The following is a 144179-nucleotide window of genomic DNA, read 5'->3' as shown; positions in this document are numbered from 1 at the left end:
CAAAGAAATTTGTTTTGTATACTGATCATCAGGCAATACAGTACCTAAATAGCCAAGGTAAATTGAATTAGAAGCATATGAAGTGGGTAGAGTTCTTGTAGAGTTATACATTTGTGTTGAAGCATAGAAGTGGAAAATCTAATAGGGTTGTAGATGCGCTAAGTAGGAGATAGTTGTTGCTTACAGTAATGCAGGTTGAAGTAGTTGGGTTCGATGAACTCAAGAATTTGTACCTCGAGGATCCTGATTTTTCTGAAGCATGGAAAGATTGTAAAGAGCCTGTTGCTGTAGATAGAACCAAGTGGTTAGACTATTTGATTCAGGATGGCATGTTGTTCAAGGGTAGTCAATTGTACATTCCAAGGAGTTCCATGAGGGAAAATCTGATTAAGGAGAAACACAGTGGAGGGATGGTAGGACATTTTGGTTGAGATAAGACCATTGCCATTCTTAGAGAACATTATTTTTGGCCTCAAATTACACAGGATGTGAAGAAGTTTGTACAGAGTTGCCAGGTTTTTCAAGTTGCCAAGGGGTTTAGTCACAATACTGGCCTATATCAGCCATTTCCTATTCCATCAGGGCCATGGGAGGACATAAGTGTGGATTTTGTTCTTGGATTGCCGAGGACATGAAGGGGTAATTTCTCAGTATTTGTGGTAGTTGATAGGTTCTCCAAAATGGCACATTTCATTCCATGCCACAAAACTCATGATGTTGTCCATATTGCAGACTTGTTTTTCAAAGAGGTGGTAAGACTACATGGTCTTCCAAGGAGTATAGTTTCTGACAGAGACACTAAATTTGTGGGGTATTTCTGGAGGACATTATGGAAAAAGTTGAGAATAGACTTGAAATTCAGTTCCACGCATCACCCACAAACTAACGGCCAAACAGAAGTTTGGGCAATTTGCTGAGATGTTTAGTTGGGGATAAGCCCAAGGGATGGGATTTGATTCTACCACAGGCAGAGTTTTCTTATAATAACTCTGTAAATAGGAGTACTAGAAAATAACCATTCCAAATTGTATATGGGAGTAGCCCAAGGACTGCACCAGAATTGAGGAAGATAGAACAAGGGGAGAGGACAAGTGCTGAAGCTTAGGAATTTTCTGAACATATCAGGCATCTACATGAGGAGATTCAAGCACACATTACCAAGATGAATCAAGAGTATAAAGCTAGGGCTGATCAAAGGAGAAGACATAAGGAATTCCAAGTAGGAGATTTAGTCATGGTGCACTTACGAAAAGAAAGATTTCCAGCTGGTACTTACAACAAGCTGAAGATGAAGAAATTTGGCACCTGCAAAATTCTGAAGAAACATGACTCAGGAAATGCATATGAGGTGGAGCTGCCAGATGGTATTCACATTTCTCCCATTTTCAACATTGAAGATTTAATAGAGTATCATGATGATGGTGTAGATGAGGAGCTGGTGTTAGAGCCATGTCCAATTCCTACTTCTAAGAAGGAGGAGATAGAAGACATTCTAGATCATCGTGTGGGTAGGAGTACCAGAAATAGGCAGTATGAAGAGTATTTGGTGAAGTGGAAAGGATGGCCGATCGAGGACTCAACTTGGATTTCAGCAGCTGAGGTTTCCCATTTGGGATTTCCTCTACCATTCATAAAGTGACAGGGTCACTTTTCAATCTACCCTGGGTGTCTAATGCAGGAGCATCTAGAGGTATAAGGGCAATCCTGTGTCACCCAAAAAAATGTACTTAGACTTAGTTTCTGTTTCATGTGTTTTCATTTTTGGATACCCATTTGGGTCAAATAAAGGTTCCAACTCTCACAGTTCCACTATGCAAATGGTAAACGGTCCATAGGGCTATAGTGTGCTTCAAGAGCTTTTTGGAAATGTAAACGATTCGTCAATCGGAGCTATGGTTCAAAAGTTACGCCTCCTGAAAGTTTAGTTACCGTTTCTGGATTCTTCTAGATTTGCGCCGACTTCTAACGCAGTTTCTGGAACCTTCTATTTGGTTGATGGATGCCTACTAGCACTTTATAGAATGTACTCCTAGTCCTTAACCCTCTAGGATCTATTTAAGGAGATTTTTGGCATTGTAAAAGGGAGTTGGGAGTGGAGTTTGAGAGGACATACTGAAAGGAGAAATTATCTCCAGATTTATGCTATTGTAAGCCCTTAGGGCATGTTTTGAAGTTGATTTTCTCCGTACTATTTGTACTAGCTTATTTTCTCAGTTAATATAATTTCCCCTTTTTTGTTGTCAATATAGCTAGCTCCTTTTGGGAGTGAAGCATGGTTGCAAAATGCTTCTCACTTTGAGCTGGATCTTTGGGTAGCTATGTACTAGAAATCTTAAGATTTTGTTTCGAGCTCAGTATTCTTTGGCTAGGTTCATGTGTGAAATATGATGAGTCACACAATTTGGAGTATAATGAGAATATGTTTTCAAGTACTATTTTTACCTTTTCTATCTTCTTAGCCAATTCAACTTGTGAAAGTGTTATTTCACTAGATATTTTCTGATTAACTTTCATTTGAAACTTCTTTTCAGACTACTCTAATAATTTAAACTTTGTATCAAGGTCTTCATTTTGTACCCAGTCCACTATGTTGGACAATTTCTCCATGATGGGCTTGGTTTCATCAGGTACTGGCAAGCTAAATGCATCAAGGAATATGTCTTTGATTTCCACCAATGCTTGCTTTTGTTTATACTCATTTTTGAGTATCTCCTACTTCTTCCTTCTCTCCAATGCCTCTTGCACTTCATTTATCTGAGCTAGGTTCATGGTCTTGGAGTCATAACTTGGTATGACTATTTCCTCATCAAGTGCAAGGTCTCCATAGTGAAGTACCCTTTCTACCTTGGTAGAGCTCGAGAGTGGTGCTGAGATCTGCAGTGGTACTTCATCAATGCTCAACTACTTGATAGGAGTCCATGTAGTAGACAAGTTCACCAATGTCTATATTGCCTCCTGATCTCTTTCCTTAGGGGTTTTCTCCTCTTCCTTCTCTTCTTCTCTACTACCTTGATCAATGATACCTTTGTTTTGTGCTGTAGGAACATCTTTTCCTATTTGTTCCTTTGTTGGCTCCTTGGCAGTTGCTATTGCTATGACTATATGATCAACCTTAGCAGTTGTATCCTATGTTTCTTTCTCTTCTGGTTGATTTTTTGTAACTGTGGGAGGTTGTGAAGGTGGTTCTTGTGTGTTCACCTTCTCCTTAGTGATCTCTACTACAAATTTTTGCAATTCTTCCACACTCACCAAAACATGATTTGTACATAGTTGTGATTGCAATGTGGTTTGGTGAAGGATCTTTTTTAGATCCTCTATAGTTAGTGGATTGATGTTCTGACCTAAGGTGTCAGGAACATCCTTGACAATGAAAATTTATATAGGTGCTACATGTGGAGGACTTGGTGGTGGCAATTGAGTGTCTTGGACACTCTATTCTGGTTGTTGCTCCTCAATTGTTGCCTCTTTACCTTGCTGTGTCTTCTCCACTATTTCCTCTTCTTTCTCTTTCTCTCCTTCCTCCTCTTTTTCATTTTCCTCTTCTTCTTCATCATTTATTCCCTCAAAGGGATCTTCCTACCCTTCCTTAATAGTAGTCAATCTATAAATTAACTTCCACGTTTTTGTGGACTTTTGCACAATATCTTCAATTTGATTTTGCAAAATTTTGAAGGCTCTATATTTAGGTGCAAATTTGCTCCCATGTTTCTTATTAGCCTTAGTTATTTGACCTTTAGTAAGGTTTGGCATCACATGAGCTAATGTAGACTCCCTTATTTCCTTTTCCATTTTAAGGCAGTAATACTATTTATTCTCTACAATGGAGCTTAGCTCCTTAAGCATTGAATTGTCTAGTTCAAGTGGGGTGGTCTTGAACTTAGCCATCATAGTGTAGATGGATTCTTCCACTATGTTCTATTCTTCTCTTGAAAATTTATTAAATTCAATGGTCTTTAAACTAGTTAAATCTGCATTATCTCTAATGTTATTACAAACATTTCTAATTTAGACTTGGTAGAGTGCCTTACCAATCTAAATTGATCATTATCAGACTTTGTCTTTTCTTCGTCTGACTCTGGAGGTGCAATATATTTTCTTCTCTTCTTTTTCTCTATAGGCCCTCCTTGCTCTATGGTTATTTGCTTCCCCTATTCCTTTGCCACTTGGGTTGTTGCCCTAGTATCTGCCCTTATAGTTGGCTTGGTTGGGCTTGGCTTTGTTGCTTTCTTCTTCCCCTTGGGCTATGCAGCTGGCTATTTTTGTGCTTTTCTCTTCTTTGGCTCAGCCTTGGGTGCTTCTTGTTTACCACCTTCCTATCCTTGTTCTTCTTCATCATCTTCTGCATCTTCATCTCCTTCTCCTTCTGCAGTGCCCTCACCAAATTTGGCCTTAAGTTTCTTCACAAGTTTGTCTTTCTTCTTCAATGTGGAGGTGGTATTTAACTCCATATCCACCTTTGACCTAACCATGTCATATGTTCCAAAATGTGGTGCACTTTTGTCCACTTCCTCAGCTAGTAGTTTAGTTATAACTATTCATGCCTCATCTATATTTATCTCATAGCCAAGAGGTCTTATCCATATAACTCTTGGTGTAGCTACTTGTATGTAGATGTAGTCAATATCTATAAGAAAACATACATCATTTACATGCTTTTCTACTAAGGAAACTGGTATTCTTAGCCTTTGCTTCATGGTTTTCTTGAAGTCTCCAAAATAGCTAGTCATTAGGATCTCAAAATTAGCTCCCATTTTTTCAATGTATCCATTAACTTGAGCTATGATAGACCTATTTGTTTTCCAATCAACTTTGCCAAAAGAAGGAAACTCATTATGTACATAGAAGAAAATGCAAATCAAAATAGCACCAAACTTGCATTGTGCTCCCTTGGTTCTTTTGATTACTGCTAAATTTTCATTAATTTGTTGCAGTTGTAGTTCTGCAAGATCATAAGTATGATCCTTCTTCACTAATTTGCAGTCCACATCCACTACAATGCAAGGCACACTATTAAGTCAGTTGGATTGGTAGAACTTATGTGCAATGACTTTAACAACAAAATCCACAAGAGGGTCTTGAATGGTATCAATTATCATTCCTCTCTTGTTCCATTTGGCACCAGTATTTTTCTAAATTGCTTCCTTGGCATCACTCCTAAGGGTCTTTGGCTAATCTAGGGTTGGATACCTTGTCACTCTATGTAAAACTCTTTTTTAATTTTCACTGGACCATCCTCCAACCATAAGCTTCCATCATGTATTCTATTAAGCACTAGCTTGATCCATTCAATCTTAAAAACTGTAGGAAATTCTAGGGCATGTGCTAAACCCTTCTTCTCAACAATTTGGTATTCTTCTCTCAACACTCCATTTTCACAAAACTTCTCATAAGTTTCCCTCATTTCCATGTCACCTATGGGTCCAACTTTGCAATCATAACATCATTTAACATCCTGAACCATAACTACCTTAGGGGGTATGATAGATAGGGCTCCAGCTGGGTCATTTTTATATGCCACTTCAGGGATTGGCCAAAAATTAGGTTGTTTTACTTCATTTGACACTAGATAAACTTCAAATAGTTATTTCCCTTATGTTTTCCTAGAGCTAGAAGCCATATGTGCGATCTAGGGTTTGAACTCAAAGAAAATGTGAAACTGTGTAACTCAGCACAAATGTAAATACCTCAAATTTGATGAAATCATGCTAAATTGCTATTGAAATCTGCTTAATATGTTGGATTCTTTTCTTTGAAGTTGTTCTACACTCTTCTTTATCTTTGCTCTTTGTTCACGATGAAGAAAAATGATTCAAAACATGATAATATACCCTATCTTCATAGCATTTAATGCTTAGTGCGTTTACAATTGTCCACTCGACTTCTTGAGGATTTCTCCATTACTCAGCTTCTATTGTCTTTTCACCACTCAACATCCATAGAAGTATTCTTTACTTAGCTTCTACTGAAATTTCTCTTCACTTAGCTCCCACTACCAACTCGGCTACAACTAATCATTTGACTTCTACTATCTTTAGCAATCAACTCGGCATGTATTGACATTTTACTCAACATCTGAAGGCAACTTGGCAATACTTTTGAAATCTTGAAATTTTAACTTTGCATCATTAATCATGTTGATCTCTTCTTTTCAGTACTTTCTTATTTAGGAACTGATGTATGATAAAGCTTTGTAAATTAGTTCCATATGCCTTCTCTTTGCTTAGTTTGATGAAGTATGATCACTTGATCTTTTAGGTGAAGTGATCCTTTCATTTGATGCACTACACTTATCTTTCCTTCCAAGTCTTATTCATCTCTCCTTTGATGTGTTCAACATCTACCTTTTCTTTTCGTTTGTTGATCTCTGATTTGGGTGCCTTTGACCTTTTTGGGAAATTCTTGTTGATATGACCAGTCTTCAAGCAACTAAAACATGAGGTTTGACTCAACTAGCTATTGTAGTTTCCTCTAAAATGTGTCATTATGCAATTTTTAGGAATGTGTGCATATTCTTGACAGTAATGACAGCTATACCTAGTGTTGTAGTCCCAATTGTAGTGATGTCCATGGTTATTTCCTCTTGATGGCTAATTAGGTGTCTGCATAGGCTTTTGATCTGCACTCAGAAGCTCTATGTCCATAATTTTTGCAATTGTAGTAGTGCCCTTCAAATCTTGGTGTTTTGATAGTCTTGCTCCTGCAGTCATGTGCTTGATGTCCTTTCTTGTTGCACTTATGACAGTGACTCACATTCTTAGTTTTTTCATGCTGATGGGCATTCTTGCTCCTGCATACATTAGAGGTATGTCATTTTTTACCACAAAAATGACAAGTAGGTTTAGTGTTCTTACCTTTGTTACTTATTTCTTCTGCAGTCTTGGATGACTCTTCTTGTTTAGTGCTAATGTACCCTAGTCCTAAAGTATCATTGCTAGCCCTTGGTGATTTTAGTAAATGCTCAAAGTACTTGATAGCCTCATTTGGTTTGTTGAAGCTTTCTACAATTTCCTTCTCCCTTTTTAGGTTATTTTGTAGTTGTTCATTTTGCATCTTTATTGTAGAAATCTCAATGTCCTTGATATTTAGTTCATGATCTGCATTCATCATCTGGCTTAGGGTGTCTAGCTGTATGTTCAAAATTCTTGCAAGCTCAATTGACTTTTCTTCTAGTCTATTGGCAAGATTCCTCTTGTCTTCTTCTAGCATAACTTTATCTTCAATGGCTTTTTTCTTCTATTCAGTCACTTCACAAAGCATCATGGCTTGTGATTCTTGTTCAAGCTCGAGTGTTCTAATTCCTTCTACTTGAGCTCTATTCTTCTTCATTAGGTCTGCTATTGCTACATCAAACTCTTTGGAATCTCCATTTGCAAACAATTTTTTGGTGTCAATCTCCTTGTATTGTGTATCATTTTTAGCTATGGCGATGTCTCTTCTTGTCTTTAAGGATTTTCTTAGTTCTTCTCTAGCTTCTTCCAAAGTGTGTAGAGCAAGTTGTATATTGATTGCCTGATTCTCTATGATCTTCCCAAGTTTGTAGACTTCCATTTCCATATCTTTTCTCCAAGCTGTAAGGCTCCTCCTTAAGATAACTTGGCTTTGATACCAATTGTCAAAATTTACAAGTGGGAAGATTTACTTCTGAGAGCGGGGCGGGGGGGGGGGGGGGGGGGGGGGGTGTGAATCAGAAGTATCTAATTTTAACCTTTTCAAAACCCTTTAGCTGAAAGCATTCACATGCATCTAATTCATCTAATAAACATGAAAGTAAAGACATGCATGAAAATAGATGACACAAGATTTGGTAACCCAGAAACCCTCCAAAATGAGAAGGTAAAACTAGGGTGGGGATGACACCCACAAAGTATCACTGCAGCAATATGTAATTGTTCAAGGTTACAAAGTTTTGACCACTTCCAATGGTCTACCCTGTGAAAGGCCTGTCCTGTTAAAGATTTTACACCCTGTTAAAAGTGACCTAGTTAAAGGATTTACAAACATTCACTTGGAATATTATCCTATTAAAGGTTTTATAATCCTGTTAAGGATCTACAATGTGGACGCTAAACCAATATAGCTATTAGACCAACCTATCATCATAGGATTTTCATTCTCACAATACAATGGTTAGAAAGTATAGAAGAATGTCTTGACCTAATCACTTGCAATCCTTAATTGCTGATTCCAGATCCTCATTTTCCTCTATCTACTCTGATCCTTGCTTGATCTAATGTGTTTCTTCTCAAAACTCTGATACTCTATTCTTGATCAACTAAATTATGCAATGTTTCTCTTCCTTCTAAGTCTTTAAACACTCTAAAATTTAATTCACCCATGTACACCTCTCATATTCATGTGCACACAATGGGGTATTGTCCTCCTTTTAAAGGCTTTGAAGACTTAGGGTTAGGAATGAATCTACCATTAATATTTATTCTTCATTTCTTGCTCAATTCTTGCACTTTTTCTATTGGTTGCATCCCTTCTCCATTTTTCTTATTGGTTGCGTGCTAATTACAAAGGTAATGCAAAAGATTCAATCTTATCTTCAAGATCCTTCAAGATTCATCCCAAGTCACCTCAAAAGTGGTTTACATTTGAGTTTGTGAAGATACAAACTCATATGATGATTCTGTGTTATTTGACACTTACTAGTTGCTGATGCTTAGCACATATAGGAATTTTTTTTCACTTGGCTCCTATAGCAATTTTGTCTCGCTTGGCATCTATACTCTACTTGGCACCTACAGTGACTCGACATCACTTATCACTTGACACTTGAACTTCACTTGGCACTTGAAGTTTTCTTGGCACCTATTGAATTTTCTAGCTCGGCACACAATGTAGCTCGACATCTAAATTATACTCAACATCATCTTGAGAATTGGTTAAGTGTGTTGACAGTCAATTGTCAAAACCAATCTGAGACCAACAGTGTTTTTTTTTTGTTTATATCTAAAATCAAATTCAAATTGTGTTGTAACTCTACCATAGGTGTTTGATCCTTGATAGCTTTCATTTCAACATTTCAACATTCAAGTTTTCAAGTTTCCTCTTCAATATATAGTCCTTTCCACCCTAAAAACCATTTTGTTACTTCAATAAAATATAGACTTGAAAAAAGAAAATGATAAAACAAAACCCATATTCTAGAATCCAAATAATAGAACAATAAAACTCACTCAACCCATGTTAACTAACTTAGCTCAAGATCCTGCACAAAAATAATGCAAACTAGGAAAAATGGACAAGAAATTTTAGAAAAACATATCATAGTAGATATTTTTAGAAAGAAACAAACCACAACCTAGTTAAATTGGTCTATTTTCTAATTAGTAGGGTTGATTACAAACTCCTATAAAATTGCCATCAGATTAGGTACAATAAAATGAACAATCAATTGTTCCTAGCTAGTAGAATCAAATACTATTTTCCAACGTGATAAAATTACATATGCAGATGTGTGTGTGTGTGTGTGTGTGTGTGTGTGTGTGTGTGTGTGTGTGTGTGTGTGTGTGTGTGTGTGTGTTTATGTATGTATATATGTATGTATGTATGTATGTATGTATATGTATGTATGTATGTATATAGAGATCTTGTGGATTGTGGAGATCAATAGAGATCTAGGATTTTGTTGTCGTACCCTTGTGATTGTTGCATTTTGTTATCATGCCCTTGTGATCTTTGCATCTTGTTGTCATACCCTTGTGATCTTTGTATATATATGCATGCATGCATGTATGTATGTATGTATATATATACATATATATACATATGTATATGTATATGTGTGTATATGTATGTATGTATATATGTATATAAACAAAGAGATCTTGGCACAAAAAAAATAAAATAAAACTCACTAAAAAAGTAGCATGGCCATGGGTATTGTCACAAGATTGTAAACATAACTATATAAGGAGTAAGTTAGGATGTATACAGGTTAACCTTACATTAACTATAAACTACAACACAAAGGTTTCACTAGGGTATTATAGTATTTTAATTATAGAAAAATGCCTAATTCACTCGAGTGGGCTTATGATGGTGAAGAGTTGTATTAGGTGAGTAAAGCTCACCTGTGGTTATTGGAATACAACTATATCAAAATACTTATAAACCAGAACTACATATTCATTAGAGTGAATAGTTCAAGGGCCTTGATTCCATGCATATAGGTATGTAGGAAGCCTGGTAGGTGGGATGCCTTGGACATAATTAGGTAGCACTTAACCATGTATGTATGTACATGTAGCTATTCTCTACTTAACAATGCCATCCACATGGGTGGGGCAGTTGAGCTTGCACCTTTGACAATACTTCATTTCCATTATTTGTGCTCTTTGAATCAAAGGTATATAACTTCATCACTTGTAACTATAATTTTCAAATAGTACAAACCACAATAGTTTCTTATAATTCTATGGTTCTCTTTGTACGTTTATTAAATTGAAGTTTAAAAATTAATTGCATTTATGTACATCTTTTTCAAGTTTTATATTTCTCTTTTTCTTGACTCACGGTCCAAGAATAATTTTTCAAAACACATACTAACCTGTTGGAGATAGAGCCAAAAAATTATAACAATTGTGCCAAAAGAGATAAAAAAAAATGATTGTGCATGATAATCATCTTTTTACATTCTTTTTGGCATAGTTGTTCTTACATTTTATGATTTTTTGTGAGAATGAAATTCCAAACTAATCGGGTAGGTGATAAGACCTATTTCTTTATTTAATAGAAATCCTAGAATATATCTAATTGATTTTTTTAATTTGGTTTTGGCTAATACAAACTTTTATTTCAAATCTATGTTTTTCCAAATGCCATGATTTCTAATCAGAAAATCTAGCTGAAATATTGTATAGAAATCCTAGAATATATCTAATTTTGTTAAGGGAAAACTTGTTTATTTTTTTAAAGAGTATATGTATTTAATGATTTCTTTCTTTTGTAATAGGGTTTGAAATATGTTTACTTTTTTGCACATCTTAATTATAACTATGTTTTCTATGTGCTCAAGAAATATGAGTTTTTGAAATTCCAATTTGACTTCAATTAGATTTAGAAAAATTAGCTAAGGTAGGGTATTAACAATGTAGGAACATGTTGGGAAACTTAGTGGACTATGTTATTATTTGTTCTATGTTTGCTAGCCAATTTAACTAGAATGTTTGGATCTAACAGACTTGGTATTTTATGCCTATCTTATTAAAGGTTTAAAAGAATTGTAGATAAATAACTTGATTTAAATTCTGCGAGTTTTGAATTGTATTGGCATGCTCTACCTGCGAGGATCTCAAGTATCTACTGCTACTGTTAATTTGGTCTATTTTTTGATTAGTTGGGTTGATTACAAATTCTTGTAGAACTGACATCAGATTAGGTACAATAAAATGAACAGTCAATTTTTCCTAGCTAGCAAGATCAAATACAATTTTCCAAGGTGATAAAATTGCATATGTAGATGCATCACTTGAATGTCAGGCATGAAGTGCATTCCCCAATTTATAATGAATAGTTGGATATAAAGGCTCCACACGTTGGCCCAACAATGGAAGCCAAGGCCATGCATGTATTGGCACACTCTCCTTGTAAGGATCCCAAGTATCTAATGTTGTTGTTAATTTGGGCATCACTATATGATCTAGAATAAAATTAAGTACTGAAGCCAGTAGTAACTTCTCCCATGTCTCCAAAAAATGTAGCATAGGTTCAAGGTCCCTTGGCTCCTAGGAATTTGTAGCAACTATTCTCACTACTAGAAGAATAACTTCAGTTAAGAGTTGAGTGTAAGGAGTTGAAGAAGCAAGTCATGCTTTTGTGTAAATTTCATAATCACGAGGCTCATTCCCTTGCAAAAGCCATAACCTAGTCAAATATATGTATATATACAAGCCATAATCCAATTAAATGGGTCTAGTTGTTGATTACCTGGGTTGATTACAAATTCCTATAGAATTTTTATTAGATTAGGTACAATAAAAGGAACAATGAACATTATTTTTGTGCAGGATTTCGAACTAAGTCACTTAGCATGGATTGAGTGAGTTTTATTGTATAATTATTTGGATTTTGGAATATGTATGCAGCTAGATCAATTTTTTTGTTGTGTTAAGATGTAATAAGCACCTTATATATATATATATATATATATATATATATATATATATATATATATATATATATATATATATATATATATATATATATATATATATATATATATATATATATATATATATATATATATATATATATATATATATATATATATATATATATATATATATATATATATATATATATATATATATATATATATATATTTATGTATGTATGTATATATGCATGCATGCATGCATGTATGTATGTATAATGTAGAGATCTAGGATTTCATTGTTGCACCCTTATGATCGTTGCATTTTATTGTCATACCCTTGTGATCTTTGCATCTTGTTGTCATGTCCTTCTGATCTCTTCATCTCATTCATTTTATTGTACCTAATATGATGATAGTTCTATAGGAATTTTTTGTCGTGCCCTTGTGATCTTTTTGCATCCCAAGTATTTAATGTTGTTTTTAACTTGGGCATCACTATATGATCTAGAATGTTATGACGTACTGAAGCTGGTAGTAACTTCTCCCATGTCTCCAGAAAATGTAGCATAGGTTTAGGGTCTCTTGGCTCCCAGGAATTCACAACAGCTATTCTCACTGCTAGAAGAATAACTTTAGTGAAGAGCTGAGTGTAAGGAGTTGAAGAAGCAAGTCCTGCTTCTGTGTAAATTCCATAATCATGAGGCTTGTTCCCTTCCAGAAGCCATAACCTAGTTAAATATACCTATATATCAACCCAACTAATCAGAAACTAGACCCATTTAACTAGGTTATAGATTGTTTCTTTCTAATAATATCTACTATGATATGTTTTTGTAAAATTCCTTGCGAACTCTGTTGATTTTTCTTGATCTGCATTATTTTTGTGGAGGATCTTGAGGTAAGTCACTTAGCACCTTATAAAATATCTCTTTGTATGTATGTATGTATGTATGTATATATAGATGTATGTATGTATGTATGTGCCCTTGTGATCACTGCATTTCATTGTCGTGCCCTTGTCATCTATGTATATGTATATATATATACGTATGTATGTATTTATGTATATACATATATATATATATATATATATATATATGTATGTATGTATATATATATATATATATATATATATATATATATGTATGTATGTATGTATGTATGTATATATGTGTATATGTACATGTATGTATGTATGTATATAAACAAAGATCTTGGCATAATAGAAAAACAATAAAACTCACTCAACAAGTAGCACGGCCACAAATGTGATGGCAACGCCTATTGGTAAATAGATTCCTCTTTCTCTCTTTCATTTTTCATGTTTTTATTTCACTTGAACTATTATTTCTTAGGGGGGATTTTCTAATATTGAATTCATTTTATGCACGAGGCGATGAGGACATTCTTGGATGCACCCATGTGATGAATTGCTTGTGAGAAATGAAGATGGACTTCCCCTGAGAGTAGCAGGAAGCAGTGAGGACATTCCAGGTACTTTAAAGATTGATCCTTTCTTAAATATTTTAGATGTTAATGGGGAATTTAGAGTTGGGCGGGGTGGTGGACAAATGAGCTTCCACCTTCACGTGGTTGGCCCTGATTAGTTGAGAATATTATTTAAACTATTCTCAAAATTAATTGAAGCTCAACAATAACCTATGATTGTATGACAACTAATTGTGTGAATCTCTTGGTTTCAGGCAATGCAGAAGGATGCCATAGTTCAATATGCAATGTCAATTCATATGCATACAACATCAAGAGGAGCTAAAAAAATGCAATAGGTTTGCATTTTCATTAGAGGTATTTAATTAGGTATTTTAAGTTATAGACCATCACGAACATTGTTCATGATGATGATCTATAATTTTAAAAACTTAATAAACCTATTAAATAAATGTAATTGTGATGCATTTTTTCAGCTCTGCCTATTTTCCATGCATAAAGAATGCAGTTGCACATGCATTCTTGATTCAAAGTGGCAGAATCTTATTTTGGATGCGACAAAAAAATGACATGCACTAGAAGATGGGAAAATGATGTCACTTTTATAGGTCTAGAACCTTTTTTTGTATTTTAAACATTGATCATTTCTTAAAGATTTCAGATGTTAATGAGGAATTTAGAATATTAAACTATTCTTGAGACCAAGTGAAGCTCAATATTAACCTATGATTGCATCATAGCTATTCAATGTTTGCTTTAATTTTTTCTTAATACAGCACGACATCACAATTGTGATGAATAGTCATCGATCCCACAACAGTCCTACCACATGCTCTTCCTAATTGCAACAGAGGTTTTTTATGACTTTCCATGGGACCCATAGCATTTATATCACACGAAAATTGCAATTGCAATGGTGTCTTCAATAGAATTATGTCGCAATTCTTATGGTGAAAAAGAATAGTTTGCCATAATGATAGCCCAGTTTATGACACTTTTAGTCATTGCAATTGTAATGGTAACCCTTATCATCGCAACTTGTGACAGTAAAATTTTGATGCCCGTTTGACATGGGCCAATTCTAACTAATGTCAATTGGGTGATGGGTTACTATCATAATTGCAATGGTCTATCATCATAATTTGGGCCCAAATATAGTAGTGACATATTAGTTCTTGTATTGCAGAAACTCTAATAGCATAGATGGGTAGTAGTGTTCTTAGTACTTTACTTAATACAATATCATCATCTATCTTATCAATAGCTCCTCTTATAGCATTAAAAACATCTTTTATTCTAGAGCAATATTGAGTAACATTCTCACCTTCTTGCATCCTCATATCATCAAACTTACCTTTAAGACTTTCATATTTGGCTCTCAAAACATTTGCATCTCCTCCATAGATGGTGTGAAGAGAATCCCACATCTTCTTTGCACTATCACAACACTTGATGTCATTGAACTCGGCATAACTTAGGGCTAAGGCAATCTCCAACATTGCCTGATTGTGTTCTTTCTTCTTTTTTAGATATTTAGTAGTTAGTACTCCAGTAGGATCAACATGCTCAGTGGTGATGGTAAATTGTGCATGATCTCCAAGACCTCCTAGGTGTAGCTTCATTAAACTTTTCCATGCAGAGAAGTTGTCATTGTTAAGCTTGGGTACCTCTCTTTTTGACAACTTGATCTTTTGCTTCTAGTACCTTCAAACTAATCCTCTTAAGTAGATGGCTCTGATACCAATTGTTGGAATTTTTTAGAATAAATGAGAGGGGGTGAATTAGTTATCCAAGGTCTATATGTACAAATAAAACTTTTCACATCTTAGTGAACCCATATCCATAAATCATATTCGTTCATGCATCCATTAGATGATACAATCACTTAAACTTGTAAATTATTGTCCTAGGTCAAAATAACTTTGTAGAAATGTAGGCATGAAACATAAAAGATTCAATAACACATTTGACACAAGGATTTTACATGTAAACCCAATTTGGGAAAAAAGCACTAGTAACATGCTACTCATTCTCACTCTCTGAACTGATGCCCTGTGAAAGGCTAACCCTGTTAAAGATTACAATACATACTATTAAATGTGACTTGGTTAGAGGATTTCAATAACCCTATTAGGAGTGAGCCTTGTTAGAGGACTTTAGATCATTCACTTGGAATGTCACCCAATTAAAGGATTTACAAATGACTACTAGGTCAACCTTAATCCAAAAGATTTACCCTAGACTAGTACAATGATTAGAAAGTAAAAATAAGGCTTGATCTGATAACAAATTACAACTCACTTGCAAATTTTAGATCTCTTTTTTAGTCCCCCACTCTGTTTTTCTTTCACACATTTCATCTCTGATAGCTTGTCCACCCTTCAAGCATTCATACTCTTAATCCTTCTTTCTTTGCTTGTCAATAGTAGTTTCTTCTGTTTGGTCACTAAATGAAGCAATACCTTAGACCTCTTTTCTAACTTAGGTTCTCAAACATGACCAACCTTGCTTCTAACCAGCCATTTCTATAAATAGAAAATTAAGATCTTTTGTCATTCAACCTCTATCATCCATTTTAGAGTTAGGAAGGATTACGTGGGATTTAATGAATCTACCTATCTTTTCATTTAAGTCCCTTCTAGAAACTTCTTCTTCAATCCTCTTTGAATTTGCCTCAAAATAGTTTACCATAAATTATGTTGGAATTCTTTTTGAATAACTGAGGGGGGGGGGGGGGTGAATCAGTTATTCAAGGTCCTACTGTACAAATAAAACTTTTCACAATTCAGTGAACCCATAAAATTTTCTTAACTATGCATGCTTTCATTGTGTGTTAACTAAAACTAATATGTTTCTATCAAATCAACTTGTAGAAATGTAAACCATAAAGCACACCATATCCATCAACACATTTGACACAATGATTTAACATGGAAACCCAATTTGGAAAAAATCACCAGTAACATGCTACTCCTTTTTCACTCTTTTGAAGTGATGTCCTATTGAAGGCCAACCCTATTAAAGGTTACAATACACACTGTTAAATGTGACCCAGTTAAGGGATTTTAGTCACCCTGTCAAAAGTGAGCCTTGTTAGAGGACTTTAGGCCATTCACTTAGAATACCACCCTATTAAAGAATTTTCCAATGACTATTAAATCAACCTTACTCCAAAGGATTTACCCTAGGCTGATGCAATTGTTAGAAAGTAATAGTAGAGCTTTGATCTAATACAACTTACAACCTTACTTGCTAATTATAGATTAATATTCAGTCCTCAACTCTGCTTCACTTCCAATCTTTGCAACTTTGATAGCTTGTTCACCCTTCAAGCATTCATCCTCTTTAAGCCTTCTTTCTTAGTACACCATTGCATACTTCTTCACTTGGGTCACTTGATGAAGCAAAACCCCTTTCCTTCTCCTTGTCATATTTTTGCATCAAAACTCTCTCTTATCTCTTTGCTTAATGACTAGACATTCCTACATATAGGAAATTATAATACTTTTCTTGCTCATTATTCATCACCAAAATTAGGGTTTTTGATGGATTAGGTAAGATACAATGTATCTACCCCATATCTTGCCTTTTCTAAAAACTTCTCTTTGAAATTCATTTGAATTAACCTCCAAAATGATTTACATAAGATTTTGTGCCACCATTTCATCAATCTTATCTTCCTCCTGATTCAAAAGTTCCAAAAAAACAAATTTGTCAACTTTCATTTGGTGAATCTTTGATCTTTTCATAATGTAGTAGCTTGGCATTATCAATCTTCTGATGCTCGACACATACTATGTCACTCAGCATGTACTGTAAAATCACTCGACAACAAATGGATTTTACTAGCACTCGATATCAATTTAAAATTACTCGGCATCCACTAGAATTTTTTTTCACTCAACTCCAACTCACTTTTTGCTCAGCTTGCACTAACTTTTCTTGGCACTGACTATCAACTTGGTCAAGCTTGGAAAATGAACTTTGTTTAACTTTATTCTTCTAAACTATTTAAGTGTAGCCAGTCATTTTGTAACCTCAAGTATATCATCATTAATACATTATGTTGTCACCGTCTTAACTGATTCTTGCACTTCAAGCATAATCATAACTCAACCTTTCCTCTAGGTACTTTTGTTACATCTTATTGATCAAATCCTCTTCATCAATCAACTAAGTGATAATGGTTGAAACATATAAGCAGTTGTCTTACCAGCATGTAGTAGGTTTGACATCAATGATAAAAAAATTATTGAAACACACAGTCTTCTTCAATAATCTTTCTCACTCAAATGATCTTTTCAATCATATATCAACAATCTCCCTCTTTGGAATTAATGGCAAACTAAACTAATCAACCAGTCAAACAAATGATGAACATCTTGTTCAATCAAACTGACTAGGTTAAAATAGAAAGACAATACCAAAAATAAAACTTGGTTTAGCATTACTCCCTCTATCAGCAACTTCCATCCTCTGATTAGGTTACAAAATGCTTTCTTATAACTCCCTCTAAGTTTCTTCACTTGTATCTCCCCTTACTAGGTAGATCAAAATTTCTCCTTCTTTGTTGTACTTTCTCTCTTTCTAATTAGAAATATCAGCAAAAATATCTAAATGTCTTCCTCTTTAGTAATACTGTTAATCAGCAACATTATCTCCCTCTTTGACAACAATGTCAAAGACATATACTCAACACTTGGCATCTTTGTTATATGTAGATATAGACTTTTTTAGGTTCTTCAATTTTCTCCCTCTGTCACCTTGCTTGTGACAGATTTTTAATTCCAATTTTGTGATTACTTTAGGCAATTCCTAAAGTAAGATCCATTGCATCAATTTGAATGAAATGAATATTAGCTTATTTTATGTAGGGTACTCCCTCTGTCTTTTACATAGCCTTTGATAGGGGTATCACCCCTAGTTTACCTCTCAAATACTCACAAGTATCCTTAGGTAATGCTTTTGTGAAGATAGCAACAATTTTCTCCTTTGTGTTAATATATTCCATCTTCACCTCTTTGTCTTGAACCAATTCCCTTACGTAATGATACTTGATTGCAATGTGTTTTGTCTTTATATGCATTATAGGATTCTTTGATATATTGATAACACTTGTATTATCACAATAAAGTGTCACTGGTTCTATGATTTCTTCCTTAATTCCCTTAAGTAGTTGTTTGATCCATATAATGTTTGTGTAGTTAATAGCAGCAGCAACATACTTAGCTTCAGCAATAGAATGGGAAGTACAACTCTGCTTCTTGCCAGTCCATGTAATAAGTCTTTTTCCTAAGAAGAATGCTCCTCCACTGGTGCTCTTTCTATCATCAATATTTCCAACCCAATCAGCATTAGTGTAGGCTTTTAGTTCAAACCTTTTATTCTTCTCATAGTATAAACCAAACTCTTCTGTTCCTTTCAAGTATCTCATTATCCTTTTTATAGCCATCAAGTGATTCTCTCTAGGATTAGAAGAGAATCTTGTAACTATCCCCATAGCTAATGCAATATCAAGTCTGTTGTGTACTACATATTAAAATTTTCCAATCATGAATCTGTACAATATTTGATCTACCTCAGCTGAATCATCATTCTTTGATAGCTTGAGTGTTGTCACCATAGGTGTACTTACTGGTTTTGAATCCTCTAGTCCAAATGTCTTCAATATATCTTTAACATATTTTGACTGAGTGATATATACACCATATTTCATTTGATAAATTTGTAATCCCACAAAGAATTTGATCTCACCAAACATTGACATTTCAAATTCTTGCTTCATCTAATTTACAAAATCCTTACACAAACGATCTTGTCCTCCAAATATCATATCATCAACAAATATTTCAAATAACAATATACCTTTTTCTTTATCTATCTTCATGTACAAATTGTTGTTATCATCTATCCTTTCAAATCCAATATTGACAAGATAAGTATGAAGTCTCTCATACCATGCTCTTCGTGCTTGTTTCAAACCATATAGGGCTTTGTGCAGTCTACATACCATGTTATTATTTTCATCAACAAAACCTTTTGGCTTTTCTATGTAGATTTCTTCTTCTAATATGTCATTATAAAATGCAGACTTGACACCCATTTGATAAACTTTGAAACCTTTGTATGTAGCATAAGCAAGTAGAATTCTTACTCCTTCCATTCTTGCAACAGGGGCAAATGTTTCACCATAGTCAATTCCTTCTTCTTGTGCATACCCTTTGAAAACTAGTCTTGCTTTATTTATTGTCACCTCACCATTCTCATCTAACTTGTTTCTGAATACCCATTTTGTGTCAATCATATTCTTATCTTGTGGTCTAGGAACTAGACTCCAAGTCTTGTTCTTTTCTATTTGTTGAATTTCTTCTTACATAGACTTGTACTAGTCATCATCTTCCAATGCATCTCTCACTCTCTTGGGTTCCTTCGTGCTTATCAAACATGATTCTCTTCTCAACCTATTTCTTGTCATTGGCCCTGCATCTTTGTCTCCAATGATTTGATCTACAAGATGGTGTCTTTTGACATATGTGGATAGTCTAGGTTCAATTTTCGTAGCTACATTATGTCTCTCAGCTTTAGTATCACTGTGTACATCTCTGTTAGCTATTTCAGCATCTCTTTCATGTGTGCTAATCTCAAAGTTAGATTGTGCATTTTCCTCATTCTGCAAATCAGCATCTGAATGCAACTCGACATTCATAGGATGTGACTCGAAAATTCTTGAGACTTGTTGTTAGTTTAAAACATGATCTGTAGCATCTTCTTCAGCAGGCATTCCTTCATAATAGTATGCAAATGATTTATATTCTTCTTGTTCTTTTGTAGGTTCAACCTCATGTGCTTCTATAAACTCATCAAAATTCACATTTTCAATTTCCACAATTTTGTTAGTGTTCGTATTTAAACACTTGTAAGCTTTAGTTCTTGTGGAGTAACCAAGGAATATACCTTCTTTTCTTTTTGCATCAAACTTTTCACTCCTAACTTCCTTAAGAATATAGTATTCTCTTCCAAATACCTTAAAGTATTTCACATTAGGTGGATATCCATACCATAGTTCAAAAGGTGTTGAATGAGTACCTTTCTTAACTTGCACATGGTTCAAGGTGTATACAACAATACTTACAACTTCTCTCCAGTATTTTAGAGCAACATTCTTCTCCATCATGAGTGTTCTGTCATAGTCTATTATTGACCTATTTCTTCTTTTAGCAATTCCAAATGTGTAGGGGTCCTAGGTGCAGATGTTTGTCTATTGATTTCTCTATCATTACAAAACATCTCAAACTCATTTGAAGTGAATTCTCCTCCTCTGTCTAATCTCAAGCATTTCAACTTCTTACCTATTTCTTTTTCAACTCTTGCCAAGTACCATTTAAACATTTGAAAAGCATCTAATTTTTTTTAGAAATATGACTATCATCATCCTAGAGTAATCATCAACAAACAACATTATATACGTATCTCCTTTGTAGCTTTTTACTTCAATAGGTCCACACAAGTCAGTATGAACAATCTCAAATATTTCCTTAGAGGTATAAGCTTTACTTTCAAAGCTTGACTTTGTCATCTTGCCTAGCTGACATTGTTTGCACATTATATTTTTTGGTTTCTTCAACTTAGGCAAACCTCTAACTCTTTTCATGTTTTTGATATGAATCAAATTATCAAAATTTACATGACATAATCTCTTGTGCCAAAGCCATACATCATCAAATTCTGTAATAAGACAAGTAGCATCTTCTATATCCAAATAGAATAGATTAATTCTAGTTTGGTTACCTTTTCCAATCAAGTTTCCATTTGTGTCATATATCTTCGCTGATTTATTTTCAAACTCAAATTTGCATCCCAAATTATTCAATTGTGACACACTTAACAAGTTATAATTTAATCCTTCAACATAATAAGCATTGTCACATGAAATCTTGTCTGTGAGTTTGATAGCCCTTTTCCTTTTATCAAGCATGGTGCATCATTACCAAATCTTACACTATTTCCATCATAACAGGTTAAGGTAATGAACTTACTTTTGTCTCCAATCATGTGATGTGAGCATCCATTGTCAATGATCCATTTGTCATTCTTGTTCACACAAGTCATAAGTGCAGTTGCCTCAATCCTCATCAGATTCATCCTTCATTGTAACATACACCACTTCATCATCATGATCATCAGATTCATCTATAGTATCCTCTTCAACAATGTAGCATGACTTCTTTCCTTTGTCTCTGTAGTCCTTGTTGTTATCATCTCTTCTACTCTTGTATTTGTCACCACTTTTATGGTTCTTCTTCTATGGACACCTAGCAACAATATGACCAACCTCATCACAATTAAAAAAATGATAGGTAACTTGCCTTTTCCTCTATGGAATCTTCTTGCTAGAAATGCTTCAAGATGATCAAAATCTTCCTCATTAGTGTCATTGTCACTAGACACACATTTTACCTTCCTCCTTTTCTTATTTTTGATGGGCTCCTTAGAATCCTTCAACATTAGTTTAGCTTTGAAAGTAGATTCAATATTCTTTGGTTTGTAGTTGTCAAAATTAGATAGCTCAAAAGAAACGAGTCTTCCTACCAGACCTTCAAGGGTTAGATCATTTCTTGGTATACATCTTAACTCTTGGATTGCAAATACTCTAATAGCATACATAGGCAACAATATTCTTAAGAATTTACTTAGCACAATATTATCATCTATTTTACTAGTAGTGCCTTTTATTGCACTAGCAATTTCTTTTATTCTAGCAACATATTGAGCAACATTCTCACCCTCTTTCATTCTCATTTCATCAAACTTACCGTTGAAGCTCTTTGACTTGGTTGTTTGAACATTTTTGTCTCCTCCATAGATGGTGTCTAGGGCATCCCACATCTATTTTGCACTTTTAAGGCCTTTGATATCATCAAATTCAGCATAGCTTAGGGCAAAGGCAATCTCCAACATCGCCTGATTGTGTTCTTTCTTTTTCTTCAAATCTTCAGCAGTTAGGGCTCCTGTTGGATCAACATGTTCCACTTCAATGGTAGTTTGCACATGATCTCAAATTCCTCCAAGGTGTAGCTTCGTCAAATTTTTCCATGTAGAAAAGTTATCTTTTTTGAGCTTGGGTACCTCTCTTTTTTACATCTTGATCTTTGTGCTTCTAGTACCCTAAAATTAATCCTCTTAAGCAAACTGCTCTGATACCAATTGTTGAAATTCTTTTAGAATAACTGATGATGTAAATTGATGAAATGTGTAGAATTAGATGAATTTATGCCTATAATTCTTATAATTTTTTTGAGTAAGAATTTATTCATTTTATTTTATTTTGAAGTCCCTTTTTAAACTGTAAAAAGTATAGGGTGTAGTTCTTGTCAAACAAGTATATGGAAATCATATTTTTTGTTCTAATTTGAAAATATCTTATACATTACATGTATAGGTAGTGAAAAAAAAAAGAAATAATTATTTTTGATGTATATTTTCTTTTTTATAAGTACTCAAGTTCGACCTTATCAGAATCCAACAATTTTTTCCTCCTGTCAAAACTTCCCTATCAAATCCATTCCTTCTTGAAAAAAAATTACATATTCATGAAGAGGATTCTCTCCTCTAGAGATAAATATAATTTTAAAATTTTTTTGATATGATTTACTATTTTTTTTCCTTTTTTGAGGGAGCATCTTCTGAAATGTTGAAATATCGACTTATAATATTTTGAGATTATAACATATTATAACTAATCAAAGAACTCAAAAATTTATATAATGATGATATTGAATTTGAGATCTATAAAAGGGTATTTTTAGTTTTTGAAAAAAATTGAGTTTTGATAGAGAAATGAGATTTGAACAAAACAGGTTTTGGTATCATAAACGGTGACACAGATCTGTGCTTTTACCCAAATAAGGTGCAATAAAATAGGAGTGGAAAGAATTATGAAGTATGTACAATACTTCTTTGATTAGTCCCCCCAAACTAACAATCTCCCACTTGGGGACTGATCAGAATCTACCCTAGACAACAATCTCCCACTTGGAGACTAATCCTATAGTAATACTGCTACCACATGGGGTTCCCACTAGATAAAAGACTTTGTTGTGCATTAACTCCATGATCATCAGTCAAGAAGCCCAATAGAAGCTAAGAAAAAAACCAACTTCTCCTTACGAACTTTCTTTGTGAACTTGTCTGTAGGATTATCACTTGTGTGAATCTTTTCAAGCCATAATTGACCATCCTCCAAAATAGACCATATAAAATGTTATCTGAGCTATATGTGCTTTGTCCTCGAATGAAAAATAGAATTCTTTACAAGATGAATGGAACTCTGACTATCACTATACAATGGGCGATATTCCTACTTCTAACCCAATTCCTCTAGAAAATATTGTAACCAAATCATCTCCTTAATAGCTTCTGTAGTAGGTACATTCTCAGCTTCAGTGGTTGAAAGTGCATTAACCTTCTACAATCTAGAAATCCAACTGACTATAGTACCCCCTATAGTAAAAACATACCCTATAGTACTCCTCCTTGTATCAACAACTCCTACTAGATCAGAGTCAACAAATCCTCTTAGAGTAGAACTGGATCATGTGAAACATAATGCCTTTGTAGTAGTACCTCTCAAATATCGAAGTATCCATTTGACAACATGCCAATGTTCCATACCTAGATTACTCATATACTTGCTGACAATTCCCATGACCTGAGCAATATCTAGCTGTGTGCATACCATTGCATACATCAGACTGCCAACTGCCAATGAATAAATGATGCTAGATATTTTATCTACCTCTTCCTGTGCCTTTGGGCACATTTCCTTAATCAATCTGAAATGACTAGCCAAAGGTGTACTGACTACTTTTGCATCTTGCATATTAAATCTTTTCAACAGCTTCTTTATATACTCACTTTGGGACAAATTCAAGGTTCTATTTTTTCTATTCTGTGTGATCCTTATTCCAAGGATTTTCTCAGCAACACCCAAATCCTTCATAGTAAATGACCTTGCTAATTTCTATTTAAGTTCATTTATCTATTGCATACTAGACCTAGCAACAAGCATGTCATCAACATAGAGTAATAGAATAATGTAACTCCCATTATCCAATCTCTTAAAATATACATAGTGATCAGAATGACATCTATGGTAACCTTGTTTATTCACGAAAATATCAAATTTTAAATACCATTTCCAAGGTGTTTTTGGTATTATATTGTATTTTTCATTAGTGACAACACTTATTTGATTATGAATGCTTACCAAGCTCATCACTCAGTCTAAAATTTATACCGAGCATTCAGTGGTTACCTTGTAAGTTCAATAGTTATGTAGTTCTCACCGAGAATTCTTAAAGCTACCTAGTGAATGGGCAGTTCAGCAATGTATACTAAGCTTACAATGTTCACTGAGTAGATAGTGGTTACCAAGCTTCATAGTGTCTACCGAGTTATCAGTTTACATGATATGAAGTCAGTTTCTACCGAGTGATGGATGTGTAGTGTTTACCAAGTGACAATAAGGTAAACAAAGGTTTCAGTATTTATCGAGTGACACTATATCTAGTGAGTCTCCAATGGTTACCAAGTTCCAAGCTACATCGTGTGATTAGTATGAATCATGCTTCTACTTCTACTGAGTGCATGACAATGCCAAGTAATGCAGTGGATGCCGAGTATCAGATGGTCACCAAGTCAGCTTGAAGAGCCCAAGTTTTCTACTGTCTAGCTAACTCAATAATATTTTGTTTACTTTTATTTTAACTAACCTTGCAATTTTTATTATTAGAATGGTGTATATGTAATATATTGTATCATTTACAATATGATGATAATGAGTATGTTAAGGAATGGACATGTAATGCTAATCAACAATAGAACAAAGTATTCTGTAAGGTCATTAAGGAGCAGCAAAGACATATCAATCACAAGAGGTGATCTATACTCCAAGATCTATTCAACAATCAAGTTGTAAGTCAGATCTACTATTTCATCCTAATAGGTGAATCAATTTTCCAAATCCTTTAACAGGGTAGACTTAACAGTCTTTGCATAAATCTCCTAATAGAGTGCATACTTCATTGTATGTTTGTAAAACCTCTAACAAGGTGGACCTAGTAGTCCAAATTGTTCTTAATAGGGTAGATCATTGAAAGTGGTCAATGTAAGCCCTAATAAGCCAACTTTATACTGTAGTAGTGAAGTTTTGTGGGTATCATCCCCACCCTAGTTTTACTTTCTATTTGGAAGGTGTATGGGTCACCAAAATACTATGTTCATGTGTTATGTATGTTTATCTTTTCTCATGCATGTAGTAGATTAAATGAATGAATGGTGAATGATTTATATGGTTAAGTGCTGAATTGATTTGAAGTTTTTGAGGTTACTGATTCACCCCTCCCCTCTTAGTAACCTAGCTGGTCTTGATTATTTCTAACAATTGGTATCAGAGCTTTGTGGTTCTCAGGATAAAGTTTGACAGCTTGAGCAAAGATCAAGGACAATTGAGATATTCAAACTTGACAAAGCTATTGAGAATGAGAAGCTAGATTTGGAAATGGCCATAGCTCAACTCGAGGAAGCAAAAGAGCATCTTTCCCAATTCCTAAAAAGAAGGAAGGAACTTGCAAGACAAATGAATGATCATCAGTATGTTGAAGAAAAGATTGAAGAATTTTTCCCATCAAGCAGTTCAGATGAAGTTAATGAGGCAATCAAAGAACTCCCAGCAAAGAATGGCTCTCTACAAGAAGAGGTAAGAAAATTGAAAAGAGAACAAGAAGTTCATTCAATAAGAATGTGTGAAATCTTGGAACAAAGGAATAAGGCAAGTGAAGACTTGGAGGTAAGGAACAATGCAAATCAAAACCAATCCCTTCAGCAAGAAAGTCTTATCAATCAGCTCTCCAATGCAAATGAGGAAATCATGAATCTGAGACTTGAAAATGAAAGCTTAAGGAATGATCTAATCATTGAAAGATAGGTCAATCAAAGATTGAAAGCTGATCTAATTTCTAAAAAGAAACTCAATGAAAGGATGATGAAATCCCAAGTAGAAATGGATCAATTAAATCAACAAAGTGAGTAGAATCTTCATAGGCAAAAAGGTAAAGCAAGACTTGGTTACAAAGAAGAAGGTGAATCTTCTGAACAAGGTGCCCAAAGGAATCAAAGAGCTACTTGCAATCATTGTGGTAACTTAGGTCATACATCAAACAAATGTTGGGGCAATGGAAAAGAAAAATTCAATGCAAAATGCTACAATTATAGTAAACATGGTCATAAAGCTAATGGATGCAAGGAAAAACCAAAATTTGAAGGTAAATGTCACAAATGCAAGAAACAAGGTCACAAGACATCTAAATGCAGATCCAAACCATTGAATCCAGCTAAACAAATTGTCAAAACAATATTTGGTTGGGATTACAATACTTGGTGCAGATATCACTACTATGGAGAATATGGACACATTGGCATAAACTACACAAGGCATCACTTAAGAAAGAGAGATTCAATAGTAAGATGTTACACATGCACTAAAATTGGTCACATAGCTAAAAACTACATGAACATAGGAAGAGTTGAAAATGAAAAGAAAGCTAAAGCTGATAATATCAGGAAGCAGACGAGACAACAATGGATTCCTAAATCTACCAACCAGAACAATTCAAATGATGGAAATGTCACTCAAGAAGTGGGTGACTCCACCATTTCCAATTAGATACTTCAAGGAGGGACCGAAACTCTATCTTCAAGCTAAATCTTGAGTAGTTCCAAATGGAAGAAAGTAGAAGATCCAAATTAGTATATTAGATACAAAGGATCACATGAGTTCAGTTCATATTGAGCAAGGTTATTCATAGACTCAATTGAGCTAGGTCAGGAGAAATTTAAGCTTGTTTGATCATCAAGTCACAAGTTTTTACCAAACTAGTGAGTGGATGAAAGTCTGTCATGCACTACGTCAGTATGTTACCTAGCATTAATGGAAAATTTTCATCAAAAATGGTAGAATTTGACTAAATTTTTTTACCATGTCTTTAGTATTCTTAGAGCTAAGAGATTTCCAAGTGCACTCAAGTGATTCCAAGTGATTTCAAGTGAGTTTCTAGCAAAGAATTTTTTCAAAAAATTCTTTCACTTACCGATCAGTGATGGCATCCAGAAGCACCAGCAGAAGCAAGGAAAAGAGGGGTTCAGAGATGGTGGTTAAGGGTGTAGAGTGGAAAGCACCAAATTTCAAGCTAGTTCCAGCAGTGGTGGAGGCACTTGACCCTAATGGTGCACAATCCCAAATACCACCAAAGGTACTGTTAATTAATGATATCCAAACACATTTTAAGTGTTCTATTCAAGAGGTAGGAACCCTAGAAATGGATAGTGCTTTAGAGGAAATACGTGTTGATGGCTCATTGAAACCTAAGCACAAGCACTTAGAAACAAAAGGGTTGACACATATCTCACACCTGCCAAGGAGTTTTCAGATAAAATAGATTAGGTATATTCTTAGTCACGTGCACAATGGTCAAGTATGGTTAGAGTAGCCTGTATTGATTACCAAAAAGATGATTCACAAGATTAGTGGCCTTCCCATGCCAAGCAAAGAAAAATCTACCAAAATCTTAGGTCGAGATGAACTCCAGAAGAAAAACCTAGCTGAGTTGGATGATAGAGGTTTGAAAATTAGCACCATTTTTGATGTGAAGTTAAGGTTTGGTATTCATGTAATTACCCACAAAATTTATAGCTCTAGTCGACTGAACAACGTGTCATGTGAGGTAATGGACTTAGCATTTAAAGTTGTGAAGAAAAACATAGAATTTGACCTGTCAGAGTTACTACTCAAACAATTAAACAAGAATATGGACAACATCCAAACATCAAAGAACAACCCTTGAAAATTTGGTTCTTTGTTGACGTTTCTGTTCTTCTATGTGCAAAAATTCTTTCCATCTAAAGGTTCTATTGTATGGAGAAAGGATGTTCCCATTTTATATAAGATAAATGAGTTTATTGCAGAAATGGGTGTAAATTTTGATAGTATAATGGACAATTATTTTGAATATTTTAAGGAAAAGATGAACAATAGGTTCATGATTCCTCTTAAACTTGTTGAGGATTATAAAGATGATGTGTGTTTTATGGTAGACTATGACAGAGTATACATTCAAGCAGTCAGGCCCCAAGTTGCATGGGTAAAACCTCTCCCTTATGAGGTCAATATTGGTGAAACCAAGGACATCATTGAAGCATTAGTAAATGAGCTTGTAGACCCTAAGCAACTAGGTTTTGGCACTTATGATGAGACAAAAGCTAGAATTGAACTGGAAATCAAGCTACCTCAAGCAATCAACAAAGGCAAGAGAAAAATTGCAAAGATGAAAACTAGCACTGGCCCTCTAATGCTTACTAAGGGAAAAGGAGAGGATGAAGAAGAAGAAGAAGAAAAAGGTGAAGAGCAAGAATCAAAAAAGGAGGCAAAGCCAGCTAAGAAGAAAGGGAAGGTTATCATTATTAAACCTCCAAAGGTCTCCATAGTTGTTTTCACTACGAGAGGCAAAGGAAAAGGCAAAGGTGAAGTTGTGTTCAACAAGCCCCCACTTACATTCTAGGAAAGGCTGAAGCAAATTGAAGAAGGAGCTGGCATCACAAACTTCAAGGCTTTAAAGTTTGAAACAAGGACTGATGCTGAGAAGATGTAGATTGAGGAACTGGTACTCACCAAAATGAGAAAGTGGAAGTATTCCCTGGACCAGATTGCAGCCAAGGTGGGAGTCAACTGCATAGACAACCAAGGATATTTATGAACAATCATTGAGGAAATTATTGCCTAACCTAATTGATGTAGAAGTAAAGGCAGCTATGAAAAATAATGAAGGTAAAATGATGAGATTCCAAGGAAGTATTCCATTGTTAGTGAGATTGCAACCAAGGTGGGAGTCAACTGCATAGACAACCAAGGATATTTATGAACAATCATTGAGGAAATTATTGCCTAACCTAATTGATGTAGAAGTAAAGGCAGCCATGAAAAATAATGAAGGTAAAATGATGATCAGATTCCACACATGTTTGATTTTAATCAAAGATATTGAGCATGTTGTAAGAGATGCAACAAACATGTGGAGAAACATCTATTATCTACATAAGCCTAGTGATGATCTAGTTGAAATCAAGGATGATGATGGTGATAGTGATCTGATGAAGAAGATGATAACACTCTGTGTGCTACTATTGATGTTGAAGACTATCATGCACTAAGGGTTGATGATGAAGAGAAAGAGGAAGAAGATGAAGAGGAAGACAAGGAAGAAGATGAAGAAGATGATCTAATGAAAATTATAGCATAAGTCATTGCTTCCCTTTGTCACTCTCCACCTAAGCCAGCAATATCATCAGGGTTGGAGTTAGCTTTAGCAAGAATGATTGCAACTACATTAGAAATATCATCTACACCTGCTACCTCACAACTCTAGGTATCTTCAATGGAAGTGTCAGTCACTTCATCTACCGAGCTGCAGCCTTCTTCATCAGCTCCTGCGCAATCTAATTTAGCAATATGCACAATTGCTAGTTCTACAATTCTGTCAACTTCTTCTGCTCCTTGTTCAGTAAGTTTGCTAGTTTGTTCTATAATTTTTTCTACTACATCTTTAACTGCCCCAAATTTTGTTCTAGTTAGCTCTTCAATAATAAATAATTCAGTTTGTACATTACCTATTGGTACATCATTTGTGGGAAGCACATCAATTTTGGAATTAGCTAGTACTTCTTTCATTTTTCCTTTAGTTGGACCCATTCAACTCTTTTATGCTAGTCTAGCTACTTCAACTATTGTTTCTATTTCTAAGTCCAAGGAAGTAAGCATAAAAGTAAAACCAAAGACTTCTCTAAAACTTCTGCTTACTGGCAAAGCAATTGATGAAGACATAGACTTAGACAAAGAAATCATTATTCCTAAGATAGATCTGGATACTACAACAACTAATGAAATGAGATTAGTCAGTCAACTTTTAGGGCAAAAGACAAGGCAGAAGTAGCTTAGAGAAGAGAGAGACAGAAAATTTACTATAATTGAGAATGTCAAAAAGATAATTACTGAGGCCATAGGTGTTGATGTTGATCCATCTCAACACATTTTGTTACAATTAGAAGATGCTGTGAATAAGTTCAATGAGGACACTTCTGGCCAAGAGAAGCTCATTGAAAAGGCAGAGAAGAAATTTGGCAATAAGCTACTTGAGCACATTGCAGTAAATCAGGTAGAATTATCTACAATTTTGAGCAACCTTGATCAATCCTTCACAAATGTAACATCACTTTTTGGCAAGCTTTGTGATGTTACCAAGTATACCAAGGATATACAAGAAAGATTGAATAAGATTGATGCGGACATGAAAGCTAGTGCTTAAAGGTTATAGCTTGACCCGAGTTCAAGCTCATCACATCACATGAAGGTGAAAATTTTGTTAGAAATGCAGGAAGAGTTACTTAGAGAGGAAGACAGGATCAAGTCTACACTGATTGACATCCAAAATATGATCCTTCCAATTATGGACCCAATGTAGAAACATATTGCATATTCAAAAACATTGGTCCAAGATAACAATTTTTCATTAGCAGATCATATGATCAAACTTTCTCCAAAAGTTCAAGTGGTCCTCTCCACTTGCAAAATTTTTCAAGATAATTGGGATAAGACATTGGCTCTTATTCTCAAGGTACACTCTGAATTTCTCTCACATTTTGATGTCTCTATTTGAATATATTGTATATACCCTTTGGCATTATTGTCAAAAAGGGGGAGTATGAGATGAACAATGGGAGAGAATAGGGGAAGTAAAGAGAGAGACTTATGGAGAAATCAAGTGAGAAGATAGATTGATATATGTACAGATAAAAGCTATGTATATATATTATGCCATATGTATGGAGGAGATATGTAAGGTATGTATATACAGTAGCTTTACAAAGATCAATTTTGAAAAATCAAAAATAAGTGTGTCAGTGTACATAAGTTTTGGCTCATAAGTGTTTTTTCACTAATGCCAAAGGGGGAGATTGTTGGAATTATATTGTATTTTTCATTAGTGACAACACTTATTCGATTCTAAATGCTTACTAAGCTCATCACTCAGTCTACATTTTATATCGAGCATTTAGTGGTTACCTTGTAAATTCAGCAATTATGTAATTCTCACCAAGCATTCCTGAAGTTACCTAGTGAATGGGTAGTTCAACAGTGTATACTGAGCTTATAGTGTTCACCAAACAAATAGTGGTTACCAAACTTCACAATGTCTACCGAGTTATCAGTTTGCATGATATGAAGTTAGTGTTTACCAAGTGACAATAAGGTAAACAAAGGTTTCGGTATTTACTAAGTGACACTATATCTACTGAGTCTCCAATGGTTACTGAGTTCCAAGCTACGTTGTGCAATTAGTATGGAAAATTATTCTACTTCTACCGAGTGCATGACGAAGCTGAGTAATGCAATGGACACTGAGTATCAGAAGGTCACCAAGTCAGCTTGAAGAGCCCAAGTTTCCTACTGTTTGGCTGACTCTATAATATTTTGTTTACTTGTGTTTTAGTCGACCTTGCAATTGTAATTATTGGAATGGTATATATGTAATGTATTGTATCATTTGCAATATGATGATAATGAGTATGTGAAGGAATGGACATGTAATGTGAATCAGCAGTAGAATAGAGTATTCTGTAAGGTCATTAAGGAGCAATAAAGACATATTAGTCACAAGAGGTTATCTGTACTTCAAGATCTATTCAGCAATCAAGTTGTAAGTCAGATCTACTATTTCATCCTAACAGGTGAATCAATTTTTTAAATCCTTTAACAAGGTATACTTAACAATCTTTGTATAAATCTCCTAATAGATTGCATACTTCATTTTATGTTTGTAAAACCTCTAACAAGGTGGACGTAGTAGTCCAAATTGCTTTTAACAGGGTAGATCATCGAAAGTGGTCAATATAAGCCCTAACAGGCCAACTTTATATTGTAGTAGTGAAGTTTTGTGGGTATCATCCCCACCCTAGTTTTACTTTCTATTTGTAAGGTTTCTGGGTCACCAAAATTCTATGTTCATGTGTTATGTATGTTTATCTTTTCTCATGAATGTAATAGATTATATGAATGAATGGTGAATGATTTATATGGTTAAGTGTTGAAATGATTTAAAGTTTTTGAGGTTACTGATTCACCCCTCCCCTCTCAGTTACCTAGCTAGTCTTGATTATTTCCAATAGGTGCCTACTTTAGGCCATATACATTCTTCCTTAACCTGCACTCCAAATTATCCTTACCCTTCAACTCATATCCCTCTGGTTGTTGTATGTAAATTTCCTCCTCCAAATCTCCATGGAGAATTTTTTTTTTCACATCTAGTTATTCAAGATGCAAGTCATCTACAACAACAAGACTTAGTATAGTTCTACTTCAAGTCATTTTTACAATAGAGGAGAATATTTCATCAAAATCTATACCTTTTTTCTGTGCAAAACCTTTTACCAGAAGTTTGGCCTTATACCTTTTCTTTCCTCCATATTCATCCTTCAGCCTACAAACTCATTTGTTAGGAAAGACTCTTTTTCCTTTAGGTAAAGGGACTAAGTCCCAACTCTTAGTTTTCAACAAGGAGTCCATCTCCTCTTTCATGCCCAATTTCCACTATTGTCTAGCATCTACCTAAATTGCCTCTTTATACCCCTCTAGTTCACCAGAATTAGTTAATAAAATAGAGTATAAATAAGGAGAAAACCTTTTAGGAGGTCTACTCAACTAAGTAGAACATCTAACACTTACAGGAGTTTGTGGGATAACCTATTGTTCTTGAGCATCAAGTACCAGTGCTATTTCTTTTTCAAGAGTCTCATCCAAAACCACATAATTTTCATTGACTTGTTCATGTTACTTTTCCTACAACTATTATTTGTACATGAACTTCTCATTGAATATAACATCTCTACTTCTAATTATTTTTAGATTTTCAAAATCCCATAACTGATAACCATAGTCATCTATTCCATATCCAATGAAGGCACATTTCTGAGGTCTAGCATTAAGCTTCGTTCTATTTCCTTTATCAACATGGACAAAAGCTTCACAACCAAAAGTTTTTAGAAATGAATAATTTACCTTTTTACCAGTCCATGCTTCCTCTAGAATACTACCATCCAAAGGAGTTAAAGGTTCTCTATTTATCAAATAGACAGTAGTGTTTATAGCATCTTCCCAAAAATGAGGTGGCATCCCAAAATGCAATCTCATGCTCCTTTCATGTTCCAGGATTGTCCTATTCATCCTCCCAGACACACCATTTTCTTGTGGAGTTCCCAGAATAGTCTTTTGCCTTCTAATTCCATTAATAAAATGGTAGTTTTCAAAGGACTTGCTGCAATTCTCACCTCCAATATCCGATCTAAGACACTTTAGCTTCTTTCCTATCTCATTTTCAACCAAAGCTTTCCATTTCTTGAAAGTTTCAAAGACATCAAATTGTTTCTTCAGAAAATACACCCATGTCTTTCGAGTTGAGTCATCAATGAAAATAACATAGTAACAAGAGACAACAAGAGATGATACCTAAGCCGGTTCCCGCACATCCGAGTGCACTAGCTCTAACTTCTCACTCTTCTTCTCTTTTTTGATTTTGAGAAATCTGACTATTCTCTTTTTACCATAAACTCAATTTTCATAGAACTCTAAATCAATATTTTTCAACCCTAGCAATAGATTCTTAGAGTGAATAATTTTCATCCCTTTCTTACTAATGTGCTTAAGCCCATCGTGCCACACCACTGAATCTATTCTTGCAACATTTACAATAGCTTTCCCTGCATTATCAATATTAGTAGCAACTAAAGTGGAATAAGTGTTCCCAGTACACAAGTACAATGTGCCATTCTTTGCACCTTTAGCTACTACTAATGAACCTTTAGTTACCTTCCAGACATTGTCTATAAACATGACTACACAACCTTCACTACCCAATTGTCCTACAGAAATTAAATTTCTTCTTAAATTAGGGACATGCCTTACCTCTTGTAGCATCTAGTAATTTCCGTTTGGCAACTTGATCTTTATTTTTCCTTTTCCAACAATAAGATAGGGCTCATCAGCACCCAAATATACTTGTCAAAAATCACCTTGAACATAATCTTGAAAATATTTCCTATGGGGTGTAGCATGGAATGAGGCCCCAAAATGTATTACCCAGGAATCATTAGCATTATCTAAACATAAGATTAAAGCATCTTGTAAATCATTACTTGCAACATTAGCTTCCTTACTGTCATCTTAATTTTCATCTCCTTGTTTTTTTTTCTGAGACCAACAATCTTTCTTCAGGTGACCAGGTTTTCCACAGTACTAGCAATCTTTCTTTCCTTTAGATTAAGAACATTCTTTCTTTGACTTCCCTCCTGACTTGTCATGCAAAGGACCTTTTCCTCTTTGACTTGTTCTTCCTCTATTCTCCAAATTCAATGTGGAACTTGATGAGGTTGAAGTTTCACCCATGTTTTTCCATCACATTTCCTTGCTTAGGATAACACCAACAACTTCATCAAATTTTGAGTATTTGTACTAGAGATAGAGTTACTTACAACCATAACCAAGCTATTCCAACTTTCTGGAAAAGAACATAAAATTAAGAGAGCCCTAACCTCTTCATCAAATGAAATTTGTACGGATGACAATTGACTAGTAACTTTGTTAAACTCATTTAAATGATTCACTATATGTCCTCCCTCTGCCATTTTCATATTAAATAAATTATTCATAAGAAATACCTTATTCAAAGGTGAGGGTTTCTAGTATAACTTAGCTAGTGTCTCCATCAACTCTATAGTCATTTTTACCTTTGATATATTGAATGTTATAGATGGTGCAAGGCACAATCAAATAGATCCCAATACCTTCCTATCCAAGATCTCCCGATCTTAATCTGCGAGCATTCCTTGTCTCTTAGCTTTCCTTCCACAAATCCTTCTGATATAGATAATCTTCCATCGACATTTTCCATAACTGAAAATTCCAGCCATTTAATTTTTTAATCTTGAATTTGGAATCCTCCATTACCCCACTCAAATATGAAAGTCTTGTCAATCTACAACAACAAACCTCACTCTAATACCAATTGTTAGGATTTGATAGGTCCAAAACAATATGTGAATAAATAGTTAAATGCAGAAACAAAAGAAGAAAACCATAAGAACATAGATAACACATAGATTTAATGTGGTTTGCTCAAAACCTAGGCTACGTCCACCTACACAGCTATCCAACCTTTCTTATTATCCAATAATTATAGTACAAACCCTTACAAGTCAATATCCTAGCAAGCACAACCTATCTCATTATACATCATATTCTTATACAATCCCTAACCTTGAGCTATCTTATATAATATATTCCTACTTTAGGGTTACAATATGCCCATCTAAATAAGGTGCAATAAAATAGGAGCAAAAATTTTTTTGGGCCCCAAAGAATTATGAAGTATGTATAGTACTTCTCTGATCAGTCACCACAAACTAACACTTTTTCCAAGCAATTTTTTTTGTTTTTTTTGTTTTTTTTGTTTTGGGGAAGAATTTTTCAAATCCCAATTTTTACAACTTCAAAAGCTTCATTTGGGGTCATATGGACATATATTCAAGTGCTATTTTTTTGAAGTGCATAATTTTTTGTCTACTTTTTGCATTTGGTATCAGTTTGGAGTAGTATTGAGTGGGCATATTTCTTTAAGCATTTGGTCAATTTTTTGCCTACAAAAAACAATCCAACACCTTCTAAAATAATGTCTGAGACCTCTTCTTGTCTAGAACTTCTAACCCCTCATAACTATCACACGTGGAAGACCTTGATGACATTTCTCTAGTCAAAAGGGTTGTGGTCTTGTTTAGATGTCGTGAAACTAGTTGTACAATGGCATTTTGAGGTTATGCAACACAAGAACAAGATGGATGAGGCAATGAGGTTGATTGCTTTACATGCATCTGACAGTCTATAGTTTCATCTTGATGGGTGCAATTCCCTTTAGCTATGTGGATCAAGCTTGGAGGCTTTTTTGGTACAATGAATGAGTTCAAGGAACTTCAAATTGAGGCAGAGCTTACCTTTCTTATACTAGATTATTTTCCTTCTGTTGAGAACTTCTTGATGAAGTTAAATCAACATAGATCTTTATTGCAATGTTATGGGAAGACCAAGATTGATACTGAGTGCATCTACTTGATTCTTTTTAAGCTTCATAGAAACTTTCATATTTTTTCTTCTACCTTCTATTTGACCAAATATACTTTGGGTGATAGATTTACCATGCCATCCTTTGAAGTTTTATGTGATCATTTGACTTGAGAGCAAGCAAAGCTCTCTCAGTTGGATTCTCTCATAGGCTCATAGACTTATGCATTAGTGACTTGACCAACTTCTGGGATGAAGGAGAAGACACATAAATCTCATTCTATAGAGTCTTAGATTGATTCTAGCACTCACAGTTCCTAGGGCCACCTCCTCCTAAAGGGGGTAAACCAAATCCATAAAGACCGAAGTGTGCTTATTGTAATAAGCCTAATCATGATGAATCACACTGCTATGAGAAGAATTTAGATGGATATGCCAAATAGGTTTCATATTTGATAGCTCTCCTTCATAAGAACAACATTGATATTCCTTCTACTTCTCACAGATCTTCTTCATCATCATCATTTCAGTCAGCTGGTAAAGATATAGGAAAGGGTCATGCACTATCTGCAACTACTCTTTCTCATTCTTCTAGATGGTTACTGGAGTTAGGTGCTTCACACCATATGACATCTTCTTAGAATTTATTCTCTTCTTTTGAGGCTTCTCCTACTTCACGTATTTTGATGGGGAACGACACTGTTATGATTGTATGTTGGAAAGGTTCTATTGACATTGATGATGTGTTGGTTTGAATTTTTGCATGGTTAAATTCCTTTGTTCAGGTATAGAAAATTTACATTGTATCCATTAATGGTGAATAGAGTTTCTAGCTAAGTCATCCTTTTTTTAGCCTTTGAATTATTTTTGTTAAAACCCTATGTCTCATTCCTTTTAAAATTTCCTTGGTGCGAAAGTTTTGAAAAAAGTATAGGCGAATATTCTTTTCCCACCCATTTTGAGGTCGTTGTTCAGTCCTTGTGAAAGAATTTTTATCACACCGTTGGATCTTATTTGAATCCATGGTTGTTGTATACTCCCTATAGCAAGATGCTCGAATGTTATGCCTAGCGAGGTAGTGACCATCGAATAACTGTGTCTGTGATACTAAAAAATAAAGTCTGGCACTGAGACTTTTGTTAACATGAATACATTATAGTATGTGCTATGTCCCAAGCTTGTCAGTTTTAAGAATAAATGCATGTGAAGAAACTCATAAATGGTGTCACTGACGTCCAAGTTTCTCCAGCAATTTGCTAAGTCACTATCAAAAAATCCATGCGACTTGCCGGTGGTGACATAGTGAATGCTCGAATTTTGCAAAAGGTGGTGCTCTCTTAAAGGTTGATGTGACTGTAGAAAATTTTTGTGTAGTCTTATAAATGTGCATGGCCACCTTCTCTAACACTAGCATTAATTGGTAGGTTTTCAATCAATGTGTTTTTTGTTCTCCATCACCAGAATTGAGAATTTGTCAAAGGTTGCTATATAACTAGCCGAAATAACACCACCTTTTCGATAGCAACATAGCGAGGCCCAATCATTGCAAAAGACGACGTTCTTTTAAAAATTAGAAAATGATTGTGAGGATCCTAAAGAAAATATTGTGCAGGCTTTGCTTTTATTTCTATGCAAGTTGTGTTTTATTTCTCAGCGTCAGTTTTGATGTTTACCAGGAGGTCACTATATCGCTAGCCAAATAGTTGGTAATTTTGCCAGTGGCAATGTAGCGATTGGTCAAAAAGTGGTGATGTAATAGAAAATCCTCAAAGGTGGGCCCCGAATGAGTGACATGATAAAGCTGAATTGTGCAGATCAAATTACACGGTGGCATCCTACTGAGCATCTATAAGCCAAAAAATTTGGATTCGTCGAAACTCGCCATATCGCTAGTTGGATAGTTAGTATTTTCATTGGTAGCGATGTAGCGACCCACCTGAAAGTCACGAACATGGCAAGGCAAAAAGCATGTGATGTCATTAAGAGATTAAAAAATATATATGCGTGCTAGTGTGTTGAGCCAGCTTAGCGACAATAGTATCCTGGACCCATGCCCCATGTATAAAACCTGTAAAGAATTATGATCATTAGATCAAACCAAGATCAACGGCCATTGCTATCTCACTATGGAAAAGTGCTTAGAAGTTATGTATAGCGAGTTAGCAAATAAAGTCCCACTGCTGTTGCACTAATGTGTTATCCACAATACCAAGTATGGATCAATGATGCTCATTAATTCACTATGGAAAGATGTACGAAGTTTATGTGTAGAGAATTAGCGAGCGAGGGACCCACCATTGTTTTCTTAAAATTCATTTCAAATATCTGCCACACGATTAAAGAAAAATCAGTGGTTATCTCTTGCTCACTATGGCAAGGTGCTCGAAAGTTATGTATAGCGAGTTAGCAAGCTAATGACATGTGTCCTTGGTCATCCGTGGGCCTAGTTTGAAATGCCAGCATTCAAGGAAAGGTACAGATGGAGGCATTTTATTGGTTTGACTACTAGCATGCTAAGAAGAACATTGAGTCAACCTAGTTTTCATTCCTGGATTGTAGGATTTTTCAAGGATCAATTGCGCAAATTTAAAAGGAAGTGCGATGATACTCTATTTTTCTATTCCACACATTTATGATGAATGAAAGCTTTGCGTGTGGGAGAAAAAAAGTATAATATAGAAGATTTTTATTCATGCTAGTCCCACGTAAACAAAGATTTCATGTTTTTTGAGCACAAGAACTTGTTGATCACATTGTGTTAAACTTGGTAAAGACGTGAAGCGATTCCTCGTCTGTTCGAAAGCAACTGCAGAAGTTCAAAGAAGAATAAGTCTGGTAAGTCAAGTAAGTACTCTTATATAACCTCTATGAAATTCCAGTTCCTATTATTATGATGAAGATGCCTCCTAAGAAAGCATTCTCTGGGCAAGTTAATTATATGGATAGGAATGTCCATGATGATTTGTTAGAATTACTCCCAAAATCCACTACAAAGCCTGCACAAGTTAAAAGGTTAATTTCCTTAAACCCGAGGCTGAAAATTGTTGATGGCTTATATGACAAGGGGAATTGGGTTAGGGATGTGATAACTACTCAAACTGGCCTTGTTTTGTTTAAAAAGTGGTTTTCAGAAAGGAAGTTGTTTGCCCCTCATGCTAATATCTAGAATTTTGATTTGGGAAAGCTAGTAGTTCCAAGTGTTTTCATGGATTATGATTTGCTAGAAGCCATTGCCAAGAATTATGACCAAGATATTAGGGTTGTGAGAAGAAATGATGGTGTGCCTCTGGTCTCAATTAGCCCTGAAGAAATTAGAGAGGTTTTTCACCTAGAACCATTGTCAGATTACCATGTGCCAATTAATTTTCTAGAATTAGAGAATGAATACAAAACAAAGAGAGATGTAATTAGGGGAGGTTCACTGAGAGCACACATTGGTACTATAGGAACTCTGCCAATAATTACTGTAGCCTCTAGAGAACCTTTCAAGAAGAGTCTTTTCACTTCCCGAGCTATAGAGATTACAGGACCCTGTGTCGTGTTTTTGGTAAAGATGAGGAGGATTTGATGCCCATTGGTCTTATGTATATGATGGTTCAAATTGCTTCTTTCAGTGTAGATGTTATCTTTGATTTTGCCTCTTTTTTGGATGAAGAAATTCACATTGGTTTAGTTGGAATTGCGAAAGGCAAAGTGCAAAAAAATTTTGGCCACTATTCTCTATTAATGCACATGTTCTTGTTCAAGGGGGTTACATATTTTGGTAATGAGATGGAATTGAATAGAGAGGAAAATGGGGAAGTACTGCTAGTCTAGTTGTGGAATGTAGATATGACCTAGGATGCAAATAATGCCAGTTTTGTCAGATTTGATAGGTATTTTGCTTCTAAATTGAGATGCCTCATATTGAGTGACAATCCCAGAATCCCTAAGGTACCAATGAGTCTCATCAGGCCTATGGATAGCCCCCATAATTTGAAAGTGTCACATAATTGGGGAGATATCATCCCTTACTCTATTTCTACTATTTTCAAAATTTATGGTTTTAAAGGGAGTCCTCATGTCTTGCCTTACCAAGTACCTTTCAAGGTAGGAATGGCTGAATTTTTATGGCAACTAGGAGAAGTAGAAGAAATTTTTTTGTTGAAGAGGCAACTAGGGTAAATTTTCCCTACCTGCATAGTGGCCCATCAGTTTGTGATTACCAAAGGGGGTTGGCTCTTTTTGTATAAAATTTTGGATCAGTATATGATGATTGTCTCCCATCCCTATTTTTGTGATTCTGAGGGATTTTTCAATCAGACCTTGAGGCATAGGATTAAGCTGGGATAGGTCAAACATGATTCATATTATCAAGAGGACATTATAAGGAATGAATTCTCATTGCAGGAACAAGAAACTAAAAAAGAAAAATGGAAAGTTTACTCCCAGGTCCTAGAATTCATTCATTATTTTGATCAGAAATATAATCCTTTAGATAATGCTAACATAGAAGCTGATAGAATAAATAAGCTCATGAGTAACTTCCCTGAAATAATGGAAGATATGAATGAGAAGAAATAATTTTTTATTGATTATTATCCTGATAAGGCCAGAGGAGTCATTAGGAGGTTGGCTTTCACTCCTAATATAGGAGTTGGTCAAATAATTTTACAAAAGAAGCTTGGTTACACTATAATTCAAAATAAAAGGGATCCTGTAGATAAGGGCAAACAAATAATGGGATCCACTAGTATAGCCCTAGAGGAGAGACCTGGTGAGCTTAGTCCCAAGAGGCATAAGGTGATGAGAGAAGAGAGGCCTCAAATTGAGGAATATTCACCCACTCAATCCCCTTTGAGGATTGGAGAAGAACAACTCACAGGTGAGAAAATTGAGTAGATGGGATCATAGGGAGGTATTTTTATTACGCAAGTAGAGTTGGATGAAGGTAACCCTCCAGAGCCTCCTCTACCAAGTTTGGACCTAACAATAGCTGACTATAGAGGAAGGGAATTGGACCCTATGTTAGAATAGGCGAGTCATCAATTTTGGGCTAATGACAATTTTGTGAAATGTAGGGCTTTTTAGCAATTTGCCTAGAGGGCAAACATGAATATGTTTGAGGAAAAATGTAAAAAGTTGAAAATAGAGCATCCAAAAATGGATGAAGCCTCCCTCCAAAAAAAAATAAAGGAACAAATGATGCAAGAGTCAGAACATTACTCCTAAAGAGGGAAGGAAAATGGTAAAGACATCTAACATTTTATTGTTGCCCAATTGGGATATTGCAGATGCATTGATTTTTAATTGTTTCTAATAAATTGGGGTTGCAAGACCCAAATAAAATGGATTTCCAAGGCACTGCATTCATTGAAGATTAAGCTACATTGGTCATTTTGTCATTGAGAAGAGGATCTAGAGCCACATCATTGCAACTAGACGAGTCTAGATTGATGGGAAACATACTTGTAAGAAGGGTTGCTGATACCTCACATGTGTAGGCAACACATTGGAATGTGGATTCTTCCAAGTTTCTTTTGGCCACTGCTAAGAAGGAGGAATAGGCTATGTTTGAGTTACAAAATAAATATGAGGCAATTGTGGATGCCTACAATAAAGAGGTAAAAAAGAGAATTGAGCTTGAGAACAAGCTATTGGGAAAACCCACTAGGCCTAGAATAACATACCCTCGTCCCCTAGTTGAACCCTTTAAATCCACCCCCTCATAGAAATACCAAATACACCCCAAAGGCCACAGTATTACACTTCTGAGGATTTTGAAGAAGAAAAGGGTAAACTATGGGCCTTACATGTAGAGCTGGAGTCAAAATATGAAGATAAGCTAAGAAAAGCTCTCACATATTCGGGGGACAAAGTTGAATGGCCACTAATCCATGATCAATTGGCCAGGGTGATCAGTATCTGGGAGGAGTTGAAAGCCAATGATGAGGCTTTAAAGTCTATTGTGAATAAATGGGTAAGAAGGGAGAAAGAAATGACATTTTTGTGTTTCTCTGTTATAAATAATTCTTGTGATTAAATTGAAAAAACCTTTGAATTGTTTTGGATCTTGCTGATTTTGACAACAAAAGGATTCATTTATAGAGAATAATAGTAGGCTACTTGAAAAAATACAAGAGCCAAAAATTTATTTTGTTTCCTCATGCCATACACAAGAAAATAAATTTAAAAAACAAAGATGAATGGGCAAAGGAACTTGATGATTTATTTTGTTTAAGAATGAATCAAGTTGTAAATGAAATAGGGCATGCATGGTGGGCTACCACAACGAAAGAAATGGTGAAGGCCCAAATATTCTTTGATTATTTAAAATAGGAATTTGTTGCTATTAATAATGAGGCTGAATATGTATTAAAAAGATAGAGGGATATTTTACAATTCAATTGGCCAGATGACACATTGTTTGACAACTGGATGGCATAAATAGCTCCTAGTGAACAATTTGATGAAGATGAAACTGATAGTGATGAGGTGCAGGGAAAGGAGATCCAAATCATTGACCACATCACTACTCAGGCGCAACTGGAAGAAGAAGACAAGAATAATCAGTTACTTTCAATTGCAGGCCCGGGACCATAGGATGCTAATACAACTGAAGAAGAGAAAAAGGTAGAAGTTACTCCCACCATACATGATAAAGATAGTGAAAACCCATAGGTGGAGGTTAATGTGCCATCATCAGAAAAAACTTCATCGTTGGCTAATTTGGTAGTTGCATATGAAGAGGGATCAGAATAATAGCCAACTTAGCAGCATTAGAAGATGTGATAGAAGCTAACCCACCAAAAAGAATGTTTTGATTTGGATATCTTCTGTTACCCACATTTTTGTCATTTTGTGATAGGTGTATGTAAATATTTCTTGTAAATGACACCTATCATTTTCTCTTAGCCTGAAACTTGTTGCATCTCACACTATATAAGTGAGATTCTAGGGTTAGAGAAAGGGTTTGAATTCTATTTTTTCTAAGTCATATACTTAGTCTGTTTTTTGGTCCAATATTTGGAGAAAGTTTATGATGTATTTTCTCTGTTAGTTCCTAAGTATACATGAATAATAGAATGATTTATGTGTTTCTTCCTAAGGTCATTATGAGTTTACTATAAATGTATACAATTTTCAAAAGAAAATGAATACAATTATGAGTTGTCCCCATATCAGTTCTTTCTGAATTTTGTCTCCTTTTGATTACTTGGTTATCTTGATATTGTATGAGTAAAGGCTTGTGCAATTGAATGCAATCTAGTTAGGTTGTATATCTGTTCATCACTGCTATTAGTTCAATGTATTAAGTAAAAGCTTTGATGAATTTGATAAGGTTGCTGTAGTAGTGGAAATGATTTTTGAATGATGAATTTTGATAAGAATTGCTGATAAAATTTGTTGCAAGGCAACAAATTAGATCTAAGGATTTTTAGTAGACTCTGAACCCCAATGGATTAGGCACTGGTCAAATTGATTAAGCTAGAAGAGAAATGTGTCATAAATGGTTTTCAAATGTAAAATTATAATCAATTTTACTTTCACACTTATACAGTTGGCATCAATTTGCGACGGCTAAGTGTCGCAATTACGATGGCAATGTGTCGCCACTGCGACAGTAATAGACGTCATTATTTTTTAGTCATAAATTATGACGTCTATCCTTTGCCATCATAAATTTGATGCCAGTCCGTCACAAAATAACCACTTAATTCCAACACGAATCCCGTCACAATTCATGCAATGTACATCATAATTTTGATGTCCTCCCCAAGCATTGCGATGACGTCGCATCGACATCTGGCCACTGGGTCGCTGTGGTGGCAGTCATCCCATTAACTCCCTTGATGTTGCAATTGCGACAATGTCACGATAGCACTTGGCAGCGGGGTCGCTGTTGTGGCCATGCCGTCGGGCATCGCAATTCTTGCACCGGAGTCACAATTGTGACGTCCTTGCAAGATTTGCGATGGTGACATCGTCTCTATGATGTACATTCAATCGCAATGGTGGGGAAGATGTTGCAATTTTGACATTAGTGGCTAGCAATGAGGCGAGGCCACTGTGGCGGCAATGCCAACTGCTATTGCCGCCACAGCAACCCCACCGCAAGCATATTCAGCTTGCTGCGCCTTCAGCCATGATGTTTTTGGTACTTTTGGTTGGAAATACTATCATTCTCTAGATGCTCACCAGCTGCAAGTTTACCATTTGAATCATTTTTTGGAAGTTTAGTAGCATGATGCCGAGTAATAATACCTGTCAAACCATTTGTAGAATGTTTGACATTCTCATGATCTGTTACCATGAATTTTTGAATAAGCTTCAGAATTTCTACCAATATAGTTCTCATTATCATTGCTCACATCACAGTTTTGAGAATGTCTAACAACCATAATATTAAAATTACCCATAGAATCAGTTCCCTTTATTTCAGATTCCTGCTTCTTAACATTATTACTAGACCCATTCGATGTGCATCCATTACTTATGGTATGACTTGACTAGAAGACATTATTTGTTTGAATACCATTGGTTCTTAGAGGCACCATCTATAATGTACCATCATGATCTGTTGATGATATGGATTTACTGCATGACTAGCCAGAACTTGTGTTCTTTTCTAAACTTTTTGAAATGAAATTGACATTTGAAAAATTTTCTACCTGTTGGGATATCTTGTTTACACTTGCAACACTAAAAGAGACTGTTGTCATTTGGAAAGAATGCATGTTTTCTGTCACCTGGGGGGCATATGAATCTTGTAAGTGGTTTTCCTTTAGATGTCCAATGTTCAATGAAACCCTCTTCTTTAGTTTAGAGCCATTATACTGAGATTCAGACCCACCTGCTGTTTGAATGCTAGTTTTCTTATCTTGTATATAGAATAGCATGTAAACTTTATGGGAAAGCACACTTTTCTCACTGACTGAATAGACCTAGAGTACAAAATGTCATAAGAATAACTTCAATCAATCTAAGCAACTTTAGTATAATTAGTGTTACCATATAAAGAAAAGGTTCTACATAAAATTGTAGTTCTTTTGTGTATTCTGTTATACACAAATTATAATGAGCTTGCTCCACAAAATTAAACATGTCTTCACAACTATAGCAAATTTATACCTGATTATCATCTAAAGCATGCCAGATGCCTGTGGATAAATGAATAAAGTAGAAATAATGACCAGAATGTGTGCTCTAGCCATCATGAACAAGAACACCATAAAGAGTGTTCTTAAAATTGCCCTCCTATGATTGATCAATAGACAGAGAAACTAGAATATCATTAAAATGTGCAAAATTTATTAAAAAAATAGTAGATATTACAAAAACTATATTATTAGATTCCACTGAAAATGTGATCCACTAGCAAATAATATTGTAAGGGCTACTTACATGTGAATTGCTAACAAATGGTTTGAGATCCAACGTACAACCAAAGTCTACTTTTTTGTCAATTTTTCCTCCAGATCCAACTACACTAAAGTGCTTGAGATGAATTGCAAGAACATGTGGTGCTTTATCAATTTTGAGTTATTCTAGAGCCTTCACTTTTACTTTGCATCATTCACATTGATCTCTTTTCACACCCCCATCTAACTACTCCACTACCATGTAATGAGATAATGCTTTCAACAAGGAATCTGCTCAAATGATCTCTAGGCTCAAATCTAAGAAAGGATCAAATTTATTTGAGCAATAAGAACATTGTGTGCACTTCACCTACAAGCCAGGTTGAAGCAATTGTTAATGAATAAAATACTTTTCTAAGACTATAACCTAGAGTTCCCAGCATAAAAATAATTTTGAAAGGTTTAAGTGACTCAAAAAAGCAGAAATAATGACCAGAATGTGTGATCCAACCATCATGAACAAGAACACCATACATAGTGTACTTAAAATTGCCCTCCTGTGATTGATCAATAGACAGAGAAACTAGAATATCATTCAAATGTGCAAAATTTATTATAAAACCAGTAGATATTACAAAAACTATATTATTAGATTCCACTAAAAATGTGATCCAATGGCAAATAATATTGTAAGGGATACTTACATGTGAACTGCTAACAAATGGTTTGAGATCCAACGTATAACCAAAGTCTACTTTTTTGTCAATTTTTCCTCCAGATCCAACTACACTTAAGCGCTTGAGATGAATTGCAAGAACATGTGGTGCTTTATCAATTTTGAGTTGTTCTAGAGCCTTCACTTTTACTTTGCATCATTCACATTGATCTCTTTTCACACCCCCATCTAACTGCTCCACTGTCGTGTAATGGGATAATGCTTTCAACAAGGAATCTACTCAAATAATCTCTAAGCTCAAATCTAAGAAATGATCAAATTTATTTGAGCAATAATAACATTGTGTGCACTTCACCTACAAGCTAGGTTGAAGCAATTGTTAATGAATAAAATACTTTTCTAAGATTATAACCTAGAGTTCCCAGCATAAAAATAATTTTGAAAGGTTTAAGTGACTCAAAAAAGCAGAAATAATGACCAGAATGTGTGCTCCAGCCATCATGAACAAGAACACCATAAAGAGTGTACTTAAAATTGCCCTCCTATGATTGATCAATAGACAGAGAAACTAGAATATCATTCAAATGTGCAAAATTTATTATAAAACTAGTAGATATTACAAAAAATATATTATTAGATTCCATTGAAAATGTGATCCACTGGCAAATAATATTGTAAGGGCTACTTACATGTGAACTGCTAAGAAATGGTTTGAGATCCAACGTACAACCAAAGTCTACTTTTTTGTCAATTTTTCCTCTAGATCCAACTACACTTAAGCGCTTGAGATGAATTGCAAGAACATGTGGTGCTTTATCAATTTTGAGTTGTTCTAGAGCCTTCACTTTTACTTTGCATCGTTCACGTTGATCTCTTTTCACACTCCCATCTAATTGCTCCACTGCCGTGTAATGGGATAATGCTTTCAACAAGGAATTTTCTTGAATGATCTCTAGGCTCAAATCTAAGAAAGGATCAAATTTATTTGAGCAATAAGAACAATGTGTGCACTTCACCTACAAGCCAGCTTGAAGTAATTGTTAATGAATTAAATACTTTTCTAAGACTATAACCTAGAGTTCCCAGCATAAAAATAATTTTGAAAGGTTTAAGTGACTCAAAAAAGTAGAAATAATGACCAAAATGTGTGCTCTAGCCATCATGAACAAGAACACCATAAAGAGTGTACTTAAAATTGCCCTCCTGTGATTGATCAATAGACAGAGAAACTAGAATATCATTCAAATGTGCAAAATTTATTATAAAACCAATAGATATTACAAAAACTATATTATTAGATTCCACTAAAAATGTGATCCACTAGCAAATAATATTGTAAGGGCTACTTACATGTGAACTGCTAACAAATGGTTTGAGATCCAAAGTACAACCAAAGTCTACTTTTTTGTCAATTTTTCCTCCAGATCCAACTACACTTAAGTGCTTGAGATGAATTGCAAGAACATGTGGTGCTTTATCAATTTTGAGTTGTTCTAGAGCCTTCACTTTTACTTTGCATCGTTCACATGGATCTCTTTTCACACCCCCATCTAACTACTCCACTGCCGTGTAATGGGATAATGCTTTCAACAAGGAATCTACTCGAATGATCTCTAGGCTCAAATCTAAGAAAGGATCAAATTTATTTGAGCAATAAGAACATTGTGTGCACTTCACCTACAAGCCAATTTGAAGCAATTGTTAATGAATAAAATAATTTTCTAAGACTATAACCTAGAGTTCCCAGCATAAAAATAATTTTGAAAGGTTTAAGTGACTCAAAAAAGCAGAAATAATGACCAGAATGTGTGCTCCAGCCATCATGAACAAGAACACCATAATCAATAATTTTCTAACATCTTTTTATTTTGTTTATCATGTAGTGCATCATTCTATTTGTGGATGATTCTGATTGGTGAAAACAAAGTGAATATTGTTACCAGTCACAAAAATTGTTTCCAGTGTTGAACTAGAATATACAACAAACTCTGTGACTTGACTTCTATTAGTATATAAAGCTTTCAAAAAGATTCCTCTTATCATATGTAATATGTTAGGATACAGAGAAATCCAGATTAATCATTTAAGAAACAAAATGGCTAAAGAGATGAAATTCAACTGCTTCAAAAATTTAGCTAGGCATATAACAAATGTAATGTTGTAATACAGAATTGAGCTAGCTTGGCATAATGAAAAAAGAATGGGCAAATAATATAAGCCTGTAATTCTTTAAAAAAAGTACGATTTCTGGGATATTTCAATATCCTTTTACTAATTTTAATAAGTACATGCATAAAACTGAAATTATAAAAAGAAAAATATGTTAGTTCAACCTGAGAAATGAAATTAACTTTGCGTCTGAGTAAATAATTGTTTAGCAAATGTATAAAAATGTAATTCTACATCATGCATCTCATTCTGTAGAAGATCAATATCTCATATTCTGGTGTTGATGGATAGACTTATAGCATTCACTCAATCATGCCTGAATTTCATAAATAAATAATCAGCAAAGTCTATTTCCCCTCCATGAATTTTTTTGACCTGGAACTTTTGATAAATCCGAGTAATGAAAATCTAGAGAAAATAAATGTTGTTTCACATGTAAAAATGAATGCTTAGTGTTCTTTTAATAAATTAATATCTTCCATGACCTGTATTTACATATTTTGATATCTTAAAAATGTGGCTAGCTTTCGTGACTAAAAAACTATATGGACCATATTCATTGTAAACACTTCTTTAAATCAATCAAGAGTAGTGCTCCTCATTATAATTCTATTTCTTTTGAACATACCATTTTATATTAAAATAGAAAGCAATAACATGGTATTTAGAATTGGTTGATGGCATGTACATATCATTAAATTCTAAATTCCTACTACACATTCTCATCTATATTGCATGATGTCTACCCTACGAAGATATAGCTTATTTGACATTTGATAAAATGATGACGGCGAATGAAATACAATAAGAAAACATTAAGATTTCTTTAAAAATGAGAACATTCAATGAAAACCTGTACCTAGTAAATTTAGATCAGTCAAAAGTCAACATCAAAAAGCATGATAGTTGGCCCAAATAAAACATATATAACAGATGATGAGCAGGCTTACCCTTCCAAAATTTTCTCCATTTCTTGGATTAGCTTCTCAGAGGACAAGAGAGACTCTCGTGCACCAACTAAATTATCAATACTAGACCTTAGAACCTCAAAATCATGCCTAACTTTGCAGAGCTCCTGCTCATTTTTTGTTGCACGTTGTCGTTGTCTTGATATTTCCTATTCCATATCTTCAAGCTTCTATTGCATTTCCTTGAGGACACCACTGTTACCCCTGGCAACCTTCTCCATTTCTTCTACTCATGCCCACATGCTCTCAATCTGCAGTGCCTTTTGCTTCACTTGATCTTGACTAGCAGAAGCTTTTTGCTTCTCTAAAAGCTAAGATGTTCAGGGAGATAAAGTGGGAAAGATAGAGAGGAATAGATAAAGAGATATGGAGGAATAAGGAGAAGGGGTGATAAAGAGATATAGTAAGGAAAGCATACAGTAAGGGTCACATCAAAGTTTTCATTGGTAAGGAGAAACCCAACAAATTATCGACCATATTACATGGGCCTAAGGAAAGCTTTATGCTTGACCAAAGGCAAGGCACCTACAGCTAAAAGTCAAGATGATCGAACTGGAGTGAACAATGACTTTAGAGAAATAACTTTGAAAAATTGTTAAGAAAATCTATCAACCTGCAATAAGATTGTATTAAAACTAGAATTATATAGATCCATATTATTAAAACTTAAAATACCTATCAATATTAAGTGTTCAAAAAAGCACATGTCAGACACCTCTTGGAATGTTCAGGGCCTCCATAACCTTTGCTACAATAAGAATGAAATCCAAATAATATTAAATCTTTGCTGAAACTCCAATGAACCAAGGATGTATAGTTATGTTCTAATAATCAAATACTAATAGTAAAAAACACAAAGCTGAAATGGATATGTCGCTAGTTTTTCTCCATTCATTCAGAAAACAAGCTTGATACTAAAATGTAAGTGTTTTCCTTTAAATTATATCATGCTAATCACAAATACTAATCACAGATTAGTTATCCAAAAGGGTGCAATAATGACAAAGGAGCCAAATACTAAAAGATGCAATAAAGAGTTGCAATTCTTCAAATGATATTAAAAAGGCATCAATAATTAGTCCAAGGACATTATTCAGACAGAAGATTACTTTATATTCTATACAAACATAAGTGGTAGTAATCCACTAGACATCGGAAAGCCAGATCTCATGAGTACAATGATTAAGATCAGGAATAGTGACATATATATCACATAAGTAACAAGAGTTACATCAGAAATTGCAACAATACAGATCACCCATCATTGGGTCATCACCATTACAAAGATATTATATCAAATAGAGATCAAATAAATATCCAACGTCTTTACAAACCAAACAGAATCAATCATATCACATTTCAATAAGGAAGATATCAAAAATAGTGAATAACTTCAGACCAGTATTGTACATATCACTTTTACATTATGATAAATCTATAATAGTGATTACTTGGTCTTGCAAATTGCTCTACAGAAATTCTAATGATACTTATTGCAAATCAGTAATCAACATTACATCATCAAGATCTATGACATTAGGTCATTTAGTTGACTATCACTATACTTCCAACTTCAATATATATAATCCTTGTTTAGTCTTTGATATTGATTGGATTGGGAATTTTCACAATCATTTCCATCATTATTGGAAGTGTTTTTGGTTATCAAAGTTTGATTGAAGATATCAGAACTACTTAAAAAGACATTTGCATATTGTTCATCTATATTCTTTACCAAAGATTAGTTGCATCTCTCTAGTAGTGAATTAAAGAATATATTAGAAGCATGGGTGATATTACTTTTACATAACATCAAGATACATGCACAATTGCATTGATATATCTACCCCAATAAAATATTGTTATTAATACCTAACATTTATTTGTGGCAAAATAAAGAATTGAGTATAAGTAATAATAGAAAGAAGTTTATTGTGATTTAAAATATAAGGATTTAGTCACAGACCCTTAGGAGTTATATAAGGGAACATCAAACATTAGCTCTAACCTCAAATAAGGGATTATTAACAAGCTGAAAGTTATCCTTGTTTCTGAAGTCAAATCTCTCTTCTTCCAAACTTTCCTTGTCTAATTTATCTGGACAACGTTTCAAGTCATAGGTCTTAGCTAGGTTGTCCACTTTATCATTTCTTCCTTTGTCTTTTGGTTCCTTGAAGTTTTTTTTTCCTACACCTTGATTTTCTATTTTTTATGTTTTCATGAGCATCTATCAACTTATCATTTTTTTTCTTATATCAATCCAAGGTCCTACAATATATAGTTGTTGATCTATTCTTGCTTACTATCTTGTTACCTCATCCTTAAAGGACTTCAATGCTATATGTTGAGATTTTTGACAAGGTAAATGTGAGTGAAGTTCTTGAAGAAATATTTGAATTATAATACTTAGTCTGAACAATCTCTCTTATTTAATTTTTTGCAACTTCTCTCTTTCATATTAAGCTATCATCTTGGCATGCCTAGATATCATAGAGCTCTTTCAACATCTTCAGCACGATCCCTTAATTTCCCTAGTTCTTCACTTGCCATAGTTTCATCAAAATATTTTCTCACCTACTTGTTCCTATCCTTCACTATCACATCTCTTTGTCTATCTTCATCGAGGTGATTAGATTTGACACACAATGTATTTTTTGATTGACTGACATTAGAAATATTACTCTTCTCATGCACAAACACTGACATGCTAGTCAATGTCATGTACTTTTTAAAAGGTGAAGGATAATTTTGATCAACATCCTTATCTCCAAGCAGCTTCACATAATCTGAATGATGACCCCTAGATTCAATCCCTACTATGTCATCCTCAATGTATGACCTTGAGATGTAGTAAGAACAATCTCATAATCATCATCAATTCATGTACTCATTTCATTTGTGACAGAAGGAGGACTCAAAAAATTAACTGCTTCTATTCCTTCCAAGTGTCAAAAACTATTTTCTCTCCTTGTATCTTGTTACCACTATTTTTGGTGGTCTATTAAGGTTAGATTGTGAAAATCTTCCTCCCATTCACTTCCTAACTTGGTTTTTTCTTGTTCTTCCTTTTTCAAGTGAGGCTTAAGTTTTTCCTCTTTCTCGGTTGCAAAAAAGAAACACACCATTCAAGAATGGACAATGTTTTATGATACTATAAATGATTTATTGTTTATAAGATTATGAAGATGAAGATGACTATTCCTTCCTTCTCAACGGGTACAAGAGTAGATCAATCCTGCAAGTGAGGGAAGAGTATCAACAAAGAGAGGGGATGCAAGAATGAGGTGAAGGTCCAAAATGCCATCCAAGAAATAACCCATAACTGAGCATTTGGTCATCAAGTCTTTGGTTGGGATTATTGGCCTTGCTCGTCCTTAGTCATGTTGGGTTATTCTTGGTCTCCTTGACCATGGTGGGGAGGTATTCATTTCATTCCTTGACTTTTTATATTATTAAATATTTTCTTCTTAATGTGAATGTTATTGAGACTTAACTCTATTGATTATGGAAGCTGAACTAGTTGGGCTTGCATACATAACACTTCATCTCCTAATGATCAGACTTTCGGTTGCACACTATGCTAACAAGTAGTGTGTCTTAAAACTACTCCAAAGGATTCACAAGATTGTAGCATGGAGTTCTAACATGTTATGCATCATTCTATTCTGAGTATCAAGCAAAAAGAACATTCTACTAAGTTTCAAACTGTGTGCTAATGTGCATGGATGTAAACATGGCACAAAAATCAAAGTTTTCCACAAATCACTATGGCGTTATACTTAGCACTATGAAAGTTGCACATGATGCAAATTGTTGCACTAGAGTTGAGAAGTGTTTTTGGAGTTGCACAACATGATTCCAAGTATTGAGTGAGCAATACATTAAGCAAGAAGTTAAATGTGGGGATGCCTATGGTTCTTCAAATTTAGCAAGTGGCAAATGAAGGAAGCAGTTACACATAAGGTTGCACAATACTGTGCATGTGACTAAGGTTGGCATATGGGCTTGCATAGTTGCACATGGACCATTCACCCCTTCTTAGAAGACAATTATTCCAATTGTGTTGAAAGATACTTGTCCTATTTGATTTGGTGGTTGTGCAACATATTTGACTCGTGGAATCACTTTGAACTCTATTATCTTTTACAATTTCCTAATGTGGTGATGCCCAAAGGATTAGCTATGTAAACACCTTGTAGATGATGCAAGTACAGACACCCAAGGATTATGTAACTAGGGTCATTCGGCACAAATTACATAATAATTCCTCACAAAAGGACAAGTAATATATGAGAAACAACATTGACATCTGAAACGTTCAACTCTAGTGCAATAAAAACTAGTTCATCTTAAATTATAAGGCTATGCATGAGGCATGGTCAATAAATTTAGGTACACAAAGGTGACTTCAAAAATGAGGTTCTTATGTTACCGCCATTGACCAAATAACTGATGATTACCCTTGCACCTATATAACCCACTTCTACATTAGTCCAAATTTTGTGGTGTTTGTATGGAGACAAGTAGCTTTAGGATTTAAATTCTCCACCTCTAGCTCATGGAAACCCTTTGCTTCTACACATGCATGAATCAGTCTTTTGTACATAGCACTATGCATTGGAGTGGCAGTTAGATTTGTACTTTTTACACCACTTACCAATATTTGGCATGAGTAAATTTGTCTTGTTTGCCCAAAAGTGTTGACTCCTCAATGACAATCTATAGCATAGCTTTAATTTTAATTGAATGAATGGGAACAAGCAGCTGGAACATTTGAGAACTACCAACTGCTCTAACTCAAATGCACCCAATTTCACACATAGGTCAGCTAGTAATGTTCTTATTGCAGTTGCACCATTGAATGTAGCAATCATCATAGACATCTTTAAGATATCATTCATCCTTGACAGCTTCCAAGAAGTTCTCCAAATTGGCACAGAAATTCCTTTTGTCTAGTCCTCTCACAAATCATGGGCTTGCCACCACTTCTCAACAAGTGAAGAGACATTTAGAGGAGCAATCATTTCATCAAAAAGGTCATTTGTAGATACATATGAATTGAACTAACTTGACTTATTATCTACTATGTCTACATATATTTACCATCAAATAATAGGAATGTCTAAATTCACTTGGAATCTAGGAGAAACTCAATGACCAAAGGTTTTCCATGACAATGAAGCCAATAAAACCACCCATTTATCCTCATCGTTGCCCGCATCAGAATTCACCTCAATAAGGTATGCCTTACCCTTACCAAGAGAGCTATGTCTGGTTTCCAATTTTCTTTGCAATGAAAACAAAGATTCGTTCTTCTTAACTCATTACTTGATTCTTTTCCTAACTTAGGAGATGTGACTTTAGGTTGATTAGGAGCCTTCACATCTAATTCATCATCTGATTTTTTATTCCTGAAGTTCTTATTGTATTGCTCAGAAGGAGGTGTGACTTCAACATCAAGAGCAAGGTAGAAAAATGTATTGCCTTCTCTTCTATAGGCTTGAGTGCCAAGACATATTCTTATTTATGAACCCACGGCCTAGCTAATATTTCTTTGGTTCCATTGAAAATTGGTATATTATTTGTTCAAGGCATCTTTATACTCAATTAGCTGTAAGCTTTGTCTAGCTTGTCAAAGCATGAAGCCTTAGATTCATAGGAAAACAATCTAAACATAGGAAAAAATAGAGAAATATTTAGTATCTTATTGAGCTTCACTTTGTTTTGAGAATAGTTTAATATTCTCTACAAAATAGGGCCAACCACGTGAAGGTGGAAGCTCATTTGGCCCCACCCCCCTCCCCCTAACATCACTCTACATTCCCCATTAACATCTAACATTCATTCATTCTTTCAACAATCGATAAAATGTAACATTCAATCAATATCACATGATAACATTCATTAACACATTAGATTCGTTAACATGCAACATTCATCAATATTCTGCATTAACACATAATTCATGAACATTCATTAGCACATAATTAAATTCATTTTGACATAAAATTCAGTCATTATCAATTAAGGTATGTAGATGACAATCATTTCTTATTTTCTTTCTATTTCTTTTTTCTATGTAAGCTCTAAGAGGAGCATCAGTGTCATCATCAATTCCCCCCTCATCAGTTGTTTTGTTCTTTGTTCTTGATGATCTCAAATTCCTATGCTGTTGCAAAGGGGGGTCCTCTACAATAACAAATAAAAGAGTTAAATTAAAAATAATTTATTATAATTGTTACAAGTATTTAATTATTTTAAATAACATAACTGTGGCGCTCTTTACCTGATCTGACCACATCATTTTGTCTAGACTCAACGTCAACACGGTCATGAACATCGACCCCTCGATCCTCTACAGTTGCTATACAAAATGTTACGTTAATCCAAATACCAATTGCAATTACATATAACAAATTTAATAGAAAATCTATACCTCCACCACTAGGATGCACATCATGTGAACCTTCAGCATCCATAGATTGTGTAGAAGGATTGTCAGGCTGCATTCCAACATCCTATGCATTGTTATCATTTCTTGCTTAAAACAGATATACTCACTTTATATTGGAACTTAACATCAAATAGACTAATTGGTAAAGTATTCAATTTGAAATAAATTTCATTTAGCTTATTTATCTGTGGGTCAGATGCATCATTATTAGAACCTTCCACACTGATTTCAGCTCATAGCCATTCAGCCATGGCTCTATAGCCTTGTTGGAAGCCAATTCTCTTATCCTCTTCTCCGAGGCATCTGTTGAACTCTGAGCCCTACATTTTTGCATGGTATGGTGACTTTTACTTGCATTGTTTCATCAACCAATGGAGGGTAGTTAAAATATCAAAAGGAAATGGTAAATAGTTAGCAGGGTTTCCAACCCTTGTTACACCTTATTTTGGTCATGTTGGAGTTGTTCTAAACTGTCTTTGGTCTTTGGGAGTCCTAGAGGATCCAATTTCACTCTTGGTTGGGTGTGTAGGATAAAGGTCAAGTGTTGCAATCTACCCTGTCACTAGTAACAGAAAGTTTTCCTTAGACCTGATTTGTTTTGGGTTGTGTTGATGTTTGTTTTTGTTTCCATTTATGTTAGAGGGTTGGAGTTGTCAAAAAAACTTGGTGTCAAGGTTGGGTGTATGAGGCCTTGAATGGTACAAGGGAGAAGTAACTAGTATGCAGCCTTATGTGATGAGTTGGGTCCATGAATTAAAGGAGTAGACGTTGTAATAGTAGATTAGTTCTTAGGCCTAAGAATGGTTAATGTTTATTAAATTAATATGATGATCATGAATGATCTTGGATCCTCAAAATATGTGAGGATAAGAAGCCTATAATATAGGGTTAAGGCATCTATCAAAGTTGCCAAGTGTTGTAAGAATGTTGTCATAACAACATTTTGCACTTATTGCAAATATTCCATGCAACATGGATAGCCTTGGATTCCTTTGATTGTGGGAGGTTATTTTCAACCAAATAGGCCCTAGAATGGTGGAGAAGACACCTAATGGAGTGATGTCTTGAATCTCCAAGAATTGCTTGCATATTGTAAAAAGTTTGAGTTAATGAAGTGGTTGGAAAACTCTATTTTTGAAGTGATATTTCAGTTTTTTAAGGAAAAATCATACTTGAAGCCTAAAACGTGTTGATACAGTGGGTGAGACGTGTTCTATAGTCATTTTGAAGACTTTTTCATGTTATGTGTTTTCCAAGGTGGAGTTTTCAAGGTGTGACTCTTGTAGTAAAGAGTGAATAGGATTTAGTTAATGATCTAATCCTATTAGGAGATCCTATAGAAGCGTAGGATACTAGGAGATAAGAGAAATCTCTTGGTGGAAGTGGAAAACTAAGCCTAGGAGTTTTATCTTACACCAGTGCTTCCAAAGTGTGTTACTCTGCATCATATATTGGTGTGGAGGAACACTGAGATCCAAGTTGAGGATCAGGAGCATAGACAAGCTAGTCTATCCTAGCATTTCCCATCACATTATATAAAAAATTTGATACAATTTTTCATTTACTAATACTTACAACTCTTTCTTGAAGTTTAAAAAAACCACCAGAGCCAAGCTTGTGTGTCTCATGCTTTTCTAGTCTTGCCTTTGTTGCCTTTGATGTGTCAGGCAATCTATGAAAAGTTTGAAATATGTTAGATAGTATAAATATAGAGGTTAATTAGTACATAATTAGATTCTCAATAGTATCACATACCTTGTTGTACTCTCCACTGGTGTAATATTATTTTTCTTGTCAGGTTTATACTTTCCATCCAAAATCAGAGCCTGCCACTCAGCCTCAGGAACATAGGGCAGACGCTCGTACCTAGGGTTATCCCATAAAATTTTTTCTGTACTGGTCCCTAATATACTTCAAACATAAACTAGCTTTTTCAAGGAGCTTGTTTCTTTCAAGTGCACGAGGTCCAAAGAGTTGGGTCATGCTCTATATAAGATCATCCTTCAATGGTTTGCATTGGTTATTCCACCTTTTAAGTAAAAAGAAAAATATGTTAGACTCATAAATGAAGTGAAGCTACCTTTAATATAGTTCAAGAAATGGATGAAAAGGAAACTATTATAGCAATGATATGAAATCAAAATAGTGGTTTGGGGTTTTAGTTAGGATAGGATGTTCCACCAGGTACGTAGGGTGGGCCCGAATATTCGCAAACACTCATTACCAAGTTTTCTCCAAAAAAGATCATTCCCTACAAAAAAATCATGGGATCAATAGTCGATGAAGAGTGATCAAAAACTAAATTACTATTATATCACTATAGAATAATAATAACTTTAAAGTACCTGGAACTTTGGCTACTTTTAATGGAAACCCTTCATCGTCGTTGAGGATCAATATGACATCCTTCACTGTTCCCGTACTAGGAACATAGGAAAATCCAGGAAATGATGTTGCAGCTCCTATTGCAAAAAGTTTCATAAGTTTCATAAGTCTTTGTCACGAAGTATAAAAGAAAAAATGATAATTGATGTTAAAAAGTTGTAAAAAAAAATTGTTTGTTGTTGTCATAAGAGAGAAAAAGAGGGATTTGTGTACCAGCAGATGGTGCAACAGTTGATGCCTATAAGCTGCGTGTTGCTGACTCAGAAGTTAGAAAGAGATTTGTGGTTGTCCTGGATGGAGGTGGCATCATCATAGGATTCAATTGATGTGAACCTGAAGAATAAAATTGTTAGAGCATGCATAAATATAGAACGCGTAGACTAGCATGGACAAGATTGTTAGAGCATTAAAAAAAAGGATTGTTCGAGCATGTATTGTCAATGATTATGATCATTCCTATATATATTTAGTGGAAAATAGAAGTGGGGAATGGAACATGCGATCTACCTGAACCACCTGCAGCACCCTCATCATGGGAACGGAGCTCAAAATCATGCAAAAAACTCTGTGAAGACAATGCATCCATATTTTAATTAATGCCATAAAAGAGCATAACATAAAAATCATTATTGAAGTCTTGTTATAATTAAAATTTTCATTAATAATTTTAAGGTTTCAGAGGTGTGCATCAATTCGGCTCCCCTTTCTCTTATTTCTTGAGTAGTAGGCTTTATGGTTGCCAAACGTAAAATTTCTCTGCCAATTTTTTTTAGCAACTTTTTAGTCAAACCGATCGGGTCATCAATGTCTGCTAAATCAATATAAAAAGGGTCCTCCTCAGGGGGGGGCTATTGATCAGGGACTGTAGGTTCCTTTCCCTCCCTCCAACCACTGGCCCTCTGTGACAAAAATAGTATTAGTATTATCAAAATTACTCCAAAACAATGAAGAAAACAACATTAAAATAACATTTTTCTTCTATCTAGTTTGCACAATTACAATGAGTTTTACTTGCTCGTGTGTAGATGAGTCGAGAACATCGCCAACATCTCCTTTGGGCAGTTGCTCCATATTGTGCCCCTGTGTCAAAGATCAAGTATAAAAATGTTAGCCAAAAATTTATTGACTAAATGGTATGTTGGAGTCATTGATTAGAAGTTGGTTTAATAGTATGTACCACCCCCATGATAGTAGCCTCATTTGTATCTATGCGGTTCAAATTGTAATCAATAAGAAGCTCTTCCCCTGCATGTATTGATTTTATCGCACAGATGAATACATTATTTCCCTCACGCACCTCAAATATGCAATTGGGTTGCTTTATAGTTGACCCAGGTCATGTACTATTTATAAAACCTGCAATATTCCTTGTTGCTTTTGGCCTTCCATCAATGTATATAGCCACACTTTTACTTTGATTATTGTCTTGCTGTTGTATATAATTTTTCGAGAGGGCATACCTACACATACTTTTTTTATATTGAACAATATGCATCCAACTTTTGTAATCGTAACATGGTCCAACATACTCCATCAATTCAGAAACTTTGTTGTAAGACACCTTTATGTCGTCCATAGAAAATAGGCCCAAACCATGTAGTGATGGTGGTGCTATGCAATATATCCTCTCATTAACACAAAAATCAGTGTTTATTGGAGGAAGTTCCTTGGGTACCCAATGTTTTTGTAGATGTTGGTACCTCAAGGGCACCTCGATGTCACCTTCTGTCTCATCATCATAAGAACATGACCCCCCTTGAGCAAGGAAAAATTTAATGTGTTTATTAAATTTTCTTCTAGTCCTTTGACCTCTAGTTAATCTCCATGTTCTAGATAAACTACATGTCTCACTTTCCTCTTCTATTCCTATATTTTCCTCACTCGAGGAAGACACTTCTAACAAATACCTATTTGCTAGTACCTGCAAATGGGAGAGATCTTAGAAGACATAAATCTTACTATTGATAAGTGTATTAAATAGACTGTCTATAAGTAGTATTGACTTATACCTGTTGATCCATGAGACTATGCGGGATGCTCCTGAAAGGGGTTCAGTTTCCTAAAAATGTAATTCAATTATCGTGAGCATAATCACATCATAATCATAATCAAATCAATCATTAGCATCACATAAAAATTAAAAACATTAAAAGGTACACAATAAAACACTTAAATCAGGCTCACATTATAAGCCTACTAGGGAAGTAGGCCTAGTGAAGGGCTAAAACTAGGTTTTTGTATCAGCTGATGAGTTGAGGGCTTAGTCACCTTGGGGACATGCTATTTGAAGTTGTTTGATTTTTTTGGAGGTGAAGGAAACACCTAGTTAAGGTGAATTCAAATTTGGTGCCTATTGAGGCATTCTGAGCATTTGATAGTTTGTTGACTAGATTACTTGGATGAATCCATTGGATGGATTGAGGGACATTCATGGGATTATTCCAAAGATGTAGAACCTAAGGTGGCATAAGTATTTGGTGTGGACTCTAATAGGTTATGGATTTGGCTTGGATCAAGGAGAGGGATCTTATGAAGATGCTTGGTTGGTGTTGTGAGAACACTATGGAAGTCCCTCTTGATATGAATGACTGCAAGTCCACCTAGGGTCTCTGCATCACCCATAGAGGTAGAATCATTAACCAACAAATTGGGTAAGCATTTATATTATTTTTTCCCTATGAATTTTATTCTAGGTACAACTCCCTTTTATAGATAATTAATGAATTCCCTTTTCTAAACTAAACACTTACAAATGCTTTTGACCTGAAAGAAAATAAGGCTCAATACATTCACGCATCAATATGTGTTTTAAATAGTTTTATTTAATTAATTTAGATTAATAGTTAATTTAGATTAACAGTATTTTATTTGTAGTTGAAACTTGTAGCTTTTAAATAGATAATGAATAAACTATGTAACCATATATATAAGACAAATATATTTCTATCAAGAAATGAATATTAAATAGACTAAGGATTGATGGCATACCTCTAAATTCCATCATCATCATCCTCATCATCATCATCATCATCATCATCGTCGTCGTCGTCGTCGTCGTCGTCGTCCTCATCATCATCATCATTGTTGTCATCATCATCATCCTCGCCATCATCATCGTCGTCGTTGTCATCATCGTCGTCGTCATCATCATCATCAACATCATCATCAACATCAACATCATCTTCATCATCATCATCAGTAGTAGCATCATCATCATCATCATCTTCTTCTTCTTCATGAAAATTTGTGTTAGGAACATCATCCAATAACTGTCGATTGTGATCACCATCTACATCATCTTCTACTTCTTTGGTATCTTCTTCTTCCATCGCATTATACTTTATTGGCCTTCCTCTCGGTTCATGTCTAACAAAAAATTACCAATCCAGTTTATGTGGAACCTCTGAGTAAAATTCCTACTCACATTGTCTTGGAAGAACATAAGGCTCATCCCTAACTGGCTCAAACGACCTTGTATTGACCATTGCAAATCCATTATCATGTTCAATAATAGTTCTATTAGGATCATTTGGATTAAGTCATAGCCTGTACCATTTGACAACGAAGAATACTAATTTGAAGGAACTAAAGTCACACTCAAGTATCTCATCCAAAATGCCATAGTATCAATTTTTAGACTCTTGAGGATGTAAGTCATTTCTAGATGAAATATTAGTCACTTGAAAGACTGCAGTTATTCCTAAATCACAAGTTTTCTTCATGTCATCCAACACTTTGACGCAAAATTTTTGACCATTATAGAACATAGCCTTGTGGTGTTTAACCTACAATAATATGTGAAACATGTCAAAATTATTGTATCATGAGTTGATAAACATACGGGTGATTAATAAATTTGTACGTACCTAGAAATCTCTTGAACCACGTGCTAAATCTATTTCCCTTTGCATAACATTGGAATCTCCATTATGATGAGCTTCTTTAACCAATGAAGATACACCTTCCCATGTTAATGTGCGACCAGAATGTTGACATCATTCAATCCATACCGTCATCCAATCAAGATTGTTTGCAATATACAAATGTAGTACATCCCACTGTTGAGCACCTGTACAAAAAAAAAATAGACAACTTACAACCAATTTATTTTGAAGATTAAGCAATAATTTATTACAATAACATCTTATAATTTATTACCTCTCACTTTCCTCAATGTACCTTTCCCCATCAAGTACTCCCCTTCTAATTTTTTAAAAGGCTCGAGATCCCAAATGCAATCTACATGGATATTTGATGCAAACTTAGCAAGATATTCAGTAATGTACACCATAGTCTAGTATACCATATATCCCTCTACCATAGAACCCTCAGGATGTGCTCTTTGTCGAATCAAAGCCTTCAAAGATTTCAAATGCCTCTCAACCATCCACATTGACCTAGTGTGTATAGGTCCACACAATTCAATCTCCTCAACTAGGTGTATGAGGTAGTGTTCCTATGCATTGAAAAAAGTTGGAGGTAGACACTTTTGCATTTCACACAGTAAATGAGGAATTCTTCTCTTCCAATATTTTATATCTTCTTTATGGATTTCTTTAGATGACAACCACCTACATTAAGAGATTCAAGTCACAAAAAATATATAGATATGAGACTTTACAAAATAATATACAATAGATTACATAGCAAGGAAAAAAAATCGCAAATATAATAAATATATACAACAAATTGAATAGATATTATTGCTTACCTCATATTTTTCCAAGATCGTATATCACTTGTTTGATGTTATTGTTGAAGTGCTCTGGGAGAGATAGAGGAAGCATGTACTACAGTAATTATAAACCAATCATTTCATTGTTTTCTAACATAATATAACGAATAGTACATGTAGTTTATGAATATATTATAAATACAAAAGAACATAACTTACCTTGACGAAAGTATGCCAATCATGCGTTTTGAGCCCTAGCCCAAATTCACTTTTTTTTTTATATGAGATTGTTTATGTTCGCAGCAAATCCTGTGGGAAATCAAATTTTTCGTATGACTTCTTTTATGGCATCACTTTGCTGCTCCGTTAACAACCATGGAAGGGAACTTATATTAATCTAATCTCTGTTGCTATTTGAGTGACTGAAATTCTTCAATGCATGATTGGATTCATGTATGTCATTACAAATTTTGACAATTTTTTCTTTGTCACGCCTTCCATCCAATATTTTCCACAATGTTTCTGTTATATTCTTTCCAATATGCATAGTATCAAACAAATGCACAATTTGTAAGTGCTCGTAGTAGGGTAACCTACTAAATTTTTTGGGACAGCTTTTTAGTCCCTTTGGAAGGTTATTAGTATTGCCTTGACGACCTTCATGATCATCAATTACACAATTAGTAAAAAAAAATCACAATAGAAATATATAAATTACAAACATAAACCATTAGGTGGAATGGCATTACCTCGACGATTAATTCTATTATATTCCAACTTCCATAGCCGAGGTGTCATTCTTCGTGGCTTTGATGTAGTCTCTTCTTTCCCATTGAAAAGATGTTTTTTCATACGTCGATACTTATGATTCTTGTGGAGGAAGTGTCTACACTCATCAAACACCTGCTTTCCTAAACTTTTTGAATGACGAGATTTCATCTTTGGACCACAAACTGGACATGCAAATTTTTCCTTTGTTTGAAGACCTACAAGATAATGATATAATTGGATTATTAAATATGTTGATTTTTATAATTAGAATTATTGTGCGCAACTTGAATTCACTATAACATACCACAAAAATGTGTTAGCCCTTGGGCATCATGTATTGTCCATGCAAGTATTGCATGGAATTGAAATTGTCTTTGTCCTATTGGTCTAGAAACGTTATACATAGTGACACCATTCCATAACTCCACCAACTCGTCGATAACAGGCTCAATATATACATTCATATATTTTACTTGATATTTACTTGAATGAACAGTAACATTACATAATTATTGTGACCGTTTTACTGCAAGATTTGTAAGTACATGTAAATTGATAACTATCAAATGATAAGATACCTGGAACAATCATTGCCAACATAATGTGTTCCCTCTTTATTGACATCCACGGAGGAATGTTATTGTTGATAACAAAAATAGGCCACACCAAGTAAATAGATCTCATCTCTCCAAATGGATTGACATCGTCCACTGCCAATGAAAGCTTGAGATTACGAGGTTCTTCTTTGAAGTTTTGCCACTTTTCCTCTATGTGCATAAATGTCGAACCATCTGCAGGGATTTGAATAATGTCATCTTGACTTCTATTGCATGCATGATAATCCATAAATTGAGCCAAGCTACTACACCTGAATAATTGTCGCATCCGTGGAATAATGGGGATGTAACGAAGAACCTTTTGAGGCACCTTTTTTGCTAGTCGATCTATTTGATATCTACTCGTATGACATACAAGGCATTGTGTTGCAAATTCATGTTCTTTATAATATATAATATGATCATTGGGACAAGCATGTATTGCTTCATACTCCATTCCAATATCTTTCATAATAGCAACTAATTATCGATATGAGTGAGGTAGAATATTTGATGATGGTAAGAGAAACTCTCCTATCAATCTACAACAAAAAATATAAGTTGTTAATATAAACAATATTAGTGGTACATTATTCACCCTTTGTTACATATAAATACATATATAACATACCTTAACATATGTGACATTGTTATGTTGGATAAACCATTCATAACCTTCAAGTTCAACAACAACAATACAATAGAGAGAAGAGTTGTTTGGGAGTCTTTGTATAGGGGTTCATATTCCTTTTGAAGTGGAGGTACATCGAGGCTATCATCATCATCATGATCAGATACGCTTGGAATAGATGTGTCATGGATCAATGCATTTATACCATCCTCTTCAATTGTGTTTTCTGGCGCATGATTGTCATCTTCCATGGGATCATTATCTTCACCTTGGATATTTGCACCTCCATGTTCCTCCACTTCAAAAACCATATTCTTCTGATTGTTGTGGTTCAGATCATGTACTTCCCTGGGAAGATCAACCTATATAAAATTGATTAACATAAATAAACCATGATCATCAACTCATCATCAAGTGATTTCATATGTATATAAATTGTTAAAATGATATAATGAACAACTTACCAGTGGATGATAGTCATGCCCCCCTTCAATGTGACCATTCTTCCTACAATATCTCTTAACTGTTTTGATTAGCAGTCTTCTACGTTTTAAGCCCTTACAAATATTGCAAGGACAATAACATTTTCCATCACCTTTTCTTTTCAAGTTAGACCACAATCTAGTGATTGTCTCCCTATTTTGTTCTTCACTTATATTATCTAACATGATTGTTCTTTGTAGGAAGCAAAAATCGGGCTATGAAAACTTTGATCTACAACTTTCACAAACTAGCAAAATTGTCGAAAGTACACAAATCTTCTTAGACCTAGCTAAATACTTTAATATTTTAAAAATACTTTCTTTGACTTTATTCCTAAGATTATTTGTAAAACTTTGACCAACTGCCTGAAGGTCTTATTTCAAGAGACCTTACAACATTAAGCCACTAAAAGAAATTTCAAAACATATAAGCTAAAAGTCTAGTTAAAATATACATTAGAATAAAAAATATACGATTTTCATACCTGAGCGTACGGCTATAACTCGTGCAATGGCCTTCTTGCTTAGTTGTAGAAGCTCTCCAGCAATCAAATTATACAAACTACAAGGCCTAAAAAAAATTTAAAAACATATAAGCTACAAGTCTAGTTAAAATATACATTAGATTAGATTCAACAATAGCAAGCATTGTTATTCAGAATTAGATTCAACAAACCTTAGTAGTGTAAATAGCCATCTCCTCTAAACTAGACTCTAGACACGAGGGGGAATTCACATACTCTTCCCCTAAAGGTATCCTAAAGAAAAAAATCCACTATTCTTGAGTTTGTGAATTGCACCTTGAGATGAATGAAGCTTAAAAGGAATGAAAATTGTTTTCATACATTTAAATCAGGATGTAATATTTATTCATAAGTATATACCTTGCAAGCACTTAAAATTGTTGTTATATGTGTTGCAGGAAAAGAAGAAGTTTCAAGATAAGTTTACATTGTTGATATATGTGTTGCAGGAAAAGAAGAACTTTACATTGCTTTAAATTGACATTGATGAGTATCATCTAAGACTTTTACACACTTTTATATGTATGTTTAGTGAGCACATATCAAGAACAATGGTAAATATTGAAAATAAAAAAATAGATATGTCATCAAATGGAATCCATAACAGTGACAATGAGACAGTGAGATGGACTGTTAAAAAAATCAGAGATGATAGGACATGACAAGATCATGTACATTCACCATTGTCTAGAGGAGCATCATCATCAGAGGTTACAGAAGAGCTATCAACAATGATATGAGTAGATTTAATGACATTAAAACAGCATGATTGCAATTAATTTCAGTGAAGAAGAAGATCAAAACTATGATAAATATTAGAGAGCATGACTCATATGATGAGGGGCAGAAAGAAAGATAATTTCACCTTTTTGTTAAAGGTATTTAGAGTGTTTGCAAGGCGATTCACTATCCTTGGATACATTCACAGCTTTTATTTGAAGGATATTCACCATATAATGATCATCAATTTACTGTCTTGTCTAAGGGGTCCAATCACTAATGTCAAAGACCATTTTCTATTAATAATAGTATCCTTGTTGCACATTGCCTTTGCTTGTAAAAGGGGATCTATGCGATGTTGTGGATATTGTGATTTGGTATATTAATATATTGGGATATTTCTTGGTAATGTGAGATCTTATTGAGATCCACCCTCTTGGAATGTTGGCCAATGGAGTCATGTTATTATATTATAGCCTTCCAATAGATTCTTCCTCAAAGTTTATATATACATTCATTATACACGATGACTTTCTATTATCAATATGAAGTGATGCATAGATTCATACGATATTTTTGAAGAGAAATATTCTAATCATTAGCATTGATCAATAACAAATATGTCCATGTGCGTATTCAGTCAGATGCCTAGGTATTTCTACTATAGTAATTCATGGATTCTCATAATAATCTTCAAATTTATCCCACTATGTTTGATAGTCACTATTCCTTCTCCAATCATTGCATAAAGGTATGTACAGCTACACACGACATGTATATATTTTAATCTCTAAAAACTAGAGTGTTTAAAGTCTTTTCTATCATACTCTCCAAGTGCAGTTATTTGCAATGATGATGTGGGAACTACTACCTTTTGCTCACCGCTTCACGTCCATCTACATATTTGAGCAAGCGTTATGGATATCTTATACTTGTTTTGGTCTTGTCAATATTTGTCACAGGTAGAGATTCATATTTCTGTGTATTTGTGGAAAAGTCCACTTGAATTTTTAGAATTGATTGAATTAAAGTCAAATGACAAACTGAACTCCCATATTTGCTGACTGTAGTGTAAGAGATGCTGAGCATGTAATTTCATGCTGCCAGTTTTTTCATACCAAAATGGAAGTTCACAATCTTCTTCCTTAAGTTTCTCTCTTTTCAATATCTAACTGTGTGTTAATAGTTCCTTTGGTGAATTTGATCTGTACGAAGAATTGCATAATATGTTGCCATAATATGCTGGTACATATGTTTCAATAGACCACCCCTTGAAAAACTTAACATGAATCCTCCATCGTTAATTATGCTTAGTTGTAATATAGGAATTGCATCTCTTCTAGTCCTCATTTTGACATAGATGCTGACACTTGTGATCTGGCTCACACTTTTAACATTAATAGCAATATTTAATCATGAATCTCTAACATTCTCTTAATCAGTATATTGTTTGAACATAAGTAGTGGGTAAGATCTAAAAATTGATCATTGAGTGCATGCATCAAATTGGTTTTTAGGATTTAGAATGGCAAAAAAATGAGGATTTACATACTCACACATGAAGATTTTGAAAGATTTCACATAGCCAAATATGATAGAGAGCCACACCACTCTACCAACTCACAACCAAGAATGCAACAATATAGAGACCAAGAAAAAAATGCTTCACAAATAATTTTATTATACTTGAAAAATCCTTACAACACCCACAAGATGATATCATAGATATGACTTCTTCAACATAAGTGAAATCCTAAATAAGAGTCTTCACACCAAGAGCTTCCCCAAGAACTTCTACTTGAAGAGCTACACCTTTAGAGTTTTCACACCTTGAAGTCTTCACGCCTTCTAGCTTCTACTTCTCAAGCTTCTATTTCTTGAACTTGATTAAAAATGATAATAAGCCTTCCTTAAATAGGCACTTACCACCCAAGACATTACAAACACAACCAATGTGGGATAAAAGGTAAATACAACTACCTTTAAATAAATATTAAATTCCCACCCAAATACAACTAAGCACCCAACAAATATTAAATACATGATTTATCCAAAACCTTCTAGAATTTCCACCTACACATCTCGATTAATGGAATGACAACTATTTTTCTTATTTTTCTATTTACGCCACCTATGCACTTTGAAAATAGAAATTCCTCTTTTCTCCTTTTTCCCTTATTTTATTTTTAAATTATTTTTCCTCTATTTTTTGTCACTTTCTCTCTCCTACACAATTTTTTTTTTTTTTTAAAAATTTTAATTGTACATTCAACATGTCTCCCCTTTATTTTGGATGCAAGATTCTCCTACATTAGACTCCCCAGGTCCAAAAAGATGTTCTAATAGCTAGAAGAACATCTTTCGGGATTCAGCACATAAATCCCAAACTGGTTCTTCACATCTATATCCTCCAAATCTTCAACTTGCACACTCTTTCCCTTGTTTTTCTTTTTCTCCTTTACATCCACCATAGGTGTTCTATAGGTCTACTTCCCATGCTGATTTTCAATCTTCTCAAAATCTGCCAACTCAACTCGACTGCCAACACTCAGGTTTCTCCTACCAAGCGCTTCATTCTGCAAAGGAATCAAGGAAAACTTCCTACCACCTTTCTCAATAGTAAACACATTCCTAACACAATCATGCATAGCCCTACAATCATACTGCCAAGGTCTACCAAGTAACACATGACAACTGTTCATATCCACAATATCACACAATACTTGATCCTTATACTGCCCAATCTGAAAATCAACAAGACATTGCTCTCTCACTTCCAAAGCATGCTCACCTTGTAACCAGCCAATCCTATAAGGACAAGGATGTCTCAATCTCTTCAAACCAAGTTTTTTAACCATCTCCTTAGCAACAAGGTTATCAGTACTACCACTATCTATAATCACCTTGCAAACTTTCCCACCAGACTTACAACAAGTTTTGAAAAAACTAGTCCTCTAACAAGAATCCAATGTCTTCTTACCTATTAGTACTCGCCAAGCCAACAAACTTTCTCCTTCCTCAAGCTAATTTTCCTTGACTTCAACCTCATTCACAATAGTAGCTGTCATACCAATAGAACATTCAAAAGATCTATGCCCTTCTTGACCACACTTGAAACAATTACCTCTGAATACACCTCCACCTGCCCTTCTTCTTTGTTCCATAGGTTTTGGTTCGCCTTCTGCTTTTGGTTTAGCTTGTACTAAACTATCCTACTTCTCCTTCCTTCGGGAACTACCTTGATTCTTCCTCTTTAGCTTCTCCTCTGCTCTCAAAGCATACTGATAAGCATCCTCAACTGTGGAAATATTCAGCATACCAACCTCATCCTAAATATTGAATCTCAAACCATTAATGTACCGTGCTACCTTCTCCTTTGACAATTCTCTATGCCCAGACCGAATAGTCAACTTGTAGAACTCCTCGGTGTAATCCTTCACAGTCATATCCTTCTGTTTCAAATTCTGCACCCTCTTAAACAATTCAAGTTCATAGTCAGCCGGAATGAACTTTGCCTTTAACTTAGTCACCATCAATTTCCATCTAGTGATCTTCATTTCACCTTCCTCTTCTCTATCTCTTTGCAGTTCCTTCCACCAAAGAGTAGCATGTCCCTTCAACTTAGTTTGTGCCAACCTTACTCTCAATGGATCTTCAATACCCTCAAGCTCAAAGTAGTCCTCTAATTCACCAATCCAATCAATCAAGTCTTCAGGATTCAAAGTACCTAAAAAATTAGAAACCTCCATCTTATGCTTCAACTTCAATTGAGATCCAGGTCGAGCAAACTGACTAGCCCTAATTCCAATAGGTCTCTCCTCATGATCACTTCTATCCTCACTAGCAGCTTCAAAGTCTTCAGCAACTTTGTCATATCTATCTTTAGTACCCACATGCCTAGGTACACCACCCAAAGCACTCACAATTTCAGCAATCATGTCACTCTTCATCAATGCAATCTCTGATTTGACCTCTGCTCTTATCTTCTCTAAGATTATTTCTTCCATCACTTCACTAAGGTCATCATTTTCCTTGGGGTCCAATCTTCTTGGAGGCATCTTCCAAAAATTAAGCAAACCCTAAACAAATCCACCAATCTAAAAGATCAATTAGCCACAAGATCAACCTTCTTTGCAAATCCTAGTGTAAACTGCCTCATGTTCGGCGATCTGTCCACACACTCAGGAACTCCTGCTCTGATACCACTTGATAGAGGGCCACACCACTCTATCAACTCACAACCAAGAATGCAACAATATAGAGACCAAGAAAAAAATGCTTCACAAATAATTTTATTATACTTGAAAAATCCTTACAACACCCACAAGATGATATCATAGATATGACTTCTTCAACATAAGAGAAATCCTAAATAAGAGTCTTCACACCAAGAGCTTCACCAAGAACTTCTACTTGAAGAGCTACACCTTTAGAGTTTTCACACCTTGAAGTCTTCATGCCTTCTAGCTTCTACTTCTCAAGCTTCTATTTTTTGAACTTGATTACAAATGATAATAAGCCTTCCTTAAATAGGCACTTACCATGCAAGACATTACAAACATAACCAATGTGGGATAAAAGGTAAATACAATTACCTTTAAATAAATATTAAATTCCCACCCAAATACAACTAAGCACCCAACAAATATTAAATACATGATTTATCCAAAACCTTCTAGAATTTTCACCTACACATCTCGATTAATGGAATGACAACTATTTTTCTTATTTTTCTATTTACGCCACCTATGCAGCTTGAAAATAGAAATTCCTCTTTTCTCTTGTTTCCCTTATTTTGTTTTTAAATTATTTTTCCTCTATTTTTTGTCACTTTCTCTCTCCTCCACAATTTTTTTTTTTTTTTAATTTTTTTTTTTTACATTCAACATGTCTCCCCTTTATTTTGGATGCAAGATGCTCCTGCATCAGACTCCCCAGGTCTGAAAAGATGTTGTAATAGCTAGAAGAACATCTTTCGGGATTCAGCACATAAATCCCAAACTGGTTCTTCACATATATGTCCTCCAAATCTTCAACTTGCACACTCTTTCCCTTATTTTTCTTCTTCTCCTTTACATCCACCATAGGTGTTCTATAGGTCTGCTTCCCATGCTGATTTTCAATCTTCTCAAAATCTGCCAACTCAACTCGACTGCCAACACTCAAGTTTCTCCTACCAAGCGCTTCATTCTGCAAAGGAATCAAGGAAAACTTCCTACCACCTTTCTCAATAGTAAACAAATTCCTAACACAATCATGCATAGCCCTGCAATCATACTGCCAAGGTCTACCAAGTAACACATGACAACTGTTCATATCCACAATATCACACAATACTTGATCCTTATACTGCCCAATCTGAAAATCAACAAGACATTGCTCTCTCACTTCCAAAGCATGCTCACCTTGTAACCAGCCAATCCTATAAGGACAAGGATGTCTCAATCTCTTCAAACCAAGTTTTTGAACCATCTCCTTAGCAAAAAGTGTATCAGTACTACCACTATCTATAATCACCTTGCAAACTTTCCCACCAGACTTACAACAAGTTTTGAACAAACTAGTCCTCTGACAAGAATCCAATGTCTTCTTACCTATTAGTACTCACCGAGCCAACAAACTTTCTCCTTCCTCAGGCTGATTTTCCTGGACTTCAACCTCATTCACAATAGTAGCTGTCCTACCAATAGAACATTCAAAAGATCTATGCCCTTCTTGACCACACTTGAAACAATTACCTCTGAATACACCTCCACCTATCCTTCTTCTTTGTTCCATAGGTTTTGGTTTGCCTTCTGCTTTTGGTTTAGCTTGTACCAAACTGTCCTGCTTCTCCTTCCCTCGGGAACTACCTTGATTCTTCCTCTTTAGCTTCTCCTCTGCTCTCAAAGCATACTGATAAACATCCTCAACTATGGAAATATTCAGCATACCAACCTCATCCTGAATATTGAATCTCAAACCATTAATATATCGTGCTACCTTCTCCTTTGATAATTCTCTATGCCCAGACCGAATAGTCAACTTGTAGAACTCCTCAGTGTAATCCTTCACAGTCATATCCTTCTGTTTCAAATTTTGCAACCTCTTAAACAATTCAAGTTCATAATCAGCTGGAATGAACTTTTCCTTTAACTTAGTCACCATCAATTTCCATCTAGTGATCTTCATTTCACCTTCCTCTTCTCTATCTCTTTGCAGTTCCTTCCATCAAAGAGTAGCATGTCCCTTCAACTTAGTTTGTGCCAACCTTACTCTCAATGGATCTTCAATACCCTCAAGCTCAAAGTAGTCCTCTAATTCACCAATCCAATCAATCAGGTCTTTAGGATTCAAAGTACCTAAAAAATTAGAAACCTCCATCTTATGCTTCAACTTCAACTGAGATCCAGGTCGAGCAAACTGACTAGCCCTAATTCCAATAGGTCTCTCCTCATGATCACTTCTATCCTCACTAGCAGCTTCAAAGTCTTCAGCAACTTTTTCATATCTGTCTTCAGTACCCACATGCCTAGGTACACCACCCAAAGCACTCACAATTTCAGCAATCATGTCACTCTTCATCAATGCAATCTCTGATTTGACCTCTGCTCTTACCTTCTCTAAGATTCTTTCTTCCATCGCTTCACTAAGGTCATCATTTTCCTTGGGGTCCAATCTTCTTGGAGGCATCTTCCAAAAATTTAGCAAACCCTAAACAAATCCACCAATCTAAAAGATCAATCAGCCACAAGATCAACCTTCTTTGCAAATCCTGGTGTAAACTGCCTCACGTTCGGTGAACTGTCCACACACTTAGGAACTCCTACTCTGATACCACTTGATAGAGGGCCACACCACTCTACCAACTCAAAACCAAGAATGCAACAATATAGAGACCAAGAAAAAAATGCTTCACAAATAATTTTATTATACTTGAAAAATCCTTACAACACCCACAAGATGATATCATAGATATGACTTCTTCAACATAAGAGAAATCCTAAATAAGAGTCTTCACACCAAGAGCTTCACTAAGAACTTCTACTTGAAGAGCTACACCTTTAGAGTTTTCACACCTTGAAGTCTTCATGCCTTCTAGCTTCTACTTCTCAAGCTTTTATTTCTTGAACTTGATTACAAATGATAATAAGCCTTCCTTAAATAGGCACTTACCACCCAAGACATTACAAACACAACCAATGTGGGATAAAAGGTAAAAACAACTACCTTTAAATAAATATTAAATTCCCACCCAAATACAACTAAGCACCCAACAAATATTAAATACACGATTTATCCAAAACCTTCTAGAATTTCCACCTACACATCTCGATTAATGGAATGACAACTATTTTTCTTATTTTTGTATTTACGCCACCTATGCACCTTGAAAATAGAAATTCCTCTTTTCTCCTTTTTCCCTTATTTTGTTTTTAAATTATTTTTATTCTATTTTTTTCACTTTCTCTCTCCTCCACAAATTTTTATTTTATTTTATTTTATTTTATTTTTAAATTTTACATTCAACATGTCTCCCCTTTATTTTGTATGCAAGATGCTCCTGCATCAAAATACCCAATGGGACTTCACATGCTTGTGAAAGATTTTGAAAGGGTGTGCCTTGATCAGCTTGTGGAAGATTTTGAGAGGTTGTGCCAGATGAATGAAGGCAAAAAAGAGAAGGTTGAGATTGTTGACATTTTTGAAATGGGTGGGGTTGGCAAAACAACTCTATTCAATGTGAGGGAAGCCTATGGAAATATAAGTTTTTCTTCTTTACAAATGAAATTCATCAAAGATATATTCCAGATAGATCCATTCCATTTTCAATCTACAGAGGAAGGAAAAACTCATATAGTGAATTTCCTAGACAGGAGCAATAGGCTAAGTTTCCTAATCGTTCTAGATGATATTGATCACCTGCAGCAGTTAGATGCTCTACTTATAACAAAAATTGTAAAGAAGTTGGTATATAGCCTTGTAATAGTTACAAATCATGATGTGGGGGTGCTTATAAATGCAGAAATTAGTGTTGCTTATAATCTAAAAGGGGTGGATATAGACAATGCCAGAGAGTTGTTCTGTTGGCATTCCTTTGGACAATCCTGTCCAGCTAAGGGTAATGAGAATCTGGTTAACTCCTTCCTAAATGTATGCAGAGGATTACCTCTTTCACTTCAAGTTCTTGGTAGTCATGTTCATGGCAGAGATTAGAATTATTAGAGGTTAGAATTGAATAAAGTTACCAAGACATTGCCTCGAGACATACACCCAAGCATAACTGTGTAGGTAATGTTACTTTTTTAGCAGGTGGCAACTGAGCCATTCAGTCCCAAGCATATCTTAAATCTCTTTTAGCAAAGTCTGAACTGTAGCATATATGCTTTATTTGTATAGAATCTTTATCTTTAAAAGGTTGTTTGAACTTCATGCTATATTATTACTGTCAATAAAATGATAGTGTGGAGGAAAATTTACAAGGTTGATGAGGTGCAAGGGTGAATGCTTCGAATCGATAAGATAGGTACCATACTAGGTCACATGTAGAACATACCTGTAAGTTTGAGACAAATAGTTAGACTTTTAACTATAATCGTACTCATATTCCCTCTTCTTTGCAGGAACCCATGGACAAGAATCCATGTGTATTTGATCAAACAAAACCATGAAAAGTTGTCTCAGATTGCATAAAATAGAGATATGATAAATTAGTCATGATTTTCCTCACATAGGGAATTTATTGAAAAAAATGCCAAATACACATTATAGCTATGGATGATTGGTGGGGTCTCTTTTTTGCTGGTGACATTTTGGTTATGGGAGCCAAGTTTAATCCCATTTTGAAGGGTTGGGGATCCTTTAAAAAAAATTGTGTTCTTTTGGAGATCCTCTAAAAATCCCATTATGGTTGTGGGATCCAAAATAAATCCCATGGAGGTTTGGGGAGTCTTCTTAAACCCTAGAGTTTTAGATCACTTTCTAATGATCATTTCTATGAGGTATGTGATTTTTAAAAGACTTGGGAATCCTATCAAAATAATTGTGCAATCCAATTCAAAATTTGGGAGCATTCCAAAACCCCAAAGTTTTAGTTGGATTTTTGATGATTGATCTTCTAAGGTTGTGGGTGATGATGTTTTTGAGAGCCATGTTAAAACCCATAGTAGTGGCTATGGGAGCCAAGTCAAAACCCAATGATGAGGTTCAGGGAGCCTTTCTAAACCCCGTGGGTCTCCTTGATAGATAGAATCATTATGTTATGTGTGGCTTTAACATTGTGCTAACTTTTAGGCAAGTGGATCTTTGTTTAACTTTATTTTAGTTGTCAATTGTTTTCTTGTTTTGGGTTGTTGTCTTGTAATACTTTTTCAATTGTAGCTATTTATTTTAGTGGGGTACCATGTCCCCTTAAAAATTTTATTGTAAAGGGTTTTGGATCCCCTTCAAAGACTAGTTTTTCCCTAATAAAAAATATTCCTTAATGTTCCAACTCATACACTTGAGTTATCCTACATTTGAGATTCAAACTTAATCAACTAATTACCATGGAGACTTGGTTCTAATGACTACATATCCATCATGTATTGATTTGCATCTATAGACTAACTTTCAAAGTGTGGAAATCCTTAATTTTGTAAGGATCAATAATTACTTTGGTGTAGATTAGGCTTTTATTTGTGAAGAGTATATTCAGATTTACTATAATGTTCCCTTGCTATAAAGACTTGTGAACATACAATGATTTCCCTTTAAACTAATGATATTAGAGTTCCTTCCTTGATTTTTTTTAGTGTCCCAACAAGTCACAATCTGATTCGTCAATTTGATATCTGTCTAATGATATGGGTTTTGTATAGAATGGCCCAAAATACCTCTCATGTGAAAAATCTTCAAAAAACCTATAGGAGATATCCACATATAAAGTTCTAAGAGTATTACTAAGCACAATTTTACAGAAGCATTTTTTTAGAAGGTTTAGATTTTTATGAACATGGCATTGATATAGCAGAAGTAATGTTTTAAAATTCAAAGGCATCAAGTAGAATTTCTTATAATAGAACTATACTGAGCTTTCCTATGACGAATAGAATGTGCCTAATATATTATTGAAGACCCAACAAATGATCTATTCAAAATTTCAAAGAGAGGAGTACAACTCTTGTAGGATCTAAAATAAAAATAACTTAAGATTAGTCAACAACAGAGGTTATACACAGGAAAATATATATCATTAGCATGCAACAAGGAGTAGTGTTAGTGTAAAAGCTATCACATTTTTAAGACACGTTAACTTCATTACACAAGTGGGAATATTTTTAAGATATAACTTAGAAAATGAAGCACAAAGTTTACTACCAGTTGAAGCTTTGAAAAAAGGTAGCATCTACATTAAGAAAAAAATGAAAATTATGTAAGGAGCTTTCAGAATAGAAGTATGGTACTGGTCTTCACTGAAATAGTTTTTTCTAAGAGGCACCTAATGACCATGTCTGTAAATTTCTTGAGTAATAGTAGGAATGAAGAGTATATCAAATGTTTTAGAAATATTTTTCCAATGCAAGAGATTTCAACATTCTTTTTAAAAATAAATCTATCTAAAAGCAAGCTTTCAGTTTTATTAACCTATGACATGTTGACAAGCAAGACTAAAAGAGAAATATTTTATTTAAAAAATCACAAAGAATTCATCAAACAAGAAAGTTACAACATCCTCTGAGAATAAAATGAAGACTCAAATTATCAAATAGAAGTAGCAATATGGTAATAGTAAGAGGATCAGGAGCCATTGATAAAAAAATTCAAACAATACTTCTCGACATGCACCTCTCATAAACTATTCAGTTGGAAATTGATGCAACTAATTCTGTGCCCTTGAATTCGTGCCCTTGAATCAGAGGGGAAGCCAATGCATTCGCACTTCAATGGGAGCTCTAAAGGGAGATCATGACACGTGGATCGATCAATTCTTTTGCATGAACCCTAGAATCCATAGAGTCAATGCTTCTCCTAAAATCTTTGCACCCTCTTGATTGTTTGGTTGTAATTTCCCCTTAATTTCCCCTTACTCCACTCAAAATGCTCGGCTCTCAATGGTGATGCTTTTCTTCAAAAACTTTGTTGCTCCATGCAGGGACGCTCGATCAGAAACTCTTTGCGCCTGCGACCCGAGTATCTGCATCCCCTGAGTTGTCACTCGAATTCCCTCTCCCCTCTGTCGAAGTTCCTTTCCCCTTCATGAACTCCTACTCCCACTACATTCTCACATCTTTTTTTCCTGAATTGTATAATGACAATGAACGCGCCCTCTTTTTTTTTCTTATAACCCGATGACGTCGCAATTGCGATGCCCGACGTCGCAATTGCGACGTCGTCAGGCTATAATTTAAAAAAAAAAAACTCAAAACAACATAACATTTGCCCGTCATCGCAAATTGACCCCTAATCTATGAGTGTCATTTCCTGAAGATTTTCAAAGTTGGCATGTACTTGTTTGCATGGAATGTTTTAGCTTCAGTTAGCCACTATTGATGAGAACTTCTGTAGATCTATAGAAGAATTTTTGGCCAAATTTGTTATATGAGATGTGTTTATCAAAATGTCAAGAATTATGCATGTATCTGAGGATATGAGATGAGAATTATAATGAAACTAAAATAATTCTCTTATAGTGTTTCCCAGTCTTGAATCATCCCTAGGTATAACCACCCTGGTTTTGCAGAGCCTAAAGAGCAGAAAACCACCCTTGGTTTTGTTGAAGTTGGATCCAAATGGTTTGCACATATAATTGTTAATAAGAATTGGCTAGTCCTTAGATTGTATGAGTGATGTCATTTTGGTATTGAGCATTTTGTTGCTTGATAGTTTTTAAAAACTCCAACATGATGTACTTTGTGTTCCATCTTCGTCCTCTAACCTTCTCTCTATTTATTAGATTACACATAGTAGGATAGGGAAGATAGTTGAGTTTGCACAAGATTCAGTGCACATCAGAGATAGTGAGATAGACAATATTATTGATATAGGGATTGTCGATCATGCTTCCCACCTACATTCCTTCTCACATTTTGGTCCACCATCTCCACTATCAGTGACTCACTCTCTTTTTTCATGAGATTTTACTGAGGTGAAGTTCGGTCACTTGAACTTATGTGTTTTTCCTAAGACTAGTGTTGTGACTTCCACACCTCCACCTCTTATTCAGATTTCATCTCTTGCATAGGATTACTCTTCAACATTTCCTACTATTGCAGCTCCAATCATCGACCAATCCACTTTAGTTGTTGAGGATATATCATAGGACACACATCTCCTCTCGAATGATAGATTCAACACACCTGTTATTCCACCTCCATCAGAGATTCCATTTCAAGATTCTCATGCTTTCTCCTTTTAGCATCAACTAGGACTTCCAGTTACACCTTACATACCTCAATTTTATCATACTTGTCCACTACTTTTTTTTCCTTTAGATTGGAGCCACATTGGGATGTTCATTGACACAAGAGTTTTACCATTCTTGGCGGGGGGGGGGGGGGTGGTGGGGGCATGGAGTCTCAAGCTTGTATCATGGAGGCTTTTATTATACTTATGGTCTTGGGAGATTCGCTTGAGATGTTACATTTGTGCATCCTTTTTCTATCTCTTTTTAGAGTAGAGGTTTTCCCACTAGGTTTTCTCCATTTCTCTATTTCATAGAGTTTTGGTTGTGATTGGGTACCTCATCAGGCCTTGTTTCCGGGATCCAAGTTTTCTTTCAGCATTGTAGTTTCCTTGCATTGTTTGTAGCTGCATTGTTGCTCATCTTAAGGGGGGGTGTTTTAGAGACAAAGGTTAATTTAATTTAATTTATTAAATTTCCTTTTTCTCCCTTCTTAAAATTTCACTTTATGTACTTTTGCATTCACATTTAATAATCAATTAGTAATTATTAAATGGATTTTACCTTTTAGGTTATACTTTTTTGGGTTTCTATCTCCTTCTATAAGGATAGATCTTTTGTAATTATCTCTTATCTATTTCATTTCTAAGAATACAATTTGCATATTCTTCAGAGAAAACCCTTCCCTCTTCTTGTTTTTTCTTGTTCTTTGTGATGGGTTTTTACATGCAAGTATTCTTCAGGCTTTATGGATTTGCATTGCTCAAATCCTCCACAAATCCTAACCATGAGCCAGTTGTCCTAAAATATAGGACAAGTATCTCTATTATTTACCCTTTCAAATTCATCAAGTGATGTGAATTCGAGATTTTGACCCTTGAACTTGATTTAGTACTTTGTCTTTAAAATGAGTTTTCTTATTTAGTTTTGTGGGTCTGTTGTGATTTTCAGTTATAATTAAATCAAATTAAGAGAATATTAAATGATTTAATTTACCAAAAATTTTAAAAGAGAAATCAATTTTTACTTATTAAATTAATTGAGAAATTAATTAAACAAAAGCTTTAAATTCAAAAGATTTAATAAAGTTCTAATTTGGTGTAATTATATTTATTTAATTTAATAATAATTAATTTAGGAGTTTCATTTTTATAATAAATTCTAAATATTATTATTATTTAAATTGATAAATATACTTTTAAAATGTGTCTTGTTATTTAATAAAAGCAAGATAGAATAAATTAAATAAAGTTTATTTTAAAATGCAAAAAGTTTGCACATAAAATTAAAATAAATTAAAATAATAAAGAAAAAGGGTTTGGGTGTTTGTAAAATTGAAACCCTAAAGGAGAAAGCTCTTTATTAAGAAATTAGAGCTCATTTCTCCACACATAGGTTTGGAGAAGCAAATTTCTGGAAAGGGTTTCAAGACATTAGAATTCTTGCAATTTCCAAATGTTCATCTGGTTAGCATCGGATTGAGGTGGGAACTTTGTTGAAATTATCACAGTAGATTGTATTGAATTTTCTCTCTGTCTACTTTGTGTTTGATTGTAGATCTTTTTTTTCAAAGATCGGTTCTGGTTGAAACCTTTGTTTTGAGGAATCTTGTTATTTATTATTGAATTGACTTTGAGAGAAGTCAAATAAAATTCTTATTGGAAAAATTGGAATGTTTCAGAAAAAATTGAGATTGGGATAGGGTTGAAAAAAAGAAAAAAAACTAGATTTAATTATTAAATTTGGTTGTTTCAATTATGTTTCCCTATCATATCTATCATGAAAATATATTATAAGAATGTACATTTACCGCAGTAATTGAAAAATTACTATGGTAATTGCAATTAATTATAAATCAATTTTGTAGGGGGTTTTGGTTTATGCTTTTAAAAATATATATTAGTTAAAAAAATTTGAGGAGGCGAGCCATTACACCACCCCCCTCTTTTCTCTTTCCCCATTGGCACACAAGCTAAGGCTGCCAAAGATAATAACAACTGCCTTAGGTAGTGTAGCGGTTTGCCTTGGCAGCTATAGCTACCTTGGTAGCTACAACTGTATTGGCAAGTTGTCAGCTGGCACCCTTTCAAAAAGGGTTAAATATTTTTTTTAGATTTATTTTTCTCTAAAAAAAAGGTTTATTTAATATTGCTTTTATATAATTTTTTAAATAATCTTGTTTTCATTTAAATGAGTTAAAGATAGGTTTTAATAAATTTAAGTGTTAGTTAATTTAAAACTTATTTGAATATTTGAATATTTAATAAAAAAATTAATTATAGAATTAATTAAATTAAATTTAACTATTTATTTTGTTTAGTATTTGGACATTAATATATATGTTTAAATATATGAATTTCTTTTTTATTCTTATTATAATTGGAATTATAATATCATTTAATACAGATTGTTTTGGTACTGAATTAACAAAGTGGTTATCCATATGAATCCTATTATTATACTCAAAGAAATACCTAGTTATATGGAATTATGAATGTTTAACTAGGAGATAGAAACTGCCTTTGCCCTTGATCTTATCTTGAAACCTTTATCATTTGGAAAACTTATAGAAAATGAAAACATTAAACTTTATTACAAATCAACTTTAATAAAAATTTCATCGAAAAATTGAAATGGCAAAAAAAATCACTGCCTTAGGATCTGTATCAAAATACCTTGGGAAGTGTGTCCACCATTATTAGAAACTACCTTAGGATTCATGCCAAATCAATTTAAATTATGTGCTAAACTACCCTAATTTGCATGCAAAAAATCTCAATTTTCACATGGAAATCTTGATTTTGGTTAAACAATCTCGATTTTTAAGAAGAAAATCTCAATTTCCATGCCAAAAAACCTTAATTTTCAAGCCAAAAATTCTCAAAAATCACAAAAGCACTGCCTCGGGAAATGTGGCCAAATTTGAAAGGAATATTCTTTGCCTCAAATTCCAACTATGTCCAAATTGAACAAAATTTATATGAAAATAGGGGTTTTTGGGTGCCCTGAGCTCAACAATGAGGTCTATTTTAGCTCAACATGCACTGAAAAAAAAGTGACCCTCTTGATGCAATAAAAAATAACTCTAAAAAATTAAACCCACTAAAAGAGAAAACATAGATCTGAAAGCCAAGCCAAACTTCATAAATAGAACATGGGCATGAAGATCTGAAGCTCTGATACCATGTTGAAGTTGATGACAGATCAACCCCACAACTCCCTAGAATTATCTGCATGGAAACATCTGTCACAGAAAAAGAGAAGCAAAAATTATGGAGCTTGGAATTCCCATATCCATAGATGAGACATTCTTGATGAGAAAAAAGAGAGATTGCTATTATAAAACTTGAATGAATAAATTACAAAGAGATCAATCCTTATAAAAGGAGATCAAAACCCTAACAACTAACTAACATAGGTTGCATGATAATAATTAATAAAAGAATTAATTAATATATGCCTAAAGTTTAGTTTAAGTAAACTAGAGATAATAAGTGACTTATTAATTAAATCAATATAATTTAATTAATAAGAAAACACTTTATTACTCTAACAACACCTTGCAAGGGTCTCCTATCTTAGGTTCATTTGAGAGCCACCATCATGATACTATTTGGATTGTTGTGCATCATGGAGAGAGAGCTATAAGCCTCCATTCAAAACCCTATTTCCATTGGATTCCTTGGATAGAAGGGTTTATAAAAGTGTGCTCACATTTTTAGTATATAATCCAACTCAGATGTGTATAATAAGGATGACCATAAAATGTCTAAAAAGGTTGCATCCCAATCGAACTATTATATTTGTTATTAGAGGCAAATCAACCAAGTATAATAGTCCTCTCAATGAGTGTATGAGTTCATGATTTACATCCTCAACATATCATCCAATAATTGATTACCTCTCTCTCTCTAACCATTGGTCTTAGGGTGATACGTTGAGCTAAAATGAAGATGTGAATACATGATCCCTATTCAAAATGATCTTTCATTGAATACCATGTAGTCTCACAATGTCTTACATAAAGACTCTAGTTATTGAAGATGCTATAGAGAATGATCTCATTGATGAAAGGTGTACCACCTTAGTCAGTTGATCAATAATCACCATGATAGCATTGTGTCTACATGGAGTCATAGGAAGCCCCACAATGCAATCCATATAAATAATATCCCAATTGCATAAAGGAATAAGGTTAGCATATGAGAACCTTGCTAGATGTTGGTATTCTTAACTTTTTGACACTGTACGAACCTAGCTACAAAATCAACAATATCACACTTTATACCAACAAATACTTTAACTATCGTAAGTCCACACACATATTTTTACCACCTGGATATGTTGAGTTGCATGATGAGACTTAGATAGGATCAATGTATGAAGATCATCTAATGGTGCTACATATATCTAGCCCGTGCGATGTAAAACACCATCTGAATCTAATTAATACCCTAAGAATTTTCCCTTTAAAGGTCTGCCTAACTCAATCTTTGCACTCACTTCATGATACTAAGTACCTGTAGGAAGTTCTTGAAGTATATGACCCTTCAAATCCATAGTAAGAGTCAATATTGATATCTCATGTCTCGTGGAATTCTAAGTGCCAACTACTCCATTCTCCTTGCTCTGGATGTACTTATCCTCAAAGTCTTACTCACAAACTCCATTCATCAACCTTGCCAAGTATTTAAATTAGGTTGGAAAAATATATACTATAAACTACAATATTTTCTATGAATCTCAAAATGATTCCCCAAAATAAGCTGTCTCCATCTAAGCAAGGTATGAACAACTGCTTCTAACTCAAGATCATTTGTGAGATACTTTAGCTCATGATCATTTAGTTTGTGAGACTCATAAGCAACCATACATCATTCTTGCATAAAAATTGCTCCAATCCCTTCTAGGGAAGTATCTATGAACACTATAAAATCACATAATGGGTAAGGTACTGCTAAAATAGGTTCAATAGTTAAAACTCTCCTTGAGCTTCTAGGAATCTTTACACTTCTCTATCAAAATAAAATTCTTCTCCTTTCTCTAGAGGGAAGTGATAGGAAATAAAACTGTAGAGAATTTTTAAAAAAAACTTGCATTAGTATCCATCAATCTCATGAAACTAAACACTTTAGACCAATATCAAGTATACTCACAAATATAGAAAATACCTGATAAACACTTTGCATGCTTCATATAAGTTTCATTGCAAAGATCATAAGAAGATATATAGGTCACTAAATTCCCATAATCTTAGTATCCTTTCCCTCATGATCCTCACAATGATCTTCTTTCTACAAGCAATTCTATCTCCATGTAAGCCTAGCTAATCCATACCTAGCACAATATCATATGATCCAAGATGAATCCCATGAAAATCAACTATACTAATGAATTATCCTAGTCTCAACTTACATTTGTGTACTAGAGAATCTATGGATACCTTTTCTCTTGAGGCTAAGTCTACTTGCTAACCTATATCTTTTTTAGTGCCACTAGCTCAAACTTATCTACTATGAAGGGAGATATAAATGAGTTTATATAACTTAAATCAAATAAGATAGAGAGAAATGTACCTTTGATAGCACCCAAATTCTCAGCAAGAGTAACATGATTCTCAGCTTAGCGATTCTCTATCACTCCAAAACTCTATGTGATCTACCAAAATAACCCACTTTAGGCTCATATGTTTTGGGCATCTGACCCATAAACCAGAAAGTATGCTGAGGGTAGTTGGTTGCAACATTCCAAAATCATCCACAAGAGAAGCAATAGTACCTCTAACAAATCCCCTACCTAAAGGTGGTGCACTAGAATAAATATGGCCACCTCTACTACAAAAAGAATGAGTACTCTTTATAAGCTCATTGTGCTGGTGGCACTTGATGCACTAAGAGTCATAGAAGTTCGTAGAACAAGAACCACTACCACTACTCTAAGATGAAGAATAGGATGTCACATGCTTCTATCCATAATTTCCCCTACAGAAATGGGGCTTATTTCCACTACTCACTACCTAATTCTAATTTCCTCTTGACCCTAAAGGTGTAGGTCCACTAGTCAGTGTTCCCACAAAACCATTGTGTCCCAAAGTAATGTTTTATTTTATTTGTGTGGCTTGATGAACAATATCTTTGAGGGTCTTAAGGTTGAAACACCTTAACTCCCCCAATGATATAAATTTTAAGCTCACGAATGAAGTGTTGGATTATTATGTATAAGTTGATGAAATCCAACTTCATAGCTTGCTAAGGTCGCCTGCATGCAAATAACCTGTCGAAGGGAAACCAAAGAAGGAAGAGGTGGAGCTTGGAAAAAAAATAAATGAACTTGAGAGAGAAGATATTGCAAAAAAGAAAAATGTATTTACAATGAGTTGAGAAATACAATGAGGGAGCCCAAATATAAAGGCCTCAAGGAAGCTTGTAGAACAAGCTAGAAAGTACTAGAAGATAAGGTTGACAACTAAGCATATGTCCACAAAAGGTCGAATATCCTCAAACAAGGTGAGAGGATAAGTATGACTTAGATAGGAACAAACTCTCATGTTGTCAAAAACTCCTAGACTACAACTAATAAATAAATGCATTAAACTAAGTAAACTTAAGTAAAAGAATAAATAATTATTTACTCTAACACCCCCCTTTAAGTGCAACTTAGGGGAATGCCTTAAGCTAAACAAAAATAAGATGTAATGTAAAATGGGTCCCGACAACAAGGCCATGTTAGGTACCCATGTAAAATACAAAGAAATGCAACCATTGAAAATGGGAAAAGAGGGAAAACCCCATGGGAAAAACCCTCCCCCAAAAAGAGGTAAGAAAATCTAGTGAAGGACTAAAGAAGCCTCCAACTAGAGGAATGTCCCACAAAATAGGAACAAAGAGAAGATCATGAAGAGCATCATTGAAGCATGAAGAAGCCACAAATTCTATCATTAGAAAGAAATTTCTGATCTGAAGAATCTCCATGGAAGAAGAAGGCACAAACTGAGCATGTCTATATGGTAGATGATCCATCTCACCGAAATGCATAGGTAGCCAGCCACTGCAATTTAATAATATATAGGATCAGGTATTGAATACATAGTTCACACTATTGAACCATTGAACCAAGGAAGCATTAGAAAAACATAATAATCCCCCCTTAATGTAGACGGGGTGAGATGATAGGCAACTGAAAAGGTGGGCCAAAATCCTCTACAGAAAGAACCAAGAATGATGAGAGAGTTGAAGGGATGAAAACACCTATAAAGGTATGGTCACACCAACTCTACATGGGGCAAAAAAGGAAGAGGGCACAAAAGTGATAAACAACTATCCCCCCATGGTGCTTTATAAAAGAGTGTAAGTACAACAACCTCAAAACAAAATTCATGAACCTGAAATGCAAGAGTGGCACTTTATCTCAATACGTTTACATAAAAATTCTTACAAATGATATCTATAATGATTAGAAAAGGAAAAAAAACTAATACAAAAGATAATATAGCCCAAAACAAAAGATCCCATGCTAGGAAAATAGTCCTCAAACCTGGAACACCCAAGATATCCACCATAGAGAAAAAATGCCAAAAACATGATAGAAAGAGGATGGGGCAAAATCCGAATAAAATGATAACATTTTTGAAAAGATGACAAAACCAACTTTCCAAAAATATAACATTTTCAAAAAATGGAGATGGGATGCAAAAGATAAGCTTGTCAGAGTGAAAAATAGAACTTCAAACTTCAATTACAAAAATGAGAAATAAAATTGCATCAAAACCTAAAAATACCTACACCAATGTCTCTATTTTAGAACCAACTTTTCAACGCTTCTTTTAGATTAGAAAAATACCTCTGTATGCTCAAATTATGGCCAAAAAATTGCAAGTAGGTCAAAAAAGACCCTAGAGAGCCTCCAGGGGTGTTGATGTAGGGTGACATCATGCTGACATCAGCAAAATAGGTGCATAAATTTGATGGCTAGACAACCATCATAGCAAAAAAAGGGCCATGTAGCATGCCATGTGGCAAATGCTGACTGGGCCAGGTGAGGTGGTAGGGTCCACATGGTAGATGCCAACGTGGCATCCATGCTAGATGGAAACGTGGCACCCGTGCCACATGGCACTCAAAAATTGGTCCAAGTGGCACTAAAAATGTCCACTTAGGCTATTATGCTATCAAGCAGAGCAGAGAGGTGGAGAGGGGGCAAACGTTGGTGGAGTGGAGTTGAGGTGAAGGACACTAGGGGCACCGTCGAGCCATAGTGGCTAGAGGGAAATGGCTGAGTGGTGGTGTCGCTGCAGTGGCACAACCAGCTACGGTGGTGCATGAGCTGCATGACAGCAGCTCTGCAGTGGTGCAGTGGTGGTGCTAGAAATTATTTTTTTAAATATTTTTTTCACTCTGTCAGTACAATAGGCCAAACTAATTTTTTTTCCTCCTGGAGCTCCTGTCACCAAAATTGGAAAATTTTATATGAATCCTGACTGTAATGGGCCTTTTGAACTTAATGGCAGCATCTGTTTAGGCCTAAAGTGCTCCAAAAAATCACTCTAACCCTGGATTGAAGAAAAATGCACAAAAAAACTAGGGTTTGTGTCTTTGAATTGTGGCTTCAAAAATCCTTCAACCAAGAAGCAGCAGAGAGGCTCTGATACCATGTAGGAGTTGATGAAATCCAATGCCACAGTGTGCCAAGATCACGTACATGCAAATAGCTTGCTGAAGAGAAACTAAAGGAGCAAGAGCTTGAAGCAACCAACACAAGAGAAAATATTTCACAATAGGAAAATGACATTGCAATGTGAAGGAATGAATTTACAATGAGAGAGACCAAATATAAAGGCCTCAAGGAAGCTTGTAGAACAAGTTAGAAAGTGCTAGAAGATAAGATTGACAACTAAGCATACATCCACAAAAAAAAATTAATAAATAATTATTTACTCTAACATATTAAGGGTGAACTGTCATTGTATCTTGCATTAGGCATGTACTGAAAAAATTGCACTTATACTCTTGAATGATCATAGTAAGTTTTTTCAGATTGTGGAATTCATTTGCTCTTTATTTGTGCCACTGATATGGTAATTGTTGGAAATATTCAAGATAAGATAGGTTAATGAGAGGGGAGGGGTGAATCAGTAACTTATAAAACTTTAAATCAATTCAGCATATTAATCATTTACCATTCATTCATCTAATCTACTGCATAACTGAAAGAACAAGCATTCATTGCACATGTACATAGAGATTTGGTGACCCAAAAAACTTCCAATTAGAAAGTAAAACTAGGGTGGGGATGATACCCACAAAAGTACAATAATACACTATAAAGTTGGCCTATTAAGGCTTACAATGATCACTTCTAATGATCTACCCTGTTAGGAGCAAGTAAGACTGCTAGATCCACCTTGTTAGAGGTTTTACAAACATACACTAAAGTATGCACTTTGTTAGGAGATTTACAAAAGACTGTTAAGTCTACCCTGTTAAAGGATTTAGAAACTGATTCACCTGTTAGGATGAAGCAATGGATCTTCTCACAACTATTTGCTGATAAGATCCTTTTTGCATTGATCACCTAATGTGATAGATATAACTTTTCTACTCCTATGCTAACCTTGTTGAATCCCTTTTACCCTGATGCTGATTCGCTTTCACTTTTCTCAAAATATAGTAATACTTTTTCACATTATTCTCCTTTTTTTTTTAATTTTTTATATACCATGCCATTCTACAAATGATATCATACATTACATATATACCATTCCAATATTTACAACTACAAGGTCAGCCAAAACATAAGTGAATAAAATATTACTGAGTCAGCTAGATAGTAGAAAACTTGGGTTCACTGAACTAACTCATTGACCTTAGGATACTCGGCATCCACTACATTACTTGGCATCGTCATGCACTCAGTAGAAGTGAAGGCTCGGTCCATACTAATCACCTGACGTAGTTTAAACTCAGTAACCGTAGGTGACTTGGTAGATATAGTGTCACTCGGTAGAAACTATCTTCTTTGTTTACCTTGCTGTGCTCGGTGAACACAGAGTCTATTTACCTTCTTCACTCGGTAAAAACTAATTCCTTTGTTTACCTTCTTCACTCCATAAACACCAATTCCTTTGTTTACCTTCTTCACTCGGTAAACACTGCTAAACTTTGTTTACCTTCTTCACTCGGTAAACATTGCTGAACTTCATTTACCTTCTTCACTTGGTAAACACTACTGAACTGCCCATTCACTCGGTATCCTTTGGAAAGCTTGGTGAAAATCGTTTACCTACTGAGCTTGTAAGATAACTATTGAATACTCAGTGTGAACTATACACTAAGTGATGAGCTTGGTAAGTATTCAGAATCAAATAAGCGTTTGCACTAATGACAAATATATCATAATTCCAACAATAATCACTCACAAAATTTATCAATAAATTATCCCCAAGTTATATTCTTCATATCTAACCCAAGCTTATTTTCCTCAGTTTTCCACTAGTTTTCTACAAATCATTCAAGTACATGATAGAAAATCTTTCTTTTATGTTGGTCACAAAGTACTACATAGAAAAGAACCTGTCCAACATGATATGCCATTTTTTGTATCATAGCTAGTACCCAAGCCACCAAAGGAAGGAGGCTTGATCCATAAGAGGTATTTCATTTGTGCAACTTTGATAGACTCTCATCTATCCTTTGTGTGCCCACTTCTAGGAATCTTGGACCTAGGTCTCTCTCTATTGCTAGAATGGTACAATACCTCATGATCAAATCTATCATGGACATGTAAGAATTTTACATGATAGAATGTAGTAACTACCTAGTGTTAAGGTCCTCTAATTCAACATACTACCCACTACTATTTCCCTCTTTGTTCTCTTCTTGCACAATATCATCTTTGTGGGTAAAAGGAGGTTTGTGATGTCTACTTCTCCTATAGACCATACCATGACCTAAGATAAGAACTATAGCAATAGATCTAGTTTCAGTGGTTATTTTACTACAACATCACATCAAGTGAATGATATACCAAAATCAACCAAAGTTTTCTATGTTTTTCATTCAAGTTTGACTACTTGTAATCTATAGGGAAATTCCAATTCTAATAGTTCCAAAAATAGAAGCCCAAGATCTAATACTAGATGTAATACCCCACAAGGGAACCCAAGAGAAATAAGCCTATTATGTCATTAATTTTACTAAACATATTTTATGAAAGTTTACACAACATAAAGATAACAACATGAAAGCAATATATTAAATAAACATCGCATACACACAAAGCATGACCCCCTCCTCCCCCTCCTCCCACCCCCCCAATTTGGTAGCGGAGTTGTGATACTCACTCAAGAGAAAATCATGGGGATTATTTATTGACAAATTTACTCCTCAAACATCAAGACACTATGCATAAACTCAAAGGACACATTTCATTAGCAATACAATAGGGAAAGTAAACTCTGAGAAGGGCAGCCAAGGGGTTAATCAATCCTTCAAAACTTTAACCTTAAATTCATTCACCACACATCCATCTCACAATTGTACATGTAAACTGAAATAGCTAGCTAAACATATTCATCCATAGTATGAAAGAAAATAAAATTCAACACATGTATGACACAAGATATTTGGTTACCCATAAACCCTCCAATGGGAAGGTAAAATTGGGGTGGGGATGACACCCACAAATATCCACTACTATAGTAATAAAGTGTATCTAATGAAGGTTGCAATATTTGATCATGAAACATTATCTACCTTGTTAAAGGTTTACAAGATTGTTATATCTTACCCTATTAAAGGATTTCAACACCCTATTAGAAGTGTTCCTGGTAAAAGGACTTTAACTTACGATAAAGTAAGTACCCTATTAAAGAATTTACAACAGCCTGTTAAGACTACTCTATTAAGAGATTTAACTGATTCACCTTTTAAAAAGTCTCAACAATGATCCTATAGTTAGCACTCTATTGCTATATAACATATCAACTCTTTCATAATGTGTACTTGATCCTTACTGATAAGATATATCTCTTCTCTCCTCTAACTCCTTTCCTCTGTTCTCCTATAATTGATTCTACAATGTATCTCAATTCACCATAACTTAGTCACCATGAATGATCTATTTGTGCATGCAAACTTCTCTCTTTTCTCCTTCCACACATATACAAAGTTTAGGTTTTATCCTCCTTAAGAAGACCTAGGTGACTTAGGGTTAGGTATGAATCAATGATTGTGATTCACCCATATTGCTGCATAATCCTTCCCTTTTTTCTAATTGGTTGCATGTATTGCATAGGGATTCTTAATAAAGATTAATCTTTATCATCTAAGGTCCCAAAAAAATCCTCAAGTTGGCTCCAAAATAGTTTACATAGTAGTTTGTGCCATTATAAACAAATATGCCAAAACTATATAACTTGGAACTTGAAGTGTTTGATGCTCGGCATCCACTATCTCTTCAATGCTATAACTCAACCTCTGAATGACTTTGCATCCACTGATCACTCGACATCTGAATGACTTAGCATTTACTATCTACTTGACACTTACTTTTTACTTGACATATACTATATATCTCTTGCTTGACTCGACATACATTACTTGTTTGACATGAGCTAAGTAAATGACTTAAGTATATTATCACTCATTTGTAAAAACCAATATGAGATCAACAATCTCCCCCTTTGATATGAGTGGAAAAATACTTAGTCATGCATGAATAACCTTAGCCTTTCAAGCATAACTCAGATAATATCCATTTAGTATTTGTCTTACATACAAAAATTCAAAATTTTTCAAAACTTATGACTCATCAGTCATATCTCAAAATTCAATAACTTCCCCTGAGCTGATTATTCTATTTTGAACTGAAAGTGAATACTCATGTTGAGTAGATTTGATACACTGACTCTATCTCTATTTTGCCTCCCCCAAAACTTATCTCTTCTATCATGCATTCTCCCCCTTTCTGCATTGTCTCCCTTTATTTATTCTCCCTCTTTTGACACTTACGTCATGGGTTGTACATGAATTGTGTGTTTGTCCAAGAAATTTTTATGGACCTCAAGTACTATCTTTAGATTTGTATCCCACTTATCATAGGCTACTTCTAATGATTTGATTTGAATAGATAACTCGGCAGCAAAGTGAACTAAGCCTTCATGTGTAGAAAGATGAAGATCTTTCTTCATCACTGTTTCTGTAAAGGCTAGTTCCTGGTGTAGTATCTCCATGTGTGGGGTCAACATGGACCTAATACTGATCAGTGTGGCCCAGTTGTTTGTATCTTGAGCATGTAGGGTTGCCAAACGACCTTGGGAATTCATCAAGTCCTGAAGTGATTTTGACGATATGCTGGAAAATTGGGTAGAGTAATACTTGATAGCTTCATATCTTGTAGAGTGTCAATATGGCACTGCACTTCTTGTGTGAATAGAGTTGTATCACACAACTTGGTGTAAAGAGATAAAATATTCTCTAATACTTTCTTCACACCCTCAATCTTGGTTGCTAACTCAACCTAGTCTAGTGCAATGGCACTAGATATCTATTCATCCACCTTAGTTTTAAATTTCTTCTCAGACCATTCCAATAATTTGACATTGGTTTGTAGGTCTTCATCATTGATTTTCTCTACAATATTTGCCAATTTCTCAATGATGGGCTTGGCTTCATCAGGTGTAGGAAGGTTGAATGCATCAAGAAATATGTCCTTGATGTCATGAAGTGCTTGTTTCTACTTGTGCTCCCTTCTGAGCAATTCTTGGTGTTTCTTCCTTGCTAGAGCATCTTGCAATATGCTCATTTTCTCTATTATGATTGTAGTAGGATCATAGTTTGGTAACTCAATCACCTCATCTAAGTTGATAACACCATAGGATGTAATCTCATCAATCTTATATGTGCTAGGACTTGGCCTTGATGTTTGCAAAGGTGTGGCTTTAGTACTCATCCTGTGAAGTGCTTGACTAGGAGTTGGGGTAGTAGTGTTTGGTAAGGTAACCAATGTCTATATGTCTATTACTTCCTCTAGCTTTGTAGTTAAGACTAAGTCTTTAGTCCTATCCTTCTTCTCTTTGATCTCTTCTCCACCTTGTGCTTGTGGTGTAGGTGGAGGGCTGGCTTCCTAACCTATTTGAACTGGTGTCCTTTCTTTTTTAATTATTGTAATTGTAGGTACCTTAGTGCTAATATGTAAAGGAATGGTGTCCTTCCTGTGGTATACTACCATATGCATGGCAAGTTTCACCTTTGTAGATTGAGAGGGGGCCTTGATAATGCTTGAGTTTTCTCCCCTGTAGATCGAAATTTTGCCTTCTCAATCTCATCTACACTCACCAACATAAGATGACTTCATAATTGTGCCTTACTGGTGGAATTAGTTAGTATCTTTTGCATATCCTCCTCTATTATGGGATTGATGTTTTGAATGGTGTTGTCAAACACATCCTCATCCGTTGCTATATCTGCTTGAGGACTGACACTTGACATTTGTACTATTGGTATGTTTTGGTCTGGCTATTACTCTTCTTCAACTGTTGCCTTTGTAGTGCCTTACCCATGTACTTCCATCATAGATTCGTCATTTTTTTCTTCAACCACCTCTTCCTTTGTTTTTTCTTCACCTACTTCTTTAGGTCCTTGCTCAATAGCCTTTTGTGTTGTCAGCCCATAAATTACCTTTCATATTTGTGTGCTTAGTTGGACAACAACTTAAATCTAAAATTGTAAAATGTTAAAAACTTGGTACTTTGGAGAAAAACTTCCCTTGTACTTATCAATAGCTTTTCTAATCTTATATTTGTCCAAATCTGGCATCACTCTTGCAAGTGTAGCCTCTCTAATATTTCTCTCTTTTGTGAGACTATATTTCCACCTTTTCTCAACTCTATTATATAGACTCTTTTGTAGAGAGTTGGAAATCTCAATTGGAGTCATCTTAAAAGTTACCATCATGGCATATATAGACTCTGATACTTTATCCATATCTAAGTTCCCAAGTTTATCAAACTCAACATGTGTGAATCCACTTAAATCAATGTTATTCTTAATATTTTTACACAAGTTGTCCAAATAAAAAGAGGGACAATGACTTAGCACTTTGAATTGGTTTTTATCATATGATTTTATCCTCACCTCATCTAATTTAGCTAGGGAAATGTACTTCCTTCTTTGCTTCTACTCAAGTTCATCTCCTTTTGTAGCTATACTAGCTCTCTTTCCTTTAGGCTTCTGAACCTCCTGAGTCTTGTTGGCAATAGTTCTTGTACTAGCCTTGGTAACAAGAACTATAGGCTTTTGTTGGGAAGATTTCACAACCTTCTTTAGGTTTTCTTGCTATCAATTTCTTTGCTTTCCTCTTCTTTTCTTGTGTGGCAATAGGTGTGTTGGTGTTTGAAACTACTAAACAACAAAATGCTCAATACCTAAGTGATAATACTCACATAATCTAAGGATTAGCCAATTCCTATTAACAATTACATGTGCAAACCACTTGGACCCAACTTTAACAAAACCAAGGAACGTTTTCTACACTTTAGGCTCTACAAAACCAAGGCGGGTATACCTAGGGATAATTCTAATGCAAACTGTTGTATGAAAATTATCTTAGTTTCATTCTAATTCTCATCTTCTATCTTCAGACACATACATAGTTTATCAAATTCTTTAATGCTTTCAAGTTTATATGCATCCCTTATAAGAAGATCTGGTCATAATTCTCCTAGGGTTTACAAATATTTCTAGAAATAGCAGCTACCTAAGACTTAAAAACTAGATGTAAATGAGTGGTGACCAACATTTGGAACTTTGAGCTGTCCCTATTTCTGGGGTGGATTCTGCTTTTGTTTCTTTTCTATCCCCTCCTCTGGCTCATTCAGTGGTGACAATAGGCCTATCTCTAGATTTCCTAGTTTCTAGATTGGACTTTGCTCATGTCTCTATTGATCTACTCTCTCCTAAATTCTTGTTGATGGATCCACTTTTGGCTCCCTTAGTTGTGGTTGCTAGTCTTTCTTCTAGTGTTTCCAAGGCAGTTCCTCCTATGGTACCTTTGCTGGGTGCCACTATTCTATCTCAGGTCTCTGTTGTCACTTCCTCTTCTTCGTCCTTTTCCCTGGCCTCCGAGGTTTTAGGTTCTAGCTGTGATGGTGCTGATTTTTGGTGGCATAAGGCTATTGGTTTGGTGGAGGATGGATGGACTACAGTAAAAGGAAAAAAATTAAAGCCACCCACTCCCTCTTTTGACATGGCACTGAGGTCTAACAAGACGAGCTCAAAAGGGAAAGTCTGACTCTCCTGGCTTTTCGCCAGTTGTCCCCTGGCTCTTTTGGCCTTTTTCTCTTGGTAGTGTGTTTCATTTTGGGGTTTTAGGAGTCTAATAAAAACTATTTTTATGGTTTTTATTGTCTTGTTTTATTTTTTTCCACTATGGTCACCTTTTGTTTGGTGACTTGATTCTCCTTTGTTGTCTCATATAGGGTTTTAGGCACCCTTCAAAACCTAGTTGTATGGCTAATGTGTAATGTTTTATTTGTGATGCCACTCTGGTCACTTCTGTTTTGTGACCCATTCTTCCTTAGGACTGTAGTTTTGTTTGGTTTGGGCTTCAATGAAAATTCTTGATTTGTACAGGGTTTCAGGGTCCCTTCAAAGCTTGTTTATCTTATCAAAAACATTTGCAACTTTGAACAAAATGGAACAAAAATGAACTTAATTTTATAATTGTTTTGACATGTAGAAGCAGAATTTACTCTCAACCATTTTTTATTTATGTGACCAATGCCTTATCCATGGGAACAAAGAGTCAACTATTGGTAGGAGATCTTGTTCAATTAACTTGTAATTGAATTTATCAACTGTAATCACCTATTTCTATTCTTATGAAATATCCTTTTCATAAACTCATGAATTCTACTAATATACTAAAGAATTTACATAATCCATTGAATTAAAAGCTAATATATATTCTATATACAAGCCATCCAAATGGCATTCAATCAATTGAACCTTATTCAAATGATCTCAAAAATAACAAACTCATGAGATGGAGACATAAATTGGTGATATAGATCTAGTGTAAAAATCCTTTTGCATTATCCTTTTAGATGACTAATACAATAACCAACACAAACTAAATGAAAAGCCTAGAATATTTTGCTAATTCTATCATTTCTTTATATCATCAGAGAGTACATAATTGGAAGTAAACTCAGAAACAACTACTTACGACTGGACCGACTGTACTTTCCTTGAAAAATGAAAAATATACAAGCATTTGGGCCATAACAGTTCCTTGAAAACTCATTTATATAAGCATGAGTTGCAACAAGAAAAGGGAAATTGTGACTAACAAGTGTCCTTTTAGAACAATAAGTACAACAACCTTTTTCAAAATATCCATGACACCCTAATACAAAAAGTAACAACAAAAAACAATTGCAGATGATAGCTAGAGCATCAAATCTTTAATTTTGTCTTTTTCCATAGCTGCCCCCTATTGGTAAAGCCTTTATTTTTGCAATTTCTTCCCATACAATAACCTCCCTCTTTGTTGGCCATTTGCATGCTTTATTTGTTGCTAATTCACCAATAGATTTATGCCACCTAGCATCAGTAATCACTTTCCCCTCTATGATAAATTTATTCATCTCAATTTCAATTTTGAATAGAATATCAACAAGTTCATTAAAAACAAGTTCATTAAAAGAAATTTCATTAATATCACCCTCAACAATAGATGCCACCTATGAAAAGTCTATAATATGGTCAAAAGAATTAGACCAGTCATTTAAATCCTTTACTTGGTTGTTAGAATCAAGGATAGAAAGAATTAAAGAATAAAAACCACTTGTAAGCACTTTCATCTTATTTTGAATTGCTACAAATTTTCCTGTGAAGAACTGCAATAAATCCTTTACTATGTCCATTCCGTCTTTAATAGCAATAACCTTATCAAGAAGGTCTAGTTTCTTGGCTAGTAATCGTATTAACATATCAAAGAATTGCATGTAGGGTCCTCATTGTTGGAAAATTGGATCAAGCCATCCTACTACTTCTTTACACATCTGTTCTACAGATTGTAAGTTGATGAATGCATTATATGCATCTTGAGAGATTCTCTTCAAGATTCTTATCCTGTGACTTAGCATGTTCATCATTATACCCTTCTTTGTTGCATTATCAAACTATGGAAGCTTTGTTTCCACACTCACCACAGGCACAGACATTGTCACCCCTAGGGGTATGTCTTCTATTTGGACTTCTGCTACTACAGAGTGCCTTACCTCTTCTACATCTCTTTGTGCATGCTCTACTTCTGTTGCAACCTTGAGTTGGTCTTTCAGGGATGCTATTTCTACTTATAGGCTCTAAATTGTCCCTTCCAACTCCTCTATCCTAGGCTTTTGCACATAGCTCATCTTGAGATCTTCCTCATATAGTTTTCTGACATCTAAACATTCACCGTATGCATCAGCTATCCTATCCTCAGTTTGATCTACCTTTGCCTCATTAATGAGTGCAAAGTGTTTGACTAGGCTAGAGATCTCTTTTCCAGTGGTATTGTCCAATCTCCACACAATCATGTTGCCCTGTGTAGTTTCATGTATGTCCATTATTTTAGGCTTTTTGGTGTCAGGGGCAACACTCCACACTGCTAAGGTCTTTGTGTCTATAATGAATCTTGACCCCCTCTTTAGTCCTTCACTACTGTTCGCTTCATAGCTAATGGCTTTGTCTTGTCTCCTCATTTGATCAAGAACAAAAATTCTCTCAATATCCAAATTTGGTATCATAATCATACCACTCCTGTGCACCAACTTCCTAGCTTTTGCAACGATCATTGTTTCACTATCTAGATCATAAGCCAGTAATTTATCAACCAATTCTTTGTTTTTCTTAGGATCCTCTCCTGGCATGAGGCTCAATGTGAGCTCATTTTGTTTTATTTTATATTAAAAACTTTTAAATTTTGATGATTTTATGAAATCATCATCTTCCATAAATTTTTCAAAATGGATGAGTCTATCATCCAACCTAGAAGCTGCAATTTGTAGATCACTGGAGGCTTTTCCTACCTCTATTGACCTTTGATGCAAGTAATTCTATTTGATGTCAAAAACATATTCATCATTTCCAAGCATTACTTGTGAGGCCCTACTCACCACCCTCTCTAGGATGTGCATTATTTTTTGCCTCTTATTTCCTTTTGGCACCCATGTTGAAGATGATGGCTAATCCTCCTCAACATCAACCTCCAATTGCACATCTGGCTCAAGGGATTCTTTGTTCACAATGGCCTCCCCTCCCTCTGGCTCAGTTGGCATTTGAGACATGATATAATCAAAGTTTTCTACCATCTTTCTCAAGTTATCAGGGTATGGAATCTCTATATAGAAACCTTTGAAATTAGGGTTGGTCCTTTTTAAGGCCTCCTCCACCTTCCTTATTTCACCATATTTTCCTAATAGCTCATCATCCTCCCATGTTTCTACTATGTTAACATTCAAATATTTTATAGGGATTGGCTTGCTAGGAGGTAGAATGTAACCCCTGATGGCCTTAACCTTATTTGTTATATAATTCTCTAGGTCATACATTCTATAAGGCCCAGTAGCAAACTTGTATTGACCTAGGTACTCACTCAACTCTTCATATGCATTTTTTCCAATTTAAAAATCTCCTACCTTGAAACTTCTACAAACAAATGTGGGTTTGTGTAGAGAGGGAGGAATCATTTCTTTGTTCATTAATAGAAATTGCCAAAAGAATTCAATAATAGCCAACCTAGGGGGTAAATATTTGGGTAATATTTGAGGAGGTTGTGGGCATGCATATACTCTCATCAATGTGCACTCCTTAAACAAAAATATGTCCCCCCAGTTATGATCCAATTTAGATTTCTCATCCAAAAAGGAGGGTCTAAGAAAAGTTTTCAAAACATTTGGGGCCCTAAAGAAAGTATGGTCCAATTGCCTCATAATCACAAAACTGAACAAATTAAAGAACACAAGTGCATTTGAATAATGGAAATTTCTATCCCAGATACGAGTTCATAGTTGCATAGGTAACTCACCAAATTCATCAGAAGTTTGATCGATGAATTCATGGCTGATGTAACCAATTTTGTAATACAAGATCAGGTGCATCAACAATGAGTAGTGGTGGAACTTGAAATCCTTCAATTCTCCTTTCTTTGCATTGACAATTTGATTGTGCATGCTGTCCATGATGAATGCCACATAATCATATTCTTTGTTGTGGAACGGGTCTTTTATGTCAGATGCCATCAGAAATAATGAGCCATATACATAGTCCTCTGCACCATTACTTCCTAGAACTTTGTGCAATCCATATATAGTATTCTTGAAGTAATTCTTGAACTTGCTTAAGGGCAAATGATCCCCTACCTTCTTTGGAATCAACCCTTCCTTTTTTACATTGTAAGGGATGTGGGGCAGCATCACATTGTTCATAAAATAAGTTTTATTCCTCCCAAATTTCCCTTGTAAGTCTTCAATGTCAATAGGCACATCCATTTTTCCTTCTAATCCAAAAGCTTCTATGAAAGAAGTTCTATCTAGTGAGCACAAAAAACTCCCGTTATGCCTTTGGAATGTCTTGGTGATTGGATTGTAAGAATTTCTCAGTGCCTTTAACAAGTTCACACCAACAAATACCTCTAAGATGATTAATTTTTCCATGTTCCTATTCCATGGGTTGCAGACTGGTATGTTTATAGTTCTATTATAGTAGAAATACAAAAATAGATTAAAATCATCAATCCTAGGGCATTTTGCATCCTTGACCAAGAAGTAAGGGTCTTTGAAAATATGGTCATTTGCCAAAATGGCATTGGATGACCTTGGAAGAACTTTTAGCCAATTTTCGACATGCTTGTTTGCCTTCCTAACCCTTGACTTCTTCTTTATTTTTACAACACTTTTCTTCCTTTTTCCTTCAGCTGTAACCTCTACAACATTGTCACCCTCATCTTCAACCTCTACTTCTTCCATAGGAACCTCTTTGACTTCCTTGTTAGCCATTTTCTCTACAAGTTATATCTCAAACTCTTGCAATAGTAAAACAGAAATAATGAAGCTATGGACACTTTTGCATTTCTCAGAATAGAAAACACAAGCTCTTCAAAATGGAAAATACTCTGAATGTTCAATCAAATCTTCATGGTTCAATCATGCAATCTACTAGCCTTTTAATAAATTTTGCATGCATGAGTTTTTAATACCACCTTCGTAGGCTGTCAGCAAGGAATATTAATCGTGAAATTTGATCTTGATGTACTTTTTAGTGTTTTATTTTACTATGTCCTATTTTTTGAATTGGCATGACACCTCGGCTGATTTCTTTTCAATTTTGGTCTTCCATTTACACACTGAATCAAAACCTGCAATCTTTGTAACCCCAGAGATATACTTAGCAAGCCTTTACATTTGTCTAGTGATGCTTCAGAATGCTCCAAGCATAGAAGCATTAGGGTTTCTTAAGCACTATATTAAAATTTCTTTTACACTCTTATGCTATCCTATATACCATAGAATCTCAAACCTCCTTATCAGATCCTTACAACTTACGCTTCAACACTTTACTCATACTATGTAAAGCTTTTGTTACAATGTTCACTTTAACCTTTATGCTCATATGCACATGTACTACCGAAGCCTTAAAAAACCTTCTTTACACTATTACACTCATTTCAACATTCAAAACATCATAACATCTTTCACATCCATCCTCCACTCATACGCTTAAGGTTTTACTCGTACCATCATAATGCTTTTTACTTTCTTTATTCTCCTTTATGCCCACATGGGTTGCCTTATCCTGGTAACATGGGAAACCTTTATAATTTACATTTCATTCTTTCGTTTCTCCCTTCTCATATAAATGTAAAGCCTTCTCTTCATTCCCCCATCTCTCTTTTATGCTTATACACTTAGACTTAGTTCATAACCATAGAGAAAGGGATGAAATAGCTCCTTGTTCATATGCTCACCATGCAATCATAAGGACGTAATGATAATTTTTTCTTTTCACTTATCAATGACCCAGATCAGATCTCAAAAAAATAGAAAAGAACATCACCATTGATTTTATGCACATGAAAAATGAAAACTTAAGTTTTCTACCACGCAGGCTGGGCCCATCTGACATGTGTGAAATGTCACCATCTGATTTGTTCTAGTTAGGGCACATTTGACAACTCAATAGGTCCCACACAACATGATTCTCTTTATAATATTGCTTTACAATTACTCACAAGTCAAAGTAGTGAAGGCACGTAAACAAAATGAAAATTTACTTCACTCTTACGAGTCCCTCTTACATGTAGAACCGTAAAATGACTTTATCTCTTCTCATGAGCCATCCTTTATGCCATCTTGAGATATTACGCCTTTACACTATTCAATGTAATGCAAGTGCATAGATCAAACAACAAGACCCTTCTGCCCCTTTGCTCAACACTTTACTTTTATTCCCATAAAACCATCTGGCGTGGTCGCTTTTAAACCTATTACACTCATACACTTAACAAAACAACATATTACTAGAAAAAATTTAATAAACTCCTTTCACTCAATCGCTCAACCCATCACCATGGAATCGTAAGACCACTTCTAAAGCACAAAACACCTTTTACACCTTTCCGCCCAAAGATCAATCATATGACTAGAGGACCCCAAAGTGGACCGCTCCACTATTATGGAATACACAACCATAACCCTATGAGACATGAATTCCTTTACTCCCTTACACTACTTGGTGAAGCATGGCCATGAAAACATGAGCAAGAAATAATTTTGCTCTTACGAGAAACCCTAAGACCATAACACTGTAAAAGGAGGAACTTAGGTGCTTTGCAAGCCATTCCAAAATCTAAAAAATAACCTAGGGTTTCAATAGACTTAGGGCATTTTAATGACTGTGTTGATGACAAACCTTGAGAATTTAATAAAATTGAAACAACATAGAAACCAAGGCATGACTAGGGTAACACAAAATTTGAAAAATTATAAGGAAAAAAACCCTAATTTGAAGGACACCATGACTTAAATGATTTTTTCACCAAAATTTTTAGAACTTCTCTGCACTGTGAAAAATCATATCAACAAGGTGCTTCATTGGCTTCTTCTCCCCACCTTCATATATTTGTATTTCTTCTTCTCCTTGGTCCTCACCTTGACCCTGTGTGATGGAAGGTGGTGATTGGGTAGGAGTATCATCATCATCTTCATTATCTTTTTCTTCTTTATCTCCTTCTTCCCCTTCACCGAATTATTCTTTGAGTTTCTTTACAAGGTTATTCTTTTTCCTCATCATAGAATTTTTCTTTATGTTCATTGTGATCTTTGACTTTGCTACATCATAGTTTCCAAAAATAGTAACATCCTTATATACCTCTTCTACCAGCAAAGCAGTGATGGTTGAAGATGCCTCATCAACATTAATTTCATAAGATAGGGGTCTGAGCCATCTCACCCTTGGAACAAAAACTTGAACATATGTGAAATCAACATCAACTAGAAAATAAACATCATTGAAATGTTTCTCCACTAATGATACGGGTATCCTTTATCTTTGTTTCATTGACTTCTTGAAGTATTCAAAGTAGCTAGTCATCACACTCTCAAAATTTTCTCTATGTTGCTCTATAAATTCACCAATCTACACTACAACTGACTTGTTAGCTTTCTAAGCTACTTTCCTAAATATGGGGAAAGTGTTCTACATAGAGAAAAATGTACAAACAAGTATTGATCCAAATTTTCATTGTGCACTTTTTGTTTTCCTTATGGCTCCCAAGTTCTTAGATAACTGCTAGAGTTGTAACTTGACAAGGTCATAAGAGTGGTTTTTCTTCACTATCTTGTAGCCCAAATCCATAGCCATACATGGTACATTGTTTAACCTGCTAGATTGAAAGAACTTATGTGCAATAATTATTACTACAAAAGCAATTAAGGGATTGAAAATTGTGTCTATGGTCATTGCTCTCTTGTTCCATAGTGCCCCTGTGTTCTTTTCAATTGTCGCTTTTGCATCACTCCTCATTGTCTTATGTTTATCTAGGGTTAAATACCCTGTCACTCTATGAATGATCCTCTTTGTTATTTTTATAGGGCCATCCTCCAACCATACAAAATTATCATGAGTTCTACTAAGAACAATCTTAATTCATTCAGTTTTGAATATGTTTGGAAAATCTAAGGCACGAGTTAACCCTTTTCTCTCTACAACCTTGAATTCATCTTTCAATACTCTATTCTCACACAATTTTTCATATAACTCTCTTATATCCATCTCTCCAATGCTTCCAACCTTACAAGTGTAGCAACACCTCACATCTTGTATCATCAAAATTTGTGGTGGTATCATCAATAACACACCAGACAGGTCTCCATTATATGTAATGTTAGGAATTTCTTGGAAATGTGGTTGTTTGATCTCATTACTTATCAATTAAACATTCAAAACTTCCTTTCCTTCTTTAATTGTAGTAGCAAAAGAACTGGATTCCATAATAACTAACTAGGGTTTGCAAAAATTCAAACAATGTAGCTTGACACATGATAAATACCTTCTCAAATCTGATGACTGGTGTCAAGTAGCAGTTGAATTTAATTTTCTTGAATCCTTATTTCCAATTCAGCTTCATCTTTTCATGCACTCTTAAAATTTGAATGATTACAAATGAGTAAAAAATTGACCATATACCCCTTAAAACTTTACAATAAATGCTCAATGCTTACACAACTGTAAGCTTGGCTCCAATAGTGATTCTGAATCACTCAACTTCCATGTAATTTCCTTCATGCTTGAAAACCACTACAAGCTCAACCAACACTATCACCTTCAATAGTTTGGTATCAACTAACTTTCACTCGAAAACCATAGTGAAACTTTTCATGCTCAACAATAACATGAAAACTTATAGATTTCTTCTAAGTTCTAACCAATACTTTGCATCTTTCTTCATGCATATATGATCTTTTTAGAACTCAATCCTTGGAACTAATGTATAATTGAACTTTGAAATATCAGTCCCATACATACCTCTTAATTTCCTAGTTGGAGATGGTGTGATCACTTGATCCATTGGATGAAGTGATCCCATCTGAACTTGATGTATTGCAATCTTCCTTCTTCTTCCATGTCTTGTTCATTTGTACTTTGACTTATTCAACATCAACCTTTCCTTTTCCTTTATTGAACTCATAGCTAGGTGCTTTGACCTTGTTGGACAATTTCTACTTATGTGATCGATCTTCAAACAACTAAAACATGTAGTTTGACTCAACCATCTTTTGTAGTCACTTCTGAAGTGTGTTCTAATGCATTTTTCAGAAACATGTCTATACTCTTGACAATAGTGACAACTATACATTGTATTATAATCCCAATTATAAGAGTTTCCATTGTGCTTTACCTTTGTCTACTTGTTTGATGACCACTTGGGCTTGGATCTGGACTCATATTCTTGTTGACAATTGACTAATAGAGATATGTAATTTTTTTCATTTATGGTAAAACATGATGTACATGCTTATAGGAAATCTCAGAAATAAAGATACTTAGTGTTTGGTAATCATAAAATTGTCTAAGTATAGAATTTGGTATACAATAGTGTATTTTTTTTTTATAACTTGTTGTTGATGTCATATTATGACTAGTGAAGTTAGATGGAGATAGTATACATATTGGTGATGATGTGTATAACTTCAAAAGTCAGTACAAACTATGTGGAACAAAGATAATCATGTTTTAGCAAAATAGGATAGCGAAATTGAAGGAAAGGATTTTTTTTTAATAAAATAATTACTTGTCCAATTAGGGCCAACATCTTAGGTGTATACTCTAAGTTGGAAAAGTGGATTGTAGTCTTAGCTAATCTAGCAAGATTTTGTGTAAAGGAATGGTATTTATGTAAAGGACATCTTGCGATAAGAAGTGTAATTTTTGATGAAAGTTGTATGAATATTGTGATATGAGAATTTATTGTGAAAGTGATATATGTGAAGTTTTGTATAAGCTAATTTATGATCTAAGATCAAGATGAAGATCAAAGATCAATTGAGGAAGAAGATAGATTACTTCTATTCCAAAAGTATGATTACTTGTTTGGGCAATGAGATCTTCTTGTAATTCGAAGTGCATGTTTGGGCAGTGAGCTCATCTTGCATTCTCTGTACTACAACTCCTAACAGGGTTGGAATCTTCTAATAGGGATTCAAAGTCTCCTAACAGAGACTCCTTATACTAAATTTTCTCATTGACTCCTAATAGGGTCCATCCTCTAATAAGGAACTTATATATCAATATATTATCTAGTGGGTATCATCCCCATCGAGATTTTCCTTTGGCTATGGTTTCCCTAGTTAATAAAATATGGTGTTATGATTTATCTTTGTGCATTATTACTATTACTATTCAACATTACTTTATTACTTTTTTATACATGGTTTAAAGTAAAAATTAATATCCAGTTAGTGACTAAAGTTTTTAGATCATTGATTCACCCCCCTCTTAATAATCCCTATTTCTAACAATTGGTATCAGAGCATAGTTACTTTGAAGAGGCTTAACAACTTGAGTAAGATCCCTATGGATGTGGAATAGTTGATGAAAAACCTTGAAGAGGCTCTTTAAAATATTTATCTCCTTACAGAAGAAAGAGATAAGCTGAAAAATAAATATGAAGACTCTAAAGTATAAATTGGTCAATTGAAGGAAAAGATTGAACATCTCAAATCCAAGTCTGAATCTACTAAATCTAGAACTAGTGATGTTGATTAGTCAAAGTTAAAGACAAAGTACACAATCTTGAAGTATGAATTAAAGATTAGGAATCTGAAGTTGACTTTGAGAAATGATCCTAGAGAAATTAAAACTATTTTGAAGATTGAGAATGCGGATCTTAGAGCAAGTTTGGCAAGGAAAACATCTGAATTTGAAACATTAAAAGAAGATCATGACAAACTTCATAAGTACAATACTATTGTGAAAGGTGAATTAACTCAGTGCATGAAACAACTTGAGAAGCTTTATTATAGTAGAGAAAAAATTGATGATTCATTGTCAATATAGAGACCTACTTATGCTAATGCTGGTCTTGGTTATCTAATTAACATGTCTACAAAGAAACCTAAGATTATATCAGATCAAAAAGAAAAAGGTAGGTCTGATGATAAGATTGAATCCAATCAATCTTCTGATAAATCCAAAGAAGTTGGACAAGATAAGGAAGTTGAAATTTTGAATGAATCAAAGCAAGTGGAATCTCCTAAGAAAATGAGGTATGAATTTAGAGGTAAGTATTTTTCATGTAATGAAATAGGTCATATAAAAGGAGATTGTACAAATAAGTCATTTAATCATGTTAAGGACTTTTATTGTCATGATTTTCATGGTATGGGTCATAAACAATTGATTGTAGGAAACCTAAGTATGATAATAACAGAATGTCTAAAAATACTAACCCTGCAAATAGAAGAAGATATAATGAAAGGACATTGAGAGAAGGAAGATCTTATGAAGATAGAAGATATATTGTGTGTTGTAAGTGCAACAACTTAGGACACATTGCTCTCAGAATTGTCATACACCTAATGATCAACATAATCCTAGAAGTAGAGCATCAGTGTGTTAGTTATGCAACAATTTCAGACATACAACAAAGTATTGTAGAATGGACATAAACTTTAGAGATAGAAGAAACAATGGAAGAAACTTTGGGAATAGAAGGAATGATGGAAAGAATGTCAGAAATCATAGAAGGAACCATGAAAGGAACTTTGGAACTAACAGAGACAATGAGGAACAAAGAAACGTTGTCAGTGAACTTTGAGAAGAAATTAACGAGGCATTTGTAAAAGGAGTAAATATCTCAAAGGAAAAGCTAGATGATGATGAGACAAAAAGATCAAAGTCAATTGTTGAGTTTGATTTAACTAAGTTGAGTTAAGCTTCTTCACAACATCAGAATTTGAGAACTTCATTCTAAGATCAAATTAGAGGTAGCGAAGTTGGGAAAAGGTGTATCCAGTTATGTTTAGATAATACCCAATCTTGTTTGTAATTTGGAGCTGATCTAAACAAGTTATGATGGAATTAAGAGTTATTGACATTATAGAAAAGGTTAACTGTGTAGAAAAATATGAAAAGTATGTTTTTGCAAACAATTTCATATAGCAAAGTTTAGTAGAGTTTTTTCATGATGAAATGAGGCTATGAAAAACCTCGGTGGCATCTAAAGATTGGATTAATGATCTTGAGTAGTTATTTGATTACATAATGTAATTGACATATTTTTCATGTTTGCAAAGTACACAATTAATGCGAGCTCAAGTTGATGGAATAAATGGAGTACAAAATTGATTTTCACTTTATTATGAATACATCCAAAGAAGAGAGCACTTAGAAGTGACTTGTCAAGGTGATTTTGAAGCAAAACCTATTTTTAGAAAGAGGTATTTTATCATATTTCTACAAAAAATTTCAATAAAAGTTCTTATTTGACAAAATTATGGATATTTCAGTAGTGCACAATGTTAAGAATGGGGATAGACCTAAGTTGAAGGTTGTTTCTATAAAACCTACTAAAGGAAACCCTAACTCAACATTATCCATCACTCTAAACAATGTAGTTTATCTTGAAGATGTAGGAAACTATCTTAATAGTAAATTTGAGTCTATTGGTAGTGAATACATGAACAAGGATATGGAATTAGTTTTTAATCATGACATGATTGTGAAGCTTGGATTTGAACATTTAAGGGAACTAGACTTGTTAAAATATCATTTCTACCATGAATTGGACATAGATCATATTAAGTAGGATACATGATGGGAAACTATGGATGCAAGATAATATAATTGATATTTCTGCCAACCTAATTCATGAGGTAACTAGTCTTAGTAAACAAGGTAGTATACCTATAGGCAAGAAAATGGTCAAGAAGAAAGTTGAGAGTTATACTAAAAAAGTGTATAATGGGAAGGCCATAGTGATCAACACCATTAAGAAAGATGATGTAAGATTCCTAAGTAGAATCATTGCCTATTCTATATGTGCAAGCTCAAAGATTGATGAGCTATTAGCTGGATTCATCTATGCAACATATAAGATATGTGTAGAAAAGGAACAAGTAAATCGTAGTGAAATTCTAAGAATGCAACTCTTAGAGAACCTAGAAAAGATCAAGAGGACTAAGAATGGTGTGTTTAGATTTCAGTCATTGATCAATCACATATTATTTCATGTGCTTAAAAGATTTCCATATTTATCAGTCATTGAGATAATAAGCAGTGATAGATGTACAATGGAGAAGATCATAGAAGTATGCAAAAGGCATCCTACAGATAAGATATTGGACAATGGAAACTTGATAATTAAAACATTTCAAAATGAAATGAGACAGAGATTCAAAATTGCACTTGCAATTGTAGATAGATTTAAAGAAGACATTTTCATTATGGTTGATACAGATTATATTAATATACAAGCAGTGGAACCTTAGGAAACATTTCTTGATCTCTTGGGTTGTGAATTGAATGATGATACAATAGTTAGTTACATTGATTTATTATTGAAATCAGAGAAAGATAAAGCATAATATAGATTTGGAACTTATGATGAGATTACCTAGTCAATTCATCAAGCAACCTTGGAGAAGGCATCACACAAGAAGATAGAGTCTATTATGAAGAAAGCTATATTAGAGGCTGGTATGACTGAGAGTGAGTATGAGAAAATCAGACAAACTATGAAATAAGGCATACTGAATGTACAACCTTTTTCAGTATCTATTGCTAAGACATCTTCACAGTGAAGCATTCCATATGTAGTAGTGTTAGATGTGTTTCCTAGTGAGCCAAAGAGAAAATTTGAGAGATTAGTGGAAACTATGATCACTAAGACAAAAAGGGTAAAGCAACAAGCCACTAGACTAGGCAAAAGGCAAAAGACATTGTTGACAATTGTTGAGTCTAGTGATGAAGAGGAAATAGAACAAGTGGTCAAGCAAGTAGAGAAGGTGACATCATCAAAACAATTAGCAAGAAAATTTTGGCAACCCTAGAAGTTGAAGATAGAGAATATTAACTCAGCTATTGCTATTAAAGGTAACTTTGTTTAGATGAATTTTTTTTATGATTTGTATAATAGTTTTGAGAAAGATCAGATTGATATCTCTATTGTGAGATACATTATAGCAAATAATTTGATACTGAAAGATATTGAGGGAATAGTCAACCAAAAAGTCTATGATAGACTTATTGAGAAGAAGGAACTTGCAAGAGAAGAAGATCTAGGACTTTAGAAGTCTATTCTTAGAACTATTTGCAAGAGTAATAACAAAGAAGAGATTAAAATATCATTGAATAATCTCGCACCTTACTTAATAAATAAAGTAAGACCATTTCTATTTATGGTACATGAGAAAGATAAATTAAGAAGTGAGACTACAACAACAATAAATGAGATGTTGATAGAATCAAAGACAACATCTCCACCATCACCCAGAACCTCGAAAGTGTCAATAAGTGGTGATACTATTTAGAAAGACTAATGTTACCATTAACATTGATGATACTAATCCATTTGAAGGTTTTGAACTTAATGAAACTAATACTGAGGATATTGAAGACAAAATGAGACTAATTGAAGAAGAAAAGAGGTTACTTGAAGAAGAGAAGAAAAAAATAGAAGAGGCCAAGCATAAATTGCTTGAGAATGAGAAGAGAAGAAAGGAAGAGGAAGAAAAGAAAAGAATAGAAAAAGAAGAAATAAGAAAGAAAATAGAGGAAGACAAGAAGAAGAGATTGGAAGAGAAAGAAGAAGAGAAAAGAACAAAAAAGGCAACCAAGAAGCAAAGGGAGGAGGACACTAAACCTTCCAATTCATATACTCTGCTTTCACTTGCTAGCTTAGCATTTGATGATGATGATCAAATAGATTTGATCTCATCCCTATCAAATCAAATTAAGAAGAGCAGAGCAGTAAAGGGACTACAGAAAACCTTAATGGAGGTTACTAATAGACTACACAATACTTTGGTAGTACAACACACATAATTTGATCCCGAATAGAGGGAACAAGCAGTGCTGAAATAATTTGATGAAGAGTCTACTAACTTGTTAAATGTTGTAGAAGAAAAGGCACAAATTTTACATTATGCTAACTTGTTTAGCACTATCTATTAGAACATTAAGAATTATTTGGTTAGTCTTGATACTTGTATCAAGGAACTTTAGAAATGTCAACAAGATGGAAAGACATTGTACATTAAGTTTTATTTTTCAAATAAACTAACTAAAGACATTGACCATTAGATAGAAGGAAAGATGAGTGAGCTAGAGGCTCTATCCAGCTAGATCTCATATTCATCTTGAAAGATTGATGATTTTGAAGGACAAGTGGCTAGTATTCACAATGACATTAGGAAACTGAAACTTTGGAAGGAACAGATCTTGCAAAGGATATTGGATTTTAGAGAGTCTATTGCTCTAAAAGTATCTTTTGTTGAGAAACAATTGGAAGAATGTGTCAAGGCCAAGGACACCTATTCTAACATTTTGTATTAAGATCCTAATGCAGTTGAGATTACATCATATGCTTTATGTGCAATTCTCACCTTATTTGAATCCACCAAGGAGACATGGACTAAGGGTATGGATAATCTTAAGGCAAACTTTGATGATTGTATGAAAATCCTATTAGCTTAAGGAAGGACAACATTTTTTTGGTAGTTTTGGATAGATTTTGACATTTTGACCATTGTCATTGATGTCAAAGGGGGAGTAAACATGAAAATTGTTAAGGGTAGAAGTACATCTAAGAGAGACAAATATTGTAAAGTATATTACAAGGGGGAGCATATGTAAAGATGGACAAATGTAATAGATGCAATGTTATTATGTTTATGTAGTTTTGTTACTTAGCTAATTTTCCCTATACTATTGCCATCAATGCCAAAGGGGGAGATTGTTGATAATTGGCTAATAGAGATATGTAATTGCTATCATTTATGGCAACACATGATGTACATGCTTACAGGAAACCTCAAAAATAAAGATACTTAATGTTTGGTAATTAGAAAATTGTCTAAGTATAGAATTTGGTATACAACATTGTATTGTTTTGCTCATACCTTGTTGTTGATGTCATATTATGACTAGAAAAGTTAGATGGAGATAGTATTAATGTTGGTGATGACATGTATAACCTCAAAAGTTAGTATGGACTATACAAAATAGAGATAATCATGTTTGAGCAAAACAAGACAATAGAATTGAAGGAAAGAGTTATTTTGTTTATAAAATAATTACTTGTCCAATTAGGGCTGACATCCTAAATTTTTACTCTAAGTTGGAAAAGTGGATTTTGGTCTTAGCCAACCTAGTAGAAATTTGTGTAAAGGCATAGTATTTATGCAAAGGACATCTTGCGATAAGAAGTGTAATTTGTGATGAAAGTTGTGCTCCAAGATATATGCAAAGTTTTTTATAAGCTAATTTGTGATCCAAGATCAAGCTAAATAATAGAGATCGATTGAGGGATAAGATATAGAACTTATATTCTAGAAGTCTAATTACTTGTTTGGGCAATGAGCTCTTCTTGTAATTGGAAATGCATGTTTGGGTAGTGAGCTCATCTTGCATTCTCTATACTACAACTCCTAACAAGGATTTGAAATCTCCTAATAGGGATTCCTTATACTAAATTTTCTCATTGGCTCCTAACAGGGTCCATCCTCTAATAAGTAACTTATATATTAGTATATTATCTAATGGTTATCATCCCCACCGGGGTTTTCCCTTGGTTAGGGTTTCCTAGTTAACAAAATATGGTGTTATGAGTTATCTTTGTACATTTTTATTGTTACTATTCAGAATTAATTTATTACTTTGTTATGCATGGTTTAATGTAAGAAATAATATCTAGTTGGTGACTAAAGTTTGTAGATTATTAATTCACCCCCCTCTCAATAATCCCTATTTCTAAAAATTCTCTATGTCCATACTTCTAACAGTTATAGTAGTATCCTTCAAATATTTGCGTGCTTATGGTCTTGGTTCTAAATTCATGTGCCTGATGTCCTTGCTTGTTGTACTTGTGGCAGTGACCCACAAACTTCTTCTTAAGATTTTGATTTGCAGTGTTTCTTCTGCAAACATTAGCATTATGTCCTAATTTTACACAATTATGACATGTAGGTTTGGAGTTCTTACCATTGACATTCCTTTATTCATCACTTTTAGATGATTCTCCTTCTTTAGTACCAGTGTAACCCAATCCAATAGTATCACTATTGGATCTAGGAGATCTCATCAATTGCTCAGAATACTTGATGGCTTCACTAGGTCTATTGAAACTTTTAGCAAATTCTTTTTCTCTTTTCAAATCATTTCTCAGTTGCTCATTCTACAACTTTAGTGTTGTGATCTCAATATCTTTTCCATTCAATTCATAATTTGAAATCATCATTTGATTCAATGTTTCTAATTGCACATGAGCAATTCTATTCACCTTTGATGTCATCTCTTTCAATCTATTGGTCAGTATCATTTTGTCATCTTCAATCATGACTTTGTCTTCTTCAACTTTCTTCTTCTACTCAGTCACCTCAACAATACTAATTGGACTTATTTTTCTCTTTTGAGATTTTTGACCTCTTTAGTTAGGGCTCCATTCTTTTCCATCACATCTACAACTGTGACATCAAATTCACTTTTGTTTCTATTTGCAAATAATCTAGTAGTGTCAATCTCTTGGTAATGTGTGTCATTCTCATCAATAGCTATCTGTTTCCTTCTTTTCAATGTTCATTTTAAGTCATCTCTTGCTTCATTCATCTAATCTAGGGTAAGTTGTATTTCAATCTTCTGGTTCTCAATAGTATTTCCCAACTTGTAGACGTCCATCTTCAAGATCTTTCCTCAAATCTGCAAAGCCTTCCTTTCTAGAGAACATTTGCTCTGATACCAATTGTTAGAAATACAATAGGGAAAGTAAAATATGTGGGGGGGGGTGGTGTTGAATCAGTCCTTCAAAAATTTAACCATAAATTCATTTAGTACACATCCATCACACAATTGTACATGTAAACTAAAATAACTAGCTAAACATATTCATCTTTAGTATGAAAGAAAATAACATGCAACACATGTCTGACACAAGATATTTGGTTACCTAGAAACCCTCCAATGAGAAGGTAAAATTGGGGTGGGGATGAAACCCACAAATCTCCACTATTGTAGTAATGAATTATATCCAATGAAGGTTAAAATATTTGATCATGAAACATGGTCTACCCTATGAAAGGTCTACCCTATTAAAGGCTTCCAAGATTGTTAGATCTTACCTTGTTAAAGGATTTCAAGACCCTATTAGAAGTGGTCCTGGTAAAAGGACTTTAACTTACAATGAAGTAAGCACCCTGTTAAAGGATTTACAATAGCCTGTTAAGACTACTCTATTAAGAGATTTAACCTATTCATGTATTAGAATGTCTCGACAATGATCCTATGGTTAGTACTATGCTACTAGATAACACATCACCCTTTTTTTGATGTGTACTTGATCCTTATTGATAAAATGTATCTCTTCTCTCCTCTAATTCCTTTCCTCTATTCCCCTTTAACTGATTCTGCAATGTATCTCAATTCACCATACCTTAATCACCATGAATACTCTATTTGTGCATGCAAACTTCTCTCTTTTCTCCTTCCACACATATAAATTTTTTAGGGTTTGTCCTCCTTAAGAAGAGCTAGGTGACTTAGGGTTAATTATGAATCAATGATTGTGATTCACCCATATTGCCGCTTAATCCTTCCCTTTTTCTAATTGGTTGCATTGTATTGCATAGGGTTTCTCAATAAAGATTCATCCTTATCATCTAAGATCACAAAAAAAATCCTCAAGTTGGCTCCAAAATAGTTTACATAGTAGTTTGTGCCATTACAAAAAACTATGTCAAAATTTTATTACTCAAAACTTGAAGTGTTTGATGCTCGACATCCACTATCTCTTCAATGTTGTAACTCGACCTCTGAATGACTTGGCATCCACTAATCACTCGACATCTAATTGACTCAGCACTTACTATCTACTCGACACTTGAGTGACTCAACACTTACTAGTTACTCGAAATTTATTGTATATCTCTTTCTCAACATATAATATCTAACAACTTATGCTTGACATACCTTACTTGTTCAACATGAACTAAGAAAATGACTTAAGTATATTTTCACTCATATGTCTAAACCAATCTAAGATTAACACATTCTTTATGGGCCTATTTCATTTAATAGTCCACCTACGAGTCCTTTTGGGGTCTAACTTTTTAGGTTGACGTATTGATCAAACTATGCTATTTTATATCTTTTCTTCTCATTTTATACACTTATGAATGATATTTATTTATGTTCATAGATAGTGATTAAAATCATAGATTCAAATATTACTCAAGTGGTTTCATGTTTTGGCCTTGATATCCTAGTTAGGATATCCTGTGCATCTTGTTTATTCATTCCAAAGTCCAATGCATCACCTAAAGTTACTTTTATGCACTCTAACCCTTTCCTTTATAATCATACAAACAATCATCTTCTAAAATCCCAAATGCTTCCCAATCAAAAGAAATGATGTCTTGCACTCACTGAAGCTTCCCATATAAATGGTATTATTCCCCTTAGAGTGTTTTTAGGAGTCAACAATGACCATGAAAAATTGAAATTGTTTTCCCAAAGGATCTCAATATGGTCTTCGTAATCTTCTTCTAATAGTGATGTTGCTATGTATGTGATTCTTGGAATATCTAGTGTCCTACAATTAAACAACTTGGTTTCCTCTATAGGGATGGATTGTACTTTATTTATGCACTTAGGAAGAAGGAAGTCTTCATCTTTAGGGACCTCAAAGAGGCTTTTATTATCAGATACATCTTTTATTTATACCTTTTTTAGGTGAAAAGGTTCCCTAGAGTGGTTTTCACTAAAGGACTCCTCTTTCTTTTAGATTTTTTTTCGTTTTATCTTTCAATTTTGTGACTAGAGACTTCCTCTTCCCCAAACTAAGCCTTTGAGTCTAACTCGTAGATATGGACACATGCTATCCTCTTATGTTTTTTGATGTGGGTAAAATCCCATAAATCTTAAGAGCTTGGCCTCATCTTTGAACTTATTAATGTGTACATTGTACAATAGTTGGTTTGCTTGAATCCATGAGCTTGAGATGGACAAGGAGAAGTTTAATGAGGTTGATGGATGATTAGTGGAGGATAGTGTCACCTACTTAAAATTATTCTTCAAATATATTATCATAAGATTTATTAACTTCTTATATGTGGATGTATTTGATTTCTAGCAAGATGTGTTGGCTACCAAAAGGATTCATGTTAGGGAATTTAGTACCCCAATTTCATATCATGGCCAAATCCAAAGCCACAATTCCTAGGTTTTATATAGCCTTTGATGGGAGCCTTTATCTCACTTTTTCCATGGATTAAGATACCCCCTTAGTGATAGCATATGTGATTTTGGATACTTATCTCTTAAGTAGGAGTTAGTCATCCCAAGGAGGGAGACCTCTATATAAATACTGATTGATGTCTGGACCCATTTCCTTTCTTTTTATTATGCCATTGGATAGAAAGGTAGATGAACCAAGATGTTAATGTCTAGATTGTGTCTCATATTGTGGGCCTTTATGGGAAGGAAACCTTCATGTGTGTGGATCCATGGACAAGGAACCAAATGCAAATACATATATTAGGCTATACTTGCCACATCCCAAGTTGTTAATTTTGATAGATTAACGAGTGGATGCAAGGATAGTATTGGGATCATGATAGGTTCATGAGGAACTTGTGACATAAGTGTTGATACCAATTCTTGGGGGTATGAGGCTTCCAATGCATTGTAGTATCCTACTAACACATTTGGGGTTGATTTATGATGATAGTTGTAATGCCTACCCCTAGTTTACTTTTCATGTTATTTTGCCAATTTTTTTAGGTTAGTTTTTATGGTTGTGTTATGATTTAGTGGTACTTGGTTAACTAATTTGATTGGATGTTATTTCATACTCAATTTATATATTTGATGAGCTACTTGATACTCAATTATTTTATGTGTTTATGTTTATCCTTTCAATGATGTTGCTTTGTATGTTCATATAGTGATTTAAGTTATTTCATGATGATAGCTATATGGATGATTTATATGTAGTTTTCTATGATTACTTACCCCATACTTGCATGTGTTTAATGTACATGTATGTTTTACTTTATGTTTGACATTTTTTATGTGGTTGAGGGAGGGAGTCATAGTCACTTGCTAGTCCAAATATATGCAATGTACTACTCCCCACCATTTCCTATTTAGTTTATATATATATATATATAAATGTACATGTTTGACTTTTATGCAAATTGAAGGTATTAGGTATTGACTTCCCTGAATTGCTAGGATGAGTGCACCCTATTGCAATACATCTCAATGGTAAAGTAGGGAGATGGTTCTCGAGTCCAAATTCTAACCCTAAGCCAATTTTTCTAAAATATAGGACACGTATCTTGTAATGCCCCGCGTGGAGATCCTTGAAAACAAGGATGAAATACAAGCCAAAAAAATTTTTTTTACAAGTATGAATGCACATGACAACATCATACAGGGATCACAAAGATCGCAATGAAAGACTTCACCACAATCTTGGCAACCAACAGATTCAAACGCCACTACCAACTGACACACGCGAACAAAAGCCAACAACTACCACAAAAAGATGAGGGATCAAGAAATAACTACTCATCAAAAAAACACCAAGCTGGGGTAAAATGCAAAATCCTAAAATTTGGCTAAGCCTGAAATCTTGAAGCCCTGAAATTGGCTAAGTCTAGATTTTTGAAGCCCTGAAATTTCTTAGAATCCTTAACTTATCTTCAAGAGGTCTGAAACCTATCTGAAAAGATTTGTCACATATATTAAAATATATCTTAAGTATAAGAATACGTCAACTTATACTTAAACGATATATTTTAAACCCCAAGAGACTAAAATAGAAACATGAAAACTAGATTTCAAGAGAAATCGACAGAATTCAAAAAGCAACAGCATAGCGTCAAAGAACACCCAAAAGGATAGCCAAATCAACCCTCAAAAAGTTTGGAACATGACGAAAACTGCCCATTGTCTTCTCATGCAGGTTTTTACAAAAAACAGTGCAACACTTCTTACTAAGAGAGGGCGACACTTCTCCTTAAGGCATGCGACACTCTTCCAGTGTCGTACGACATTTCTCAAAAAGGTGTATGACACTTTACAGTCTCATACAACATTTCTCAAGAAGGCATGCAACACTCTTCCAGTGTCGTATGACATTTCTCAAGAAGGCGTGTGATACTTTACAGTATCGTACGACACAATTTGCATGGGCATGTGATACATTTTTAATGTCACACCATGCTGAAAAAATGTCACTCAAAGAACATGAAAACACTACCAAAAACATAAAAGACCAAAATAGAGCAAATAACCTCCACACCAGGGAGTACTGGATCTACAAAGGCTCGAGGAATGAACACTCGAGTGCAAGAACAACACGAAATGAAAGAGGAACATATATCCATCTAAACCATAACAGTAAGGAACATACTAAAATAAACATTGTAGTAAATAGAAATACATCTTAGGAACAAAACAACCAAACTAAGTACGCGGATCCTCCCATTCGTCAATAGCATCATAAGACCATTGTGGGTCCTAGTCATCCCCTGTGCGTAACATCCCAAGCCACCAACCAAATCGTTAGTACTGTCATAATAGGGACATCACTACTAAAACATGCACAATATCAGCATAAGGAAATCTAACATGCTAGTGATAATGCATAAGATAATCCTATAGTAGATAACATCACCTATCACATGCTAAACAGCAGTAAGCAACATATATACTACTAAAAAAAATCACATCATCTAATCATATGCTAAACGTCATGATAAGGGAATGCATCAAATAAACTAACATCATCTAAACATGATATCCAAGCATTCCAATGAAAGCATGAATCACAAGAAAGCATACTCTGAAACCTGAAGTACCAACTGAAAACATCCAGCAACGATCGCACTAGGACAAAGATCGTCTATGTACACCAATCCCTAGCAGTGGTGAAGGTAGCTATGCCTCCCAACCACATGGCACCCGTAGGTCCACACCCACTATGCTGATGGAGATAATTATCCAACCACAAACACACAAAAATCACAACATCCATGGCTAACAGTCACACCAGATAGTATGATGGCTGAACCAAGATCTTAAGACAATGCAAGGAGTATAGGTCCTAGTCAGACACTCAAAAGACTACTAAGTAGGGGCTGACATCATGGAGAGTCACTTGGCATCGACAATCCCAAGCTCAGATCATGTGTTTCAACTCCTCAATGGAGGGCCCTGCACACACATTTTATTATCTTAAGTTTTATTACCAATCACACATTTTATTTAATTATCACTTATTTAAAAATTCCTCTGCCAACCCTATGGGACTGAGGTCACCAGGTTGCGAGATAGAAGCCCCCTCCATATGCTACCCTACCCTACCCATGCTCATCCTACGATAAGTGCCCATGGGCATGCATACTCCCATCCCAACCCCAATGATCATAACTTTCAAAAGTACCATGAAAGATCAGGCCTCGCAAGTCACCCGACAAATGTAAATGCATGTACTTGTGTGTGGCACACCACCATCATGAAGATCATAACACAAGGACAGGAATGAGAACAAAATGCAAAGAAAACACCCAACTAAAAGCAACACAGGAAGGATGGATTCTACATGAATCCCAAAGCCAATAAAACCATACATATAAAATCACTCAACCAGCCTCAATCCGAGAGTATGGATTCTACACAAATTCCAATGATGCAACAAGACCAAACATCATGAACTTACTCAACTGGCCTCAATCTGAGAGTATGGATTCTACATGAATCCTAGCACTCATGAAACAAAAGCAAAGGTCCAACAGAAACCATAACAATAGGTATAAAATCACTCAACCGAACGCAACGTCGGGAGTACGGATGTAACATGTGTCCCAATGCAACATAAAAGTGCAGAAGTGGTCTGAATGATATCCAAATAGATCATCCAAGTCCACAACCCACATTGTGCCAAGAAAACCTTAAAAAATAAGATGACATGCAAAACAAGGTAAAAATCCCAAATTTTGGAAAAACTACAAAATTAAAACCCATTTGACCTTTGGGTTCAAAAACCCCAAAAATCCAAAAATAAATGGAATTGGACACCGTATGCAAAAACGGCTAGCATAACAGCAAAAAACCCCAAACCCTCATCTCGAAAAACTAGGAAATGTTCATACCCACCCAACCGGGCAGAACTAGCATACAGAAATGGAGGGGAACATTAGTTCTCAGCCTCCAAACAAATGGCTACCAAAAACAGAAGCAAAAACGAAGTAGAAATAATAAAATGGGAAGGCCCTACCTCACAGCCAAAAGGGCAAAATGGGAATCTGAACCATACAATAAATATCCCGCAGAACTAGCTGAAAATTGCAGCAATCCAAGGTTTCCCCGAGCTGGATCCAACGAGCTCAACCTCACAACAATCCCATGCTCATAGCTCTCACAACGAACAAAACAATAAATCCTCATGAAGAGGATTTTGGGTTTTAGTCTCCAACTTTCCAATTCGGAAGTGAAGTGAGGAATTAAATTCTTTTTTGGATACTTATTCACTTTTTGGATGAATAATCGATTAGGGCATTTAACCAACCAATCTAGTTAAACCTTGAATCGACCCAAACGAAAATAGGCTATTCCTATAAATAGGAATTCATTTATCGCAAAGCTACCAGAAATTAAAATAAATCAATTAAAAAGCCCAAAAACCCAAAAACACATAAATCTCCTTAATAACTTTTGCGACAATGCAAACCTCTAAATGCATAGACACGCTTACTAGTCTAATCACATAATGTAAATGAGTTTGAATTTAATAATCATCGAAAGGTTTAATTTAAACATTTTAATAAAGGATACGTTGACCATATAAGGACGACATTGGTAAAATATGAATGGCTGAATCACTAACTCCATGTGCCACTGCCAGGGATATAAATCCTGCACACTAAAAAACACGATCAAGTGCAATTGCATATAATAACATAGCCGAAGCAATAAATGCATTAAATCACCTAATTTAACCATTTAATTAATTATATTAAAATAATCTATTTACATCACTCACATTCGCATAAAGCATAACAATGCAAGAATGAAGTAAATAACCATAGCATTAAATCCATCACATAACATAATCAGAGGTATGTCCAAAAACTAGATAACTAGATATCATCATAAAAACACATTGTCATCTCAAAATAGCATCGTTATGCAATATGATTAACTAAATAGCATAGTAGTCTAAAATCTATGATACTGAAAATCAAGGTGTAACATCTGACCCTGAGGTCCTCTCAAATATAAAGCATCACATAAGAATAGATATCTCTCAAATCAAAATATAACAAGGTAAATGTTTGCAGCACAGAACCAAATAATCCAACATGAACAATCCATTCTAATTACTTAAGTATTTAATAATGATTGTTTAAACAACAATAAAAAGGCACTTAAAATGCATAAACAACCATAGTCATAAACATGACTAATCACTGCTACAGGAACCTAGTCCAGTGTAGCATGGTAAAAAGTACACAGTGAAATCTCTGTACACACCTCAAGGTAATCATGAAACAACCTCATGATACCACATCAATCTTGGTAACCACTGGCACAAACCTCAGTGAACCAAAAATCACATCATAATCTCATAGATCAGTCAAAAGCATAAACAAAGCAACTAATATAGAAACATAAATCCAAACACCTCAATGGTGTAGACCACTCAGGGTCACAATCATGAACCCATCACAACAAAAGATCAGAAAGGTTGCATCTACCAGGATGACTTACAGAAGTCAAATGGGAGAGGCACTACATATCTGAGTTATTTACCCTTTTGAATTCAATAAGTGACATGAATTCAAGATTTTGACCCTTGAACTTCATTTAGTACTTTGTCTTTAAAATCATTTTACTTATTTAGTTTTGTGGGTCAGATGTGATTTTCAGTTATGATTAAATCAAATTAAGAGAATATTAAATTATTTAATGTAACATTTTTAAAAAAAAAAAATCGGTGAACAACTGAGGCCTTGATTAATACTATAGAAATTGAAAATGTTCATATTAGCTTAACTTCATTCAAGTACTCATTGGTAGGAAAGAATAGAGAAGAAAACCTCTAGTCTAGCCTAGGACATAAGTCCTATATTATTACAAATTTAAAAGGTGCATACCCCAGTGAAAATAATTAATTGTAAATCATTTTATAGAATTGAGGGAACAAACCCTTTTGAAAATATACATCACATCTGAAAGTTATGCTTACATAGCTTGACAAATTGGTACAATTTGTATCCCTTAAGTGAGAGATACTACACCAACGAATAATGCTCTCCTCAAGTCAAGCTAGGTAAAAAACATGTTAGCAAACAATCGAAGACACAAGAAAGAAAATCTGTTATCCAAATAATATGTATACAATTCCATTCCATGGATAAAAGAGTAAAATATATGCTCCAATCTATAAGATACTCTTGAAAAACTTACCAAATGAGATCATAAAAAGGATCAACATACAAGGTATAGTAATCAAAATACTACCCATTAGAATAATCTAAAGAAATGAAAGAAAAAAAGAGGAAAAATTTAAAGAAAGAGCTACAAGAGATATAAAGAGATTACGAGAGCAGTAAATACTTAATCCTACTAGTCCAAAATTGACTAAGAGAGGGTTAAAAACTGATATCCCTGGCCTACCAATGTTAAGAATTTATCTATCTCAAGTGGAGAACATCCCCTTCATTTTGAAACCAGCTATATCAGTAGCAGTCATCCTAAAATCTTACTAAATTAATACAAACATTGTAATGACTATATCATAAATGAATAACCAAGGATTCATAATTAAATTCTAGATTTAATCTTTCTGCTAGCTAATACCACCTTCCAATTCACAATATTGCCAAATAGAGGATTCCATAAAACTAACGACACCATTCTCATGACCATAAGACCATCAATTTGATACTACCTAATGTAAGGGCTGAGACATGAGAGAAAATAGATATCTAGACCAATCTAAACATCACCATTATAGAAAAAGCAACTACCTTCTTAGTTGAGATTTTTTTTCCTCATACCTACCCAGTAGAACTAGATGAGCATAAGTTAGTAATCAGAGCCTCACAACCACTTACTGTAATATATCATGGTTATAAATAGAAATTGTCTTCCATTATTACTAAATGAGCAAAAACCATTCACCATTTTGTTATATAAAATTGAAACCATGGAGAAGGGTATAACCAACTAAAGGATTGTTAGTATTAAGGAATCCTTATACAAACAAGTATCAAAGAGAGGGCCTCGATCTTCCCCTGCCTTGGAAAATCTAACAAAAACCCCTTTTTTTTTAGAAGATGATCAAATCGATAGTGCCTGATGAAGAACTAAATCTTGATAAAATTAAATATACAAACCAATCTCTACTACATTATAATTGGAATGTATAAATCTAAGCCGAAATTGGTAATACTCAAACCTACTCAGTAAAATTTGAGCAGGTCAAGAATTAGTTAACATAGTCTCTATACTGCTAATCAATGGAATGAATTTGAAAAATAGATATAAACTTCCCACCATTACTAATTGAAAATTAACTTCCCGCCGTCCATTATCACAAGCAATAGGGAAGTGAGATCAAAACCAAATAAGGGAACAATAAAAAAGAGGCCCATATCTAAATAAGCATAACTAGTTCTATATATTGATTATATAAAAGTCTTTACATACATGATGATATACATTGAAACCCAAAATATCTAGCGCTATTTATTGCATAGTATTAAACCTGCTAAATACATATAAACCCTAGTCAGTATGAGATTGCAAGAATCTTGATAACTTTCTATATACTGGAAGGTGTTGTGATCTTGTCCATTAGCAAGCCCTACCTCAGAAAAACCATAATGACTTTAGAAATGTCATTAGGGTTCTCCACTAGGAAATTTGGGGGAAGCTCGAAACCTGCCTTCAATCTACTAGTCTTATCTACATTGGGGGTGCAAAAAATGATGGCTTCTTGGTTTTCAAAAGAGACTCCCAGGTGAATGTATGCATGAAATACATTGAGATACTCTGTCAGCCACCTCCTATCAGCTTCAACTACAATACCCCTCTAGTATAGAAGGAATCTAATAGCTGCCTCCATTTTGGGCCACTGGTTATAGAATTTGAGGCTTACCTAGATGATCAAAGAGGGCCTACGGTATGCCATGTACAGCTCAGAGGAACCTAGAGGGGAAGCCATATATCTCTCTGGAAGTAGAATCCTCAATTTGCTATCGATACTTCTAACTGCATTTTCTAACCCCTTATACCATGTGGCTTGAAAAATATCATTATAGAGTTGAATAGTTAGGTCATGGTCTACCTTTTCTCTGGTTAAACAACCAATGAAGGTTCCAATAATGTTGCTATTAGTTCTCCAAGTGTATAGTCAAATATGCCTTCATTGATCACCCTCCCCACTACAATCCTAAACATGTCATCTAACAGATTCAAGATCCTATTCCAGCATTCTGGTTTCATTGAGCCACAAAAAGCCATATTCCTAGCTTCTTTGGTGTGATAATCCATGATGTTTGTGTCCATAGTCACTGAAAGGGAAATTGACAAGTTTTGGGATGAATAAATCCCTTAAAACATAATCACAGACGAGTCCAGAAGCCACTAACATGCCTCATAATGGTACTAACACCAATGAACCAAGTCACATGGGAAATAAAGGGAAGTGTTAAGAATAATAAATAATCCCATCATGAATTGATGAGGATGATTCCAACACTCTATTCCAAACCCAAGTTCTATATTACTAAATTATAAACACTCATAATCAGAGTCGACCATAATTTTACACCATCATTAATAATAGGATGGGTACTAATGTCATAATATGAAGAAGGCTCTAAAATCCTATATTATTAATATAGCACACTTATACTAAAGGAATAAACTTCCCTCTTATAAACTCATAATAGAATTAGAAGGATAACTCCTTAATTAGATGAATGTTAAGACCATCAACCCCTTTATTTGCTAGTTGATCTGCTTTCACATTGCCTTCGTGGTAAATATGACAAATTCAATAATCCTCAAAATGATCAAGAAGCTCAAGGAAAACATCTAATCTTGAGTTAATGACCCAGTTAGGGGTAGATCACTTCCTTATCCAATTCAAAATAATCTGAGAATCACCTTCAATAACCACTTTGGTAATCCCTACTTCCAAACTCAAGTGCAATCCTACTTCCAATGCTTTGAGTTCGGCCAGGTTGTTGGAGGTGGGCTTAATGGCCATTTCCTTTTTGGCTAACCATTGACTAGAATCATTATTAATAATGCAACCAATTCCTACAATCCTAGGATTACCATGAGAAGCTCCATCAAAATTGAGCTTAGCCCATCCCATTGGGGGAGGGGACCATCTACAATTAGCCCTGTCTTCTTTTCTTTTTTTAAGATAGACAAGGGGGGTTTATTAGGTTGACTCAGTTCTTTTTCATAAGCCCATCCTAGAAAGAGAAGAATCCTTCTTCTTTCATACATTTCCTAAGATGAGAGTTAATAGCTTCCATGATACTAGCCTCTATTTTTAAGGTTAGCTCTTCAACTTTCAATTTGAAATTCTGAAAAATATGTTGGTTCCTTTCCTTCCAAAATTTCCAAGAGACTATTGATGGATATATATTCCAAAGTTTGTTGTAAATGCCTTTAACCAAGTTTCTTGATCAACTAATAATAAGATCCCTATAAGTTATTGGGAACGATGAAGACCAACCTAGTTTAGATCTAAGACATTCCTAGAAATTAATCAAGTAAGGAAAATGATTAAAGTCCTCAAAGTTTTGTTTACATAGCACACATCTTGAAGGACCATATATCCCAAATTTGTTTAGCCTATTAGTAGTTAAGATCTTGTTTTGAAAGGCTAACCATAGGAAGAATCTAGCCTTAGGGAGGCAGGCCCCATCCCAACAAAGTTTGAGTGGGATATCAATATTATCACAACTTTGAGAGTAGAGTATACCATTATAACCATCTTTAACTCTGTAGTTCCCTTCATTGGTAGCTACCCAAATGAGCTTATCCAATTTTTTTAACTGCTTGACTACCCTATTAGAGATACTCTTGATATAAGCTTCTACTTTTGCCTTTTCGAAACCCAAGTCTTCCACCGATCTCCAAACCCATCTAGCCACACCATTACTCAAAATCTTAGTTTTTTATTTGCCAACTTCATTACCCCAACAAGAGATTAAAACTTCCTTAAAATGTTTTGGGTAAGGTTTGGAAACAAGAGGGGGGTGGTCATCCCATGAATCCTCCCAAAATAAGGCTTTATCTCCTATGCCAACATCCCAAGTGAGGAACTTACATATAAGATCATGATAATTCAACATAAAGTTCTAGCTTTCAGAACCCCTAGGGGGATTGATCATTCTAAATATAGATATTGGGTCTTCCACATATAACTTAGACCATTTTTGGTCCTTTTAGTGTACAGTTGCCATATCAATTTTGCTCCCAAGGCTTCGTTTTGCCATTCTAGATTTTTAATACCAAGTCCACCCATTGATTTAGGTTTGCAAATATTTTCCCATTTGATTAAAGACAATTTTTTATCTTCATCATAGTCCTTCAAAAGAAAATTCCTCATTTTAGATTCTAATTTACTATGATAACTCTTTGAAAGAGGGAGGTAGGATAGGGGATAAATCAGGATAACAGAAAGAATCAAACTAATTTTAGTGACCTCACCTGCTTTAGAGAGCCACTTATCCTTCCAACCCCCAATCCTACCATCCAATTTCTCAATTGTGTTATGCCAGACTTTGTAGTATTTGAAGCCTTTTTCAAGCACAATTCCCAAATATTTACAAGGGAATTGTCCTTTCTGATAGCCCATAAGCTCATAAATCCTATCTTCCATATCTTCATTTGTATTTATAAAGAAAATCTCAGACTTATCCTCATTCACTTTCTATCCTAAAACCATCATATATGATTTTATGATGGATTTAAACTCAGAAGCTTCAACAATACTGCCTTTCCTAAGGAGAATTGTATCATTAGCATCTTGTTGATGAGTGATATTCAACATATTTCTAGTGATGGTAATACCAAAAAGTAGTCGATTCTGATAAGCAGCTATTAAGGCTCTCCCAAAAGCTTTAGCCATAATGATGAAAAGAAAAGGTGATAACGGATCACCTTGCCGCATACCCCTGGAGATTTCAAAGAAACCTTCAGGCATGTCATTGATTAAAATAAAGATTTTAGGCATAAATATGAATTTAAAAATGAGATTAATCTATTGATGGGAGAATCTGAAGGCTTCAAGAACTTTGCATAGAAATCTCCAATCTACCATATCGTATGCTTTTGAATATCAAGCTTCATAAACATACATGATTCCTTACTTTTTCCGGCTGAATGAATCATTTCTTGTATAGTAATTATACCATCAAGTATAGATCTCCTAGGTTCCTCATAAATCAATTTAGGCAGGAAACCTTTAAGCCTATTTGCTATGATCTTGGAATAGATCTTATAAATCGTATTGTAGAGAGCAATAGGCCTGAAATCTTGCGCCATCTTAGGATCATTATTTTTTAAGAATTAAAGTGAAAAAAGAGAAATTAATTTTTGATAGTAGAGCACCTCCATTTCTTGAGGCTTCAATGGCTTTCCATAGGTCAAACCCAATAATGTCCCAACATTTTTGGAAGAAAAAGACATGAAAACCATAAGGTCCAAGAGATTTATCGAGGTTCATGTTAAAAACTACTGATTTTACCTCATCCAAGGTAATGGGTTTATTTAAAAACTTATTATCTTCAACTATGACAAGTTTAGAAATAAATTTGACCATCTTATCTTGCACCACTTTATTAGATCCTTCATAGTTGTTTAGTATATTCTTAAAATGGGTTAAGAATGTATCTACAATATTGCTTGGCTTTTCAACTTGGACACCCAAGTGATTTTTTATACTAATAATTTTATTCTTAGATCTACTATATAAAGTCGAGTTATGAAATTTTTTTTTATTACGATCTCCTTCTTCCAGCCATTTTTCCCTAGATTTTTGTCTCTAGAAGGTTTCTTCTTTTGATAAGATTAACTCTTGTTTCCCCAATAACTCTTTGTCTCACTGATAGCTTTCATTGTTCATACCATTCTTTATAATATCTAGATTTAGGTTTTTAAGTTCATTTTCTATTTCTATATTTTCTTTGAAAATATTGTTAAAATGGCATTTATTCCATATTAGGATGTGCTCTTTTAGTAAATTTAATTTATAGATAAACACAAACATCTTCGAACCTTCTACTTTATCTTGTCCCCACCAAATTTTAATGTTATCAATGAAATCTAGATCTAGGAACCACATTTTTTCACATTTAAATGGGTTCCTAGTGGGTTTGCGGGGTTCTGAGAGTTCCAGTCGAACTAGATAATGATCTGACCTTGTAATAGGAAAAATTGAGGATTGAAAATTAAAATTACTATCAACTAGCTCGCCTATGATAAAGAACCTATCTAATTTCTCCAAAATATATGCGAAGTCCTTTCTCCTATTATTCCATGTGAAGATTCCATTGCTTGTGGGGACATCTATCATGTCATGTTTACTAACCCATGTTTTGAAATCTTACAAAGATTGCGAGAGGTGATGTATACCACCTGTCTTTTCTGTAAGGTCTAAAATGGTATTGAAATCTCCTCCTATCAAAAAGGCATTGTCCTTAAAGTTTAGGATGAAACTACTAATCTCATTCCAAACCTATTTTTTATCCAAATAACTAATAGGATCATAAATGTTAATAAGAATAAACTACAAACCAGACTTAAGACTCTTGACACTCGAGCTAATTCAATTAGGACAATGATGAAGAAAGCTAAGAGATACCTTCCTAGGATTTTATAAAACTCCTAAACCACCCAATGCTCCCACAAATCCTTGGAAGAATGAAATCCATATGCCTAACATTTTATCTAATTTAATTGCTTCATCCTTATTAAGCTTAGTTTCCTGAACTATAATGATATCTAAATCAAAGGATTTGAGATTTTTTTTTACTAACCTTTTCTTGCTAGGGGCATTTAATCCCCTAGTGTTCCATGTAGTTATCTTTGTGTCTTTTTGGGAAAGCACTTCCCCTTCCAAACATTAAAAAGATGATCAATCTTCTACTACTCTCTACTTAGCCCTTCTGCTTCTCTCAGGTCCTTCAAAGATCTTCTACCCCTTTTACCTTTGGCCTTGCCAAAGTTAGGAGAGCTTAAACTATGCTGATTCTACTAGATCCCATGGTATTCTATGACTTTCTCGAGCTTTAAATCATTGGTCTTGTTTTGAATATCCTTCCCCTCTGTATTTTTAGATTCTAACTCACTAATGATCTTATTAATACTATCTGTCTGAGGCTCTTCAATACCATTTTTTGTAATATTATCAACTCTATTCCCCAGATCTGCCACCTTCTTGTCGATGCTCTGATCTTGCATTGTAGCTTTATCTTCTACCTCTATACTCATCAAATCTCTTCTAAGATCATCAAAAGTATAATTAGTACCCCCTAATTTGATGATTCTTTGGATTAGTTCTACCTTTTGTGCCTCTGAACTATTATTGATTTCTTTAAAGCTAAAAACCTGAACTAATTCATTTGTAAGTTGTTCCAAATTCTCATCTCTTGAACTCAAATCATATAAATCTACCTATGTATTGTCTTCTTTGTTTAAGAACTCTTGAACCATTTTTGTTAGAGAGCCCTCATAATTATAATCCTTCTCTTTGTAAGGTTGCTCTATTGGGGTGAATGGAGAACATCTGATCTCTAATGGAGTCTGTCAAAATTTGGAAGCTTTATATTGGCTCTCTTTGATAGGTGTGATATCTAGCAGATCCAACATCTGACACTTTCTCTCTGAGGATATTTCCTTTTTAGGTACATCAGGCTCTTTTGAGTCTGGATCTACTTCAAATAACATTAAATTTTCAATATCTTCAATATTGGCAACTTTAGAAACCCTTGCATCTATGTTCTGTTGGTCACCATGCATCAAATTGACTGAATCTGTAGTGTCTATAATATCAAATGGCCTATACTTGATTGGTGTTAGAACCAACTCATTTATCATCTATTGTTTACTTCTACTTGCTACTGAAGTGCCTTGATTTTTTGTTGTTCTATCTGGATGTTCCTGTACCTGTGTATACTCATGTTTTCTATTGGCTGAGCCATCCTTGTCAAATAGGGAATCTGACTTTGAGTTCTTAACAATAACAAATTTGAGTCTTATATGAGATTCTAGATTGCCTTTGGGAGAGGCCTTACTCCTATTTTGGGGATATGTATTTTCCTTATAATGCTTATACTCCATATTAGAGAGATCTAGTCTACACAACTCGGCCCTCGATTTCCTTCTCTGTTCTCTAAGATTTGGATATAACTTCTAAAAATCTGAGGTACTTGGAATAATGTCATATTTTTCTTTCTTGCCCTTTTCCATCTTGATAATTTCTGATATTTCTCCTTTGTTGAGGTGTAGATAACAATCATATGAAGCTTTTTTTGTAGCAACTTTCCTTAAACCTTGGAATGACTGATTTAACTTTTTCTTAAAGAGCATTTTAAAAATATTATCATACTGATATGAAGAATCTACACCTAAGAGATCTCCCAGTCCAAACCCTAGAGATTTAAGAATCTCTATGTGATTTAACTCTGGAGGCATGGACATAATACTAAACCAGGACAAACACATGAAATCTAGACTCTCTAAATTAATATTAGGATACCAAGCAATAAATTTAACAACGTGCCCATTAAAAAGATACTCAGAGGCTTTAATGAATTGTTTTTTAACACCTTCATCGCTACATTATAGATAAAGAACAATATCTTAGAAGTAAGAAATACTTACCTGAGATCTGTAGTTATCTTCTATCTAATCCAATAGAAAAGGAAAATCTTCTTTCAGTCCACACTAGATAGCATAAATTCCACATTTTTGACATTCATTCTAGGCATCTTCTATATCTTTCCCTTGGAGGGATATGGGAGGAACTGACTCTTTGGGAGAATCTGAACCCCTCAGGTTTGAGGAAGCCCTAGGAATTGAAAGCTCTGGATGACGATGTAGAGGGATATATGAACCATGGCAATTGGGGCTAGATGAATTGTCAACTCTAGGAGGGGTGAGAAATGGTGATGGATCTGCCCTAGTAGGATCTTCCCTAACGGGATTTGCACAACGCAAAACTAGTTGATCATGAATGGACTTTATATATTTGGTTAGATGAAAATATTTGATTTGCTCCTCTAAGTTGTATAATGTGAAATAGGCTAGAGAATAATGGTGGAATTATTGACCAGAGATATGGCATGAAGAAACTCCTTGAGCTACTTTGGAAGGTCTCAGCTTCTGCTTTGGAGCATATTTCTGATTTGCAATTTGACACCTAGGCTTGTTTGAGCTTTCTGTTTGCTCAAGTGCTGCAAATTTGTTTGAGGTTTTAACCTCAAATTTCAATCTAGGGTTCTTTTGAGCCCTTCGTATTGCAGCTTTGTCCTTCTTTTTCATGCGTATGCATGAGATCGCCATGTTTTGAGACCATTTTTCTACTCTACTATATTTGCAATTTTTCTCTAGTTTGCCATTTTTTACACTCTAAATTAAATTTTCTAATCGTCATGCCCAAAATTTGGGCAAAAACACACCAATTTTTAAATTTTTTTTTACAAAATAATCTACTAAGATAAAACATCCTAAAGTATAGGTATAATGAGAAACATATATGAGATCTCCTAATGATGTCCTTTCATTGCCATTAAAGTTATAATCAATGAGTATGGAAAGATCATTAAATCTGAGCATTTGCTACTAAACTAATTTCAACATTAGTTCACTATTACTATGATTTTTAAGTAATGTATCATAATTAAAAGAAATAAATCAAATTATCCTAATTTCACAATAGTTAAACAACTATCTAGTTATATATTCAACACTTAAAATTCAACCTAATACTCTAACTTAATTTTACAACCTTTACTAATCTAAAACGTTTTAAGATAAAATAATACTGAATTTTCGATTTAAGAACAATATAACCACTTAACATAATAAATCTAAATAATTTTTAAGATGGATTGAAAATACTAACTCACTCATCTTGGACAACATATTAACCAATAACGATACTAACTTTTCTAGTTACAATCCAATATTACATTAACTTCAAATTTTAAATTTTTACTAAGACATTTAGACAAAACACTTACTATCTAAATTCTAATATTTACCATATTTTAAAACTAATTAAATTTTATAAATCAAATTTAACACTAACTAGTACTAACACCTAAATTGAAAACTAAAATTAACAATTTCTAATTCCTATAAATTTACTTTACTAATCTAAAAATACTTTAGCAAAAGAATAACACTAACTATAATTTTTTTTTTAAAGAAAATAATTATTATTGCCAACATATTAACTAAATTTAAAACATATAAATTAAGCTTATTAACCTACACATTAACTTCTAACAACAAAACTAATTTAACTTAATAAAACAAATGAAATTAAACACATTTAACTAACCTACAAACTGACCACAGCTCTCACCTAAACTCCCTTACCATCCTAGTAACTCCCTACATCCTCTTACCCTTACTAACATCTATCATAAAAATATAATAATAATAATAAAACATTAAATTACAACCAAGCTGAAACTAACAAAAAAAAAATCTTAAAACTAATCTATACATCTCCTACCCCCCACACTTCCTAACTTCCACTAACTCCCCACTTGGCCACTTGGCCACACTCTATTCAAAGCTCCCTTGGGCGGTCCCCAAGGCTCCTATGCTGACTAGGCTTGCCTTTTATAGGTCTTGTTTCCCCCTTCTACGCATGGAAAATATGCCCCCAAGTTAGATGCTCAAAAAGGCTTGGTGGAGAGGCTTGAAAAGGTTTGATACTTAAACCGAACACATTTAAAACTTCCCCACCAAAGCCCACTTGCTTGGGCATTTCCCCAAGGAAACATCATGCTAACCCTTGCCAAGAATTTCGCTGCCCAATGACAAGGTACATTGGGTAATGCTTTTATAAAAAAAAAACTTGCAACTTAACCATTTCTAAGTCAACGTACCCCCCACACCAAAAAGGATATGCAAGGAATTAGTGGGCAGCTCCCAAGGTAAAATTTATGTCAAGTCTCTTAAGTGCTCACATCTTTTCCTTAGCAACAAGATATGATGCGCCTGCTTTTTGGGAAGATGGGGTAATAAATATTAAAGTTTAGTTGTTAAAACTTAGGATAGGATAAATTTTTATTTATTTATTTAATTTTAATCTTATTTCAGTTTATAATTATATTATCAATGATTAAAAAAAAATGCTAAAAGATATTTAAAAGAATCTTTAAAGAATATGTTTTGTTGTAAAAGGCCAAATTAATTTTGTTCCCATACAAAATCAAGGGAGTTTTTTGTTTTTTCTCTTGGGAGTGTATTTTCTTTCAAGTCCATATTTATTCTCAGTGTGGATTTTTGAGTAAAGCTTATATTTCCAAGTTTAAAGGGATGATAATACTTCTCTTCTAGGTGTTGGAATTTTGCAACATATCTATTTAACCAAGGGGGAAATTTATTTTTCTCTCTAATGTTGATAGTCATCGAGTTTAGATATTGTTTTAACCATAATGTGAGACTATTATATCTCCTAACAATCCTAATAATAAATTTGAAGTTCCAATCATAACATTAAATTCTCTTTAACCTATTTTGAATCTTTAATTGCATGATTGCATATCATCATTCTATCTATTGTTCAATACATATATGCACATAATTAAAAATACGAAAATCTCATGAGCAAAGATATTACTAAATTATCTTCTTCTTCTTTTTCTATTGAACCACTTGATTCAAAGGCTCCGTCGGGAAAGAACCAGGAAGAAAACTTGACATCGTTGCCATTTCAACAATGAGTTTAAAATAACATTTTTACATAGGATTTCAATCCCGAACATATCTAAATTTCAACAATCAATTTAAATTTCCTTCATGGCCCTTAACAAGGGATCCATATCTTTTTCTGCAATGCATCCTTGAGATGGTGGAGGGAACGAAAATTGACTAGGTGGCAAACAAACATAACAAGGAACAAAATCAGACATTCATGTCCATACCAAGTTTTCACAATAGGTTCAACATTGCATAAAAACTAGGGAAAGGTGGATTTTTCCAATAGGAGATGTCAGACACAACACCAAAATAGGTGCCCAATCAGGGCTATAACTCAAGAACTTCTATTCTTCCATTCTTACATGCCAAAACTCATACATGGTTTGTGCTGATAGGTAGGGGCCCATAACACCCTACCCTCTTTCCCTCTTCTCGTCCTAAGAAGAGACTCTATATTGTTGGAGTCCAACTAAATACCTTTCTCAAAATTGGCCACTTCTGCCCTATCCAAGAGTGAGTAATGCCAAAACACCCATACAAGAAAACTTGAAAATTCAAACAAAACATGAAGGAAAAGCATTCAAGAAAAACATGTTTTCAATCCATCCCAAGCATACCCAACATACATACAAGCATACCAATGAACAACACAAGAACATAAGCATGAACCAAGCATGAAACAACATGAGCAACATGATCACATGAACAACATGAACAACATGAACAAAGGAGATGAAGAACTCCTACCTTCACAAAAGGTTATGGTAAAATGAACAAGTTGAGAAGAGCTTTTCCTTCCTTGCCTTCAATCTTCCAAAACTTCACTCTAAAACTTGAGATTGGGTAACAACCAAAACTTCTCAAAAATGCCTCTAAATAAGATCCAAACTCAACCACCTAAAAAGGGCAATAACTTCCCCCCACTTGCCTAAAGATCTAGAGGTTTCTAACTCAACTAAACCTAAGGCTAACCTCAAGGTGAGGTTGAGGTCAACAAATCCATGGTGAAATCATTCAATTTTTGCACTAAGGCAAAAATAGACTTTTTGAGTGACCTTAAAAGTCAACAAAAGGGGCTAAGGGGGTGGAAAATGTCCCCAACCCATACCCATCCCCCTTGGGTACTTAGATTTCATGATTTAAGGCCTTAGGGATTGATTTGGGACCAAACAAAAGCTAGGAATTTTTAGGACTATCTAACAACTCCAAAAATGCAGATTAAGCACTAATTCAAATTAGGGGTAACTAAACTCAATTAAAAACATATTAGCAAAAAAGGGCACTAACTTAGCTGACTTAGGTCCAAGGCTACTTGGTTAACCCTAACTAGCATGCTAGAATGCATAACAATTTACGAGTGTCAAGCGACACTATAAAAAAAATACTATTGCTAAACGTTAACATTTACTAAATTACAGAATGATACATTCATACATCTCACAATACAATTAAGATATAAACAACAAGGTTTCCACGAATGGCACATAGGGATCAGTTTTGTTTCTCTATCGAGTTTCTCAACTAAAATATCATGCACACTCATTGCACACATCAATAGCCCCATAAAATCACATGCACATATGTATATACGTATCAGGGAAATCACATATATTAAAACATACATCTTTCAATTAATCAAGGTTTCTCTCGTTCTACTCATATTCTTAATCATTAAAATTTCATAATCAAAGTGTTAATTTTGCATTTACTTACTTCAGTACACATGTTCATAAAGCGTTAAATAACTAAACCAAATATCTGAAAGCATAAAAATTTGAACATCAAGGTACCATAATCAACATCATCATCATTGGGTAAAAACACCGCATATCATCATTAGTGAAATTTTAAAGTTTTCAATATTCGAGATAATGTAGTAGCTCTCAAATTACTGGGTATTAAAACATAGATATAACAACTACTCTAAATTTTATTTAGGACATTCACAACACAAAACATTACTTCATATCTATTCTAATTTCCTAGAACAAATTCAACAGATGAATTCATATTTAACAAGTACATACGAGGAGGGATCTTACACTAATATAGTTCATTTTCAAATTATAACTTAATGTAACGAATTTTTTATTAAGAAAAATCAAATTTTAATTAAATTTAAATAATTATGAAATTAATTAAATGGAAGAATTAAATTTAAAAGATTGAATTTAAAGTTCCAATTTGGCGTAATTATATTTATTTAATTTAATAATAATTAATTTTAGAGTTTCATTTTTATAATAAACTCTAAATATTATTATTATTTAAATTAATAAATATAGTTTTAAAACGCATCTTGTTATTTAAATAAAAGAAAGAGAGTATAAATTAAATAAAGATTATTTTAATTAAAATGCAAAAAGTCTGCACATAAAATTAAAATAAATTATAATAAAAAAGAAAAGGGGTTTGAGTGTTTGTAAAATTGAAACCCTAAAGGAGAAAGCTCTTTATTAAAAAATTAGAGCTCATTTGTCCACACACATGTTTTGAGGAGCAAATTTCTGGAAAGGGTTTTGAGAGATGAGAATTCTTGCAATTTTTGAATGTTCATCTAGTTAGCAATAGATTGAGGTAGGATCTCTATTGAAGTTATCAAAGTAGATTGTATTGAATTTTCTCTCTGTCTACTTCACGTTTGATTGTAGATCTTTTTTTTCAAAGATTGGTTATGGTTGAAACCCTTGTTTTGGGGAATCTTGTTATTCGTTATTGAATTGATTATGAGAGAAATCAATTGAAATTCTTATTGGAAAAATTCAAACATTTCAAAAAAAATTAAGATTGGGATAGGGTTGAAAAAAAGAAAAAAACTAGATTTAAGTATTAAATTTGACTATTTTAATTATGTTGCCCTATCAGATCTATCATGGAATATATTTTTTAAATATATATTTAGCATAGTAATTGAAAAATTACTGTGGTAATTACAGTTAATTATAAATTGATTTCATTGGGGGCTTCGGTTTAAGTTTTTTTTTTTAAATATATAAATTTAAAAAAAATTGAGGAGGCGGGCCATTACCCTCACCCCCTCTTTTCTCTATCCCCATTGGCACATAGGACGATGCTGCCAAAGATAGCAGTAACTACTTTGGCAATGCTATAACTACCTTGGTAGCTACGACTATCTTGGAAAATGTCTACTGCCGCCCTTTCAAAAAGGGTTAATGTTTTCTTAAAGATTTTTTTCTTTAAAAAAGGGATTTATTTAATATATTTTTTTAATATATAAGTTTTAAAATAGTTTTATTTTTTTTTTAAATGAGTGAAAGATAACTCTCAATAAAATTAAGTGTTAGTTAATTTAAAACTTTATAATTATTTAATTCAAATTTTAATTATAGAATTAATTAAATCAAATTTAGTTATTTATTTTGTTTAGTATTTGGACATTAATATATATTTTTTAAATATTAATTTATTTTTTAGTCTTATTATAATTATAATTATAATATCATTTAACATAGATTGTTTTGGTACCGAATTAACAAAGTGATTATTCATATGCATCCTATTATTATACTCAAATAAATACCCAATTAATAAGGAATTATGGACGTTTAACTAGGAGATAGAAACTACCTTTGTACTTGATCTTATCTTGAAACCTTTACCATTTGGAAAACTTATAGAAAATTTCAACTTGAAACTTTATTACAAATTGACTTTTATGAAAATTTTCAACGAAAAATTGAAATGGTCAATTTATTTACATTTATTGTAATGCCCCGCCAAGGGATCCAAGAATTTCACTAAGTTTGCCAAACATTTTTTTTTTTTTAAACATGAAAGTAAAACCATACACAACACTTGTGGAAGCAATAGTAACATCCAACTAAAAATAACATAACATAACAGATTACATTCTTTAAAGATCCCTTAACGTTGAATTACTTCTAATCATAACTTATTCATCTAACATTACATCCTTAACAATGAAATAACAATGATACATCCAACAATATACAAGTGTCCTTTTGTAATTACTTTAAATTGCTCAATCATCCACTATACATGTTACAAGGTATGAAAAGCTTAAAAGAATAAACATCCATGTAAATAAAGTACATCATCATCCAATATTAATTCCATGATGTAATAACATAATGAAACCATAACCATACATGATACATCATCATCATAAAGATATAAATATCCATCATAAAAGATAACCATATATCACAAACATAAATAACTAACTAAGTGCACGGTTCCTCCCAACCGTAAATAGCATCATTAGACCATCATGGATCCTAGCCATCCCTCCATGTGTAACATTCCAAAGCACCGAAGAGATCATCGGCTATAAACATAATAGGAATGTCACTCCTAAAACATCCTACTAACATGCAAAGTAAAGCATAAGATAACATCATCTAACATATGCAAATCATCAATATAAGAAACATACCAATAAATACATCCATCATAAGGTATATCGTCTATCATAATGCCCAAGAACAGAATGAAGATAAATACCAACCAATAATACTCCAGCCACGGTGTCTCGGATAGATCTCAAATGATAAGAGTGGAAAATACACTACCACCCGACCGCATGGAACCTAAGTGGTCCACTCCCACCGTGCTGAGGAGATAATCTCAAGTCCCAAACAGGATATCAAAACCACAAAGCATAAATCTCTATGAGTCCAGGAATCCTAAAAGTATACTAACTCAAAAGTTCCATCACACACAAAATCGACATCTAATTCCTAGAGGCACACAATGAAATGTAGGAAACCTACTCTGCAAGCGAGAAAGTGTCATCACATTTATCTCGTACAAGTTACCCTGGTAGTTAGCTAAACTCCACGGGTCCATACAGATCTCATGCGGCCACTAGTATCCTCTCATACTAACGAGGCATACTACAGAATGCAAGGTCGCAACCATGCGTCTCACTACTCCCATCCTAGCCTATACAAGCGCTCAAGGCATGGGCAAGAACCAAAACAATTATCTTTTTAGGTTCATTTAATCCCCATTTAGTGTGTAAATGTTATCACTTATTAACCAAACTTACAATGAGTTACCCTGGCAGCCACTTAGGGCCCCAGCCCCCATTGCAAGCCACTTCCCAACACTACAAGTAGATTACCTACCCTAATGCTCATGGAATCATAAATCACCACAGTCCTGTACAAGCGACTGTAAAGAAATCCAAAAGATAATTCATAAAAAGAATCATCAAATATCCATGATAAAAGCATCAAATATCCATAATAAGAATCATCAAATCACCAAGATAAGAATCATCAAATCTCCATGAGCATCTAAAAAAACATCCATAGAAAATCATGACCACAACAGTTCTCTATTCACAACTGAAGGCATCACTGATAATCATAAGTATCCATTGGTTCTCAATAACCAAAATAAATCGTCACATCCATTGGTTCTCAACAAGCAACCAAGAATATCTCAAAATCATACTGATCGAAGACTCCAAAATGGTTGAGTCAAATGTGTCAAAACATGACATCATCAAGAAATAAATCCACATTTCAGTCCCATCATGGCGACTAGAATGTAACCCAAGGATAACCGATCGATGACTCAAAAATGATTAGCTCAAGTGTCTTAAACACATACATCTCAGCTTCACACATGAAGACTGATGAACAATAACAATTAGTGAATACAAACATTTCATAGAGCATACGATCACATACCATGGTTGGGCTTATAAAGATCGAGACCAAATAAGATCAACATGCCAACACATCTCATAACCCCTGAGCCTCTGGTAACAACCTAGGACTGGTCAACACTAGTCAACCCAAAACCCAAAACAAGAAGCATATAGAATACACGATGTAAACACATGTTTTGGTTTTGCTATTATCTCATAGTTGAATAATGTGTAGAGCTTCGGTTTTCATTTCAAGTATACTTCAAGTGTCTAAGTTTCATCATTTGACCTACAAGTCAACCCATTTGTTCCCCGATAGCATTATCCTAAGAATAACTTAAGGATACTTATTTACTCATTAAATCAATTGCTTTATTTGCTAAGATCCATATTACTAATTTGAATAACTCTTCCTTAATGTTATTTCCACATTTCAACATTATCAAAGGATCATTATTGTTTTATAAAAGAACCAATTATCAATCCTCGAATAAGAAGAATTATAACTTAATTAAAATGATCAACTTGATCAATCAACATAGGTACACAATCCATGTCCTATTAACATTCTAATAGTTAAAACTCAATTAAATAGCTCTAACACTTAAGCCTCTTAATTATAATCATTTTAATAATTAAATCGTTACTAATAACTGTTAAAATATCTAAGTCATTAGAATAAGACTTATCATCTTCGATATAGATAATCTACAATCTCGTTAAAAGAATCGATAAAACTTAATTACATCTCTTAATTATTAATTAAATCTAATTAACTCTAATTAACTCTAATTAATTTAATTACTAATTACATGTCCAAGGCAACGTTCCAATTAATCTCAGTTGACTGATAACTAACTATAATTTATGCGTTAAAAGTCAACTATAATTCAAATAAATAATGGCTTGTTATTATTTAATAGCAAGTTATAGGAAATCTCTAATGACCACATGCATCATTCTTTCAAAAAAACTAACATTCCCTTGACAAATTGGTATTATCAATAATTATTTCAAATAAGACTCTATTATTGCACAACTTAATTATTAATATCATAGTTATAATATTAGCTTGATATCAATTTTTTACAATCTCGCTAAAAGAATTATATCAATTAAATCTCTATTACATGATTATTAATTAAATCCAATCAACTCTAGTTAATTGATTTAATTAATAATTGCACAACCATACCATCAACCTAAAGAATATCAGTTGACCTACAGTAGTTTGTACGTAGAAAGTCAACTTCAATACAAATATTAATATTTCAATAATACCAATAGTAATAATGAAATCTTATCCATAATGACCACAATCATCATACCAATATCTTCTTCACATACTCGTATCAATGATAATCATCTATACTCTATATCATTAACAATTGAGTTGATAATAATTTAATAGCTAATGACAATCTATGATGGTAGATTCTTCATTACTTTTCTAACAACAATGTCACTAGTAGTTTGAATATAACTTTCTTAAGATACAATCCCAATATACAAGTTATTAAGATGAATACTCAAATAAATAATCTATAATTTCCTTCATGTACCTCATATGCAATTCATTTATCTAAAATAATCTTTAATAATATAATAATTGCCAATTCAATTTCATTCATGAATTCATCTCCATTATATTTTCTTAGTGACCTTAATTAGAATAAATTCTAATTAAATATTTAGATTAATTTAAAACTATATTATTTTTTAAAATCTTATATATATTTAAAATTCAATTCCCATTATATATATATATATATATATATATATATACACATTTATACACACATATATACATATATTAATAATTGTTAACTATAAAAATTGAATTTCAAATCCGATCTCAACCAACACATATCATATAACATTTTTATAAAAGCAAATATATCGTTGCGCTTCACTATGGTCGTCGGCTTGGTAAGCCGTGTGGCCCATCCAATTGCCACATCCGAGTCGCAGGTACCTTACCCTGCCATTTTGCGATGGCTTTAATCCCCGTCGTCGGTACAAATAAACCCTCTGCGATAGCGCCGGTCGCAGATAATAAATAGGGTAGGGATGGATGTATCCCGCCCCTATATATATATACAAACGTTTATCATTATAACATTTTTATAAAACATTTTTTTACATAAGCATTTTTATTAAACGCTTTTCAAAAGCGATTCTCATACTTTCAACTATTTTAAGCTGCATTTACAATATACATATATATACATATATATATACATATATATATATACATATATATATACATATAAATATATACATATACATATGTATATATATATGTATATATATATATATATGTATATATATATATGTATATATATATATATATTTGTATATATATATATGTATATATATATGTATATATATATATATGTATATGTATATATATATGTATATGTATATATATATGTATATATATATATGTGTGTGTGTGTGTATATAAATATATGTGTGTATATATATATATATATATATACAAATATATATATATATACATATATACAAATATATATATATACAAATATATATATATATATATACATATATATATATATCTGCAAAATCTATTAAAATCTATTAATAAGCAAAAGAATCATTTACAATAATGTTTGCAAGCATAACTTTTAAATAAATTAGGATTTCTCAAATCTATAAATTAAGATTTCTTCTTATAATGCTTATTCTTTAGATCTACCTATTAATCTTTCTAATAGGTTTGCCTATAAACTTTTAACTTAGAATTCTTCATTTAAATACAAACACTTGTGTAATCAATTCTTTGATTTGATTCTATATCGAACCCGAACCCGTTTAGATTTAATGTCTCTTTAATTGGATCTAGGGTTTTCTAATGTTTTCTTCTCAAACAAATAAATACATATCTAGATTCTAATTCAAATTGCAAATTCATTCATGGAATATAATCAGACAAACATGATGAAGACAGGAAGAGAAATGATGCAAAGAGAATATGTGAATATCACGAGTGCACCTGGACACTGATGCTAATCCGCCATGCCTCAGAAGTCCATAGAAAATCCCTTCCTTCTCCATCATCCGCAATTCCTCCAAGATCCAAGCCAACCAAGAATCTCCAAGTGACTAACGATGCTAGAAGAAGCATGGAAGCATGTAGAAAATATATGAGCATATGAACTTCTCCAATGCATGTAAGCTTGAAGCTTCCATTTTAAGCTTGTAGCTTCCATTAAGCTTCTACTTTAGCTTTTTTCCAAACACAATAGAAGAGCCTCTATTTAAAGGCCTCTAGGATGCATCTAGAGTGTATCTAGAAACAACTAGAAGATAAGCATGACAACCAAGCATGGGTCTTCTCCAACCTTCTAGATAAGTCTTAAGGTTGTAGACACCATGTGCTCAAATAAAAATGCTAACTCCTAAGTGTAGACAACTAGTGCATTCTTAGAGTGCAAACTCCAGTGTTCTCTATAAGACAATTCTCGAGAATTTGCAAACACCTAAATATTAAAATAATGCACATTAATTAATATAATAATTAATTTACTCTTCCCAATTTAATTAATTTATTTATTAAATCTCATGCACTAACTTTAATAACTCCACTTTTCAATCTTAATATATTTATATTTTAATCACATGAAATCTAGAATCTTTTAATAATTTAAAATATATTTTCCACTCTTAAATTTCATTTTCCAAAACTTAATTGCTAAAATATTTATTAGCTTTAATAATAATATTATTTAGTCATTTATTTAAAAATGAACTCCAAATATATTATTATTAAAATAAATATTGTCACATTCCAAATTTAAACTTTTACCTTTTTATTTTCAAATTTAATTATTTTATTTAATTAATTTCCCAATTAATTAAATAAAATAAATATTAAAATACCATATTAATTTTTTATTAAATTAAACCATTAATTAAATCTTTTAATTAGGCTTAATTAATAGAAAATACTCCAAAGACTCACAAGGTAAAATTACGAAAATCCATCATAGCCAAAATACATACAAAATCAAACCAAGGGTTTAAATCACGAATTACGTTATCCAACATATTCGGAGGGTACTCAACTCGGATACTTGTCCTAATTTTCCAATTAGAACAAATGGCTTAAAGGGTTGGGATTTGGACTTGAGAATTTATCTCCCTTCTCTTATCATTGAGATAATGTGATAGGGTACGCTCATCCTGACAATTCAAGGAAGTCGATACCCGGTACCTGCAACCTGCATAAAAACCACGCATGTAAAAGCACAATATATACTAAACTAAACAAGCAATGGCAGGAAGTGATGCATCATATAGATCCTAACTAGCAAGTGACTATGACTCCCTTCCTTAACCACATCAGACACGCCATACAAAAGTAAACACGCAAAGAAAACACGCACACCATACACATGCAAGTATGGGGTAAGTATCCATAATAAAACACATATGATAATAAATAATCTTACTAATCATCATTAATAACTGAAAGCAATGTAATAATCATCATGCATACATGAAATATAAAGTCTAAGTGATCTCATCACATAATAAACTGAATCCATAGCACAATATCTGATAATCTCAAAAGAATGTTGCTAACCAACAACATAAAATTAGCTCTAAAAGAGTTCAGCAACGATAACAAAATGTGAACTAGGGGTAGGCACTACACTTATTACGATTTTTGTGCTGGGTTGGGGATAAACTTAGTTATGACTAGTTAGGTATGTATACCATAGGCTTGAGAGGTGATTAGTTTATGATGATGTTATG

At 34.1% G+C, this 144179-nt stretch overlaps 1 protein-coding gene across 1 annotated transcript; it reads left to right on the top strand.

Moving 5' to 3' along the window:
* Window positions 1-74719: 74719 nt before the first annotated feature.
* Window positions 74720-75355, top strand: LOC149565457 (disease resistance protein Roq1-like). The gene has a single exon (XM_089816323.1). The coding sequence runs from the start codon at window positions 74720-74722 to the stop codon at window positions 75353-75355; it is 636 nt and encodes a 211-aa protein (XP_089672449.1).
* The last annotated feature ends 68824 nt before the right edge of the window (window positions 75356-144179 follow it).

The sequence above is a fragment of the Cupressus sempervirens genome, chromosome 3 (genome assembly GCF_028749045.1).
Source record: "Cupressus sempervirens isolate cs-2001-9-10 chromosome 3, ASM2874904v1, whole genome shotgun sequence".
In the NCBI taxonomy this organism is placed as follows: Eukaryota; Viridiplantae; Streptophyta; class Pinopsida; order Cupressales; family Cupressaceae; genus Cupressus; species Cupressus sempervirens.
Note: the sequence above shows the minus strand (reverse complement) of the source record. Positions and strands in the feature narration are given on the sequence as shown.

Coding starts and splice junctions, on each gene's coding strand:
- LOC149565457 (XM_089816323.1), top strand. CDS start 74,720: ATGGGACTTCACATGCTTGTGAAAGATTTTGAAAGGGTGTGCCTTGAT.